Source organism: Megascapheus bottae, chromosome 10 (assembly GCF_031878675.1).
Source record: "Megascapheus bottae isolate mThoBot1 chromosome 10, mThoBot2.hap1, whole genome shotgun sequence".
In the NCBI taxonomy this organism is placed as follows: domain Eukaryota; kingdom Metazoa; phylum Chordata; class Mammalia; order Rodentia; family Geomyidae; genus Megascapheus; species Megascapheus bottae.
The window spans coordinates 57277531-57419828 of NC_143518.1; the positions used below are offsets into that span (position 1 = coordinate 57277531).

The 142298-nt window shown below is 46.8% G+C and overlaps 2 protein-coding genes across 2 annotated transcripts in view; both read left to right on the forward strand.

Annotated features, from left to right (window-relative positions):
- The first annotated feature begins 324 nt into the window (after positions 1-324).
- Kdm5b (lysine demethylase 5B) lies at positions 325-73896 on the forward strand. The gene is made up of 27 exons (XM_090341413.1): positions 325-674; positions 27291-27368; positions 29311-29433; positions 30623-30793; positions 32820-32954; positions 35160-35256; positions 36548-36657; positions 40136-40294; positions 42028-42147; positions 43923-44081; positions 46265-46446; positions 47514-47676; positions 50921-51040; positions 51942-52136; positions 53194-53375; positions 53508-53632; positions 55199-55349; positions 55475-55589; positions 56174-56529; positions 58096-58234; positions 61578-61757; positions 62872-63030; positions 66001-66486; positions 68532-68643; positions 70699-70853; positions 72113-72433; positions 72962-73896. The coding sequence occupies exons 1-27, from the start codon at positions 468-470 to the stop codon at positions 73097-73099; spliced, it is 4638 nt and encodes a 1545-aa protein (XP_090197539.1). The 5' UTR covers positions 325-467; the 3' UTR covers positions 73100-73896.
- A 12956-nt stretch (positions 73897-86852) lies between these two features.
- Positions 86853-142298, forward strand: part of Syt2 (synaptotagmin 2) — a 95289-nt gene continuing 39843 nt past the window's right edge. The window contains exon 1 of the mRNA XM_090341416.1: positions 86853-86983. The gene's annotated coding sequence lies outside the window, so the exon portion shown is untranslated. The remainder of the gene's footprint in view (positions 86984-142298) is intronic.

Consider the following 142298-nt stretch of genomic DNA (forward strand, 5'->3'; position numbering starts at 1 on the left):
CCGCACACTCGCCGGGCTCCCTGCTCTGGAGAGCACCCTGGCCTCCGGGTCCGGCACCGGTTGGATTCAATTGATCGTCTTACGGGTCTAATCCTTTACCGGACTCATTAACTTGTGGAGGTCGGGAACTCCCACCCTGCGAGGGTCGATAACCCCGGGGGGAAGTCCATCCGCACGCCCAGGGCCCCGGCCCCTCCCGGCAGAGGGCGGGGAGTCGGCGGGAGGGGTGGGGGTGGGGCGGGACTCTTTTTCCTCGCCGTGGCGGCGGAGGCGCACAGCGTGGGGCAGCGGCGAGCCGTCGTCGTCGGAAGGCTGAAAAAGCCCCAGGTGCTGCCGTTGCTGGTTCGAGTCGGGCTGGTGGTCCGCCGCGCCGCGCGTTTGCCGGGGTCCGGGACGGAGCTCGGAGCTCGGGGCTCGCTCGCCGCCGCCGCCGCCACCGCCGTCCCCCGCCCGCCCGCCCCGCGGAGATGGAGCCCACCACCGCGCCGGCCTCGGGCCCGCGCCCGGCGCCGCTACCCCTCGGGGGCCCCGGCCCGCTGGGCGAGTTCCTGCCGCCCCCCGAGTGTCCGGTCTTCGAGCCCAGCTGGGAGGAGTTCGCGGACCCCTTCGCCTTCATCCACAAGATCCGGCCCATCGCCGAGCAGACCGGGATCTGCAAGGTGCGGCCGCCGCCGGTGAGTCACCACGGCGCCCCGGTTGCTCGCGGGGTGCGGGGGGACGCGCGGCGCCCCGAGGCCGGCGCGGGGGGGCTCTTGCCCCGCGGCCTCCGAGTTTGGGGCTGCCGGGGGCGCCGGGGCCGCGGCCGGCAAGAGGGAGCGGGGTCTTGTCGGGGCGGGCCGTGGGGAGCGCGGGGGGCGGGCGCCCCGGCGGCACCCCCGGCCCGGCCCGGGTTGGGGTTTGGCCGGGCTCCGGGGGCGGAGGGGGACGGGGCCGGGCCGGCGGCGCGGGTGTCCCCCGAGCCGGCGGGGCGCGGAGGGCGGCGGGGCCCGCGGGGTGCGGGCCGGCCCCGCCGCCGCCCCCGGGGTGCGGGGGTGTGTGACGGGTGGGGGTGGGGGACTTGCGAGTTGTCGTGCGAGGAGGAAAGTTTTCAATATGGCGGCGGGAGCCCCTGGTCCTTTGTGTGGTGGCGGCGTCGGCCCGGAGCGGTCCTCACCTGGGCGCCCCACCCTCCGGACCGGGGCGCCCCCAGCCCGCGGTCCCCCGGCCCGCAGGGGTCCCCCTGGGCCGGGCCGGCGGAGGGGGCTGGCGGCGCGGCCCGGGGCCGGGGAGGAGCCGCGGGGCCGGCCCGGAGCGGATGTGCTGCTGGGGGCGGGAGGGGAGGCGCAAAGATTTGGGGGGCACTTTGGGGACGGTGGGGTCCCGAGGTGGGTCCGCGCTGGCCCACGCCGCCGTCTGGACTCGAGGCCGGGCGGGTCCCTCGAGAGGCCCGGCTGGGGACCCCGAGACACCGTGTGGATGGGATGTCACGTCAGGACCTGCCAAGATTGCACCCCGTTTCCCCCCCCCCCCCGCCTCCCCCGACCTTTCGGGGCTGAGCCGCAGTCTCCCCCCGCCCCCTTCCCCCAGCCCTGGGAGCCGCGGCTGGAGCGCCGGGGGCTGGGGGGGAGGGAGGGGTGGGCGTCGGGGAAACGGTTTGCAACGGCCCCAACGTTCGCGGGGGGGGGGGGGTCGCGGCCGACTCCTGCCCCCTCCCCCCCGCCCCCGGCCCTGGCCCGGCCGCAGGCGCCGGGCGCCCCCGGGCTCCGCCGGGCTGTGGGGCTGGGCTGCGTCGGAGCTGGCCGGGGGGGGGGGGCGGTTGGCCGGCCGGGACGGTTGGGAGGACGTTTAACCGCCGCTCCCCTCCCCCCGAGCGGGAGAAGACCCCACCCCCCCCGCGGCCTTAAACTTGCAGCGCGTAACGACGTGAGGAGTTGCAGGGCTTCCGCGCCGGGAGGGCGGTGAAGCAGCCAAGTCGGGAAGAAGAAGCCTGCCCAGCCCCTCTCGAGAAGGCCGACCCCGACCTGCACAGGCTGGGGGCGGAGATGCGGCGGCCCGCGGGGCGGGGGGCAGGTGGAGCCGCCCTCCGGGGAAGGGGGCCGGGCGCGCCCTCCGGAGAAGGGGGCCGGGCCGCCCCCGCCCGAGTCCGCCGGACCTGGAGGGGAGGCCCCGGGTCGGCCGGGACGCGCGCGGGGAAGGGGGCCGTGGGGCCTGGCGCGCTCGCCGTCCCGGGAGCCCACGGAGAGATGAGGCCCTGGAGGGAGTTGTCAGGGGCCTGGAGGGTGAACCCCGGACGTGGCCTTCCCTGCCGGTGGAGAGCCGGGTCCCCGAAGCTAGCGGGGCTCCCGCTCGGTGGGGCCGGCAGGTTGCCGGGGGGGGGGGGGGCCCGCAGCGGCCCGGCTGGGTCGCCTTTCCTAGTCAGACACGATGGCCACCATTTTGTACGGAGACGACTGCACACTCGGGCCCGAGGAAGGGGCCGAGAGGAGCCGCCGACGGCCGGAGACCGACCTGGCGCGGGTGTGCAGACGCCTTCGTGCGGAGGGGGGCAGGCGGCCCTCTTTGTTTCACGAAGTCCCGGGCCCGTGGAAAGAGTTGGGAGCCTCAAAAAGGGACATCCAAGTTGTGGGTCCGAGGAGAGGGCCTGGAACAAAGGCTCCCGAGAAGACGTCCACAGGCTTTGTGTCGGAAACTGTTTCTCTCGGAAACCTGCGAACAAGTGGTTTTTCATACAGTCGAAATAGGAAGCGGCAAATCAGCCCTCTCGAGGGTGTGAGGGGTTCTCCATGGCGGCACACGATATTAGCCTGCGTGAAGACGATTTCTGTCCGTTGAGTCTTGGAACACCCACCAGGGCTGTATGGAGAAGGGGAATCGGGCGGATGGTGCGTTCCCACGCGCTAGTAAGGGGGAGAATTAGGGAACATTTCTGTTTTCTTTTGTTCTTACCCTCGTATCTTTACCTTCAGCTTACAGCTGTGAGGCTCCTTGGGAAAAACTTAGGCTATAACATGACTGTGTAAAGGATATAGAAAAACACACTGAAGTAATGAGTAAGAAAACCACTTCAATCCCAAGGTTAAGGAGAGCAGTGGACCTTTGTTTGAAAGTACGTGAAGTACATTGGATAAGCAAGCAGTTTCCTGAGCTGAGACTTTTGTAGGTTTAGTTAATCTGGTTTCTTGGATTGTTACCTTTAATTTCCTCCTTGACATCTTAGAGACTGTGGAAGGACAAGTGGCATTTTCCTTATCACTTTGTGACATTGGGAAATTTTAGGGATGTAACTATTAGGCCAAGAAGAAAAATATTTCACTGCTGAGTGACTTGTGTTTCCTGAGTTTTACAGGAACACACACACACACACACACACGTATATGTACATATATATAATTATACACATGTAACATATATACACATAGGCTTTAATATAATATTTGGCTGCAGGTAGATAGGGTCCACAGATTTATTTGGCACTATTCAAAAGTAAAAGATTTAAATCAAACTACAGATGGCATTTAAAAAAAATTTTCATCCTGGGGCCAGGAGTTTGGTCTAGTAGTTAAAGTGCTTGCCTAGCATATTCCTCGGTACCACATATAGAAAAAAGCCGGAAATGGTGCTGAGGCTCAAGTGGTAGAGCTCTAGCCTTGAGAAAGTCCAAGGACAGTGCTCAGGCCCTGAGCTCAAGCCCAGGACTGGCAAAAAAAAAAAAAAAATTTTTTTTTCATCCTGGGCAGGGAGTTTGGCCTAGTGGAAGAGTGCTTGCCTACCATGCACAAAGACCCGGGTTCGATTCCTTGGTATCACATAGCAAAAAGCCGGAAGTGGTGCTGAGGCTCAAGTGCTAGAGTGTTAGCCTTGAGAAAGTCCAAGGACAGTGCTCAGGCTCTGAGCTCAAGCCCAGGACTGGCAAAAAAAAAAAAAAGAAAAGAAAATTTCATCCTAAACTTCCTGTGGTCACTAACTTGAGCTCTTCATCCTTATGAGCCAAGTATAAACAGCTTTGAAAACAGTATCTTTGAGTAGCTTATTGGTTTGGATTTATCCTTAGGGGTCAGGGAGAAATGTACATATATATACACATATATATACACATATTTTTTTTTTGTTGTTGGTGGTGGGGCTTGAACTCAAGGACTGGGTGCTGTCCTGAGCTTTTTTTTTTCCCTCAAGGTTAGCACTATGCCACTTCTATACCACTTGAGCTACAGCTCCACTTCAGGTTTTTTTTTTTTTTTTTTTTGCCAGTTCTGGGGTTGAATTCAGGGCCTGGGCCCTATCCCTGAGCTTTCAGCTCATGGCTTACTGCCTTACCCCTTGAGCAACAGCACCATTTCCAGTTTTTCTAGTGCTTAATTGAAGATCAGTCTCAAGGTCTTTAGTGCCTGGGCTGGCTTTGAATCATGATCCTCAGATCTCAGCCTCCTGAGAAGTAAGGATTATAGGCATGAGCCACCGCACCCAGCACAACTTAAGGGTTTGTTTTGGTTTTTTTTTGTGGTTAATTGGAGACAAGAGTTTCAGGAACTGTCTTGCCCAGGCTCACTTTGCTTTCTTAGCTGGTGCTAGTTGCTCATGTCAATATTTCTAGTTATTCAGGAGGCTGAGATTTGAGGACCCCAAAGAGTGAGCCCGGGCAGGAAAGACTGTGAGAGCTTTAACCTCAATTAACCAGTAAAAAGCCATGGCTTTTTTTTTTTTTTTTTTTTTTTTTTTTTTTGTGGGTCATGGGGCTTGAACTCTGGGCCTGAGCATTGTCCATGAGCTCTTCAGCTCAAGGCTACCTTGAACCAAGTCCCACTTTCCCATTTTCCAGAGGTTACTTGGAGATAGGAGTCTCAGGTCCTTTTGTGCTGGGGCTGGCTTTTGAACCTTGATCCTCAGATATCAGCCTTCTTAGTAGCTAGGGTTACAGGTGTGAGCCACTGGGCCCAGCTTTTTGCTGTGCCTCCAATAGCAGATCAGTAGATCTTTTGCCTTGACCAAAAGAGCCTAAGGACAGCACCCAGGCACTGAGTTCAAGTTCATGACTGGCACAGCTAATAGCTTTCTTGAAATCATACCATACAACTCATCAACTTATAGTACACATTATTTTCTTTAGTACTTACAATTTTACAGTGATTATCACCATAAATTTTAGAACATGAAATAGTATGGTTCTGTCATCTAGGCTAACCTGGAACACATAATCTTCCTGCTTCAGCCTTAGTGCTTTGATTACAGGCATGTGTTGCCATGCCTAACCTGTTTAACTGCCTTTTTTTTTTTTTTTTTTTTTGGCCTGTCCTGGGCGTGAGCTCAGGGCCTGAGCACTTTCCTTGGACTTTCTCAAGGCCATAGCTCTACCACTTGAGCCTCAGCACCACTTCTGGCTTTTTTCTATGTTTGTGGTACCAAGGTTTTCCTGCATGCTAGGCAAGCGCTTTACCACTAGGCCAAACTCCCAGCCCTTTAACTGCTTCTAAAGATAAACTTACTCTAGGGGTTGGGAAGGTGGCTCCGTGGTAGAATGCTTGCCTTGCATGCATGAAGCCCTGGGTTTGATTCCCCAGTACCACATAAACTGAAAAAGCCAGAAGGGAAACTGTGGCTGAAGTGGTGGAGTACTAGCCTTGAGCACAAAGAGGCCCAGGGACAGTACTCAGGTCCTGAGTTCAAGTCCCAGAACTGGAAAATAAAAAAAGATAAACTTACTAGGACTTTATAGCTCAGGAGAAAAATTTGTATTAAATTTTTTGGGGGTTTATTATTACAGAGGTACTATACATAGGGGTCCATTTACATATGTTAAGTAATGAGCACATTTCCTTTCTTAGTGTCATCTGTTCCCCCATTCTTTCCCATTCCCTCCTTGTCCATCCACAAGTTGTATAGTTCACTGTCAGTGTCCAGTGTGTTCCACTGCTCTACCTTCTGACTCCTTGTCCTTGATTCTGTGCTCTCCCCTCCTCTCCCATACACCATATGCACAATCAAGAATGCAGTCATCAGAAAAGACATTTAAAAAATCATTTGTTTTATATAAAGATGAGAGGTACGTAGGCATTGTATTTTGTGATTATCTCCTAAGACTATCGGCTTTCGGTCTTACTGTATGTGTATAGAATTCTTTCTTATCCCAGTGTGTTTTACATTAACTTCCGGGATTAAATTTTGGGTTAAAAATTTCAATTCTAGGCCTGAGAGTTTGGCCTAGTGGTTAAAGTGCTTGCCTAGCATGCTCGAAGACCTGGGTTCAATTCCTCGGTACCACATACATAGAAAAAAGCCGAAGTGGTGCTGAGGCTCAAGTGGTAGAGCTCTAGCCTTGAGAAAGTCCAAGGACAGTGCTCAGGCCCTGAGCTCAAGCCCAGGACTGGAAAAAAAAAAATTCAATTCTAGGTCATCTGTGTAGGCTTTGAATGGGCACATTAGACTTTCTGGTGCTTGGTCAGATGGGGCATATGTGGGACCACATAGTTGTAACTCCTAGGAAGTAATCAGAACCAGTGGAATTTTAAAATGGATTTGGAGAAGAAGTATAAATCCATGAGTCAAATGTTTTTTCCCCTTCCTTGAAAAATGATTATAGGGTATGGTTTTAAACATGTAGTCCAGTCCACCTTTTGAACAAAATGAGAGGATAGATTGCCTTTGAAAAAGTGTTAGAGAGTTTTCTACAAAATCAGGGTTTGAATTCTTTCATTTAGAAATGGACAAAACATAAGTATTGAGCCCTTAATTTCATTTTTTGTCTGAGGCTCTTAATTTTCTGTATGATCTGCTGGTCTAGGTATAGAATATTTTTCACTGATAGGTTAGTGATAGACTTTGTTTATTTAATTTGTGAGATAATAAAAACAAAGTCCAAGATGATTGCAGTACTTGAATATAGGCAGACAGGAAGTCTGTCAGTAAGAGATTTTCCTCTTTGAAAGGCTAAAAAATTGCAAATGATTTGATTAAAATATAATAAACTGCTGCAGTCTTGGGATCCTTTTGTTACTATCTTAACCTGGTCCAGGTGAGGCTGGCTGTGGAAGAGGGTCAGGGAAGCTGGTGATACCAAAATGCAAGTTCTGGGCCCGCCTGAGCTGGGGGAGGAAGACCTTGCTTTCCGCCCTGGGCAATTCTTTAGTATGGATTGTGCCAAAGTTCTCATCAGTTTTTTAAGAGAAGTATTTCCATGGACATTATGGTTATCTTCTGCCTGCTCAGGTTGCAGAAGATTGTTGCCAATCAGTTACCAAAATGAGCTGGAGCAAATGTTGAGTACTGGAGGGCAGCACTTCCTGAAATATCTATGAGGCTAGGGTTCCTTGAAGAAAGTGGAGTGGAAAGCTTTGGGAAAGCCATGTTCTTGGTTGTAACCATTAATGGTATTTTTAGTTTGAGGAATTAATAGCTGCTTAAAAACCTGAGTTGGGGGTGGAGAGTTTGGCCTAGTGGTAGAGTGCTTGCCTCGCATGCAGGAAGACCCGGGTTCGATTCCTAGGTATCACATACTTGGAAAAAAGCTAGAAGTGGTGCTGTGGCTCAAGCAGTAGAGCTCTAACCTTGAGAAAGCCCAAGGATAGTGCTCAGGTCCTGAGTTGTGGAAAAGTTTGTTTACAACAGGAGAATTATATGAACCTAATAAAGATTTAAGCATTCATTGCTGCGTTCTTGTGTGGGTTTTTTTTTTTTTTTTGGTGAGTCATGGCGCTAGAACTCAGCCTGGGACCTGTCCCTGAGCTCTTCAAAGAGCTCAAGGCTACTGAGCCATAGCACCACTTTTGCCCCCCCCCCCTCCACCCCCCCGGTTTTTGTGGTACTGAGGAATCCAATCCAGAGCTTCATGCATGGGCATGAACTACTCTGCCACATTTCCAGCCCCCCTCTTTTTTTTTTCCTTTTTTAAATTTTTTGTCAGTTGTGGAGCTTGCAGTCTGGACCTGGGCACTGTCTCTGAGCTCTTAAGCTCAAGGCTACCTACCACCCTACCCCTGGAACCGCAGCGCCACTTCTGGTTTTCTAGTGGTTAACTGGGGATCCCACAGTCTTTAGTGCCCTGGCTGGCTTTGAACTGCTATCCTTAGATCTCACCCTCCTGAGTAGCTAGGATTACAGGGGTGAGCCTCACTGTGCCTGGCTAGTCCTGGGGCTTGAACTCAGGTCAGGGCATTCTCCTTGGACACTTTTTTTTTTTTTTGCCAGTCCTGGGCTTGGGCTCAGAGCCTGAGCACTGTTCTTGGACTTTTCTCAAGGATAGAGCTCTACCACTTGAGCCTCAGCACCATTTCTGGCTTTTTTCTATGTATGTGCTACCAAGGAATCGAACCCAGGTCTTCGTGCATGCTAGGCAAGCACTCTACCACTAGGCCAAACTCCCAGCCCCGCCTTGGACACTTTTTGCTCAAGGCTGCTCAAGGCTAGTGCTCTGCCACCTGACCCCCAGTGCCGTTTTTGGCTTTTTCTGTGTATGTGGTGCTGAGGTATTGAACCCAAGACTTGGTGCATGCTACCACTAGTCTATGTTCCTGGCTGCCCTCTTTGTTGTTGTTTTTAAATCATGTTTATGAACTAGATAGAGTAGAATAATGAAGAAAAAGCTGTCTCTGGGGCTGTGAAGCATTTCAGTTCCACAAGTAAGGTGTTTGGTACAAATCTGGGGGATTTGATTAAATTTATCCTCCTCCCAGTACCCATATACAGAGGATTCATCCTTTTCCCTGGATAGGGTCTGTGCTGCACAGGCTGTCCTTGAACTCTGGGTTCAAGTGAGTGTCTGCCTTACCCCCGGCCTGCCCAGTGAAGCATTCAGAGACCATTCTTCCTGAAGCTCCACTGCCAGAGTCTTTGACCACTAGGTGTGTCCTAGGCATTCCTTTTTAAAAAATTCTTTCACATTATGCTTTTTTTTTCTGGATATAAAGGCAAAATTGCTCTGCCAGAGACATCAGTACTAAGGTAGAATTTATTTTTTGTCAGTTGTGGGGCTTGAACTCTGGGCCTGGACACTGTCCCTGAGCTCTTCAGCTCAAGGTTAGTGTCCTGCCATTTGAGCCACAGCTCCACTTCAATTTCTGGTGGTTAATTGGAGATAAGAGTGTCATGGATTTTTGTACCCTGGCTGGCTTTGAACAACACTGTCCTCAGATCTCAGCCTCTTGAGTAGCTAGGATTATAAGTGTGAGCCACTGGCACCTGGCTAAATTTTTTTTTTTTTTTTTGTAGAAAATTTTAGGTGGTGGGAGGAGGAAAACGGGGAGAAAAACATGAGAAGGGTTATCTCTCTGTACGTTATCCCGACAATAAAACACATATGCAAAAAAAAAAAATAGAAAATAGTCCCTTTGGCTGGGTGTGGTGGCTCATGCCTATAATCCTAGCTACTCAGGAGGTTTCAATTAACCACTAGAAAGCCAGAAGTGGTGCTGTGGCTCTAGGAGTAGGGTGGTAGCCTTGAACTGAATTTCTCAGGGACAGGGCCCAGGCCATGAGTTCAAGCCCCGTCATGCACACGCGCACACACGCACACAAATAGAAAAGAAAATAGTCCCTTTGTTTATTTCTCTGAATATAGAAACAGAGATATAAGACCTTTTCTGACTGTAGTGTGACATTTGGGCAAATCAGAGTAAGCTTTCCAGCCTTCAGTGAGTGATGGTCACTTTGCCCCATTAGTGTGCAGATTTAGCAGCTTAAGCTCGTGGTTTAGTGCTTTGTGTCAAGTTTTGTAATCTGGAAGGAAACTCGACCATTTCAGGCTGAATCCTGGCACGTGGTGGCGAGAGTGATGGATTGAAGGGTGCTCTCTTCCTTGGCACATGTTTACAGACCAGATTTTATCTCAACTTTGCTGTTAGGATGGGCCTCTAGTTGAATTATTTCACCTGACAAGAGTTGGTTGTCAAGTAATCAAGGAACAGAATAGGTCTCCTGGAAAAGCGGGTTTTAGGACAGTGATGTAGAAGACCAAGTGAGTGTTGGGTGGTTTTGGTTTAGTTTCCATGCAGCATGCGGCAAACCTGCAGCATTGGCTGGTGCAGCAGCTATGGACACAACCCAATTTCAGCTCATTTCTATGGAATCCAATATTTTCTTTACAGTGGGTGCTAATGCCTCCATACTTGTAGCCCTAGCTACTCAGGAGGCTGAGACCTGGGGGATCATGGTTCAAAGCTAGCCTGGGCAGAAAAGTCCAAGACACACTATCTTTACAGTAACCAATAAAATGCCAGACTGGAAGCATGACTCAAGTAGTAGAGATCCCGCCATGGGCAAGTAAGCTGAGTAACACTGGCTAGAGGAGTGCGCACATGCACACAAGAAAGAAGAGATATTTCATGTGTGTGCATATATACATGTATATCTGTGTGTTTGTGTATACTAGAATTTGAACTCGGGGCCTGTGCTGTCCTTCAGCTTTTATGCTCAAGGCTAGTGCCCTACTACTTGGGCCACAGCTCCACTTCTGGCTTTCTGGTGATCAGTTGGTGATGAGTATCTCAAACTTTTGTCTGTGCTTAGAGCTATAATCTCAGATCTCTGTGTAGCTAGGATTATGAGCCACCAGCACCAGCTATTTGTAGATTTTTAAAAACAGTTGGGGTAGGGTTTTGAATCTAATTCCATCCTGACCTTGGACAAAGTCGATTTACCAGCACATGTCTTCTCATCTACTCTAAGGGGCTCTGACACTGACCTAGGGCTGCTGTCTACATTAATTAAGTGATGGATTGCAGGGATCTTAAATCCCAAAGAAAGCTTTATTTGCCCATTACTATACATAATCTAGGGACAGACAGATTTTTAGTGAGAGAGATCTTAGTGCAAAATATATATTCCATTTTTTTCTTTTTAAGTGTCACTTAAAAAGTGTCACTTAAAAAGTGTCACCTAGCACCAGAATTAGGATATAGTTGGGGGTAGCTGGGTATGGAAATAGGTGTCTGTAATCTCAGAACTTTGGAGGCTGAGGCAGGAGGATCAAGAGTTTAAGACTTGCCTGGATTTTATATATCTATCTATCTCTCTATATATATATTACATATATATGTATATAATACACATATCTCACAAAACAATACAAAGATTTTTTTTTGGCCAGTCCTGGGGCTTGAACTCAGTGCCTGAACACTTTCCTTGGGCGTTTTTGTTTTCCCCTCAAGGCTAGTGGTCTGCCACTTGAGCCCCAGCACCACTTCTAGCTTTTTTTTCTATGTACGTGGTACCAAGGGATTGAACCAGGCCGGGTTTTCATGCATGCTAGCCAAGTACTCTACCACTAGGCCAAACTCCCAGCCCCTAAAAGATTTATGTTTTTCTCCTACTTGGATCCTTTTTGAAAACAGATCTTTCTTTTTCTTTCCTTTTTTTTTTTTTTGTGGGTCATGGGGCTGGAACTCTGGGCCTGGGTATTGTCCCTGAGCTCTTCAGCTCAAGACTACCACCCTACCCCTAAGGCACAGCCCCATTTCCCATTTTCTAGTGATTTATTGTAGATGAGTCTTACAGTGCCTGAGCTGCCTTTGAACCTTGATCCTCAGATCTCAGCCTCCTGAGCAGCTAGGATTATAGGTGTGAGCCACTGTGCCCAGCTTTTTTTTTTTTTCTTTAAATTAAAAAAATGTATAGTGATTACAGATTGTGGCAGAAATTTTGTGGGTACTTTGTGTAGGGTGCATATACAGAAAGGAGTTTGTGATTGAGCTTGATGCCATCCCACCTAGGATGGGGGATGCCTGGTGCAGTGAAGCCATGAAAATAGAATGGGGCTGTGTATAGGTAGCACACAATTTCAGCAGTCCCAACTGATGCCTAAGTAGGGCGGGTAGACTGAGTCTAATATTTCTTCTGCTATCCCACTTGGAGTTGGGAGAAAAATGCAAGTCACCAAAAAATGTTTACTCTCTTTGAAAGAAACAGTGGGCTAGAGCCTTTTCTTTACACACACACACACACACACACACACACACACACACAGTTCTTGTTAGTAAATCTAATAAGCATACAATCATTAGTGTTCATTTACTCTAACCTTTGAACATGGTCGATTAGGTGGATCTGTATCTACTGTATTTTTACTATGACTTTAATGTGTTCGTGGGGTCATGAGTCATCAGCCACTTATTTAATCAAGGTGCTTTCTAGATGTATTGGTGTATCCCCCAATGATACATAGAATATGTGTTAAGTGTTCAGATAGTTAGGCCAAGATGTCTTCCCAGCTCTGTGGAAAGTAGGCAGACTATTGTTCATTCCTGGGCTAATTCTTGCCATCTTGCCAGCTTGGCCAAGCTAGAATGTAGAGATCTATTGTGTAAGTCTAGTGTGTTTAGAGCCCGTGGTGTGGAAGCTATTTATTAAGCACATATTCCTGTAAGGCATGGCTGGTGTGCCACAGGCTGCAGATACTGAAATATAACCTAATTCCAAAAACAAAGAACAAATCCCTATCAAATCCACTGACTTGCTAGGTCTTTAAGGCACGAGCCTTTCAGTTTTCTGTGTTGTTATACCAACTCATCATTTGGTGATATTTAAACCAGATGGCAACATGTTGTCTAGGTTTTACTTGGAAAAGAGATGGAGAAGAAGGTAGACACTGTTTAGGATTTGTACTCTGGCACCTATTTGTCAGGCAGGGCATGGGGGGAGAATGAGAGGTGTGCAGACAGCATGTTTTGGTACATCTTCCATTGTACAAAATTGCAGGTGTTTGAGTCTCTTTTCTCAGAGCAGTTCTCATCCGGTATAAGGATGAGTTTTGAACAATTGTACAGCTACCAGATTTTTCAGTGGGAGGTTAGCATCAGGGATTTGTGAGTTGTGGGTTTGAGATTGTTAAAAATGGTACTTGATGACAAATCATTCTCTGAGTTTCTCTGTAACTACTTTTTTTTTTCCCTGTTAATCTTAAATCTCTTTTGGCTTTCACTTGTAAAATACACCTTTGACTTACATGATGGATAATTGTAATTGCTCGTTCTTTTTCTATAACAGAGTTTGGAATAACTAGAATTTGATTTGTGGATTCTAAAAATCTGGAGAGTGGTGATAGCTAGCAAATGAAAACTTTAATAAGAGAATAGAAATTTATGGGCTGGGAGTGTGGCCTAGTGATAGAGTGCTTGCCTAGCATGCTCACAGCCCTAGGTTTGATTCCTCCTTACCACATACAAAGAAAAAAAGCCAGAAGTGGTGTTGTGGCTCAAGTGGTAGAATGGTAGCCTTGAGGAAAACAACAACAACAAAAAATCCCACAGGGCTGGGAATTTGGCCTAGTGGTAGAATGCTTGCCTAGCATGTACGAAGACCTGGATTTGATTCCTCCGTACCACATACATAGGAAAAGTTGGAAGTGGTGCTGTGGCTCAAATGATAGAGCTCTAGCCTTGAGAAAGCCCAAGGACAGTTCCCAGGCTCTGAGCTCAAAACCAGGACTGGCAGGAACAAAACAAAACAAAACACAAAAACCTAAGGACAGTGGCCAGGCCCTGAGTTCAAGCCCCAGAATTGGCCTCCCCACAAAAATAATTTTTTTTTTTGGTTGGTCGTGGGGCTTGAATTCTGAGCATGGGCACTGTCCATGAGCTCTTCAGTCTTCAGGTAAAGACTATCACTCTACTACTTGAGCCACAGCACCACTTCCAAAGAAAAGTTATTTTTTTGGTAGCACTGGCTTTGAGCTCAGGGCTTATTCACCTGATGCTAGTCAAGCACTCTACAACTGAGCCATTCCTCAAGTTCTTCTCATGGAGAAGAGCCCAAGCCAGCTTTGAACGGCGATCCTCAGTTCTCAGCCTCCTGGGGTAACTAGGATTACAGAAATGAGCCACTGGTTGGGGTGAGAATAGAAATTTTATGTAAAGAATACCTGACAATTATAGCAACACACTGACTGACCTCGTGGGATGTGTTTTCCTATCACATGTTACCCTGTGCTCTTCTGAAGAGGGTCGTGACTTTCCATAGCTTTATTCCCTTTATCAGCACAGAAAGGGGGATTCTGCCGGCCTTTATATAGTGAGGCTGAGAGGTAGGTATCTAGCCCAAGATCAGTATTAAGTGGTGGACTTAGGAATCAAGCCCGGGTAGCATGGTCCTTAGTTTTAGTGAATGTGTGTGTGTGTGTGTGTGTGTGTATGTAAGGGATTATTGAGGCTTCAGCTCAAGGTCTGGGCACTGCACTGTCCCTTAGCTTTTTGATCAGCTCTACCACTTGAGCCACAGCTCTGCTTCTGGCTTTTTTGGTCTGGTTAATTGGGGCTGGCTTTGAATTGTAACCCTCTGATCTCAGCCTTCAGGGTAGCTAGGATTACAGGTTTAAACCATCAGTACCTAGATTGAGTTAGTACTTTTATTTTTTTATTTTTTATTTTTTATTTTTTGCCAGTCCTGTCCTTGGACTTTCTCAAGGCTAGAGCTCTACCACTTGAGCCTCAGCACCACTTCCGGCTTTTTTGTATGTATGTGGTACCAAAGAATCGAACCCGGGTCTTCCTGCATGCTAGGCAAGCACTTTAACCACTAGGCCAAACTCCCAGCCCTGAGTTAGTACTTTTAATAGGATTATTTATATTGTCTTATATATATATATAACTATGGTAATGATAGGATTAAATTAGGTGATTGGTAGATATTGGGAGATATTTAGAGAAGGTGTGCAGCCTTTAGAGAGTCAGTGGAAGTTGCAAATGTTTGCCTTTTATTCCTAAGTTCAGTGGTGTATCTCCTACATAATGCACAATGGCTCTCTTCATAGACTCTAGAAATTAGCCTGTGTAGCCCGGGCTGGCCTTGTGTTCCTCCTGCCTCAGCCTACCCAGTGCTGCCACCACACCCAGCTCCTAGCGGAAATCTTGAGCGTGTCTCTCTTCCCCCACCCCCCTTTCTGGCTACCTAAACACAGTTGTAATCAATAAAAATGGTAAGCTGCCGATGCGTGGTGTCAGTGTGTCACTTAGATTTGTGTGTTGAATCTGTTTTGATTTACCAATAAGTATGGGCTTAGTGTGCTCTTGCTTAGAGGCACCAGGAAGGGCAGTATTGAAAAGTCAAAGAGAAAAGTGTGTTTGTTAACAGTATTTCAGACTTAATAACAATAATTTTAAGTCCGTTGACACCAAGCAGCCATTAAAACAAGGGCTAGTCTATCTGATTGCAATATCTATACTTAAATTTTAGGCTAAATTGAGTTATCTTTTAGATTTTTTTTTTTTTTTTTTTTTTTTGGTTTGAACTCGGCCTGGGGATTGGCCCTGAGCTCTTTAGCTCAAGGCTGCCTCCTTACCCCTGGACCTGGGCATTGTCCCTTACTTGAGCCACAGTGCCACATCCGTCTTCCTAGTGGTTAATTGGAGCTAGAGTCTCACGGACGTTAGTGCCAGGGCTGGCTTTGTTGAACCTCAGTCCTCAGACCTTAGCCTCCTGAGTAGCTAAGATTACAGGCCTGAGTCACTGAGCCCTGCTAGATGAAATTTGTGTAATATAATAACAGGTAGTCTGTTCTGAACATATATGTGCTGTGACCCTTTTTGGTGAATGGGTTAAAAGGGGCCTAGGTTAGTTCCTTCCAGTCCTTTCATAAATTTTCTAATCCCATTAATGAGGGCTCTGGTCTCATTATCAGCAAACCCCCAAAGACCAACCACTTAATATCAGATTAGTGATTATTAGAAGGGCACTGACATTCCATTTTGGTCAGAATTATAATATGGATTAGAATAGATTGACAAATATTTCTTGTGTAAGTGCTAAATGAGGGGGGTCAGCCGAGCAATTTCCTAGTGAATTCTCATTCAGGTTCAAGTTCACAGTGTTATTAAAGGCAGTTATTAGGGATCAGACACTTTCTAGGTAAAATTAACACTTCTAAAGTTAGCTTACAGCCTGTTGTAACTAAATTGTAGCAGCACTAAAGATCTAGCAAGTATTTGTATCCAGTGAAACAAATGGCTTTATTGTTTGCCTTTTTGTTGACTATACAACTGCAAATACTTCAAGATAAAAGCACAGCAAAGATTGTTCAGTTTTTTTTAGTGCCTTCTCATTCTGTGTCCTGGCCCCAAACTTGTAATCTTTCTCTTGCTGTCATTGCAGGTCTATACTGCCATGCTAGCCTCAGGCTGATTTTATTCATTATTTTTTTGGAGGGGTCTCTTTCCTGACTGACCCTCGACTTCCAATATATATATATATATATATGAGTGCCCAGTCCGTAAAAGGACCAAAGGTAGGAGTTGCATTTATAGTCTAATGAGGCCTTAACGTTAGGGTGTGTGATGTTTAACTTTCCCTGCCCCTGGTGCCCAGGTAGTTTTGGGTGTTGCTTAGTGAAGGTTAAGGGGCAGAGTCCAGCCTGTTTTCTAAACCCATTTCCCCTTAGAAACAAATCATTTTGTAATCTTTCAGTTCTTTATGTTGGAAGCTTGAATTCTCTGCTGATACCTTTTTTCTCCTCATTGTGATTGTATGAGAGAAATCAAAATACACAGCTAGAAACCTAATACGCAGTTGTGACATTGTAGCAAGGAACCTAAGTGTAGGCACTGCTTGTCATGGCAGGGAAAAAGTTCTGGAAGTTACATGTCATTGACCTGTTAAAGGTTTCCTGGTGAAGCCCAAATCTTGCTATCCCCTATTTGGATGGAAGATGATTTTACTCTTCATCCTTGGTGAATTTTATTTTACTTTTGCTGGTCCTAGGGCTTGAACTTGAAGCCTGGGTACGGTCCTTGAGCTCAAGGCTAGTATCTAGTACTTAAGCCAAAGCTTCATTTCTGCATTTTTGCTAATTTATTGGAGATAAGAGTCTCAAGAACTTTCTTATCTGAGCTGGCTTCAGACTGTCCCTCTCATCTCAGCCTCCTGAGTAGCTATGATTATAGGCATGAGCCATTGGCACCCGGCTTCTTGGTGTTTTTTTTTTTGTTTGTTTGTTTTTGCCAGTCCTGGGGATTGAACTCAGGGCCTGAGCACTGTCCTTGGACTTTTTCAAGGTTAGAGCTCTGCCATTTGAGCCATAGCACCACTTCAGCTTTTTCTATGTATGTGGTACTGAGGAATCAAACCCAGGGCTTTGTGCATGCTAGGGAAACACTCTACACTAGACCAAGTTCCTGGGTGTTTCTATTTGCAGGCCTGCAAGACTTTGGGGTTATGTGAAAGCACCATTCATTTCAGCAGATAACTTTTCTAAACTTCAGGTAGGGAGAGTTTTGGAGAGTTAACACAGTCTCCATGTGGTCTAGTTAGCTCCTTTGTTTATTCTTTGAGATTTGGGAAGCAAGATCTTATTTATGTTTTCAAGGAGTACAATGTTTTTTTTTTTGGTCCTGGCCCTTGAACTCAGGGCCTGGGTGTTGCCTCTGAGCTCTTTTTGTTCAAGGCTAGCACTCTACCACTTGGAGCCACAGCACCTCTTCCAGTTTTCTTCTGGTAGTTAATTGGAGATAAAAGTCTCATAGAGACTTTTCTGCCCTGGCTGGCTTTGAACTGTGATTCTCAGATCTCAGCCTCCTAAGTAGCTAGGATTACAGGCATGAGCCTCTGACGCCTGGCTTGGAAAGAATATAATTTTTTTTTTTTTTTGCCAGTCCTGGGCCTTGAACTTAGAGCCTGAGTATTGTTCTTGGGCTTTCTCAAGGCTAGAGCTCTACCATTTAAGCCACAGCACCACTTCTGGCTCTTTTTCTATGTATGTGGTACTAAGGAATGGAACCCTGGTCTTTGTGCATGCTAGGCAAGCACTCTACCACTAAGCCAAACTCCCAGCAGAAAGAAGATAATTTTAAAAACCATGGTTTTATTTTTATATTTAAGGTGTACGGAGGGGTGTTACCATTTCATAAGTCAAGTAATGAGTACAATTATGATGATGCCGCCAATCCTGGGGCTTGAACTCAAGGCCTGGGCACTGTCCTTGAGCTTGTTTTGCTTAAGGCTAGCATATCAGTTGAGCTACAGTGCCACTTCTGTCCTTTTTTTTCTGTTTATGTGGTACTGTTAAGTTTAAGTTAAGTTGATAAAAGAGAACACTAGGCAGGGTTTAGGCAGGAAGGAGAATTTGTTTTAAATTCCCAACTGCTTGCCCTCCCTCTCCCCGCCAACCATGCCTGGTGGAGACAGATTACTGAAGAGGCTGCACAGCCAGTTGGGGCCAACTGGCTGTGGGGTGGGGAGGTGTGGTCACACTGGATGTGGATGTGACCTCAGAGTCTCTGGAGCTATGGGAGGTGACAGGGCAGCCCCAGGATGTGACTTCAGGGGAAGGTGACTGCTTCTAGGTGTCCCAGTTACCTAGGTAATCAGGTACTAATGAGGTGGAGCCTTAGCCAGGGGGTGGGGAGCCTCCAGAACCGCCTTCTTGGGGCTGACCTAGCATTGAGGAACTGAACCCAGGGCTTCATGCATGCTAGGCAAGCACCCTATCACTGAACCACATTCCCAGTCCCAGGCAAGTGCTCTTTATATTGCAACTGTGAAGCCCTGAGTTCAATCTCCAGTACTGGCTAAAGCAACAAAAAATACCCACCAAATGGAAAAGAAGTATATGTCATATCCTTTAATTACCTTTTAGGGTCAGTCGTGGACTTGAGCTGGGTTGGCTTTGAATTGTGATCCTCAGATCTCACTCTCCTGATTAGCTAAGGATCACAGGCATGAACCACCAGTGTCTGGCTTAATTACCATTCTATATTTAATAATAGATGAACATAGAAACTGCTTCATTTTTCCAATTATTTAGTATTTAGAAAGTCATATATTCTTTGAAACAAGTTCTTTAATTTGATGGGCAAGATGGCACACTCGTTATTCCAGCAATCAGGAGGAAGAGGCAAAAAAGTCATAAAGGGCTAAAAGAAATTAGTGAGTGGGAAAAAAAGAAAAATACTTGAAAGGATTGCTTTTAAAATCTGAAAGGGAAGTTCATTGGAGGGAGAGACTGGGTAGCGTGCTCTGTAGGGTTGGTGTCCAGTTTGACAGTTGTTTCCAAGGTATTCACCAGGGACCTTTGGTGGAATTCAAGAGTCTTTAAATGTCTGCAGCTTTCTTCTTACATCTTTCTATGTAGCCCAGACTTGAGATGCTCCTGTTTTGGCTTCTGGAGTATCTTCGTGTACTTTAAACCAAAACAATATTCTTAAGACTGATTGCAGGAGATAAAAATCTATCACCCCTTTTAATTAAGCTAGATGTTGAAGATATGTGCAAGGTATTTGAAATAGAACAGCACTTTAAACAGTATAGAAATGATGTATTTAAAATGATCTGTTGGAATGGAGAGTGGTGGCTAGAACTGTAATCCTAGCTACTCAGGAGGCTGAGATCTGAGGATTGCCATTCCAAGACAGTCTGGGTAAGTCCACGAAACTCTTACCCTCAGTGGAGCTGTGGCTCAAGAGCCAGCTTTGAGCACAAAAGCTCAGAGACAGCACCCAGGCTCTGAGTTTTAGCTCCAGGACTGTCATACACAAAACAAAACAAAATCTGTTTCAATGTGATAGAATCAACTGGATGCAGCCCATATATAAACAAATGCTCTTCAAGGTCTTTTGTGTTAATGGTTTCAAGGGGATTCTCTACCCAAGAATTGGGATTGTTGCTGCAATGTGGAAAGGGAAGTTTGAGTCTGCCAAGCAGGAATGAATCTAGATGGTGAGCAGGTGATTTCCTGTGTTATTTTTCTCTGTCTAGGTCCTTTGAAGGGCCTGAGACAAAACCAGTAGAGGGTTCAATAAAATGCCCTCATTCTTCACCTAGCCTTTGCCTCTGAGGTAGGCATTGGCTGATAGGGTCCTCATATAACTCAAAACAGTAGAAGTACTGAAGTACTGAAGAACGCAGAAGTAGGCCTTTTTGGTCATTTTTATAGTTATAAGTCAAAATTTGTTTTGTTTTGGGGAGCTCTCTGTTATAATCAAAGTCTTTGAAACTTTAACACATGAAAATTGATTTAAGAGATCTTTTCCAGTAGACTTTTTTTTTTTAAAGAACAGTCTTGGATTTATGAGAATGACAGATAATGAGAATTGCCACATATTCTACCATCATCATCACTTTATAATAACATTATACACAAGCCAGAAATGCTCACATTCCTCTTTGTGCAACTAAAGACCCCACTGTGTTCTTGTGTTCCTTTTGGGATACCTCAGTGCATTTAATTATCTTGTCTCTTTAGGCTCTTTGTGAGGAGGTTAACTGTTTTGTGAGTCATGGAGCTTGACCGCTGGGCCTGGGTGCTGACCATGAGTGCTTTAGCTCAAGGCTACCACCCTACCCCTGGGCCTGGACATTGTCCCTGAGCTCTTCAGCTCAAGGCTACTACTGCTTTACTCCTGGAGCCACAGCCCCACTTCCTGTTTTTTTTTTTTTTTAAAGTGATTACTTGGAGATAAGAGTCTAATGGTCTGTAGTGCCCTGGGTGGCTTTGAACCTTGATCCTCAGATCTTAGACTCCTGAGTAGCTAGAATTATAGGTGTGAGCCACCGAACCTGGCTAGGCTAACTGTTTTGTAGGATGTTCCACTACTGGAATTTGCTTTACTTTTATTTTATGATAGAATTTCTATTTCCTTTCTTCCTTCCTTCCTCCTTTCCTTTCCTTTCCTTTCCTTTCCTTTTCTTTCTTTCTTTCTTTCTTTCTTTCTTTCTTTCTTTCTTTCTTTCTTTCTTTCCTTCCTTCCTTCCTTCCTTCCTTCCTTCCTTCCTTCCTTCCTTCCTTCCTTCCTTCCTTCTTTCTTTCTTTCTTTCTTTCTTTCTTTCTTTCTTTCTTTCTTTCTTTCTTTCTTTGCCAGTCCTGGGCTTGGGCTCAGGGCCTGAGCGCTGTCCTTGAACTTTCTCAAGGCTAGAGCTCTACCACTTGAGCCTCAGCACCACTTCTGGCTTTTTTCTACATATGTGGTACTGAGGAATCGAACTTTGGTCTTCATGCATGGTAGGCAAGTACTCTACCACTAGGCCAAACTCCCAGCCTAGAATTTCTATTTTCAGCTTTTTTTTTTCCTGTCCTGGGACTTGAACTCAGGGTCTTACACTTGCTTGACTTGGTTGCTTGGTGTTCTACCACTTGAGTCATGCCTCCATCCTGCTTTACACTGTTTACTTTGGAGAGATAGGGGTCTTGCAAATTTTTCTGACCAGGCTAGCTTTGAACCTCAGTCTTCTGGATTTTAGTCTCCTATGTAGCTAGGATTGTAGATGTGAGCCACTAGCATTTTTATTTGTTCAATAGTATTAAAATATCCATTGGCAGTGTTCTATGACAGCAAAGAGAATTTTAAATCTATTAAAACCATTTCCACATTTGTATGCAGTTAGTGTCTATGGATTCGGAATAAACCACAGTTCTTTAAAAAAAATGTATCTAAACAAAATTGACTGCAATTTTTGTATAGTTTATGTGCCACAAGATATCTTGCATAGGAAATTATTTAAAGCCCCATCAGGTAAAAATATACTTCGTTCAGGTCCAGTTGGTTAGTTCTTTAGGAAAAGGTGAGAAAATCTTCGAGCAAAGTGAAAGTGAAGGGCCAGGAGTTTGGCCTAGTGGTTCAAGTGCACATTGTACAAAACATGCTTTACACTGTACTTTTTTTTTTTTTTTTTGCCAGTCCTGGGCTTGAGCTCAGGGTCTGAGCACTGTCCTCGGACTTTCTCAAGGCTAGGGCTCTACCCCTTGAGCCTCAGCACCACTTCTGGCTTTTTTCTATGTATGTGGTACCAAGGAATCGAACCCGGGTCTTCATGCATGCTAGGCAAGCACTTTAACCACTAGGCCAAACTCCTGGCCCTACACTGTACTTTTTATAATCTATGGAGGTGTGGGTGTGCCAGGAAGGAGGAAGAAGATGTACCAGGAGGCAGAAGGGTTAATGCTGAGATGACATGAAACGTGGAGCTTGACACAGGGCAATAGTATCTGCTGGGCAGCCAGCATACAACACACCACTGGAGCCAGCATACAACACACCACTGGAGCCACACCTCCACTTGCAGCTTTTTGGTGGTGGTTACAGCCACTGATCCCCGCTCACTCAGCTTTCTTACAGCGGATGCCCTACCACTGGAGCCACACCTTCATCCAGGTCATTGCACCTCATTCATACTAGCCATTATTCTAGTTCTTATAATTGTTTTTATTTCATCCAGCTCATTTTCCCAAAGATGTCCTTTGAAGAAGGTATCTTAGAAAAATGCTTTTCCTAGAAATTAGGAGCCTAAAGGTTTTTTTTTTTTTGTGGTGCTGGAACTCAGACTCATGCCAGAAAACCAGCCAAGTGCAGGAGATAGAATTCCAATGTGGGTCTTTTATTCTGCTGCTTTGTCCATGTGTCAAGACTTGGAATCATTGCTTCAAGCTCACAGTTGTTGCTTTACCACTTGAACTATGCCTTCTACTAGTTGTTTTTTTTTTTTTTTTTTTGCTTAGTTACAGTCTCAAGGACTGTTCTTTTCTTTTCTTATTTTTTTTGGAAGGGCTTTTAACCACATGATCCTAGATCTCAGCATCCTGAGTAATGTAGCAGTGGGCCAGCAGTACCTGGTCACACACCTTCGATTTCGCATAGAATTTTAGCTTCTGTGATTTAAATGATAGAAGTGGCTTCAAGTCACTAAAGAAAGTCTTGCAAATATTACAAGTGTGTTCAAAGGCTCACCAAAGAAGTTTTAGATGGGCAGCCTTGTGCAAATGGATGGTTAATTAAAGCTGGTTGTGCTAAGCCTACCCTGAGGGAAGGAAGAGGGAAGCAAGTGGTGGCTTTTGTTCTGTTTGGAAGACACTGAATGCGGCTCTTTCCAAAGATCTGCAGTTGGTCTTGTTGGATTCATCTGTAGGAACTCTGCTTATTTTTTTGTAAGGAATTTATAGTGGCTGTGTGCTAGGTTCTACTTACTTTTGTGTGTGTGTTCGCACCCAACCCCCAGTCCTGGGCAAACCCAGGGCCTGAGCACTGTCCTTGGGCTTTCTTTTTCCTCCTCCTCTTCCACCGCTGCTTCTTCTTCCTCCTCCTCCTCTTCTTTCTTTCTTTCCTTTCCTTTTCTTTTCTTTTCTTTTGGCCTGTTCTGTGCTTGAGCTCAGGGTCTGAGCACTGTCTTTGGGCTTTCTCAAGGTTAGAACTCTAGCTTTTGAGCCACAGTACCACTTTTGGCTTTTTCTTTTTTCTTTTTTTTCCTTTTCCTTTTTCTTTTTGTGGATCATAGGGCTTGAACTCTGTGCCCTGGCACTGCCCCTGAGCTCTTCAGCTCAAGGCTATCACCCTACCCCTGGAAACACAGCACCTCTTCTGATTTTCTAGTGGTTAATTGGAGATAAGAGTCTCATAGACTTTAGTGCCTGGGCTGGCTTTGAACCGTGATCCTCAGATCTCAGCCTCCTGAGTAGCTAGGATTACAGGAGCCACCATGCCCTGTTCACTTGTGGCTTTTTCTATGTATGTCGTACCAAGGAATCAAACACCAGCCTTTGTGCATGCTAGGCAAGCATTCTACCATTCTGCCAAACTCTTGGCCCCCTGCATTTTTAAGGACATATTACTGACCTACAGCTACTGATTTGATGAGACATAGTCATTTAGATTGTATTTGTGTGTTTCAAATTGTTAGTAAGGTTATAAATCTTGGGTTATATTTTATTTTATTTTTGGAGGGAGGGGTTTGCACTGAGATTTTTTGTGTTATTTTTGATAATTAAAAGCTTTGATGTCTTTGGGTCAAAGTCCTTTGAGTACATTAATTCTGAAGACTGGCTTTCCCAGAACATATGCAATTAGAGAAGTGCTTTGGTTCTTAGTTAGTGTTCATTGTAAACTAACATGAATGTGCTTTTGACACTGATTGTTAATTTGTTTGTCTGCAGGGAGTCAGAGAACCAACTTGTACAGCTTCTTTCTCATTTGCTAATGATCAGATGATGGCAGCTTTAAACTTAGAATGATTAAAAGATTAATGTGTTTGAATATGTGGATGCCAATATAGTAGATTATCTATAGAGGGAGTTTTCTTGAACCTGAACCACAATTCTGCAGTTTTCAACTTCTTGAGGAACAAGGATTACAGGCAGGCACTACTGGCATCCTAAAGCTTGTTTGCGTCTTTGTTTTCCTGGGGATCAAAGCCAGGGCCTTGTGTTTTTAGTCAGGCATTCTACCACTTGAGCCACAACTTTTTGACAATCCTCCTGCCTTTAGATCTTAGGTATCCTATTATAGAGGGTATTTAACTAATGAAGTCTAATATGTCATTGCCATTTAAAAATTAGCTATAAGTCCACTGAATATTTCAAAACTATTTCCTTCCTTCCTTCCTTCCTTCTTTCCTTCCTTCCTTCCTTCCTTCACTTCAAGGCTACTGCCCTACCCCTTGAGGCACAGCGCAACATCCAGTTTTCTAGTGGTTAATTGGAGATAAGTCTCATGGACTTTAGTGTCTAGGATGGCTTTGAACCGTGAGCCTCAAATCTCAGCCTCCTGAGTAGCTAGGATTACAGGTGTGAGCCACTGCACCCAGCCAGGCTCCAATTTTTGAGTGGTTAATTGGAGATAAGAGTCTGGGGGGGAAGGGGGAAGGAGTCTCGGGGATTTTTCTGCCTGGACCAGTTTCAAACCATGATTCTCAAATCTCAGTCTCGTGAGTAGCTAAAATTACAGATATGAGCAACTTACCTGACTGGAGTAATTTTCTAGTTGTGAAATGATTTATTCTCATGATCTGTATATGTTATTTACTAAATAATGTATATTAGATGTTATTTTTTTAAAGAATTTATTAACGTTGATTTTTACATCATATTTTAAATGACAAGTTTAACATACAAGTGTTCAAGGAGGGAATCTCTATTTACAATCACTGGGACTTAGTATTTAGAACTTAATCAAAATTAGGCTAAGGGTTTGTATGTCATAGAAACATTAATTTATGAAATAAAACATTATGTCTATAGAGTCATAGGTTTTTATGTCTATATAGTTATGTTTATATTTCCATTACCATGTCCATAGCTTTGGGTATGCAGTTATTGAGTCTTCGCTCTTGTACTCTTTGGCTTTAATAGCCACATATTAAGGATACCATGTGCCTTTTGTTCCTTAGGTCTTGACTTGTCTCACTCAACATGATTCGCTCTAGATTCATCCACTTCCCTGTGAATGCCATTATTTTATCTTGTCTGTTGGCTATGTAGAATTCCATTGTATATATATACCACATTTTCTGTATCCTTTCATCTGCAGTAGGGCATCTGGATTGTTTCCACCACCTGGCTATTGTGAATAGAGCAGAGATAAACATAGCTGAGCAGGTGTCCTTATCATATTTTGGATTATGATGTTCAGGGTAGATGCCCAGAAGTGGTATGCCTGGTCGTAGGGAAGGTCAATTTTCAGTTCTTTAAGAAACCTCCACACTGCTTTCCAGAGTGGCTGAACTAGTCTACATTCCCACCAGCAGTGTAGTAGGGTTCATTTTCTCCACAACCCCGCCAGCAACTGTCATTGTCTGAGTTCAAAATATTGGCCATTCTTGTTGGGGTAAGGTGGTATCTTAGGGTTGTTTTTATTTGCATTTCCTTTATGACCATAGATGATGAACATTTTCTCATATGCTTTTCTGCCATTTTAATCTCTTCTTCTGATAAGTCTCTCTTTAGTTCCCTTGCCCATTTAGTGAATGGCTTATTGGGTTTTGGGGGGATTAGTTTCTTGAGTTTCCTGTAGATACTGGATATTAAGCATTTGTCAGATGTATTGTTGGTGAATATCTTTTCCCAGTTGGTTGGCTGTCTCTCTGTTTTAGCGACTATGTTTTTATCTGTACAGAAACTTTTTATTTTTAGGTAGTCCCATTTTCGAGTCTTTCTCCAATCTGTTGTGACCCTGGGATTCTTGCCTGTCCTCCTTTATCATGTAGCAGTTTCACGGTTTCCGATCTGACGTTGAGGTCATATTAGATGTTATTTAAAATGGATAAGGAAACAAAATCCCCCATAATCTTCCCATGTCAAGTAGAGATCATAATACAGTGTAATTGCTTTTTCTTCTTTTGTTTTATCAACTATTAAGATGCACATAATGTAAACTTTACCATTGTAAGCATTTTAAGTGTCTGATGAAGGGAACTGTGAGTATGTCCGTATTACTGTTCAACTGCAGCCACTGTCCATCTCTAGAATGTTTCATTATCCCAAATGAAACTTGTGAAAAATGCATACTTTTTTTTTTTTGCCAGTCCTGGAACTTATACCCTACCACTTGAGCCACAGCGCCACTTCTGGTTTTTTGTTTATATGGTACTGAAGAATGAGGAATGGAACCTAGGGCTTCGTGCACGCTAGGAAAGCACTCTACCACATTCCCAGCCCAAATGCATACATTTTATACCTTCAACTATACCCATATTGTGCGTAGTTACGAATACGAATATAGTACTGGAGTTTGACCTTGGGCCTTGTACTTGTGAGGCAAGTGCTCTCATCACCTCTCCCTATTGTGAGCAGTTGTTTCACATTTCCTACATATTCAGCTAATAATTTGTACATATTTTTTGTTTTTTGCTAAACTGATCATTCCCTCATGGCAGTGACTCTTCCACGGTAATGGGATTCACTAGAGACCAGAATGATTATAAAAATTGACTTGATGGGGACCAAGACATGTGAAAGGGTATCAATGTATGGGAATTAATGCACCATCTATCTGGCAAATACCATGTAACCCTTCTATTAATTACAATAAAAATATATGAAAAAAATTGACTTGAGAGTGGGACAGTGTATGTCTAAAGTGATGGAGAGGTAGTTATTGAAGTCAGGAGTCGCTTCAAAAAAGAAAAAGGTTTTGGATGTCAATTCTTTCTTTACACTCTCATTTTTTCCCCCCCTGGTGCTGATACCAAGGCTTGAACTCAGGACATTAAATTCCTCCTGGCCTTTTCACTCTAGGCTGGTTCTCTATGGATTCTGCCACACCTCCTCTTTCAGATTTTTGATGGTTAATCTCTGACTTGTTTAGATTGGCTTTCCACTGTGTCCTGAGATCTCAAGTCTCTTGAATACCTAGGATTATAGGCACCTGGTCCCCCTCAACCTTTTGACTTTACAGCAGAGGATTAGGCTCAGTGACATTGCTAGGCCAGGGAAGGGAAGGGAGGGGGGGTACATGTGGGATGTAGCTAGCATTCATTAGGGAAGGAGATGGTACACTTTCTAGTTACTGATGTAATCGACACAGGTTGGTAAACTCTCTGTTTTAAATAGTTTTGACTGGTTAAGAGATAGGTATATATAAACTTGATTGTAGCAATTACAAATTCTTCTGACAAGAGCTCTTCTTGGTCTCTTCTAGGATTGGCAGCCACCATTTGCATGTGATGTTGATAAACTTCATTTTACTCCACGTATCCAGAGGCTGAATGAATTGGAGGTAATGCCCTTGGTGGGGTCCTGTCGGTTCTGTTGTTGTCCATGTTCTAGAGATGGTCTCCTGGAAGAGACTTCACCACCAGTCTGATTTTAGTGAGAAGGTAGGGTTGATCATTGTAATCATAATAAAACAATGATGGTAGGATATTGGAGAACACATTTCATTAAAAACTCTGGGTTTTGGCTTACTAATTGATGCACCTAAACCATCCTACATTTAGATGTTATCCCTAGAATTAGGTTTTGCAGAGAATCTACTTTGAAGATCATACAATAAACTGGCAGCCTTGATATTCTTTTTTCTTTTTTTTTTTGCCAGTCCTGGCCTTGAGCTCAGGGCCTGAGCACTGTCCTTGGACTTTCTCAAGGCTAGAGCTCTACCACTTGAGCCTCAGCACCACTTCTGGTTTTTTTCTAGGTATGTGGTACCGAGGAATCGAACCCGGGTCTTCGTGCATGCTAGGCAAGCACTTTAACCACTAGGCCAAACTCTCGGCCCAGCCTTGATATTCTTTAAGTACATAACTTAGACTTTAATAATATATTTAGTTTTCCAAGGAAGAATGAGGAATACACATGTATTGATAACAGATTCAGGTTGTTGTATTACTGTTTACAAATTTGATCCAATTTAAATATTGAGCTATATTGTGTGTTTCTACACTGAATCTTTTTAAAATTTTTTGGTTGTTTGTGGGACTTGAATTCAGGACATGGGCTCTGTCCCTGAGCCTTTTCATTAGTGCTTAGTGTTCTACCACTTTGAGCCACAGTGGCACTTCTGGTTTTTGCTGGTTATAAGAGTCTCATAGAAAAGTCCAAGGACAGTGCTCAGGCCCTGAGCTAAAGCCCAGGACTGGCAAAAGAAAAAAAAAAAAGAGTCTCATAGACTTTCTTTCTGCCTAGGTTGGCTTTAAACCACAATCCTCAGATCTCAGCTTACTAAGTAGTTACAGGTGTGAGCCACCAGTACTGGGCTTTAATCAAATATTATTATTATTATTATTTTTCCAGCCCTAGGGCTTGAACTCAGGGCCTGAGCACTGTCCTTGGGCTTTCCTCGAGTATATATGGTACTGAGGAATCTAACCTGGGTCTTTGTGCCTCATAGGCAAACACTCTACCACTAGGCCAAACTCCCAGCCCCATGAATCAAATATTTTTATGTGAAATAGAACAAATGGAATTCTGTAGACATTGATGATCACATTTAATATTTGTATTTTAAGGCTTTTACCGTATATGTTCAAATTTCAAGTTAATCTTAAAAAAATAGTAGATATGTATTAGCATTCTTGGATGTGGTGATGCACATCTGGATACTGATCTAAACACACTGATCTTTTGGTCTTGTTTGCAAGATTAGAGTCTTCAAACTGTCAGGCTTAATATTTTATTAGAATAGGAAGGAAAAATGGCTCATAGAGAATAGTCAGGGCTTGTTAATATGTAGAAGTACTATTGCAATTCTGTTTTTAGATTTGTTTGAGGAAATAAGAAAATTTCTACTCCGAAGGAACTTTGAACCATCCAGCTGCAAGAGACTAACCTAGCATGTAGAATCATTGTCATAATCTTAAGTAATATTGTGAAATTATGCTTGAAGCAGTTCTAAATGTTATGGTAAGGCTTGTAAGCATTTAACTCTGCCTGGCACATGAGTATGTTTCGTTAATGTGTAATTAGTACACTTTTGATTATTTCTTCTATTTTATTTAGAATGTAGCTTTGTATTTAAATATTCTAAGAAAAAAGTCTACATGGGATGGGTACAGGCAGGGGCTGTGAAAGAGCGTGCCGCATTCAGCAGCTTTACTTCGTAGTCTCAGAAGGTTGGGGGAGGCCATGTTAGGGGACTAATTGAGTCTACAAATCGAGGCCGACCTAGACAGAAGAAAAAAAAGAAACAGTTTGTGGTTAAAATGTAGTTCTTTGTCCTTTAGGCTCAAACTCGTGTAAAGTTGAATTTCCTGGACCAGATTGCAAAGTACTGGGAGTTACAGGGTAGCACTCTGAAAATTCCACATGTGGAGAGGAAGATCTTGGACCTGTTCCAGCTAAATAAGGTAAATGACTAATGACTATCAGTCTCATTTAATACTGTTCTGACAAGAACACATTTGCTCTTTTTTTTTGGTCTTAAAAATGCTTGCTGTCTGAAATATGTAAAATGAGATTTTCAGTTGTGTTGATTAATGTGGAGAAAGTACTCCCTATGTTCTGGAGATCTCATAGACTATTTTTCCTGCCATCTGTTTTGCTTTGTTTTTGTTTTTGGACTGGTCCTGGGGTTTGAACTCAGGTCCTTGGCCACTGCTCTGAGCTTTCGTGCTCAAGTCTAGTATTCTGCAACTTGAGATCAATTTCTAGCTATATTGCCATTAATTGGAGATAAAAATCTCACGGTAATGAGTTTGGAATGAGTTCAGCAAGAAATGTGCTCATTATCTTACTTATGTAGCCATAACCCCTCACTCTTATAATAAAGTTAATTTAAAAAATCACACACAAGAAACTTCAGACTTTTCCTACCTGGGCGGGCTGGCTTTGAACTGTAATCCTCCTGAATAGCTTGGATTACAAGTGTGAGCTACTGGCACCTCTCTCTGTCACCTGTGGGTTTGTTTTGTTTTTTACATTTTAAAGCTTCACAGTAATTTTCTGTGAAGCAATCCTTCCATTTTAGGTCAGATAAAGAATAAAACAGATTTAAAAAAAATGAATGGAGCTGAGAAGTCTGTGATTCTTTCTAACCTTGAGGGCTTCATTCTTTCTGGCATAGCTGACAACAGGCTTTGCACCCCCTGTGGCTTATGGAAATCCTGAGGGACCGGAGGGTAGGACCAGGTACTAGGTAGAGACTTCACTGTTTACCTGGCTTTACTAAGGTGGCTGCTTTGGGGAATTGAGAGGAAGCCTTGTCAGGGACAAAGTATTCACAGAGCATGCTGTAAAAAGTACTTTTAGGCTAGGCACTGGTGACTCAGGCCTGTAATCCTAGCTGCTCAGAAGGCTGAGATCTGAGGATTGTGGTTCAAAGCCAGCTCAGGAACTAAAGTCTGTGAGACTTTAGAAAACCCGACTTGGCTCTGTGGCTCAAGGGTAGGGGTAGGGTGGTAGCCTTGAGCTGTAACATAACCATATCTGGGAACAGTTAGATCTTGGAGTAATACTTAATACCTAAGTGTGAAGTAGTTAGAAACAATTTTGGTTTATGTGTTTCTAATCATTCATTTCTTCTTGCTGTTTTCACAGTTAGTTGCAGAGGAAGGTGGATTTGCAGTGGTTTGCAAAGATAGAAAGTGGACCAAAATTGCTACCAAGATGGGGTTTGCTCCTGGCAAAGCTGTGGGCTCACACATCAGAGGACATTATGAGCGAATCCTTAACCCCTACAACTTATTCCTGTCTGGAGACAGTTTGAGGGTGAGTACCCACACTGTGTCTGCTCATCCTTGGTTCCTCTACTTCTGTGCCTGCCTTGATACTCACGAAGAGAGATACACTTAACAGAACAAGAAGGGAAGAAGAAAAACCCTCTTGGTTTCATTTCCTGGAGCTTATTTTGATAAATAATATTTTGTATGATCAGAGGATTAAATTTTTTGTTGTTGTTGATTGTGGCATTTGAACTCTGGGCCTGGGCATTGTCTGTGAGTTCTTCAGCCCAAGAATACTGCCCTACCCCTTGAGCCACATTGCCACTTCCCACTTTTCTGTGGTTAATTGGAAATAAGAGTCTGACTGCTTTTAGAGAACCATGATCCTCAGATCTCAGCCTCCTGAGTAGCTAGGATTATAGGCATGCTCGGCAGGATTAGAATTTTTTTTATCTTCCTTTTTAGCCTACAAAAAAAAGGTGCTGTTCAGAAAGTGCGTGTGTGCACATGTGTGTATATGCGTGTGTTTTGCAATGCCAGAATCAATCCTAGTCCCTCTCACTTGCACTAGATACGTAGGCGTTTTACCACTGAATTACGTCCCCACCCCACAGGTTTTCTATTTGTCTTACTTATTTTTGCCAGTTTGGGGCTTGAACTCAGGGCCTGGGGCATTGTCCCTGAGCTTCTTTTTCTCAAGGCTAGCACTCTACCGCTTGAGCCACAGCACCATTTCTGGCTTTTTTCTACATATGTGGTACTGAGGAATCAAACCAGGGTCTTCGTGCATGCTAGGCAAGCACTCTACTATTAGGCCAAATTCCTGGCCCCTCTGTTTGTTTTTTAGTGTACAATATTCAGGTTGACTCATGGTGGAGTGCAAATGAAAGGTCTGTGAATCCACTAGAACACTTGGGGAGAACCTTTGTGCTTCTTTTCTTGACAGGCATGTGCCAACATCAGACCTTTGCCTCTGTTTTATAATCTGCCTGATACTGTTCCCTAGATAGGTTAATTTTCTTTCCTTGAATTCTTCCTGAGTATAAGGAGGTTACAGTGAATAAGGGGAGAGAGTATTATCTGCTCTATGAGTTGCAACATTTTAGAAATGTTCCTATCTATGTAGTTAGCCAGTGATTATACCTGTTATAATCCCAGTTATAGAAGGATTTCTGTGCTAGGCCAGTCTGGGGAAAATCAGTGAAGAGCCAGAGCTATGACTTAGTGGTAGAGTATCTATCTGTCTTCTTGTATTGCAAGTACAAGCTCTGAGTTCAAATTCCAGGATTCCCGCCCCCCCACAAAGCATTTATACAATAAATAATCTGAAAAGACTAGATATTAAAAGATGAGCTTTGGGGTGAGGGGGGGGAGGGAAATGGGTACCAAGACATGTGAAAGGGTATCAATGTACGTGAATTAATGCACCTTCTATCTGGCAAATATCATGTAACCCTTTTACTAATTACAATAAAAAATGCAAAAAAAAAATAAAAGATGAGCTTTGAAAGATAGAAGGGGCAGAATTTCAAAATCCATTGTTATCATGTATGAAGACGACATAAGGTTGAACTTCAAGGAAAGCTGCTGGTCAGTAGAGGATTAAGAGGGAGGGAGAATAGAAAGCAATGGAGAGTTTTTCTGAGAAAAACATACTATATGCACATCTGAAATGTTAGTACTAAGACTTTGTTTTGGTACAATTAGAGCACACTTAAGGAGCAGCGAGGGGGATACATATGATCACAGTGATTTATCTCCATGTGTGAAATAGAACAATGAACGTGTTGAGATTTTTTTTTCCCGGTTGTGGGGCTTGGATTCTGGGCCTGGGCTCTTCAGCTCAAGGCTACCGCTCTGCCCCTTGAGCCACAGTATTCTGGTTTTCTAGTGGTTAACTAGAAATAAAGAGTCTCATGGACTTTAGTGCCCGGGCTGGTTTTGAACCATGGTCCTCAGATCTCAGCCTCTTACGTAGTTAGGATTATAGGCTTGAGCCATCGTACCCAGCTTAAGATTCATTTCTTAAGAAAGGAAACTCATCTTTGCAATTAATTGTGTTTTATTTCCAGTGTCTACAGAAGCCCAGTCTGAGCACAGACACCAAGGACAAGGAATACAAGCCCCACGATATTCCCCAGAGGCAGTCTGTGCAGCCCTCGGAAACCTGTCCTCCAGCCCGACGAGCAAAACGCATGAGGGCAGAGGTAAGACCCTGAGACTGATTTTGAGGAACTCTGAGCTGCAAGACTAGTTGTTGTCCCGCATTGCTTTCTCTCACACGTTGCTCTTTGTACTTGAGAGTCTTGCTAATCTCACAAAGGGATGCTTTGTGCTGTCCAGCTTTTGCATGAGGAGGAGGAGTTTGCACCCACAAAGGCAAAGCAATTGAAGAGCTTTCTGGTTTTGTGGTGCCTACTGTTACTAGTCAGAGCCTGAGGAAGAATTCAGTGCTGCCCTGGGCTTCTATTTAGATCACTTGGTACTTTTTTTTTTTTAATCCGAAAGATTAGAAGATGATAGTGAAAGCCATTTTTCTTAGATTTACTGAAAAGCCTCATGGAATTGGTGAAAATAACTAAATGCCAAGACAGACAGACAGACAGACAGACAGACAGAGAAAGAAGATTGAGAAACGTGAAGTGGTATTAAATAAGGTTAAATAAAAAAATAAAAGTGACAAAGAAAATCAAGACTGAAAGACTGCTTGGAAGTTTCTCATGAGAAAAGGGGGGAATTTTCTCACCTTGTTCCACACTTAGAGATGTGAAGACTTTCTATAAGTTTGAGGATTTGGCAAAGGCATACAGAGGGATTTAGAGCTGAGAAGCCTTATTGCAGTGATCAAGCTTCCAAGTGGGTCTCTGGATTTTTCATAATCGCTGGCAGAGCTTTCTATCAGCCATTCTATTTGCAGAAGAAATAAGTAGGTGAACTAAGTTTTAGATAGTTATCTCAGAATAGGGAAATGTGGGTATGTATAAAGCTATGTGTAAAGTTATATGTAGAGTTATGTGTATGGCTATGTGTAAATATGGTCATGTAATGCTTATTAGTCTAAGAATAAGTTGCTTTTGCACATACCCTTGACCTTTCCATGTGTGTGTCAGATATTAGTCGTCTGGGGCCTAGTCTCTTTGATGACACCTGATGGTAAGGACTGTGTCCATGTGGGAAATAACATACCACAGAGTAGGAAGTATGTTCTACATACAATTCATTATGCAGTCCATTAAAATGGCTTTGCCAGTATGTGCCAGTCAAGAGAGCAGGCTGGCTTATCTAAGCCATCTTTAGTGAGAAGGGAGGCCTTAAGAATTGATGATGTTAGCCGGGGGCGATGGCTCACACCTGTAATCCTAGCTACTTAGGAGACTGAGATCTGAGGACCACAGTTCAAAGCCAGTCCAGGCACTCAAGTCTGTGAGACTCTAGTTAACCACTAGAAAACCAGAAGTGGCACTGTGGCTCAAGGGGTAGGGTAGTAGCCTTGAGCTTGAAGAACTCAGGGACAGTGCCCAGGACTAGAGTTGAAGCTCCATGACCGCCAAAAAAAAAAAAAGAATAAATAAAAAAGAAAGACTGAGGCCGGGAGTTTGGCTTAGTGGTAGAGTGCTTGCCTAGCATGCATGAAGACCCAGGTTCGATTTCTTGGTACCACATACATAGAAAAAAGCTGGAATGGTGTTGAGGCTCAAGTGGTAGAGCTCTAGCCTTGAGAAAGCCCAAGGACAGTGCTCAGGTCCTGAGCTGAAGCCTAGGACTGGCAAAAAAAAAAAAAAAAAAGAAAGAAAAAAAAACTGTAATAATGGTTTCTGAAAAATGGTAGACTTAGAAGCAGTCAGCAAAATCTTAGAAGCAAATGGAACTGTGGTATTTCACTGTTTTGTGAAAATGTAATCAAGCATTTAGAACCCAGATCCTTCTAGGAAGTATGAGAGTTGATCTCCATTTGAATAGTAGTAACACTTTTTGTAATTTATTGCTGGTATTTTTCCTTCTAGTTTTTAATCTACAATGGTAGAGAATATTCTTCTAGCTTCCAAGATACCATGCCTTAAATGGATAGTTCTAGATAAGATCTCCTCAAGGGAGAAAGAAGCATGTTTGTTTTTGTTTTGGGCTCACTCCTTGAGCTTTCTCAAGGATAGCAGTCTCATTTGAGCCACAGTACCACTTCTGGCTTTTTTTTTTTCTTCTTCTTCTGTGTATGTGATACCAAGGAATCTAACCTAGGGCTTCGTACAGCTAGGCAAGCTAGGCCACACTTCCTGGCCCAAGAAGCATGTTTTAAATTCTTTGATTTAAGAGATAAATTTTATAAGATCATCATCACTTTGTAATTCCAATCGGAATTTTAAAAGATTTCTTTATGTATTTATGTATACAACTTTTTTTAAAAATGTTTTTAGGCTATGAATATTAAAATAGAACCAGAAGAGACAACAGAATCCAGGACTCATAATTTGAGACGCCGAATGGGTTGTTCAACTCCAAAGTATGAAAGTGGTAAGAAAGTTTATCTGTGAAAAAGATAGAAGTAAACAAGTGAAAACATTAAGTACACTAGAACAGTTGGTACTTACTAGTAAGTACTTGATTGGGATTTGAGAAAGGAAGTCTCAGTTAATTCTCATAATTACCTGTCCAGTAAGAGACAGACATAAACATGCACATTAGGAATGCCAGTTGCTAAGAGTCAGTGCAGCTAGTTGCTGCCTTGAAATTTAGTTCATTGCATTTAACTGATTTGGAGCTGTGTCTCAGGTGGTAGAGTGTCTGAGCACTAAGCTCCACTTCTGCCTTTTGGTTCTTATTGGTTTTTCTGCCCGCTCCTGAGTATCTAGGATTACAGACATGAAAAATCAATGTCTGGTGGGATAATGCTTTTTTTTTTTTTTTTTTTTTAGTATTTTATTTTTCTTTATTTTTGTGGGTTGTGGGGCTTGAACTTGGCTGGGGCATGTCCTTGAGCTCAAGGCTCAAGGCTACCAACTTACCCTTGAGCAAAGCCCCATTTCCCATTTTCTAGAGGTTAATTGGAGATAAGAGTCTCAGGTTCAGGCTGGCTTTGAACCTTGATCCTCAGATCTCAGCCTCCTGAGTAGCTAGGATTACAGGCATGAGCCACTGTGCAGGCTTTCTTTTAGTATCTTTGAGATGATTTGTTTTGAAGGATTAAATTTATGGAATACCTTTAGTACAGTGCTTACCACAAGATAGTTCAATAATTAATAATTTTTAGTAAAAAATCTCAGCTATTGCAGGGCGCAGTGACTCATACCTATAATCTTAGCTACTCAGATGGCTGAGATCTGAGGATCATGGTTCAGAGCCAGCCCAGGCACTAGAGTCTGTGAGACTCTTATCTCCAATTAACCACTAGAAAAACAGATGTGGCACTGTGTCTCAAGGGGTAGGGTGGTACTCTTGAGCTGAAGAGCTCAATGACAGAACCCAGGCCCAGAGCTCAACCCCCATGACTGACAAAATAAAATTAAATTAAAAATAAAAGAAATCCTCAGTTACTGGGACTAAGGATATTAGAGACTAACAGGTTGACCACAGGAAGGAGATAATATACTATATGGAAGAGTCCAAGTTGGTGGATTTAGTCAACCAGTCATGATCAAGAGAAAGTTGATTTCAAGGGTTGGAAGTGTGGCCTTGAGTGCTATTGCTACAACATTGAAAACAGATAGGAAGTTATTTTTGTATAGAATGTATGCTTTGAGAGGAGGAGGTGGAGGGGGAACAGAGGAAGCATGGGACAGAGGTGACTTTGCATTGTTCCTTACAGACAAAGAAATGAAAAGCCACATCAAGCAAGAACCCATTGAGAAGAAAGACTATATTTTAGAGGGTGAGAAGGAAAAGCCAAAGAGTCGATCTAAGAAGACCACCAATGCGGTGAGTTATCTCCTTTTTCCCATTCTCTTCTCTCCCTTCCTTCTTGAAGCCCCGCTGATGTGTTGCTCTGGCTGACCTCAAATCATATGGCCTCAGCTGAGTAGCTGGCTGTACAGAGGAGCCCTTCCTCCCTCTCTCCTCCCGTTCTTGTTTCTTTCATTTCTCTATTATTGTTATTATTATTATTATTTGCCAGTTCTGGGGCCTGGACACTGTCCTTGGACACTTTTTGCTCAAGGCTAACACTCTGCCACTTGAGCCACAGCATCACTTCTAGTTTTCTGTGTATGTGGGACTTAGGGGTCAAACCCAGGCTTTGTCCGTGCTGGGGCAGCACTCTACAAGGCCGTGCTCGGACCCTCTTTTTTTTTTTTTTTTTTTAAGAAAATAAATACTTTTAGTTTCTTATAACCAAACTCACATCGATAAGACTTTATACACAATAGCTAACACATTGATTTATCCCTGCACAAATATAAGACAATAAGTTTATTGTTTTTTAAACTGATATGTGTTTTAAACTGTATTCAGTGCCAGTTCAACATGGTAAACTGGGACACTTCTTTCCAAAGTTTACAGAACAGCTATAATCTCAACAAATTTGAATTGTGTGTATATGCATATGTCATATATGTGCATGTGGTATGTGAGTGTGTGTACATAAAGAACAACCACTGTAAGAGTATATGTGTGTCTTCCGTTTCCCCTTCAAATTTTGAGTAGTAACTTGGAAAATCAAAAAAGAATATGAGTGTTGCAATATCCACTGCATCGAGTTCTCCCTAATAATTATTACCATTTAAAAAAAAGTTTTTTTTTAAGGCCAGAATTGGATAACTCATTGGGAAGAGTTTTTAATTTTCTTCTTTTTTTTTTTTGCCAGTCCTGGGCCTGAGAACTGTCCCTGGATTTTCTCAAGGCTAGGGCTCTACCACTTGAGCCACAGCACCACTTCTGGCTTTTTGCTACGTATGTGGTCCAAGGAATCGAACCTGGGTCTTCGTTGCATACTAGGCAAGCACTCTATCACTAGGCCGAACTCCCGACCCGAGTTTTTAATTTTCTTGAAAATACTCTCACTGAATGTTTATAGGGTTATCTAAGCAAAATAAAACTATTTGAAACAAGTGTCAAAAGAGAACTAGGATTTCTTTCTCTCATTCTCTCTCTTGTGTGTGTGTGTGTGTGTGTGTGTGTGTGTATGTGTATGTGTGGCTCGGTCGTGGGACTTGATCTCTGGACCTGGGCATTGTCCTTGAGCTCTTCAGCCCCTATCCCTGGAGCTTCCGGCTTTCTAGTGGAGATAAGAGTCTCATGGTCTTTAATGTCCGGGTTGGCTTTGAACCTAGATCCTTAGATCCCAGCCTCCTTAGTAGCTAGGATTACAGGTGTGAGCCACTGTGCTTGGTATTGTAAAAGTATGTTTTGCATCAGTAGAAACAAGTACTTTTGTATGTTCTATTATCTGAACTTGCTGAAGGCTGAACCCTCAAAAAGAAGGAAAGAAGGCCAGGTGTTTGGCCTAGTGGTAGAGTGCTTGCCTAGCATGCATGAAGAGACCCGGGTTCGATTCCTCGATACCACATACTTAGAAAAAGCCAAAAGTGGTGCTGAGTCTCAAGTGGTAGAGTGCTAGCCTTGAGAAAGTCCAAGGACAGTGCTCAGGCCCTGAGCTCAAGCCCAGGACTGGCAAAAAAAAAAAAAAAAAAAAAAAGGAAAGAGGCTGGGAGTGTGGCCACATACATGACATATGCATATACATGCAACTCAAGTTTTTTTTTAAACTATAGCTGTTCTGTAAACTTTGTAAAGAAGTATCCCAGTTTACCATGTTGAATTGGTATTAAATAGAGGTTAATAGAGTGCTTGCCTAGCATGCACAAAGTCCTGGGTTTGACTCCTCAGTACTTCATACATAGCAAAATCTGAAAGTGGCGCTGTGGCTCAAGTGGCAGAATGCTAGCCTTGAGTAAAAACGTATCCAAGGACAGTGCCTCCCAAGGACTGGCAAGGAAATAAAGGATAGAGCCAGGGGCTGGTGGCCCACTCCTGTTATCCTAGATATTCAAGAGGCCGAGATTGGAGGATTGAGGTTTGAAGTCAGTCCAGGGAGCAAGCTGTGAGACTCTTTATCTCCAGTGAGATGGAGTTGTGGCTTAAAAGAGCTCAGGGACAAGCACCTGAGCTCAATTCCTATTACAGATCACCTCTCCCTCTACCACCACCACCACCACCACCACCACCACCACCCCACCCCCCTGAAAAAAGAAAGAGGGGCTGGGAGCATAGCCTAGTGGTAGGGTGCTCACCTAGTATGCATGACGCCCTGGGTTCGATTCCTTGGTGCCACATTCACAGAAAAAGCCAGAAGTGGTGCTGTAGCCCAAGTGGTAGAGGGCTAGACTAGCCTTGTGCAAAATGTGTCCAAGGACAGAGCCCAGGCCCTAGGACTGGCCAAAAAGAAAGGAAGGAAGGAAGGAAGGAAGGAAGGAAGGAAGGAAGGAAGGAAGGAAGGAAAACAACAAAACCTGAGAAAACAGCAAAAATTCTGTTCCATTGTGGTATATGGCATCATTAATGTTTCTTCTGTTAAGAAAACGTGTGTGTATGTGTACATGTATGTACCAGTTCTAAGGCTTAATCTCAAAGGTCTGGGTGCTGACTCTTATCACTGAGTCACAGCTTCACTCTGTCTTGTTGGTTGTTTGTTGTTGTTAGTTTGTTTTGGCTAGTTAATTGGATATAATACTCTCCTGGACTTTCCTGCCTGAGTTGGCCTTTGAACCATGATCCTCAGATCTCAGCCTCCTGAGTAACTAGGATTGCAGGTGTTGAGCCATGGTCATCCAGCCCATTCCTTGTTTTTGACACCTTTATCCAAGCTACATCTGTATGTCTTATCCAGATTGGGTGACTAGAATTCAGCCCGCACAAAACATCTAAACAAACAATTATATCACTGAAAAATTGGGGAAACTTTTATTAAGTAGGAACCCACAAATAGAGTTTTTGTGCCTCTACTGTCCTTGAACTCAGGATCTCTTGCTTTCTCTGAGCATTTTTCCTTATTGTTGGCATTCTACCACATGAGCCATGCCTGTACTTCTGGCTAACTGGATAAATTAGATAATTTAGATTTTCCTGTCTTACTGGCTTTGAACCTCAGTGCTCAGCCTCATGAGAAAGTAGGATTTATGGGCATGAGCTATCAGCACCGAATTGACACCATGTTTACTTAAAGTGCCTATGAGCTCAAGATGTAGCCCAGTAGTAGAATGCTGGCCTAATATGCAGACGATGGATTTGATCCCTAATCCTCCAAAAAGTCCTAGTGAAACAAAATGAATATATTCCTTTTAGAGGTTGTATTTGAAGTAGGATGTGAGACTAGATGGTGTCTCAGATTCATTTTCTTCCCTAGAATTTCTCGATTGAATGAGCAACTCCTGTTCTTTCTGTCCTTGTTTGGTGACTGCAGGTGGACCTGTATGTCTGCCTCCTGTGTGGCAGTGGCAATGACGAGGACCGGCTTCTCTTGTGTGATGGCTGTGATGACAGTTACCACACCTTTTGCTTGATCCCACCGCTCCATGATGTTCCCAAGGGCGACTGGAGGTGTCCTAAGTGTTTGGCTCAGGTAAGAATGAATGGCAGAGGAAGTTGCCTTCACAGCACTTTGTGTTTGCAGTTTGGCTTTGGGTAAGGACAGAGCCTGTGCACAAAACTTGTGCTGAGCTTGAATGGGGAAGAGGTCTCGATTTTGACGTGTATTCAGGTAGCTGATGAAGAAAAATATTTGCAAAGCCTTTTCAAACTGTTAAGAGTATAAAAGTAAACAATTATGAAAAGCATTACATCCTGTTTGTAAGAATTTCTGAATGGTGAGTAGCTTAAAACAGATTTCTTAATACATGTCTAGGTAACCCCTGTTAGTGTTTTGGTATATATTTCCCCAGAGCTTTTCTGTTTTAACCAAATGGAATTACATACGAAATTTTGGTAATCTATATTGTGTTTTCCTATAACACCATGATTACTGATTTTTTTAAATAAAATCTTAAGAATTGTCATCATCTTTATAAAGATTCTGTTTTTGTTTTTGTTTTTTGCCAATCCTGGGCTTTGAGCTCAGGGCCTGAGCACTGTCCTTGGACTTTCTCAAGGCTAGAGCTCTACCACTTGAGCCTCAGCACCACTTCTGGCTTTTTTCTATGTATGTGGTATCAAGGAATTGAACCCTGGTCTTCATGCATGCTAGGCAAGCCCTTTTACCACTAGGCCAAACTCCCAGCCCCATAAAGATTTTTTACTATGAAGCAGTTAACTGGATTATTGCTTTGTGTTAGAGTTAGTTAAAATGCAATCATGATGCAGTTTATATTGTATATTTGATCTCAAGATTTTAGTTTTTTTTTTCCATGAAGCCATGATATAACACAAAGGAGAAGGTACTGGGCCTGGGCCAGGACAAAGGGGAGCATGAACTTTAGATAAACTAGATATAGAATCCTTGGTATGCACAACCTCACCAACATATCTGAGCTATCCATATCCATTTGTCACGGTGATCTTCCAGTGAACCTTTAGTGTTCTAGTTTTGTCTTTGATGACCTTATTAGTTTAAAATGAATATTGCTTGTCTGAGAGCAATTTGTTTCCTTCAAGTGTTTTACCTCTATTTTGATCTTTCTTATGTTGATATTATAATTTTAGCTCTTCAAGGACATTATTCTTCTCGTTTTCTGTGTTGAAAATGTTTGATCCTGGGGCTGGGATGAAGCTCAGTGGTATAGTACTTCCTAGCAAGTGTTAATGTCCTGGGTTCGAGCCCCAACACCAAAAAAGAAAACATAAAAAAAAAAAAATGGAAATGTTTGATCCTGAAGGAAGAGTTTTAGGCTGGGTCTTCTTAAATATTTAAATGACTCCAAGTTGTGATTGTTAAAATGAAAATTTTATTTACTCATTAACAGATAGAATGTGTTTCACTCCAACATAACCTTGTTTTTTATGCAGTTAATTTTTTTTTTTTTTTTTTTTTTTTTTGCCAGTCCTGGGCTTGAGCTCAGAGCCTGAGCACTGTCCTTGTACTTTCTCAAGGCTAGAGCTCTACCACTTGAGCCTCAGCACCACTTCTGGCTTTTATCTATGTATGTGGTACCGAGGAATCGAACCCGGTTCTTCATGCATGATAGGCAAGCACTTTAACCACTAGGCCAAACTCCCGGCCCTGCAGTTAATTTTTCTAATGTAGGCTTTGCATAGATGTGAAAGTAAATTGAGATCTCACGTATTTGAAAGTTGATCAAATTTAATTTCTTGGTATTTTGGATTGTCCCCTAGAACACAAGTTTTCCTTTTCATTTGCAGGAATGCAGTAAGCCACAAGAAGCATTTGGCTTTGAGCAAGCAGCCAGGGACTATACTCTTCGGACTTTTGGGGAAATGGCAGATGCATTCAAGTCTGATTACTTCAACATGCCTGTTCATGTATGTATGCGCGCGCGCGTGCGCTCTCGCTCGCGCGCTCTCTCTCTCCCTCTCTCCCTCTCTCCCCCCCCCTCTCTCATATGTTCTGCTTTGATTTAGGGGTTTTGAGAAAAGTATACTTGAAGATAGATTGAGGCTTTACTCTTGATAGCCATTATGTAGATTATTAATATTAACCTTTGTGTGTGTATGTGTATGTTTGTGCTGGTCCTAGGACTTGCACTGGGGGTCTAGGCATTGTCCCGAGTTTCTTTTTGCTTTACCACTTGAACCACAGCTCTACTTTTGACTTTTTTAGTAGCTTATTGGAGATCTTGATGTTCTTGCTTAGCTTTTCCATCAAGGCTAGCACTTTGTCACTTGAGGCACAGGTTTACCTCTGGTGTTTTGTAGCTTCTCTGCTAAGGCTGGTTTTGAGCCACAATCCCAGGATCTCGGGGTCTTGAGTAGCTAGGACTGCATGTGTGAGCCACTAGTACTTAGCACAAGTGTTAAAGAAAACTTCACAGGATCGAGTCATTACCATGTGCCAAGTCGTTTGTTCTGAAAACATATGCCTGTTGTGTGATAGTAAGTTAATACTGTAAACTTCTTGATACCAAGCCACATTTATTTCTCCTTTGTTTGCTTAGACATTCAAGCACATTTTATTCAGCATTTAATGGTCCATCAAATGAGGAGAGCAAAGTTAGTAGTTTTCTGTCAGGTACTCATGGCTTACACCTATGATCCTAGCTACTCAGGAGGCTGCCACTGAGCTTAAGTCAACAGCAGATCCTGGTGCTTAGCCTGTTGGCTCCCTTTTCCAAGGGCATAGGACTGCAGGGTAATTGCTCTTTTGTTCTTATTGGGCATCCTTTTTCATCACGGTTTACATTGTTCTCAGCTAGATCTAATGACAAGAATAGCAGGTTACTTTCAGATAATACATTCAAAAGCCTCTTGAAGCGCAAAGCATCATTCAGACTCAGCTGGCACTGTACTATACAGGTACTTGCTGAGTTGTCAGCTGTTGTGTCAAAACCATGGAAGCACCTCCAATGGTAGATGCCAGCTTCTTTACTGTGTTTTTGGTGCCCCTTTACAAGGGTGGTTGTGTTCCTGATATAGGAACATGCTTGTTTTTTGTTATTTTGTATTTTGTCTTTGAGATAGGGTCTTGTGTAGTTTTTAGGTTGAGCTGTAACTCAAGATCCTTTTACCTCCACCTCCTAAATGCTGGGATTACAGATGTGAACCACCATACTTGGTGAGAAACATGAAGTCTTTTACATTTTTCTTTTTGGTGGTATTTTCCACTGTACTCAGGGTCTTGGACTTACGTCCCAAGCCCTAAAACCTGAATTCCTAATTCATATGCTTCTTACAAAATTCCTTTTAGAAAACAGAATTGTTGCCAGACACTGGTGGCTCATCTGTAATCCTGGTTACTAAGGAGGTTGAGAGCTGAGGATCATGGTTCAAAGCCAGCCCAGGCAAGAAAGTCTGTGAGACTCTTCTCTCAAATAAACTACTCAGAAGAAGCCAGAAGTAGAACTGTGGCTTAAGTGTAAAGCTCTAGTTTTGAGCAAAAAGAAGCTCAAGGATAGTGTCCTGGGCACTCGTTCAAGCCCCACAACTGGGATCAAAATCAAAAAGGAAAATAGAATTGTTTCTTGCATTGCTTAGAACCAATCATGGAGTCAAATTTGTCCTTAGTGGTTCTTGTTACTTTCCTAGTCCCCAAACAGATTGTGAATAAGAACTAAATTTTGTCCTGTTTTCTCATGTTGTAGATGGTTCCCACAGAACTGGTTGAAAAAGAGTTTTGGCGGTTGGTAAGCACCATTGAAGAGGATGTCACAGTGGAATATGGAGCTGATATTGCTTCAAAGGAGTTTGGCAGTGGCTTTCCTGTCCGTGATGGGAAAATCAAAATTTCCCCTGAGGAAGAGGTAGGCCTTTGTGGTAGGCCTGTGCCACTAGGCACTTTTAACTTGAAGCAGAGCTCTTTGTTTGAGGCCAGTCGTTGAGCCTATTTTGATCTCAAGGAGTAATGCTAGATTAATATAGTTCCTTGAAAAGTGAATTATTTATTGGAATTTTGTTTGGTCAGCTTAAAGTGATTTGTAATTAGTTTGAGCAATTAATCCTTCATTACCAGGGTTGTTTTTTTTTTTTTTTTTTTTTTGCTAGTCCTGGGCTTGAGCTCAGGGCCTGAGCACTGTCCTTGGACTTTCTCAAGGCAAGAGCTCTACCACTTGAACCTCAGCACCACTTCTGGCTTTTTTCTGTGTATGTGGAACTGAGGAATCGAACCTGGGTCTTGGTGCATGCTAGGCAAGCATTCTAACCACTAGGCCAAACTCCTGGCCCCTCATTACCAGGTTTTTATTGATTTCTGGGAAGTTAGAAGTTCTTCCACATTCCTATCATTGGGCTAGTGCACTGATGACCAGGAAATTACCCACTTTTGCCTTCAGATTTCATAATCCCATTTCTCTTGAAGAAATCTCAGAGATGGAAACCATTCTTAACTTTGATTTTTATTTTATTTTATTTTTTTGGTTGGTCACGGGACTTGAACTCCATTGTGCCTGAGCTCTTCAGCTCAAGGCTACTGCTATTCCCCTTGAGCCACAGCACCACTTCCTTAACTTTGATTTTTAAAAATTTTAATTTGTTCGAATTTTATTTTATTGATATATTTTATTTTTTGGTATTAGCCACAGGGATTGAAGACCTGGCTATCCCCAAGCTTCCTTTGCTTAAGAATAGGACTCTCACTTTGAGACACAGCTCTGCTTCCAGCTCTTAGACTCCCAAGCAGCTAGAATTACAGAAAAGAGCCACTGGCACCCAGCTTGATCTTTTTAAGTGTGCTTAACCACTTGAGCAACAGCTCTACTTTTGGCTTTTTGCTAGTTAGTCAGAGGTAAAAGTCTCAGTCTTTCTGGCATGGCCTCAAACTGTGATCCTTAGATCTTAGCTTCTTAAACAGCTAGAATTATAGGCATGAGCCACTAACTCCTCGCTAGCTTTGACGTTTTTCTGCTTATGAGTATTGTTTTCCATACCAGTATGTGCCTAAGAAGATTTTTATTCCTGTCTTGGTGGGAGGTCAGCTTAAAGTTAAAAAAAAAAAAGAATTCTAATGAATGCAGTAGTTCACACCTGTAATTCTAGCTACTCAGGAGGCTGAGATCTCTTTTACGGTTCAAAGTCAGGCCGGGCACTGAAGTCTGTGAGACTCTTATCTCCAATTAGTTACCAGAAAACTGGAAGTGGCTCTGTGGCTCAAGGGGTATGGTGGTAGCCTTGATCAGAAGAGCTCAGTGACAGCGCTCAGGCCCAGAGTTCAAGCCCCACGACAGATTTTTTTTTTTTAAGAAATTTCTAATGTATACACAGTAAAGTACATATCAGATGTTTACTGCCTGATAGATAGTCACCAACTACACCCTCTAAACAAGCACTAGGACAAGACTCCTGGATGTGCCCAGTTTTTTATATTCTCCCTCTTTGCAGACAACCATTGTTCCTGCAGGAAAATCACTGACACCACAGATTTTCTTTTCTTTTTCTTTTTTTTTTTTTTTTTGCCAGTCCTGGGCTTGAGCTCAGGGCCTGAGCACTGTCCTTGGACTTTCTCAAGGCTAGCACTCTACCACTTGAGCCCCAGCACCATTTCCGGCTTTTGTCTATGTATGTGGTACCAAGGAATCGAACCTGGGTCTTCGTGCATGCTAGGCAAGCACTTTAACCACTGGGCCAAACTCCCAGCCCAACACCACAGATTTTCACACCACAGATTGGTTTACCCATTTCCCAACTTTATATGAGTTGCCTCATCATTTATCTTACATGTGTATCTCTCATGTGTGTTCCATAAAAGAGGTAGCTATGAAAATATACATGGTACAAGTTCATTTACGTGAAGCCTAGACCAGACAAAAGGAGTCTGTGGTCATTACTGCCTGCCATTGATTCAGGGATTTCTCTGCGTCCCCTCATGGAGTCCTTTTGCTTGCCTGGAATCTGTTTAGGGACGGTTCTTACGCAGTTCTAAGATGTCAGTGAACACAATGTGGCTGAACCCTCTCTTCTTGGTTCATCCTCTTTTTTTTTTTCTTTTTAGGAGTATCTTGACAGTGGCTGGAATTTGAACAACATGCCTGTGATGGAGCAGTCTGTCCTGGCCCACATCACCGCTGATATATGTGGCATGAAGCTCCCTTGGTTGTATGTGGGAATGTGCTTTTCTTCCTTCTGTTGGCACATTGAAGATCACTGGAGCTATTCAATCAACTACCTGCACTGGTGAGAAGTTCCTCATAGAGCTGTGAATGAAACTGGGGGCTAGGCATCCTGTCCACTTAAAGCAGTGCATTCCAAAACTTTTCCAGAAGGTTACACTGAGTCTTCTAAAGTAGCATGCACATGATTTTTTTTTTTTTAAACAAGTATAGCATGTTTCTGGGTCCATGGTGACATTTTTTTTTTTTTTTTTTTCCAGTCCTGGGCTTGAGCTCAGGGTCTGAGCACTGTCCTTGGACTTTCTCAAGGCTAGAGCTCTACCACTTGAGCCTCAGCACCACTTCCAGCTTTTTTGTATGTATGTGATACCAAGGAATCAAACCCGGGTCTTCGCGCATGCTAGGCAAGCATTTTAACCACTAGGCCAAACTCCCAGCCCCAAGCCAGCTTCTTTTTTGCTGGCGGAGTTTTCCATCACGACCTGGAGTGAAGTGCTCCACTTTTGTGTGTGGCGACTTTGAGTGCAGACATTGGGACTTAGTAAATGAAACTTTTCAACCAAAGCCACTCCTTCAAAGCTCCTTTTTCCTACCGTTTATTCTCTCGCTTCTAAGCACAAAAAGATTTGATGATCTGCAGCTCATCAAAATTCCCAGAGGGAAGTGGAAGTGGAAGCAGGCACTCTCTAGGTGCAATGTTCATTCTGCTTGTCCAGGCAACTATTCCCAGCTGAAAAGCGAGGAGGAAAGTTTCCATACCTCACAGGGATGTTACACATTATTGGGTTGAAAATATAATGGTTTTTTTTTTTTTTTAATTTTTATTGGTGGGGTAATGTATAGAGGGGTCACAGTTATACTCAACGTGAAAGTGTGGTATGATGTTTTTCTTTCTTCTCCCCTCCTCCCCCTCCCCCCAGTCCTGGGCTTGAGCTCAGGGCCTGAGCCCTGTCCTTGTGTTTTTCTCAAGACTAGAGCTCTACCACTTGAGCCACAAAGCCACTTCTAGCTTTTTTTCTCTGTATGTGGTGCCAAGGAATCAAACCCAGGGCTTTATGTATGTTAGGCAAGCACTCTGCCACGAAGCCACACTCCTGGCCCTTGACTTATTTTTACAAATCTGTTTTTCAGGGGTGAACCAAAAACCTGGTATGGAGTTCCAGGGTATGCTGCGGAGCAGCTGGAAAATGTAATGAAGAAGCTAGCTCCAGAGCTCTTCGTGTCCCAGCCGGATCTCCTCCACCAACTGGTGACCATCATGAACCCCAACACACTGATGACTCATGAAGTGCCTGTAGGTTTGGGGTCCATTCTCTTCCACTTAGACTTAGTTTACCCCTTCTCCTTCTCTCTGGTACTGACTTTGGTTTGGTTCTATTTTCTACAGTGTAACTGACAGCACTGCTTATACAGCTTACTCTACTATCTGTCCTTAACCCATGGGCCTAGATCCTCAGACACCATAATAAATAATTGCAGCTAACACCTAAACGAACAGCCTTGCTCTGCAAGTAACAGGTGTTCATTGCAGTAGTTGCAGTATCTTCACAGGTTGTACAGTCATTGCTATTGCTTTCTGAACTGTATTTTTGTCAACAAAATTAAAGCTTTACTAAATCTGCTACAGAGCTGGTTGCAGTGGCTCATGCCTGTAATCCTACCTACTCAGGAAGCTGAAATCTGAGGATTACAGTTCCAAGCCAGCTCAGGCACTAAAGAACCCAAGACTCTTTCCTATCTCCAGTTAATCACCAGAAAACGATGGGAAGTGGGGCTGTGGCTTTGGGGTAGGGTAGTAGCCTTGAGCTAAAGAGTTCAGGAACAGTGCCCAGGCCCAGAGTTCAAGCCCCATGACCCACAAAAAAACAAAACAAAAAAAACCCCAAACCTGCTACAATCAACTCTTACGTCTTGGTGTCAGCAGGACCTTTCATATCTTGTCCTTTTTTAAAACTGCATTTGGTAAACATGATCTTAATTTTGAATAATGAACCAAAATGATAGTCTTCGTTAGAACTTGGTTATTTTACACTTGTGCTCCTAATTAAGCTTTCTTGTTTTTTTTTTTTTTTTTTGGTGGATCATGGGGCTTGAACTCAGCCTGGGCGCTGTCCCTGAGCTCTTCAGCTCACTGCTACTGCCCTATCCTTGAGCCACAGCCCCACTTCATATTTTCCAGTGGTTAATTGGAGATAAGAGTCTCAGAGTTTTTAGTGCCTGGGCTGGCTTTGAACCTGGCTTTGAACCGTAATCCTCAGATCTCAGCCACCTGAGTTGCTAGGATTACAGGTATGAGTCACCTTACCCGGTGACCCAAACTTTTTATGCTTCTAGACTTACAGACTGGTTAGTGGAGGACTAACAGAATCTTTGAGGAAGTTTTTTATGAGTCATAAATTATAAACAAATCATAGCTTAACAAACAGCCATCAAGGGATAGGGTAACTCAGTGATTGTGCACTTGCCTAGAATCTAGGCACATGCCTAGGTTCAGTCCCCAGCATTGAAAATAAACAAAAAAACAGCAGTAAAACTAATTAGCTGGACACTGTGGTACAGGCCTTTTGTCCCTAGTACTTATGAAGCTGAGACAGATGGAGCATGAGTTTGAAGTTATTCTGCATAATATAGTGAGAACCCTGTCTCACAAACCAAAAAAGGGAGAGAAAAAAAAAGCTCAGAATAAAATAATAACTATCAAAATTTTAGCATTTCTTCATATTATTTTCTCTATTGATGATTTTTCTTATGCTGATGGGTCTTTCTAATATGTTAAGAAGAGTAGCTGCTTCTTTTTATTTATTTATTTAGTTAGTTAGTTTAGCTTAGTTTTTTGGTCCTGGGGCTTGAATTCTTGGCCTGAGTCCCTGTCCTGAGCTCTTTAGCTCAAGGCTAGTGCCCTACCAGTAGATCCACAGCTCCACTTCCAGTTTTCTGGTATTAAATGGAGATTAGTCTCATGGACTTCTTGTGCTTGGGCTGGCTTTGAACCGTGATCCTCAGAATTCAGCCTCCTGAGTAGTTAGGATTAGAGGCGTGAGCCACTTGGCATCTAGCAAGAAGAGCAGCTTCTATTCAAGGCTGGCTCTGATTCTCTATAGTTTGAGGAGACCTAGATTCTGACATTATAAAATGAATTAATTCCTCTTTTTATGGAGTCATTGATTTAGGAGAAAGACACCACATTTATACATATGATGGAAGGATGGTGCGGTTAAACGGCATTGTCAGCTAGGAAGGGGATCTTACTGTGGAGAAGTCAGAAAAGGCTCTTAAATGAGACGTCCTGTGAAACAGCACTATTGAGTGTGTTTGGAGACTTGGGTTACATTTCTACCAAGTTCCTAGTAGGTACTGATACTGTTGTTCTGGTGACTACATTTTATAAACTATTAATAGAGAAATATGAAGCTCCCCCCCCCCTTTTTATTTGCCAGTCCTGTGGCTTAAACTCAGCCTGAGTACTATTCTTTTTTGAACTCTGGGCCTGAGTGCTATTCCCGAGCTCTTCAGCTTAAAACTAAAGTGTGCTGCTTCAGCCGGGAGCAGTGGCTCATACCTGTAATCCTAGCTACTCAGGAGGCTGAGATACTAGGATCATGGTTCAAAGCCCAGGCACTAAAGTCTGTGAGACTGTTATCTCTAATTATCTAAGGGATAGGGTGGTAGCCTTGAGCTGATGCACTCAGGGACAGCACCCGCAATCAGGGACAGTGCCCAGGCCCAGAGTTCAAGTCCCTCAACTGACCCCCCCCCCCCAAAAAAAAAGTGTGCTAATTCTTATGCCTGGAGTGAGGTTCTAGGGTGAGGTTGGTTGAAAAAGGAGTTAGTAGGAAGTAAACCTGAGGTTCAAATCTGGGAGTTTTGGACGTCAAGAGGTGGTTTTGGTTTTTTTTTTTTGGTAATGGGCATTCTTATTTGGGGATAGTGATATTACGTGCAGACATTCTTGATTGAAGCTGCATTTAGAAGCTGTGTCATGATCCTAGATATGGCCAGATACAAGGCTTATGTTTTAAGTTTTATTTTCTATTTATTCAGATACTGCTCCATCTTGTGGCCAGAAGTAGGTGATACCCTACCCCAGTAATTTTTAATTGATCACACCGACCCACCCACCCCTTGTGTGTGTGTGTGTGTGTGCGTGTGCGCGTGTGCGTGCGCGCGTGCACGGGTGTGCACGCGCTCACATCATGAATGTATGTATGCATGTGAGGATGTGCACAGGTGTCCATGTGTACATGCCATGCCTAGGGCTGGCACACAGGGCCTAGGCACTGTCCTTGAGGCCATCACTCTACCACTGAGTCACAATTCCATGTTCAGCTTTTTTTGGTGGTTAATTGGAGATGAGTCTCAGGGCTGGCTTTGAACCATAATCCTCAGATCTCAGCTTCCTTTCCTGAGTAGTTAGAATTACAGGTTTGAGCCACCAGCACCAAGCTTAATTGATCATTTTTAATTGGTAGAAGCTGCATGTTTTTAGTATTTGGGGAGAATGTTAATAAGTGTTTCAGCAATCTCTGATCTCTCTCTAGGTTTATCGAACCAATCAGTGTGCTGGAGAGTTTGTGATTACATTTCCAAGAGCCTACCACAGTGGTTTTAACCAAGGCTTTAATTTTGCAGAGGCTGTTAACTTCTGCACTGTTGATTGGGTATGTAATTGCTTTTAATCAAATTTATTGTTTTCCTGTGGAAATAATACATAATGCTTTAAAAACTGTCCTGTGTAGACTTGTTTTAACCCTTTGCTACTCAGCTGGCCAGTGCACAGAGGCATAAGACACTTGTGTCATACTACTTTGCAAACCAAGACTTACTTTTTGTTTTTGTTTTTGCTGTGTGTGTGTGTATATATCTTTGGAGACAAATTTTTATGCGTAGGCTGGTCCCAGAATCATGGTTATAAGGCATCTTTTTTTGCCTCAGCCTCTGGAGTAACCTAGCTTGTAGCAAGATTTTTGTGATGAAAAATTGTTGTTTTATATTTTGGTTGAAACTTTCGGTGGACTGGTACCAAATACTTGCAGCATAGCCATTTAGTGGCATATTTGCTTTCCAGTAGTTAAGAAATTAAAATTTTATTTGGATTAATTTTTCTCATTGACAGAGAATTGTGTAGAGTAGGTATGTGTGGTAGTCCATCTAATTTCTAACCTGGTTTTAGTACTCTTTTGACTTAACTCCAATGTATCTATATTTTGCATCATATAAATTTTGCTATTGTATGTTCCTTGAAACAGGCTAAACATGTTGAATACATTTGTTTCAGGAAGTGTGTGAATTTATATTTCCAATTAGTTTCACATCATTATGTGCATTCATCCATTGTTAAATACATTTTTTCCAGACCATTTTTCAATTCCAGTACCTAATATCTTTGTTTCTTCAAGAAGCGAAGTTAGTAAGGCCTAGGACCCTGTCTAGGAATCTGGTTTAGGGTAGACAGTGATGAGTGTTTTGACCAGGTTGCAATACTTGATCATGTAATGGCATGTCAGAGTCTGGGGAAGTGGAAGAAAGGCAAGTGCCATGTCTTCTTCTGTCTCGGCACAGCTGCCCCTGGGCCGGCAATGTGTGGAGCACTACCGCCTGCTCCACCGCTACTGCGTGTTCTCCCACGATGAGATGATATGCAAGATGGCTTCCAAGGCCGATGTCCTCGACGTTGTGGTGGCTTCAACCGTTCAGAAAGACATGGCCATTATGATCGAGGATGAGAAAACTTTACGGGAAACTGTTCGGAAATTGGTAAGACTTCTTGTAGGTCATTGGGCTTAACTTGTTAAGTGTGTGTGTGTGTGTGTGTGTGTGTGTGTGTGTGTGTGTGTGTGTGCATGTGCAGCAGAGTCTAGGCACTGTTCGTAAACTGTTTTGCTGCTGAATGTTAGTACTCTACTACTTGAGTCACAGATCCACTTCTAGCTTTTTGGGGGTGTTAAATTGGAGATAAAAAGTCTCATGGAATTTCCTGCCTGGGGTGGGCTTGAACTTTGCCTGGGCACTGTCCCTGAGCTCTTCAGCTCAAGGCCACTGTCCTACCCTTAAGTCAAGCCCCATTTCCCATTGTCTAGAGGTTAAATGGAAATAAGTGTCTCAGGTCATTTTTGTGCCCATGCTGGCTTTGAACCTTAGTCCTCAGATCTCAGCCTCCTGAGTAGCTAGGACTACACGCGTGAGCCACCTCGCCCTGCGAACCTTGGTCCTTTGATCTCAGCTTCCTGAGTAGCTAGGATTTCATGTATGTGCCACCTCTGCCTGGCCAGAGACTTTTTAAAATGATCACTTGTAGATTAAAATGAAGAATCCATTCATCATCATTTTCTTTATTCTTCGGTTTTTTGATTGGTTCATATAATTGTCAGAAACAGAACAGGCCTTGTTTATTAATTTGTATTCCATACATTTTAAATTATCTGGCTTTTTTGTAAGATTTTTTTTTCTTTTGGACCCGGTGGCTCACACCTGTAATCCTAGCGAATCAGGAGGCTGAGATCTGAGGATCAGGGTTCAAAGCCAGTCCTGGCACAAAAGGACTTTAGACTCTTATCTCCAATTAACCTCTAGAAAATGGGAAGTGGGGCTTGGCTCATGGCTAGGGTGGTAGCCTTGAGCTGAAGAGCTCAGGGACAGTGCCCAGGCTGAGTTGAAGCTCCTTTTTTTTTTTTAAAAAAAAACAAAACAAAACAAACAGCCTTTTTTTTCTGTGTTGTTTTTAGATTCTGAAAAATCTCACCTACTTTGTTTCTTGAGGGCTGGTAGATTATTCTTTTTGTTTTGAAAATATCTAAAGAATACTTTATTCTAGGGAGTAATTGATTCCGAAAGAATGGATTTTGAGCTACTACCAGATGATGAGCGACAATGTATAAAATGCAAAACCACTTGCTTCATGTCTGCCATTTCCTGTTCTTGCAAACCTGGCTTGCTTGTTTGCCTGCATCATGTAAAGGAATTATGTTCCTGTCCTCCTTATAAGTATAAACTGAGGTAAGTACAAAGAAGGAATCCCCCCCTAGGAAGGAGACTAAATCCTTACTAAGGGCTTAGGTATGTTACATATAACACACGTAACTTTTCCACAGCCAGGTCTGTCAGAGTTGTTTGGCATTGTCTTTCCAGGTACAGATACACTCTGGACGATCTCTACCCCATGATGAATGCATTGAAGCTTCGAGCAGAGTCTTACAATGAATGGGCCTTGAATGTGAATGAAGCTTTGGAGGCCAAGATCAACAAGAAGAAAAGTATGTGGTCTAGAATGTTGGGACTGAGTTTGAAGTTCACAACAGAATATGTTGCTCTTCCAGCCTGAATTCATCATTGTTTGGCTACTCTGTCCAGGTCTTGAGACCTTTGGCAGAGGTTTTATAGCCAACAGTATGCATACATCAAAGTGGAAGGCTTAATGCAAAAATTTTTCAGGATGGTCTATTTAACAAAAACCTTATGGTTAGAAAAACAAAACAAAACAAAACAAAATAACTGGGCGAGGAGTTTGGCCTAGTGGTAGAGTGCTTGCCTAGCATGCACAAAGGCCTAGGTTAGATTCTTTGGTACCAGATAGAAAAAGCCAGAAATGGTGCTGTGATTCAAGTGGTAGAGCTCTAGCCTTGAGAAAGCCTAAGGACCAGTGATCAGGCCCTGAGTTCAAGGCCTGGGACTGGCAAAAAAAAGGGGAGGGGCATTGGGGAGAAAGAAACAGAATAGCCTTATATGTATTTCGTTTTTAAAAATTGATTTCAAGAAAGGCAAGATGACAGGAAATCTGTGTTTCTGAAATGCCAGCTTATTAGTTCCTAGTTCCATAGTTAATGTCCCTGAGACTTGTGGTTACATTTTCCTTTTTGGTGGGTTTGAGCTCGGGCCCTTAGGATTGCTCAGCTTCCTGGTGCTCTTAACACTTGAGCCATGTCTCCAAGCCCTGTGTGTGTGGTTTTTTTTTTTTTTTTTTTTTTTTTTACTGGTTTCAAAAAGGGTCCTTTAGATCTCATCCTGATTAGCTAGTGTTGGTGGCCTGCACCACCAATACTGAGTGGGCACTGTCATACCATTGAAAATCACAACTGAACCGGCGTTTTTTCCCAAAATGTTTTCACTTAATTGTCTTTCTGTAGTGGAACAGCTCCCCCCCTCCCCCCCCTTCCTCTCCTTCTCCCTCTGTCTTTCCCTCTCCCTCTCTGGCTGTGGGCCTTGAACTCTGGGCCTGGGCCCTGTCCCTGAACTCTTTAACTCAAAGCTAGTGCTCTACTACTTGAGCCACAGAGCCACTTCCAGTTTCTGGTAGTTAACTGGAGATGAGTTTCATGGACTCGTGCCCAGGGTTGCCTTAGATCCTCAGATCTTGGCTTCCTGAGTAGCTAGGATTACAAGTGTGAGCCACTGGTGCCTGGCTAACTTTCTCCCTTTGATGTAGAAAAGGGAACAATATATCTTCCTTGAGTAGTTGAGTTACTTGACAACTACTGAATGACATATAGAACAAGCTGGGTCCTGCCACAGTGTATACAGTTTCTGTCTACTTTGCTTTCATATATTGGTTGAGTGCCCATGCATGGGTGCATGTATTTTAACCCATCAAATCCAAAATTTCCATATTGAAGACCAACTCTAGACACTTAAGAATTTCTTGTCCAGACACTCCTTAAGAACAAAAAAATTAGGTGAGCAAATTTACTGAAGGCCTGAATCATTGCCATAAAATTTAATTGTATTTATGGATCAGGGCTGGCAGGCATACTCCTTTCCCCCTATGTTCTAGAACAGTAATAATAGAAATGATGGCAGGAAAGGTAACTGTTTTCCTTTCTTAGGCCTGGTCAGCTTTAAGGCTTTAATTGAAGAGTCAGAGATGAAGAAATTTCCAGACAACGACCTATTGCGTCACCTTCGCTTGGTCACACAGGACGCAGAGAAGTGTGCCTCTGTTGCCCAGCAGTTGCTTAATGGCAAAAGGCAAACAAGGTGGGTGCTGTGACTGCCTTGTGTTGGTCTCTGTCGCAGCTGAACCTGTGTGAGTGCCTTTCCCTTCCTGTGAGTGCTGAAGACGCATGTCTTCATTCAGCTTCATTGGGCTGTTGTCTTTGTAGATACCGATCTGGTGGAGGAAAATCCCCCAATCAGCTGACAGTGAATGAACTCCGACAGTTTGTGACTCAGTTGTATGCTCTTCCATGTGTCCTCAGTCAGACTCCATTGCTAAAGGTGAGCAGAGAGATGTTCGGGAGCACTGTGGCAACTTTGTGAATGAACTCTCTTTAACATTACTTAGTTATCTTCAGTAGATACTTTTTTGTTTGTTTTTGTTTTTGCCACTCTTGGGGCTTGAACTCAAGGCTTTTGAACCCTGTCTTTGGGCTTTCTCAAGGCTAATGCTCTACCATTTGAGCCACAGCACCATTTCGTGCTTTTTTTCTATGTGTGTGGTACCAAGGAATTGAACCCAGGTCTTTGTGCATGCTAGGCAAGCACTCTACCACTAGGCCAAACTCCTGGCCCCTTCAGTAGATAGTTTCATGTATTTGTTTGCAAATTATTTTATATAGCACATTGAGTGATAGGTGTATGTGTAGAAGAAATGGGCTGACAGAGTCGGAATTTTTACTATGAACGTGATCAGTTAGGACTTACAGTTGCTATCAGGTATGTGGTTGTCTTTTTTTTTTTTTTATCTTATCTTGGATGGCTGAGGATTGCATGGAATATGAAGCTAAGATTCTAAGTTTGAAAGAAAGCCAATTATGGAAATTACTAAGTTGTCTTTGGGTCTGCTCACTTATTTTTCTCAGGATCTGTTGAACCGTGTGGAGGATTTCCAACAGCAGAGCCAGAAGCTCCTCTTGGAGGAAATGCCCAGTGCTGCTGAACTGCAGGACTTGCTAGACGTCAGCTTTGAGTTTGATGTTGAACTTCCACAGCTTGCTGAGATGCGTGTCCGTCTGGAACAGGCTCGATGGCTAGAAGAGGTGCAGCAAGCATGCCTAGACCCCAGCTCCCTTACTTTGGATGATATGAGACGTCTCATAGACCTGGGGGTGGGGCTGGCCCCCTATTCAGCGGTGGAGAAAGCTATGGCCCGGCTGCAAGAGCTGCTTACTGTGTCAGAGCACTGGGATGACAAAGCCAAGAGTCTTCTCAAAGCCAGGTAGAGAAGCATGCTTGCATTTTTCTCCCTTGGGGAAGGTTGCATTGGCATTTGGCCAGTGTTCGTTTACTATAATCATGCGTAGATGAAAGAACTGAGCACATGTATGGTTTTGCTTTGAAACTTCGGTAAAGAATATTTTTTTAAATCGGGTACTCGTGGCTCCCACCTGTAATCCTAGCTCCTCGGGATTCTAGTTTGAATGGGAAATCACCATTTAACCACTGAAAATCCTGAAGTGGAACTGAGGGTTACCTGGTAGATCACCAGCTCTGTGCAGAACAGCCCAGGGATAGCCGTCTGTGCTCAAGGCTGGTGCTACTGCTGTTAGGCGTGTCCAGTTCTGTCCCCTACTGAAAGGGGATGGTAAAGCGGTGTTCATGACGGCCAGAAGAGACTCGGGGACCCAGGAATTTTAAAGCAGTTGTAGGGAGGCTCGTACTTAGGGTTAGGTTTTTATATACATGGTTATTTGTAGTTTGACTTGATGTAGGTGAGAGAGCACAAACTTTAGTGACTTAAACACATAGGCCTCATGCTTTTGCTTAGCATTTTTTTCCCACTCAAGACTTGAGCCATTTGAGCCACATTTCCACTTCCTTTTTCTCCCTCCCTCCCTCTCTCCCTCCTTCCTTTCCTTCCTTCCTTCTCTTTCTTTTGCCAGTCCTACAGCTTGAACTCAGGGCCTGAGCGCTGTCCTTGGGCTTTCTCAAGGCTGGTGTTCTACCACTTGAGCCACAGCACCACGTGTGGCCTTTTCTGTTTATTTAGAACTGAGGAATCACACCTGGGTCTTTGTGCATGCCAGGCAAGCACTTTACCACCAGGCCAAACTCCCAGCCCCACACTTCCACCTTCATCATTTTGCTCATTTGTCGGAGATGAATTTCACAGGTTTCTTAATGAAATCCTCCGATCACGCCCTCTTGAGTAGCTTAGGATTATAGATGTAAGCCGTGGTCGCCTGACGGTGACAGATCTTTTTGATCTGGTTGGCAACATACAAAAAAATGTAATTCTGGGTGATAGACATTATTTTGTTATCCTCAAATAATGGTTGTGGAACAAAGAGGGTAGAAAAATCCTGATGCTGTGCTTTAAGCATTGCTAACATGGAAGAATTAGCTATCTTACACAAATGAAAGTTTGTACTTAATGCCATAATAAAGTCAGGCACAACTTAAATTTCCTTGGATTATTTCTTATTTTAAATCTTAGTCATGTAATTACTCAACTTCCTATGTAAAAAGGCTCATTTGCCATACTGAACTTTTTATTTTTGGTCAGTTTGGGGGCTTGAACTCAGCCTGAGTACTGGCCCTGAGCTCTTTTGCTTGAGGCTAGAGCTCTGTCACTTTGAGCCACGTCTTTCTTTGTAGTTTTCTGGTGGTTCATTGAAGATAAGAGTCTCATAGATTTTCCTGCCTGGCCTTGAACCACAACTTTCAGATCTAGTGAACTACTGGTGCACAGCTCATGTTGAATTCTTTAATTTGAAATGATTTGTCTAATTATTGAGAAAGTGAGCTATCAAATGCTGACAAGTTTTGTGTTTGGTTTCCGTAGACCCCGGCACTCCCTGAGCAGCCTTGCCACAGCAGTGAAGGAGATCGAGGAGATCCCCGCCTACCTCCCCAACGGGGCAGCCCTGAAGGATTCAGTGCAGAGAGCCCGAGACTGGCTGCAGGATGTTGAGACACTGCAGGTTAGTTTTATGACGCCCAAAATGTGAAGTAGGAATTGGAAAGCTGTAAGGGTATTACAGTGGTTCTCATCTCACCATTCAAGTCTAGTGTTGACTGAGTCTCTTTGGCCCTTTGGATAGACTCAAAAGCTGTATCCTGACCAGCTATCCAGTTATTTAAAAGCATAGATCATTGAGTCATCCCTTTCTGGGAAATGAGAACTTATTCCATAACAAACAAGTCTTGCTTTGCAAATTGAAGGAAAGTAGCCTAATTGAACTTATGAGAGGAGGTATATATATTTTTTTTCCTTGTGGGTCATGGGGCTTGAACTCAGCCTGGGCATTGTCCCTGAACTCTTCAGCTCAAGGCTTCTGCTCTACTCTAGAGACAAACCTCACTTTCCGTTTTTCTGGGGGTTAATTGGAGATAAGAGTCTCAGGTTCTTTGTGCCCGGCTGGCTTTGAACCTTGATCCTCAGATCTCAGCCTCCTGAATAGCTAGGATTACAGGCGTGAGCCACCATGCCCAGCAGGAGGTATACTTTTTAACACTTTGTTATTTTTTTTGTTGGATTGGCATTGGAGGTCAAGCGTAGTAGACATAGTAAGTCTCATTATATGATAGCACACTTAAAGTAGGCCTTGTACAGGCCCAGACTTTCATTAAGCAACCTCCCAAACTTAGTTTTTTAGTAATATTCAGAGTGATTTGTCATGTAGTATTTTTGGCCTTTTGCCTGATGTTAAACTTAGTGACTTGCATGTAAGTTTACAAAGAGAATTAAATTCACTTGTAGCCTTATTTAGATACAGAAAGTCTACTTTTTTAAAATGCTGATATCAGGGCCTGACTTGAGGTTAATGCATTGTCCCTTAGCTATTTCACTCAAGACTGATATGCTCTACCATTTGAGCTGCAGCTCTAGTTCTGGCTTTTTGTTTGATGGTTAATTGGATATAAAAGTCTCACAGACTTTCCTGCTCCAGGCTAGCTTTGAACCAGGATCTTAGATCTCAGTCCCTTAAGTAGCTAGAATTATCGGTGTAAGCCATCAGCCCCTTCCTCCCCAGTTGTTTTTCTAATTCAGTATCACACCTTGCACTGAATTATTATATCTTTTTAAACTGTACCCCTCCTCTTTTCCTCCTTCAACTGTTCAGAATAGTTATTCTGTGGTATATATTCTTCCTTTTTTTTTTTTTTATTGCCAGTCCTGGGCCTTGAACTCAGTCTTAGCACTGTCCTTGGGCTTTCTCAAGGCTAGAGCTCTACTACCTGGGCCACAGCAACACTTCCGGCTTTTTTCTATGTAAGCGGTACCAAGGAATTGAACCTGGGTCTTTGTGCATGCTAGGCAAGCACTCTACCACTAGGTCAAACTCCCGGCCCCTATATTCTACCTTTGGGGATTGTCTGGTTAGAGTTTCTCATTGGAGTTAGTTTCAAAGCCTATTAGACTCAGTAGTTAAGTATGGATTCAGTAGTTAGTAGTGGATTCAAGTTGAATATATTGGATGAAAATAGATGTAAATGTTGGGCAGTTTTTTGTTGTTGTTGTTGTTGTTGTTGTTTTCGGTTTTGGTTTTTTTGTTTGTTTGTTTGTTTGTTTTTTGCCAGTCCTGGGCTTTAGCTCAGGGCCTGCGCACTGCCCTTGGACTTTCTTAAGGCTAGAGCTCTACCACTAGGCCAAACTTCCAGCCCCATTGGTCTGTATTGTTTACTTTCTATGGCACCTCTCTCCTGAGCTCTGCCATTTTTCCATTGTGTTAGAGCAACTGGGGAATTTATTCCCTATAATATATACAGCCTTTATTCTCATTCCCATTTGCCTTTATTTTCAAATTTTTACAGCATAACCAGCAGTCCAGGAGTAGAATTACCTGGAATTTTTTTTTTTAATACCAGTTCCAGGGCTTGAACTCAGGGTCTGAGCACTGTCCTTGGGCTTTTTCAAGGCTAGATCTCTACCACTTGAGCCACAGCATCACTTGCGGCTTTTTCTGTATGTGGTACTGTGGAATCGAACTTGGGTATTTGTGCATGCTAGGCAAGCATTCTACCACTAAGCCAAACTCTTGACTCCTACCTGGGAACTTTCAAAAGTTGCACATTTATGGATTTGTTCCCTAGCCTACTGAATCAGAGTATTTGAGCATAGAACTGTTTTAATGCTTTGGGGATGATTCTTTTTTTTTTTTTTAAATTAAAGAATTTAACATAGATTTTTACACCATATTTCAAATGACATGTTTAACAAACCAAGTGTTCAAGAAGGGACTCTCTCTATATAATCACTGGCACTTAGTTTTTAGAACATAATCAAAATTAGGCTAAAGGTTTGTATATTTTATTTTGTTTTGTTTTCTTCTAGCGGCTTTATTGCTTTACGTTTCATACTTAAGTCTTTAGCCCATTTAAGTTGATTTTTTTTTATTAAATAATTTATTAACATTATTTTACATCATATTTCAAATGACTTATTTAACAAACAAGTATTGGGGGTGATTCTTAAAGGTGGCTTAAAGCTTAAGGGCCACTGTGTGTTCTCAATTTAGTCTCCTGAATAGGTCATTATTGGTGTATGCATTGGAGTAAGCAATAAATTTGGCGGGGTGGGGGTTCGGAAATGGGAAGATGGAGGCTTGATATGTTGTTTTAGTAGACCCAGAACTTTTATACTCCCTGCCTTAGCTTCTTCTGAGTGCTAGGACTTTTCTTTTTTTTTTTTTTTTTTTTTTTTTGGAGGTGGGGCGTTGGTTGTGGGGCTTGGACTCTGGGCCTGGATTCTGTCCCCGAGCTCTTCAACTTGAGGCTACCACCCTGCCTCTTGAGCCACAGCACCATTTTTAGTTTTCTAGTGGTTAATTGGAGATGAGTCTCATGGACTGGCTTTGTACCATGATCTTCAGTTCTCAGCCTCCTGAGTAGCTAGGATTACAGGCATGAGCCACCACACCTGGCTAGTGCTGGTTTTTTTTTTTTAGGAGTGTGAGGAGTGGATTTAACAAAGGGGCCATAGCATACCTCATGAGTCTATGAGGACTAGATTCTCTTGCTGTAAGGGGAACAGTATTGCAATCTAATTGGTTCATTGCTGTGAGTTAGTATTGTTGTCATTATTTATTATTTGCCAGTCCTGGGGCTTGAACTCAGGACCTAGGCACTGTCCTTGAGCTTTCTCAAGGCTTGTGCTCTACCAGTTGAGCCACAGTACCACTTTCGGCTTTTTCTGTGTATGTGGTGCCAAGGAATCAAACCCAGGTATTCATGCATAATAGGTAAGCACTCTACCGATAGGCCAAACTTCTGGCACTGAATTATCTTTTTCAATAAGTGGTTTAATTTTTCCTAATTTATCAGGCTGGAGGACGTGTGCCAGTGTTAGACACACTTGTGGAACTTGTTGCAAGAGGCCGAGCAATCCCAGTACATCTGAATTCTCTGCCAAGGCTGGAAATACTGGTAGCTGAAGTCCAGGTTTGGAAAGAATGTGCTGCGAGTACATTCTTGACTGAGAATTCTCCATATTCTCTCTTAGAGGTAAGTTTGCAACCAGCTCTACTGCAAGAAATTAGATCCTCCTACCTTGGAAAAACATGTAGGCCATCATCTTCAGGTGGCATCTTGCTAGGTCTGTCTATGGTTTGTGAGTAGTTACAGCAACTTTTAAATTTTTTTCTGGATACATTTTAGGATATGTGTATTATTGATTGAAATAACATTTTTTTCTATTGTGTGAAATTGTCTATTGATTGCTTCGCCTTGTTTGACTACCTGCATTTGATTGATCTTTCTTTCCACCCACTTTTCATAAAAATGCTTTAGCTATACCTCTTTTTTTGGGGGGGTGGTAGTGGTGGAGATTCCTAGGCAGGCCTTGTGTACTTGCTAGGCAACAATCTCAGCCTTTTTTGCTTTCAGTTTTCCAAGTGTAGAGTCCATGTTTCTGCCTCATCTGTCTTCAGACTGTCTTCCTTCTACCTCTGCCTCTTCCACAGCTAGTAATCCTAGCATGGACCACTATGAACTCTAGCTGCACCTTTTGTAATTTCTATAAAAAGGCTGGTTCTTTTTTTTTTTTTTATTGTAATTAGTAAAAGGGTTACATGATATTTGCCAGATAGAAGGTGCATTAATTCACATACATTGATACCCTTTCACATGTCTTGGTACCCATTTCCCTCCCCCCCCACACCCCCAAAAGGCTGGTTCTTAAAACAGTTTTTTTTTTTTTTTTTTTTTTGCCAGTCCTGGGGATTGAACTCAGGTCCTGAGCACTGTCCTTGGGCTAATTTTTTCTCCTCAGGGATAGTGCTCTACCACTTGAGCCACACCACCACTTCTGGCTTTTCTATGTATGGGGTCTCTGTGCATGCTAAGCAAGCACTCTACCACTAGGCCAAACTCCTAGCCCCTTAAAACATTTTTTTTTTTTTTTTTTTTTTAATATCACTGGAAACTGTCAGGCCTGCCTGCCTGCTTGTTTTCTATCCTTCCTCTTTTTCTTTCCAACCTTCTTGTGAGTCTTCTGGCCTCAGAGCTGTGTTTCAGAGAAAAAGTTGGTTCAGACAAGTACATCTGTCCTGTCCTTAGGCTTTTACTCTGTTTTCTCTGAAATTGCCTTTACTAGTGGTTGTGTTTCATCCCCCATTAGGTGCTGTGTCCTCGTTGTGATATTGGCCTTTTGGGATTGAAAAGGAAGCAGAGAAAGTTGAAAGAGCCCTTGCTAAACGGGAAGAAGAAAAACACCAAATTAGAAAGTCTGAGTGATCTGGAGAGAGCTTTAACTGAAAGCAAGGAGACTGCTGCAGCTGTGCGTAGTAGGAAGTTTTTCTTCTCATTTCTCTTTTTTGGGGGAAGAATATTTTTAATCCTTTGGCTTTATAGGAATATTGGCAAGGAAAACAGAACAACATTAAAAAGTAATGGATACCAAAACTAGTGAGGTATTGCTCTAATAAGTCTCTGGGTTCAATCTCTGGCACTGTGAGATTGAAGTGAATGAATGATACCTTTAGGACCTGATGTGGTGGCACACACTATAATCCCGGGTCTTTAGCAGGAGGTCATATTATAAGATCTTGCATGGCAGGGTGTGAGTAGGGATTACACCTCCAGAATACAAGCAGAAAAACCTCAGTAGTATGTGGGATTCTTTTTTTTTTTTGGTCAGTCGTGGAACTTGAACTTTCTGGTGATTAGAGATAAGAGTCTCAGGGACTTTGTAGTGCCTGGGTTGGCTTTGAGCTGCAATCCACAGATCTCAGCCTCCTGAGTATGTGGGATTCTTGTGAGTGGTTCCCTTGTTGGTTGAATGCACCAAGTTTGAGAAGTGAGCCATCTAGAGAATGCCTTAGTGAGCACAGTGTCAGGAAAGGGAAAAAAATAGCAATAGCTGTGTGATTACATTTTGGGGTGGGGGGGCAGTCATGGAGCTTGAACTCAGAGCCTGGGCAATGTCCTTGGGCTTTCTCAAGGTTAGAGCTCTACCACTTGAGCTACAGCACCATTTTTTCTATTTTATGTGGCAATGAGGAATTGAACCTGGGTCTTCATGCATGCTAGGCAAGCACTCTATCAGTAGGCCAAACTCCCAGCCCCATGTTTTTTCTTTTGATATGGGGTTTTGAATGTTTTTAATGACGCAGTGTTGCCTGTTGTAGAATAAGCATGTAGTTTGTGTTACATAATGAATGCACTGCTGGGTGTTGTGTCACCTTAAAAGCATCATGGGTTTTGCTTGCACGGCTGACACAGTCACAGCATTGTAGATAGTATAATCCCAGCATGATGGTGCTAGTGTGTGTGGTCCATTGTTGGCCAGAAAGTCAAGATGCAGTACCTGTGGGCAGAACTAGAGTGAATGCTTTCATCCCCTATCTGTTCTTTTGTAGCTGCCTGCCCTCTTGTGATTGACAAGGACTTGCCTTGAGTTATACATGTAGTTGTAAATTTTTTTGTTCTCTTTTAGAGTACATTTGTATAATCTCTAACAGAGATTATCACTTTAGTTACAGCTCCAGTTCTGCCTTTTTGTTGGCTCATTGGAGATAAGTGCCTCATAGACCTTCCTGCCTAGTCTGGCTGAGATCCTCAGATCTCAGCACATCTTGAGTAGATAGCTTGGATTATAGATGTGAGCAACCAGTGCCTGGTGTCATTCTACATTTCTAATATAGCTATTTTAGTTTACTTATATTACTATGTTTGGTTCATACTTGTAAAGACGAATTGAGAATTAGGGTTCTGCTCCCTTAAAATATAGATATGTCTATCTGAAACCTTGCATGTGATATCTAATCTATGTCCACTTAGTTCATGGGCCTCTGGTTTAAGAACTTGATCTTGATTATGGTAAAACCCTCCAAGGTCATTTATTTTTGTTTTCTCTTTCTAAGCTATAGGAAAGGTATATTGTCATCAATATCTATATTATTACTGAAGATCACATTCATCTACTAAAAATAAGTAAATTTTATTTTATTCATTGGTTTTGTCAGTTCTGGGGCTTTAACTCGGGGCCTGGGCACTGTCCTTGGGCTTTCTCAAGGCCTGTGCTCTTATCACTTGAGCCACAGCACCACTTCTGGCTTTTTCTCTGTATGTGGTGCCACTCTTCCACTAGGCCACGCTCCTGACCCCTCACTTGTGGATCTTTCTGGCTAGCCCATGTCCCTTATTTATACATTTTTTTTCTTCCTCAGTCCAACAGGTAATGGAGAATTCATTCTGGCCTTAACATGGGATGAAGTAGGTCTGAAGTTGGCAGATGTGATTAATCGGAGGTTTTTTGTTTTTGTTTTTGTTTTTTAATTGTGGCAAATTAATGTTTTAAGCATTTGGGAAAGGAAAAGTTCTATAGACCTATAATGTAACCCACCTTCTGTGGATTTGTTCTCTCACTGACATGTTAGAATTTAACAGTCTAGCTTTTTGTTGGATGTCTAGTTACACTGGACATTGAGTTTAAGATGTTGGTGGCTGACATAGCTGTTTGAGTGTGGCACCTTTAGATTGCTTTTACTTCATGCTACATTATGAATAAGATAGGGATGTTGGCCTGTTTATTTACTGCATGCCTTGAACATGCAGTAGGTGCTTAGACTGCTCATGTCATGGTTCCATTTATGTACTGCTTGCAAATGGTGTTTAGAGGAATATGTTCAGTGTCACTCCAGATTACAACTACACACTTGCTTCTATTTATGGGTTTCCTTTCCTAGGACTTGCCTCTTTGCCTTTGCACTAGTGGTTTTTTAGAGAGAGAGAGAGAGGGAGAGAATGTAAATACCTAGCAAAAGTGGTTTCTGATTCTTTCACAAGGATCCAGTCTCATTACCAGTAGTGTGAGATGGAAGGCCTTTAGCGGTGCAGAGTGCTGAGAGAAGTGGACTACCATGTGTAGTATCTGCTATAAGAGGACACAAATGCTAATAGAACTGAAAACAAGTGGAAGGACAAAAGCAAGGTACAAAAAGCCAGTACATTTCCTAGCGGGGAGGTGTCTGTGTGTGCGGTGCTGAAGGCTAAGCAGGCACTGCACCATTGCTAGGCCACGCAACACGTGTTCTGCCTCTGCCTCATGGCTTGTCGGGGCAGATGGCGCAGGCACGGTTGTCAGTTCTGGTTTGTGCCCGTGGAGATTTAGCTGTGTTCCACCTGTACAGCTTAGTATGAGTCGGAGCTGGATCTGTGCACAGCCCGTGCTCTGAAGCGCGGCCATGGAGTCTGGGGGAAGCTGAGATCTCTGTGGCGCCATTCTTGACAGTCACTTCTTGTCTAGATGACAGCACTTGGGGAAGCTCGCCTGAAGGAAATGGAAGCTCTGCAGTCGCTCAGGCTTGCCAACGAAGGGAAACTGCTCTCACCGGTCCAAGACATGGAGGTGAAAGTGTGTCTGTGTCAGAAGGCCCCGGCCACTCCAATGATCCAGTGTGAACTCTGCCGGGATGCTTTCCACACAAGTTGTGTGGCCGCACCCAACATCCTGCAAAACCCCCGTATCTGGCTTTGTCCCCACTGTCGGAGGTCGGAGAAGCCCCCATTAGAGAAAATTCTGCCTCTGCTGGCCTCCCTGCAGCGCATCCGAGTCCGCCTCCCCGAGGGAGATGCACTTCGGTACATGATCGAAAGAACCGTGAACTGGCAGCGCAGAGCCCAGCAACTGCTTTCGTCAGGGAATCTCAGATTTGTGCCCGACCGCGCGGGCTCTGGACTGTTGTACAGCAGACGGCAGGCCTCCACGGGACAGGGATCAGAGACCAGCAAGGTGAGCCTGGACTTGGCAGGCCCTTGGCGCTTGCACAGCTCTGAGCTTTTCTCCAGGTCCTGGACGGGCTTTCTGGTGTGGCAGTTCCCTTCGTGGCTGCCCTCATTACCACCTGTCTCACTTCCCACTTTCGGGCCAGCCATGGATACCATGGCCTTGTAGCTTGTTTTGCTCCTGGTACTCAGGAGCTGTTTCCTAGCGGCTCTTCCTGCCTCTACACCTTTTGCTATGAACAGGTAATTTTTTCATTTGTATGTGTATTAACCTGTACATACATGTATTTTAAAGTTACACTCAATTGAGCATCTTTTTCCCTTTCTTGCTCTCATGTAAGTAATGAAGAAAGGGACACAGCTTCTTGCATTCTGTGTTCCTAGCCTTTGAAGAGTAGTCTTCGGGAGTGTTGAAGTCCTGTGTTTTTCTTCAGAGCAAACCATCTGTGGTCCCACTGCTACACCAGAGCAGTTTTGCTCTTCTGTTCATGACTGTAGAAAAATAATCTTAGTTTTTGGTCCGTCATGGAGCTTGAATTCTGGGCCTGGGCGCTGTCCCTGAGCTCTTTCTTCAGCCCAAGGCTGCCGCCCTACTCCTTGAGCCACAGCGACACTTCTGATTTTCTAGTGGTTAATTGGAAATAAGAGTCTCATGGACTTTAGTGCCTGGGCTGGCTTTGAACCCCAGTCCTCAGATCTCAGCTTCCTGAGTCGCTAGGAATACAGGTGTGAGCCACCACACCCAGCACATTCCGTCTTTTTCTATTGATATTCAGTTGTTTTCTAGTTCTGGCTGGGATTTGAATACAGGATCTTGATGTGCTATCCTTGAGCTTTTCAGGTCTAACACTCTACCACTTGCTCCACAGCTCTGCTTCTAGGTTTTTTGTTTTGTTCTGTTTTGTTTTTGTTTTTGTCATGGGGCTTGAACTCCAGGCCTGGGTGCTGTTCCTGAGCACTTCAGCTCAAGACTAGTGCTCTACTACTTGAGCCACAGTGCCACTTTTGTGCCTGGGCTGGCTTTGAACTGTGATCCCCAGCCTCCTGATTAGCTGGGACTACAGGCCTGGGCCACTGGCATCCAGCTTCCAGCTTTCTTTGGGGGGGGGGGGTAGTTAGTAGGAAATAAAGAGTCTCATGGACTTTCTTGCCCAGGCTGGCTTCAAAGTGCAATTCTCAGATCTAAGCCTCCTGTGCACTACCACTGGTGCCCAGCTTTTTATTCAGTTTTACTAAGCTGGGCATACATAGTAGCCATCCCTATGGACTCAGCCACACAGGAGGCATTCATAGTCGGGTCACTTGAGCCTAGGCTGATCAGCACAGAAGATGCTGTCTCAAAAGAAAAGACAGTCCCTCAAAAGTTTAAGCTGGAGATTTACCAATGAGAGAGCACTTTCCTAGCATGTGCTTGGCCCTTTGTTCAAAACAGCACTGTATAGAGAAGGCAGGGGAGAGGCATAGAGTCACAGGTCTTTGTGCCATATGAACACAGACCTAGAAATTAAATGCTCAGCAGATTGGAGAAAAGAGCCAAGCAGTGGCCTCTTGTCATATTTCTTGCCAGGTTTTGCTTGATGTATAACAGATGTATATGCTGCGTTGATGAACTGTGGCTGTTTAGGCAGCCCTACATCAAGTCGCTATCTTCTTTATCCAGGGAATTCAATCTTGTTAATGTAGGGAAAGGATACAGTGGTTAACTAAGTTAGGGTCAGAGAGCTGTTCCTCTGATTGCTTAAGGGTACCTGCCTGGGTTCTCATTATAATCTTCAACAAGGGTGAAAAGGTTACGATCTCTTAGCACATAAAGAAAAATGACTTATTTCCTATTGATTGTCACCTCTCTGAAGTCAATTCAAATAAAGCTGGGAGGATGAAAATTTGGCCAGTTCTCAGATATGCCAAGGGGCTTACTTCCATTGGAGAAAGCAAGTGTGTTTTTCTAGTTGCTTGTTAGATAAGTTACTTTTGGTGGGCTGGTAGGAGCCTGTTCATTCCTTTAAAAAAAAAAAAAAAAGCCTTGCTAGAAAATGTTTTTTATTCCATTAGGTTTCTCAGCCTCCTGGTACAACGTCCTTTTCCTTGCCTGAAGATTGGGACAACAGAACCTCATATTTACACTCTCCCTTCTCCACTGGACAGAGTTGTGTCCCCCTCCATGGTTTGTATTTTATTTATCAATGCTGCCATCTTGGGGCCAGATAGTAACAAGCTATCTTTGTCCTAAATGATTGGGTACCAGAGAACTCTATCCTTAAGTGTAGGACAGTGTATGTTTGCTGCATTGGGAAATGACAGGGTCATATATAAATGTTTGTGGTACAAAAGAAAAGAGGTCCAGAAGTTTGGCCTAGTGTAGAGTGTTTGCCTAGCATGCTAAGACCCAGGTTCGATTGCTTGGTACCATATACATAGAAAAAAGCCGGAAGGGGTGCTAAGGCTCAAGTGGTAGAGCTCTGGCCTTGAGAAAGTCCAAGGACAGTGCTCAGGCCCTGAGCTCAAGCCCAGGACTGGCAATAAATAAATAAATAATAAAGAAGAGAGGAAGGCCATCTCCATTGCATTCTGGACGAATGGACTCATCTGATACAGAGTCATGGACTCCCTTTTTTCAATCCTCCCCCCTCCATGTTTTTAGTGCCAGTCCTCGGTCTTAAACTCAGGGCCTGGGTAATATCTCTGACCTTTTTTGCTCAAGGCTAGTATTGTACCACTTTAGCCACAAATCCACTTCTGGCTTTTTGGTGTTTAAATAGAGATAAGAGTCTTGGAACTTTTCTGCCTGGGCTGGCTGTGAACCAGAATCTTTAGATCTCAGCCTCCTGAGTAACTAGAATTATAGGTATGAACCACTAGTGTCCACGGTAGTTGTCTTTTTTTTTTTTTTTTTTTTTGGCCAGTCCTGAGGCTTGAACTCAGGGCCTGGGCACTGTCCCTGGACACTTTTTGCTCAAGGCTAGTACTCTGTTCCTTGAGCCACAATGCCACTTCCAGCTTTTTCTGTGTATGGGGTTCTGGGGAATTGAACCCAGGGCTTCGTGCATGCTAGGCAACGCATGCTACCACTCTAGGCCACGCTCCCAGCCCAGTTGTTTTTCTTTTTTCTTTTCTGTTTTTTTTGCTCAGTCATGGGGCTTGAACTCTGGGACTGGGCACTGTCCCTGAGCTCTTCAGCTCAAGGCTACCGCCCTACCTCTTGAGCAACAGCACCACTTCGGTTTTCTAGAGGTTCATTAGAGATAATAGTCTCATGGTCTTTGGTGCCTGGGCTGGCTGTGAACTGCAGTCTTCAGATCTCAGCCTCCTGAGTAGCTTGGATTACGGTGTGAGCCACAACACCTGGCAGTTTCAATTTTTGAGTGGCACACACCTCCTGGCTATATAGGAAGCATAAGTAGGTGGACATACATGAGACCCTATTTTAAAGATGAAGATAGTAAGGGCAGGTGGTGGACCAGGAGCGTGGCTTAGTGGTAGAGTGCTTACCTAGCGTGCCCAAAGCCCTGGGTTCGATTTCTCAGTACCACATATACAGAAAAAGCTGAAGTGTTGCTATGGCTCAAATGGTAGAGTGCTAGCCTTGAGAAAGCCCAAGGACAGTGCCCAGGCCCTGAGTTCAAGCCCCAGGACTGGCCAAAAAAAAAAAAAACAAACAAACATGGCCAAGCATCAAGCCCTGAGTTAAACACAAATACTACAAAAAGCATACAAAAACAAGGCGACAATCTTGTTGAGTATGTTGGCAGTAATCCACATTTGAGACCCACATCCCTTTTTCTCACCAATAAACTCATGAGTTTTGCCTAAAGCTTTGAGATGCTTGGTCCTTACCCATTCCTTCTCAGCCTGGGCCTAGCCATGTGTCAGAACTCCTGTTCTGTGCTGCCAGCCTCATTCTGGACATTCAAGTAAACGTTGTTACAGAGCAGGCACTGTCTCCTGCACTAACAAGGGCAGGGAGAAATTCTGGTGGGATCGATAGTTCCCCAGTAGCCACGGGTCTCTGGCGTTGTAGGTTGGGTATGTGTGTTGGTTTGTGACTCTAGGCACATTGAATGAACCTAACTTGGACTGAACGCAGTGTAAGAAGGAGCAAGGGGAAAGGGGATGAGGGGCATTGTGTGTGCCCCAGGCATTTCACACATTGTACACATTGATGTGCAATGTATGAAACACGCTTTGCTGCCATCACTGTGATGGCTGTGGTCTTCTACAGGCATCAGTCCAGAAGTGAATGAGCTGTTGATGGAAGCCCAGCTGCTCCAGGTATCCCTTCCTGAAATTCAGGAACTTTACCAGACTTTACTTGCAAAGCCAAGCTCTGCTCAGCAAGCTGATCGCAGCTCACCTGTTAGACCGAGCAATGAGAAGGTGAGTGTGCACCAGGTCTGGGGCGGGGGTGCCTGTGTCTGGGCCATGCTTTGTGGTTCTGGTAGGAGAAGATTTGGAATCTTTAATCCACAAAGGGTGCAGACTGGATGTCTCTGCAGCAGGTTGATTTGAGTCCTTTCTAAGTTACGTGGATTTTTCTTGTAATTTCCATGGAATAATAGATGCAAGATTAGTTTTCTCCTTAGGAGAAATACTGCACAGCTGGGTACTTGCTGGTGGTGCGTGCCTGTAGTTTTCTAACTACTTGGAAGGTTTAGCGCAGAGGATTGAACTTTGAGGCCAGCCCAGGGAGAAGAGTTCTTGAGATCATATCTCAGAGATAACCAGTGGCTCAGTTACAGAGCATCAGCCCTGAATTAAAATATTCATATACCAAAAAGAAATGAAAGAAAATATTAATTTGACCTGAAAGGACCTTCTATTGTTAAAAGAATGTCAAAAGGGCAGGGAGCGTACTTAGTAGTAGTAGAGCGCTTGCCTAGCATGCATGCAGTCCTGTACCACATACACAGAAAAAACTGGAAGTAGTGCTGTGGCTTAAATGGTAGAGCACTAGCCTTGAGGAAAGTCCAAGGACAGTGCTTAGACCCTGAGTTCTAGCCCCAGAACTGGCAAAAAAAATAAACATCTAAATAATGTCAAACAAACATACTCCTTATTGTGCAAATAAATGTTTATCCTTTTAAACACACCTAGGGAAAGGGCAGCCAATGTGAGTGAAGGTTGAGAATATTTGTCTTGAAGCTGACCATATTGATGGGTGCTGAGTAAAGTCCTGTAAAGTCCTAAGTACAACGAAGGGTATTGGGCCCTCCTTCTAGGGAGCTACCCGAAGGGTATTGGGCCCTCCTTCTAGGGAGCTACCCACCCATTCCCTGCAGGCTGGAGCCATGTCAGGGAAAATGCTCTGGTAAGGCGGTTACGATAGTTGCTTTTGTTGCAGTCCCACATGGCGTCATGCAGGAGACGGTGCAGCGGTGTTCAGCAGCATGCTTGATCCTGTCGTTGTCCTGTAAGGAGCACTGTAGTGTAGATGCTCAGGACCCTGCAGGTCCTGAGAGACAGACATTAAACACTTAGGTCAGACACAGTTCTCAAGAGAGTTACATTTGCCTGTAGGCCCCGGGGGCAGGTGTGTCAACACGGTGGCCATGTCTCATTCACACATTTTATTTAGCTTTGCAAGTCTAGTAGGAGGCACAAACTAGGCTGAAGTGGAGTTTGTTCCTCTTCCCCAGAGCGACTGCTGCCGAGGGAAACGCGAGGGAAGCGCCAGTCTCGAGAGAAAACTGAAGAGACGCCTGGAAAGAGAAGATCTCTCCAGTGAGCCCTGGGAGCGAGTTCAAAACACGCGGACCCCCAAAAAGAAGAAAAGCAAACTGAGCCACCCCAAGGACATGAACAATTTCAAATTAGAGAGAGAGCGTAGCTATGAATTAGTCCGTTCTGCCGAAACTCATTCCCTGCCCTCAGACACATCCTATTCTGAGCAGGAGGACTCTGAGGACGAAGATGCCATCTGCCCAGCCGTGAGCTGCCTGCAGCCAGAAGGAGACGAGGTCAGTGAGGTTTGGGCCGTAGAGGACATGCTTTCCCTTAACTGACACCCTGTAAGCTAGACCTCACCTCGCTGGGTCTTTCTCTTCTGCTTGTCTGCTTTGAGCCGATCTGAGCGGATTGCTCAGCCCTCCCCTACTGATCTCTGCTCTTAACCATCGTTCCTGGGTCTCATCCCTTCTCTTGAAGAAACTCTCGTTCTTCCCTTTTTCCTTCTCTCGCTCCTCCAGCTTTCACCGTCCCGGCGCTATGGAGGTGGGAGGGTTGCGGATGCAGTGCCCTTTTGCGCACTGCCACTGACTGAGCAGCTCTCAGCCCAAAGCAGTCACGACTTGAAGAATGACTTTGACTCGGTTGCTTTGGCTGGTGGGCCAGCCGCACTCATGTGGCTTAGCTGCAGTGCCAGAGGTCCCAGTGGTGGGCCTGTGGCCGTTGGTGGCAAACGGCCTGAATTTCTTGAGGCTGGCCTGCCCACGTGTGAATGGCATTTTTTCCTCTGAACCCCCCATCTCCCTGCTCTTTGTAACCAGGTGGACTGGGTCCAGTGTGATGGCAGCTGCAATCAGTGGTTTCATCAGGTCTGTGTTGGTGTTTCTCCAGAGATGGCGGAGAAGGAAGACTACGTCTGTGTGCGCTGCACTGGGAAGGACGCCCCAAGCCGAAAGTAAAACAAAACAAATGCCCCCCAGTGTAATTCAGGACTCCAACCAGGAAGGTCTCCTCAAATCTCAGCAAAGCTACAGGACTGGTGCCCGGCCAGCCTGTGCCCGGTGCTATTTCTACTCCTACGGGATCATTTTTCCAGAACTCTTTGAAAAAAAGAAAAAAACAACTAAAAAATTTTTTGACACTTTTTGTATTTTTTCCTTGAGAGCTGTTTGTGGTGTTGAGGTTGAAATGCAGATGTTTTTTTGAAGGTCTCAGCAGTTGGGAAGGCATTGGAGCTGGCACCTTTTCCTGTACAGCGCTGATGTGGTGCCTCCGTCGGGGATTTACCGGCCTACGAGTCCATCTCGCCAGAGGGGCCCAGAAATTCCAGTAACCCCTCGTTGGAGGAATCTTTCTCATTTACTGTTACTACATCCGGGGATTTTAAGTTGTTCACTTTTGGGGGTTTTGTTTGTTTCTTTATCCACTTTTCTTTTCTCTGGTAGACTTAGGTTTATTTATCTGAGCAATAACTTCTATGTTGGTTTCAGTGGCTGGAATTAAAACAAAAACAAAACAAAGTCCCGAACAGTGTGTTGGTGCTTTAGCACGGGCTCATGTAGAAGGCAGATGTCTAGTTTCTGGTGTCACTGATGCACTGTGACGTAAAGAGGACAAACTGCGCTGTAAGTAATCGCCACGGCTGTGTTTTGGCTTTTGCCCTGCCCATTTCTTCTTCTCCTACTCTTTTGGTAGCTTGTATCAAATGTTGCGTTTATATTGTGGAATAAATCCTTGGTCCTAATATAACACTAAATGTTGGTTATTTAGAGCCACTTCCTGCTGCTTCTGTCCAGACAGGCTGCAGACAGTGTGGAGCCCAGGCTCCGAGCCGAGCCTGCCCCCAGGTGTTCTGCAGGCCTGCCCGCCAGTCCTGATTTTCTTCCTTGCATTTTCGGAGGGATTTTCTTCCTCACGAAGTCAGTTTTAGTGTGTCTTATCTGGGGTGAGGGAGGAGTCCCACCAGGCTCAGCCCTCCTCATTGCAGGGGACGAGGTGGAGCTGCAGCTCCATCCCTCCTTTTCTTCTGAGGCCGCTCAGCTCTGCAGTGGAGAAGACGTGTTGGTGATTGAAGACTCTTGCTTCCTTTTTCCTACTCCTGGTCTTACACCTGTTCATTTTCCCTCCATTCTACAGCTGTAAACCAGACAGTGGGAAAACACCAAAAAGTAGTTAAGTGGTGTGGCAAGACTCAGTGTACAGGCCCTTCCAAAGCAGTTCAGGCAACCCAGGCCCCTCAAGGTAGGTCCTGTGGACCTGTGGTAGTCTGGTACGTTGGCCTGGCTGATGGGGGTTTCTGGGGTCAGATGAAAAGAACGATCTTTAGTTGTACAATCGAGTCTTGTCTTACTATCCAGATTCTAAGCCCCACTCTCAGGAAAGGAATAGTGTGCCTGCTGTCCCTATTCTCATCATCCGCCGAGAAAAGCTCCCTGTTCTCAACTTCCAGAAACGTCCAAGGAGGCCCCTTTGGGCAGTGGGTGTGGCTCATGCAGGGCCTGTTTAGGCACTAGTTTTCAACCCCTAGACCACAGAACAAAATAAAATGAAAGCCTTTGCCGGTGATGGCATTTCACTTGTTTGGTGTGAGACCCTCCCCTCCACCCCAGCTTTCCTTCTTCCTGCGTGGATTGTGTCTAGTCCGTGGTTACAGCAGCCTGGCCAGGCATGTGTTTGAACCTTCTCCTCTCTGGCTGGGAAGTACTGGTCCTTTCTACACGGGTTGATACTGAAGTTGGAGCTAGTTTCCCAAATGACATTGCTGGTGAATGACAAAGCCTAAGTTTTTTATTCTGAATTCATCCTACCCTGCATACTGTCAAGTGCACAATGAACAGATAACATTTGCTGTCCATCTTAGGCCTTCTGTTTTGTAGCCAGCACGACTGCAGACCAGTGTATTTGGCCAAAAATGGCATCTCACTGTGTGAGCTGTGAAACCAGGCTGAGCCATACAGAAGCCCACTTGGGCTTCTGCTTCAGTGATCCCGCAGCTGGCTGTAGCTGGGCCACAGTGCTCTCTGAGGACCGTTGATTGCATTTCTCTCCAGATCAGACTGGGGTTTCATGCATAGATTACTGCCTGTGTGAAGCCACTAGGCAAGGGAAAGATCATGTAATTTTGACAAGCTGTAGAGGAGGTTGACTTGTTGGCAGTATTCATGCAGCATCCTGGAGATTGGAACTCATTTTTTCATTTCAGGGTTAACCTCAAGCAGAAGTGCCACTGTGGTGGAGGTTGATATAGACCTAACTGACCCTGGATTTTTCAGCCACATAGAACTTTAGAAACCAAAACCAGAGATCTTGAGACTTTGGATCTACACTGGCAGAATTGGCCGAAATCCATCTAGTTTTCCACCATAAATAGCAATGTGATCTGGGTGTGATGGCATATATCTATGATCCCAACACCTAGGAGACAGGCCAGGTGGGTCTCCAGTTTTGAGTCCAGCCCAGATGGGAAAAAAAAAAGGCAGTGAAACAGTCTGAAAAGCAAAAGGGCATAGCTCAAGTGGTAGGACATTTGTCTAGTATGCTTGAAGCTTTCTTAGTTCAGTTCCCAGTACTTTGAAGTATTTTCCATCAGCTACAGGCAGGCATGCCTGCAATCCTGGCACTGGGAGGCTGAGGCAAGTTCAAGGCCAGCCTGAGATACAGTGACACTCCATCTCTAAATATTAATGAATGAAAGGCATACTGCAATCTGTTAAGCATTAGTTGCTTGATAAGTAGAGTTGGATGGGATTAGATCTTGGCTTCTCTTCATATCTGATACTCTGAAAGCAGAATACCCCTTTTGCAGTGGTTTCTGCCCCTCAATAGTTCTGATGGGTATTTGGAAGTCTGTTAAGATTTGCTTCTGGCTTGGCCCTGACTGGCCCATGGACTGTCCTGAACTAAATTCCGCCTGCTTTTCTCACCATATAACAGACTAGGGTGGATTACAGGTGCTATGCAGTATGATAATGGGGTAGAATTAGGTATTATCTACTGCCAAGCACTAAGCCAGAACTGGTCAACTAGTAGCACGGACATGCTCTACTCTGTGCTAAATGCCAGCCTCTATTAAAGTAGTTTCCCTTTGGGCTGAGGATGGGGCTCCGTGGTGTTCAGCACTTACCTAGCACACGAGGGCCTGGCTTCAACTCTGGCAGTGCCAGAAGGAAGAAGAGGAGGAGGAGGAGGAGGAGGAGGAGGAGGAGGAGGAATTGGTGTGAACAGCCAGAATGTAAACAAGCTCTCACACCTGTAATCTTAGCTGCTCAGTAAGAGGCTGAGATCTGAGGATCACAGTTGGAAGCCAGCCTGGGCAGGAAAATCAGGGGGACTCTGTCCAGTTACCCAACAAAAAGCTGTAAGTTGAGCTGCTGCACAAATGGAAGAGCCTTCCTTGGGGGTGCTGGCGGGGAAGCTAGGGACAGCATCCAAGCCCCAGGACTGGCACCAAAAATCATTTGTTTAACAAATTGCTTGCCTAAGTGGGGCGCTGTGGCTCATACCTGGAATCCTAGCTACTCAGGAGGTTGAGATCAAGGATCAAAGTTCAAAGCCAGCCTGGCACAAAAGGACCTGAAACTCTTATCTCCGGTTAACCTCTAGAAAATGGAAAGTGGGGCTTGGCTCAAGGGTAGGGCAGTAGCCTTGAGCTGAAGAGCTCAGGGACAATGCCCAGGCCCCATGACCCATCCTTCCTCCCCTAAAAAATTGCTTGCCTAGGAACATGCCTTTACATTTTCATCAGTGTAAATGGGACATTCTGAGCCAGCCAACAACAGTGCCCATCCATCTCCCTGTGGGGGTTCTGGCTAATTCCCCAGGTATATTGGCAGTGAGCTGGTGGGTCTGAGTAGAGCTGCCTTGCCATGGAGGAATGGAATGGTGAGATCCCATGGTCTGGATCAGGTGAGTAGAGGCTAGGGCTCTTAAGTCTACTTTCCCTTTGGTGGGAACAGAAAATTTAAAATGACCTTTCTGAGGAAAATGCTATTTGCTCTAAAGTAGAACAAACACTGTAATGCTTGGCAAGCTGAAGAGCCTGTCCTGGCCGGCACTCATCCACTGAGCTCCCTTCGCACACTTGGGATGGGCCATCTGGTGGATATGCTCGGCTGTGACCTCGTCCTGTGTATTCATCACTGGTGGAGGGCGAGGATGAGCCATGCGCCCACTACACGTTCCACTTGCTCTGCAGTGGAGCTCGGGAGCACATGTTACAGGTGGAGGTGGGTGAGAGACAGGAGTCAGTGGTCGTCTAGCCTGGAAGGTGTTCTAAGCTCCCAGGAGAGGATGAAACATGGGCTGGAAAGGAAACATGACTCAAGACGTAGAGTCCCTGCCTAGCAAGCTCAAGGCCCAAGTTCAAACCTCAGTACCACTAAAAACAAAACAAAACAAAAACCCAGCTCTGGCAGTGTCTGGGTCCTCCACCAGTTGTGTCATAGTTGGAGTTGTGTTCCAGTGAGCATTTGCTGTGACCACTGTACCCTTCAGGGTGTAAGAAACATACAACCGTACTTCACAAGTACAGCAGCTAAAAGAGCCAGAATATAACCTGCTGCTCCTAGGAGAGAGTGAGCTGGGCATGAACTGTATTCTGAGGCGCTACTCTGCTGTTTGGGGTTTCTGCAGGCTTCACAACCTTCAGCACTGGTGTGCCTGCTTCACTCTGCCCCCATACCCCCACCCCCCGTTCCTCCTCCACCTTCCCCTTGATTCCAGCCTGCAGAAACAAGGGTGGGTGAATGTGGCCCAGGATTTTAACCTTCAGTTACCAGTCAGTTGTTTGGCCCTGGTTATATATTTTTACCTTTTAGAGAATCCTTGAAATCTTGTTGCTGGCCGTCCCTCCGTGGGTAAGACACCTCAGCAGTCAGCTCCCCACTGAGGCAGGGTGGGTGGCCAGTGCTCTTCTGTGTTCCATGGCGGTGCCTGTCAGACCTCTCTGTGCATCAGACAGCTGGGCAAGCAGAAGCAGGCACAAGTTTCTGATCTTGCAGAGGCCATGGTGGAGTGAGGCCTGCAGTTTGTTTTGGAGTTCCAACTATCTACTGCCCTCACAGAAACTTGGAAGAGCACTTTCACTATTGAGTGATAGGAGCATAATGTCCTGAAGGCAAAGTTGAAGAGGGGTTAGAGAGGAACAAGGCCTTGTGGACATTCAAGTCCTGGGCTCTGCAGCCTGCTCCTTGCATTCATTCATTCAGCACACCTGAGCTAGACTGAAGGGAACTCTGGCTGCCATTCCAGCCTTGGAGACCAGGTGGCACCATTCATTTCCCATAAAGTGCCCGTGGACCCTCTTGCTAAATTCATGTCCTTTCAACCATCCTGTTTCAAGTTGGCCAGAACAAGAGACACAGATTGATCTTAACATTCAATAAAATTGGTAGAGATGTAGCTTCAAGCCTGTGCCAGAAAAGAAAACCCTTGGGTGTACACAGTCTTCCTTTTAATTCAGTCTTCCCATGGATTTAGTTGCAGATTCCGGGGAATAAATATAGAAAAGACAGAGGCCCACTTGGTGCAGCCATCATAATTTCTGAGTTGACTTAGAGTCATGGAGGATGGGGACTAGATGTTGTATTAGGCATTCAGTCGGTGGCAGAGCCAGCCCTCAAGTCCCATGTCCTTACTACATTTTCCCTCGTGTCTCCGCTGGGCCAAACAACTCTGCAGTACTAATTGCCAAATGGTGTTTTAGGATTTTATGCACATTATTCCCCTAGAGCAAGACGAGAATGTGTGCCAGTCCTGGGGCTTGAACTGAAGGACTTCCATTCTCTTCCATTCTCTAAACCTTTTTTGCTCCAGTCTGTTGCTTTACCACTGGAGCCATACTTCACTTCCAGTTTTGGTGGTTAGTTGGAGGTAAGAGTATTGAAAAATCTGTCTTCTCTGGCTGGCCTGGAATTGTACCTCACACCCCAATCAGATTACAGGCATGAGTTTAAATAGTTGGTTTGGAGTTTAAATAAGTTCAAATCAAGACTATTATCCCTGAGGTCGACGAGCCTACATCTCTCCATCCTTGTCCTTGCCTTCGCCATAAAGTGAAGGCTATACCAAGAGTGACTGTTTTTTGCCCAGGAATATAGGGGTGTGTGTCCAAGTATGTATTAGCGGCAATCAGTTATTGGGGTTTTCTTTTTGCTTCTATTGATCTCATGCATTGGAACCATGGGACAGGGCAGGTAAGGTGGGATAATCCAGAGGGGTGGAGGCTGGCCTGGGTACTTTTAATAAGTAACAGAAGAGGGCAGCAGAGAGCCAGGATCCAATCCTTGCCTTTCTAGTTTGCAGAGCCAGGCTAGGCTCTGCAGAGGGAAAGCTGGGTTAGGAAAAGACCCAGGACTACACTGGATTCCTTTGCCCTAAACCAGATGCTAGTTCATCATGAAACTTCCCTTTGGAAGGATATTGGTGTGTAAGCTTGAGACAAAAGCTTAGAACTTGATTATCTATGCCTGACAGAAGCCAGTTCTTAAAACATGATCCTGCTTATGCCCCCAGGACATTGAGCAGTCTGTCCTCTATTCTTAGCTGCCCCAGGTTTTATGGCCCCTCAGACCTTCAGAGCATGGACTCTATCCTGGAGCATGAGGGGTAGCATAGGAAGGACTATGTCCTTGTCCATTTCCAGCTCCACTGGGAAAGCACAGCTATAATGGAACTCGAAGGAAGAGCAGGCTTTGAAGGGTGGAATTTGAATTGTTACTTGAACTAGGTCATTGCCAGACTGTGTGGCCTTGGAGAGAACAGGGGCTGGCACACTTAAAGACAGGATCCCTAGGGGCACGTTCACCTCTTCCCCTCCTCCTGTAATCTTGGCACATCCCCTGTAAACACTACCTAAGCCACTGGCTTCAGTGTAGGTGTCCTGGGGGCAGGCCTTGCTTCCATAGAACCCGTGGATTGTGAGGCTGAGTTTAAGCTCTGCCTCTGTGGATGGATAAGAACGAGAGATGTGACCTCAGGAATCGGTGCTCAGCGTCTGCAGGAATGGCTGGAACAAGCAAGACACACATCCAGGGAGAAGGAAGCCCAGTCTGATGGGATGCCCCTGACTGTGCTTGAGGCTAGCACCATAACTGCCTCCCCCAGATAACGGAAAGTTGTAGCTGCTGATGTAGTCTCCCCAGCATCCATTAGCTGATAAATGCTTTCAAACCTTAGAGAACCGAGGGATTTTTAAAAATGGTACTGGTTCTCTGCCACTTAAGCCACAACTCTCCAGCTCGGCTTTTGCTGGTTATTTGGAAGATGGAATCTAGTAAACTTTTCTGCCTGGTCTTGCCTTGAACCATGATCCTCAGATCATAGCTTCCTGAGTATAGGATTATAGTACCTGCCTCTGTGTGTCTGTGTGTGTCTCATGTATGACAATACTGGAGCTTGAACTCAAGCCCTGGGTACTATTCCTTAGCTCTTTCACTCAAGGCTGTCTGAACCACTTAAGCCACACTGCCACTTCTACTTCATGCTAGGTAACAGTGTCTAGGATTTTTTTCTGTCTACAGTGGAATCAGACCATTGCCTTTGTGTGTGCACACAAGCGAGTGAGGGGGGGAGGGGGGGAGGGAGAGGGAGGGAGGGTGTCCTGGGGCTTTGAACTCAGGGCCTGGGTACTGTCCTTGGGCTTTCTTGAAGCTAGCACTCTACCACTTGAGCCATAACACCGCTTCCAGCCTTTTCTGCATATGTGGTACTGAGGAATTGAACCCAGGGCTTCTTGCATGCTGGGCAGGCACTCTGCCACTAGGCCACACTCCTGGTCCCATTGCAATTTTGTTTGTAACCAAGGGTTTTTGTGCATGTTAGGTGCTTAAATAATGACCTACACCTCCAGCCTGGTTGCAGGTCCTTTTATCCCCCCCCACCCCCAACCCATCCATCCATCTGTGTGTCTTTCTGTCTGTCCTAGAATTTGAACACAGGTCCTCAAAACTTGCTAGGGAGGTGCTTTTCCGCTTGAAGCACCCCCCAAGCCTGACAGGTGACTGTATTGGAAAGGCACTTGAGCCATTTCTCTAAGGTCAAGGTGTCTATTGCCTGGGAGTGAGAGGGGAGAGATGGCTTTGTTAGGGGATTCTTCCCTGGGGCCTGCTGGCAGGTGGGTAGCCGCTTCACAATGGCAATCCACTCTCAAGCCAAGACCCCTGGCTGGGGTAGAGCCAGGGGTGAGAATGTCAGCCCAAGGAAAGGGAGCAGTCCTTAGAGACAGCACTGCATCAGCAGACTCGTGGCAATATTCAGGGCCCGAATCCCAGGTCATAGAACCTGAAGACAGTGGTGCTCAGCTAAGCACAGGGAGTGATCTTTGTTGAAAGAAGGCCCTGTGTGTGTGTGTGTGTATGTGTCTGTGTCTGTCTGTCTGTCTGTCTGTCTGTCGTAGTTCAGTCTTCAAACCTCCCACCAGCCAAGCCATCAAGTCAGAGGAGTTAAGGCAGTGATCTCCCTGGCTCCCAGACTCTCTGGGTTTCTTGGGAAAGTCTCTTGACTTGTCTGATATGATGTAGGGATCACGATGAGACCTGTGAGGCTCCCAGCCCTGCCAGAGCACAGGCTGATGATGGAGCCATGTGAGACAGATGACCTCGGCGGCCCCTCCACTAGCCTGCGCAGGGGCCTCACCTTTGAGACTCAAATCTAGGCCCTCTGGCTCCAGAACTCAAACCAGAGAGCACTCTGCTACATGGCTGCTTGCTGCTTTTTAATTGTTTCCCCTCCACTTCCGGCGATGGAGTCCAGGGCCCGGCCTGTTGGAGTTGTATCAGCAGTCCTGCAGCCTGGGCTCTGTGAGAGGCCAGGGGAAGACGCTCCCGCCTAACTCCAGATGCGCGTGGCTTTTTCTTTTTAACATTCTTTTCATTGTTACTGTAAAGGTGACATACAGAGGGGTTCTGTAGGGCAGGTAAAGAGCACGTTTCTTTTTGGACATAGTCTCCAGTGGGGATTGCTGCGGCATTTCTTCATCCTTTGTCTCTCCACTTCGGTGTCTCCCATTGCCCTTCCCGAGACACAAACGAATAAGACAAGAAGAAAAGAAAACATCAAAAAAGCAAATAAAAAGAAACCTCTTGCTTCCGTTTCCTGGAGCTCATTTTGATCAGTGTTATTTCGTATGATCTGAGTGGCTTTTCTGAAACAAGGCTTTCACTGGCTTTTGGAATCAGTCCAGATGGCTGGCGGGTAGAATGTAGGGTGATCTTGCCTTCTCTGACCTGTCACTACAGCCCCAAGCCCACCCTACACTCCAGCCTGATAGAGGGTCCCCCTCCCTGGGGGGGTGAGGGTCAGTGCTGGGATTTGAACTCAGGGCCTGGGTGCTTGTCCCTAAGCACTTTTGCTCAAGGCTAGAATTGGAGATAAGAGTCTCATGGAAAGCCTGCCTCTGCTGGCTTTGAATCAAGGTCCTCAGAACTCAACCTCCTAAGTAGCTGAGATTATAGGCATGAGCCAGCAGTGCCCAGTGGCCAGAGATTCCTGGCTCAAGGTCTCTGAGGCACACTGGATGTATTTTCATCCTAGGTGGAGGATGACCGGTGCCTGGGGGCTTCCTCCCCTTCTCCCCCTCCCCCACATACCCAAGTGGTCCTGCTATCAGTCAAGGCCAGGCTCCACAGTGACTTCTTCTCTCTTCCTACTGGGCTCCCATCTGCCTGTGGAGGCTGTGAGCACAAGGGCACACATGTCCCCGTCATGCTGGCAGCTCTACCAAAGCCCCCAACAGGGAGTATCCTGGGGTGGAGGAGTGACACAGACAATGGGCACGTAGATGAATCTGAAGCAGGAGCTGAAGCGGGTGCTGGGACCTGGGGAGCCCAGGGCTGACTGCTAGGGTTCCAGGTGCTTCCCTTCCCCAAGGGCAGGTCTGTGAGGCAAACCCCAGTGTATGCCGGAGTTTGACGGACACTCTGCTGTTAAACTGGCAGGGTCAATTATTCCAGGTCTCAGCTGACTTGCTTTTCATCTCCATGCGATGGGTGGCTTCAAAGCCCACGCTTCTGCTCTGCAAACAAAAGACATCCATTGCACGCTGACAAGGCCTGAGCCACTGTTCCAGAAGGTGCACAGCCCTCTGAGTGGCTGGACGAGGAGGCAGGTGTGTGTGTGTGTACTTGTGCTGGGGCTTGAACTCTGGGCCTGGTTACTGTCCTTTAGCTTTTTTGGTCGAGGCTGGTGCTCTACCACTTGAGCCACACCTCCACTGCTAGCTTTCTGGTGGCTAATTGGAGATAAGAATGTCATGAGACTTTCTTACCTTGGCTGGTTTCAAACCCCAATCCTCAGCTCCGTCTCCTGTGTTAACTAGGATTACAGGCATGAACCACATGGCTTGGCTTAGTTCTGAACACCTTAAGACTCACAAAGTGACAGATAAATCACCATCTTGTGGCCAGGGAGTTTGGCCTAGTGGTTAAAGTGCTTGCCTAGCATGCATGAAGACCCGGGTTCGATTCCTTGGTACCACATACATAGAAAAAAGCTGGAATAAATAATTACCTACTCATCCTCCTGAAAGAACTTTTACCACCTGTTAGGAGACCATGGTTTTTATGTTTAATTAAAACCTAAGGGGGAAAAAACTTGGTTGGCACTTGTGGTCTACTCCTAAAATTCTATTCAGGAAGCTAAGATCTGAAGACTGTGGTTCAAAGCCACCCTGGGCAGGAAAGTCCACGGGACTCTCATCTCCAACTAGCCACCAGAAAACCAGAAGTGGAGCTCTGCCTTAAAGTGGTAGAGCACTAACTAACGAGCAAAAACAGGGACAGCTCTCAGGCCCTAAGTTCAAGCCCGACAACTAACCAAAATTCTGTAAGTAACTAAATAAAGCCTAAGATTCCATATGGATTGTATCATGTTGAAAGTCTTTTCCATGTCTCCCCCTCTGCGTCTAATGAGTTCATGAGATGAATGTGTTAAAGAAAATATAAAACACATCCACACTTGGGATGTCTACAAAAATGTCAGCTTGGAAGAAGAAAATCAGGACAGTCAGGAATTGCATGTCAGTTATGTTTTGGAACTGATTTTTTTTTTTGTGGGTCATGGGGCTTGAACTCCTCCTGGGTGCGTCCGTGAGTTCTTCAGCTCAAGGCCTACCCTTGAATCAAACCCAACTTCCCGTTTTCTAGAGGTTAATTAGAGATAAGTCTCAAGTCCTTTTGTGCCAGGGCTGGCTTTGAACCTCGATTCTCAGATCTCAGCCTCCTGAGTAGCTGGGATGGCAGGCGTGAGCCACGGGGTGCAGTTGGAGCTAATTTAATTGTCAGGAACAATGCGAAGAGGAAGATGGAGAAGCGTGCAGGCGTGCGTTACTGAAGTGGAGGAGTGAAGGCAGGAAATGGGAGTGGGCCCGACCTGCAGGGGGAGCCAGCTTCTTCTGTGGGGCTTTTGTGGTTGCTCTGAGCACAGACGACTGCAGGGTTTTGAAAGCAGCTGAGGATAAGGACCTCCCTAGAACGGAGGGGAAAGCTGTCCAAGTGTATGTGTGTGCTCACATGAGCAAGAAATTGCAAAAACACACAGGAGAAATGCCCAGGGCTTTGTGGTCCTCAGGAAGAGGCACCATAACTCCCTGCTGTTTTCTCTCCCATACCCAGGAAACCCAGAGAAGGAAGCCTGGAAGAAAGTGGGGATTGGGCTCAGATCATCATGAGGATGGCCAGGCTCTCCCCGGATCCCAGCGTCAGGCAGGTGGCTTCAGAGTGATCCTACCAGAGACAGAGGCTGCCCCAGGGGCAGCAAGGCACTTGCCTTTCAAAAATGGCTAACCAGCCAGGCATGGCTGGCTCACACCTGTAATCCTCGCTACTCAGGAGGCTGAGATTTGAGGACTGAGATTTGAAGCCAGCCTGGGCAGAAAGTCTGTGAGACTCAGCTCCAATTAACCACCAAAAAGCGGAAAGGGTAGCTGTAGCTCAAGTGGTAGACTGCTACGCTCGAGCACAAAAGCTAGGGACAGCACCCAGGCCTTGAGTGCAGGCCCCAACGCTGGTGCCTGTGGGTGTGGGCACAGGCATAGCTGCACACACACACACACACACACACACACACACACACACACACACACACACACACACCTGGATGCGTGTGGAGGGGTGGATGTCTTTTCCAGGTCCTGAAGTCTGGGGCAACAAGCAAGAGGGATTCTGACTGAGCTCCCACTTAGGCTTACTGCCCAGACACAGCTGGTCCTGATGAATTAAAAACACTAAGGCTGAAGCCAGGGACACCATATTTTTCGTTTCACCAAGATGATGCCGGCGTTGACTCTCTGGACAGTGTAGGAAGTCTTCTAACCTCAGTTCCTGCATGTGCTTAGGAGAAGCTGGAGCCTCACAGGGACACAGGACTGGAGGTGAGCCGCTGGGCCAGCTGCTGCAGGCACACTGGAGTACATTAGGGGCCAGGCTGTCCCAACAGGGGTTCACTGTTCTGTAGGTCCAGATGTGTGCACAGAGTGGGAAGAAGCAGGGCCAGTAGAGCTGCCTCTTGGGGGAGACACCAAGTCCTCAGACCCGGCTGACGCAGAGGGAGGGGCTGGGCGCCCCCTGTGGAGGTGCAGGGCTGTGTGGTGAGTCCACCCAACGAGGCCACTACTTCCTCTCTCAGTGCTGGCTTCCTCTATGGCTGCTGCTGGGAAGGGTGTGTGTGTGTGTGTGTGTGTGTGTGTGTGTGTGTGTGTGTGTGTGTGTGTGTGTGTGTGTGAAGACTGTGGGTATTGTGTCATTGTACTTTAAGACCCCCAAGGGAATTGGGTGCTGGTGACTCACACCTGTAATCCTACCTCCCAGGACAATGAAATTGGAAGACTGGGGTTCAAAGCCAGCCCAGGGAAGGAAAGTCTGCAAGACTCTCTCTGTAGTTAACCATGAAGAAGGCGGTAGCGCAGCTCCCCGGGCAGAACTCGAGCCCTGAGTTCAGGCCCCAGGATGGCACACGTGCCTGTGCGCTCACCCCGCGAGCTCGTGGCCCCGTCGTGGCTGCAGCCCACTGGCTGGCTGGCTGCGCGGCCGCTTCTCTCGCGCGCGCGGCTCGCCGGCTCTGCGCGCATCCCCTCCGCGCTTCCTCGGGGTCTGGGGTGACCCGAGGGCGGCGGGAGGTGAAGTTGGCGGGCCGGGCGGCGAGGGCGCACGCTTCGCCTCCGCCCCACCTCCGCCGTCCCCGCCTGGCGCGGTCCGGACCAGGCTGCGCCCCCTCTGCAGCCTGACCACCATCCCCACCCTAGAGACGGGTGTCTGCACCCGGCACCGTGCGCCCCCACCCCCTTTTCACAGGCCCGGGGATCGTGAGGCCACCCCGGCGCCCGGAGGGCCTCGAGTCACCGCGGGGGCTCCGGGCCCCGCAGGGTCGCGGCTGGGGCGGGGCGGGGCGGCCCGGGGGGCAGGACGGGCCCCTCGTCCGCTCTCCCCGCCCGGGGGCAGCCTCCGCGGTGACCTTGGAGGCCGCGGATCCCCGCCGGCCGCCCGATCCCCTCCCGCACCTCTGCGGGCCGGGTCCCGGGCGGCCCCCGCCCTCCGCGCTCGGTCTCCGCCCCTCACTGCAGCGCCCGGCGCTCGCCCATCGATCAGCCCCTCCCTCACCCCCGGCTCTCCCCTCCCTCCGCCTCCCCTCTGCGCGCCTCCTCCTCGCCCTCCCTCCTCCCTCCCTCCTCCCTCCCTCCTCCCCTCCCTCCGCCGCGCCGCAGACTGCTAAGCTCAGCAAGTCTTGCGGCACCGCACTTCGGAGTCGAGTTGGGGCCGGGGCGGAGCGGGGACTCCGCGCCTCAGGGCTCGGTCGCCAGCGCCGCATCCCCTCGGGGCCCCGGCTCTCCCCGCCGCGCCAGGTCGCTCAGGGTGAGTCCGCATCCCCGCCCGCCCGGGCGGCGCCGCTCGCCCCCTCCAAAGTTTCTCCCTTCCGGCCGGGGTTCGCGGGCCTCGGCTCCGGGGCGCGCGGGGGGCGCCCGGGAAGTTTGGGGCGCGGGGGCCGGGCGCCCGCGCGGGCCTCGGGCGGAGTTTGCCCCGTTCTTCCGGGGGCCTCGGGCGGGGCGACCCCCACCCCATCTCCGCGGGAGGACTCGCCGAGAGGCCGCCGCGGCGCCTCGCGCCCCCCCCTCCCCGCGCCCCTCCTCCTGGTGCCCTGTCCCCCCAACCTTGTCTGAAGCTGGGGGACCCCAGCGCCGCCGTCGAGGGAGGGGAGGGCCCTTCAGCGCCCCCCCCGCCCCGGGCAGAGGGGGGAGCAGACCCCGGGTCGCCTGGACGTGGGGGTCCCGCGGGGGAGGTGGGGTGGAGCGCCCCTCCCGCCCTCCAAATCTCATGACTCAGCAGCGGCGAGGCCGCCCGTCCCTCCGCAGCCCTGCGCCCAGGTGCCGGGCTGGGAGGTCCGCGCTCCTCCACGGCGCTCCTACCCCATGCTCGGGGTGGGGAGGGAAGCTGAATCCCCTCCCCACCCCACGCAGCCGGTGCCCCTCCGGCGTCCCTTCGTGCCGCTCCACAGGTGCCCCGGCCCCCACCCGCCGCTGGGGGTCTTCTCCCTCGGCTGTGGAGGGAGAGGAGGGGGAGCAGGCAGCCCAGGACGGGGGCAGAGGCCGGCTGGGATGGGAGGCCAGGTGGGAACGGGGTGGCAGTGCGGAGGAGGAAATCCTTGGCGTGTGGGGCACCAGGGAGATGGCTGCGGTCCCCGTGGATTCCCCCCACGCCCCTGCCACCGACCAGAGGAGGGGGCGCCTCCCCTGTGCAGGCCAGTTTCTCTAGTTCTTGGTAACCTGAGCTCCTCCTTCCCCGGGGTGATGGTGAGAAGCAGGGTGACCCTTGATCCTTACAGCCATCTCCCCAGCTCAGTATCACCCCAGTTTAGTCTCAGCACAGCCTGCCTATCATCCGAGGTGCTGAAAACAGCCATGCCTGATGCCCCTAAGGTTGAGCCAGAGGGGCCGGTGGGAGGGGGCAGGGCGGCTCTGGCGCTGCAGGACGTGCCCAGCGCCTTGGTGGATAAACAGTGGCCTAGCAGCCCTGCAGCGGCAGTTGCTGTCAGGTCCCAGGGTGAATCATTCTCAGGGGCCACAGTCCTGGCCAAGGGGGTCCAGCCTCGGCCTTTGTCACTGTGCCCCTGATGAATGGCCTGCGTCCTGTGTGCTATAGACTTCCCCTGGTGTAGTGTGGTCTCCGCAGTACTGCACAGCTCACAGACACCTCCTGGCCTCCTCTTCTAGGACTCCCCAGAAGCCTGTCTTTTTCTGGGAGCCCCTTAGGCGGTCCCCCCTGCACCTGGCCTACAGAGGAGCCAGGAATGGTAAGTGAGGGAGGGGAGGCAGCGGTAGGCAGTCCAATTGCAGCTTCTTGCAGACCTGGCTCTCCCTCCCCCGGAGGAGCAGAGACCAGGCAGCTTCATCCAGCCACCCACAAACAGATTGGGGTCCTTTATACATGTTTTTGAGGTGGGGGTTATGCAAACCCATTTCTTCTTTCAGCTTTTGGGGCCTGATGAGCGCACACGAGGGGAAGAGAAAGGTGTTGGCTTCTGCGGATGCGATCCCTGCCTGCACAGGAGTCTGTGACTGATGTTGCTCTCATCCCTGGGCAAAACATGCACTTCCCTAAGATCAGCAGGGCCCTTTCCAGAGCTAGAGCTGGGCCCGACCTCTCAGCCACGGGCAGCTGGGGCCTTTCCCCTCAGGCAGCTTCCAGTAGCTGTGGTCAAGGCTGCCTTGGACTGCAGAGCAGGGGGGGGAGGGTTTTGAGATGTCTGAAGGAGCCTCTTCCCAAACAAGTCCCCCAGTTTTTTCCCCTCCCCCCCCAACCTGGGCATGCCTGACCTTGAGTGGCCTCTGCGTGATTTGTGCCCTCTCCTAGCTGGGTGTCCTTTTTCCTCCTTGCTAAGTCAATGCAACCTTTTTGGGGAGGGTAGACAGAGAGGCAGTGGGTGGGCTGGAAGCAGGGGGTGAGGAAGGATGGTGAGCAGGGGAAGGGCAGCTTGAGTCCATAGCCAGAAGGACATCTGTACCAAGATATCCCTCTTGATGGAAGGCCGAGGCTGAGTAGAAACGCTGTTTCATGTGGCTTTGAGAGTTGCTGTGTGGACTTTCCTGGTCTGGGCAGCCAGGTCTGTTTGTCTTGAGCTAGACACCACAGATGGTCCAGGGTATGGAGGATCCGCTTTAGGGATAGGAATGGCAGGGCCTTTGCATAGCCAGGGGTCAGATCAGAAAAGCAGATCAGAAAAGCCAAGAGCAGGCAAGCATGGGTTCTAATCCCAGGGCTGCTAATTACCAAGAGTGACAGTATTAATTACTATTAATTATTAGCAAACATTTCCAGGGTTACCGCTGTTGTAGGCTCTGTGGGTGCAGAAGGGAACCCCACAACCACAACCTCTGATGATCTGCATTTGCCTGTCCAAGGGGCCAAGTTCCTTGCTTAGCCACTCTGACCCACCATTGGTTTCCCCAATCATTCTGTTCTTCCATACATATATTAATGGTACAAGGGGTTTCATTGTGATATTTCCTAACATGCATACAATATACTTGGATTATTTAGTCATCTCCTCTATGCTTCCTTATTCCCCTTTTAATAGGCTTCATGGTTCTATTTTTATACATGTATATAAAGTCCTGCAATCACAACCCCACCTTTGCCCTCTCCTTTTATCTTCACAATTATTCCTCTACTTTGTGTGTGTCTGTGCCTGTGCTGGGATTTGAAGTCAGAGTCTGGGTGCTGTCCTTAGCTTTTTCCTCAAGGCTAGTGCTCCATTAAACCACAGTTCAGTTCCAGTTTGGCAAGTGTGTGTGTGTGTGTGTGTGTGTGTGTGTGTGTGTGTGTGTGTGCGCCTGTCTGTCTAATTGTGATAAGAGCCTCACAGATTTTCTGCCTGGGCTGGCTTTGAACCACAATCCTTATTTAGATCTCAGCTTCCTGAGTAGCTAGTATTCCAGGTGTGAGTCACTGGTGCCTGGTTCATCTATTAGTTTTTGACAGTCTACTCTGTGCCCAAACCATACAAGATAATAAGAGATTTTGGTGAGAACAAATCTGATTGCATTCCTGGCCTGACCAGACCTGAAGAGTGTCCTCTATCAAAAGAAATAACAATTCTTACTTCACAAGATTGTATTGTGCAAACAACTACTAAGGTGGTCTTTAAAATAGTCCACAGCTCTTTGGACAGACGCAGCTTTTAAGTTCTCCATGTGAAGAGTCTTGTGTGCTGCACGCATCTGTCTAGTCCTAGTTGCTCAGATGCTCAGCCAGGAAGCCTGCAATAGTGACATAGTTCCTTTGGGAAAAATACCATACATATTAATTTTTTTTCTAAGCGGTTGAGATCCTTCTGGCTCTGCCACTTGATATGTCTTTTGGCAACTGAATCAGACTCTTGATTCTTGGTCTTCCCCTATGTAGAACAGAACTATAATTCCGGTCTGTGACATTCACTAAGTGAATGAATTCCTGTAAAGTCATACTGGCACCTGGCAAGGCTATGGAAGCACCATCATTGCACTGTGGGCAGGCTCCTCGCACACCTCTGTCTGTCTGCAGGCAGGGCTCCTGCCGGGGCTCCAGCTGGAAGGAGTGTGTTCTGACTCTGATAGTCTTAAAAATCCAAAGGAACGAGCTTCCCTAACCACTGGTGGCCCCCATTTCAGTTTTCATTCCTCCAACTTTCAGGTGCTTCTTGACGCCTAATGAGCCATTTCCTGCCAAGGCTTAATTTCTGGGAAGGCTCTGTCCCAGCAATCTTTCATCTTCATCCCAGGAACAGACAGTTCAAAGAAGTAGCCAGAGTGATGGGGAAATCTGGATCGTGGCCCAGAGGGACCTGAGCAGTCTTGCGACTCGGGACTACCAGCCGTTCCCTTAGAGGCGGGCCTAAAGTTAACCACTGAGGTGCGCTCCCCATATGCAGCACGAGCCAGAGCTGCTGTGGAAGTTTCCTCCCTGGCCGGGTGTCCTGAGGAGGCAGCCTCCTCCCTCCCACCCCCATCTGGGGCCTGGAATCTGGAACCCCTTCCCAACCTTATACTTAGGAAAATAGTATGTGAATTGCAGGCCTCACTAAAATGGAGCATGAAAACCCCAGGATGTTTGATCCTCTAAGCAACCCCCCAGATCTGGGGTGGTCAGAGCCAAGAATTAGAAAAGGAGCTAGGGAGAGGAGGAAAGAAAGAAAGAAGGAAGGAAGGAAAAAAGGAAGGAAAGGAGGGGAGGAAGGAAGGAAGGAAGGAAGGAAAGAAGAAAAGAAAGAAGGAGGGAGGGAGGGAAGGAAGAAGAAAGGAAGGAAGGGGGTTGTTCGCGTTACCCTCAGGAGAAGTCCTTCTTTGGCTGCTTTACCTGAAGGCCTCAGGATTTTAGGTTTTCCATTAGCATCACTTACCCAGTGGGCATAAGAAAAGGCTTAGGCCAGGAGGTTCCAGTAGGCAACAGTTAGACCCCTTCCCCCATGAGACAGCGGTTCAGAAAAGACTTCCCATCAGCCATACCCATATGGGACCTCAGAGGATGCAGCCCTGGCCCCATTTTCACAATAAAGCCAGAGGTGGTGGGTAATGCCTGCGCAGCTACTTGGTAGGGTTAAGAGTGAGGGAGAAAAAAAGAATCACAGTTAGAGGTTAACCTGGGCAAAAAGAACTAGAGAGACCTCATCTCAAGCAATAGCTAGATTCACGCCTTTATTCCCAGTCCCGTGGGAAGCATAAACATGAAGTAGGAGACGCCCACTCTCTTCCAGCCTGGGCATCAGTGAAAGACCTACCCTCAAAATAACTAAAGCAAGAAGGGCTAGAAGTATGGTTCAAGTAGTAGCGTGCCTCCCCAGCAAGCACAAGACTGTTCAAACCATAGTACTGAGGGGAAAAACGTGAAGACCAGAGGAGTAACGGGCTTGTTCTAAATCGCCAGATCAGAGGCACTTGTGTGTGGGGGGGGAGCACTTTCCTCCTCTTTCCCCTCCCTGCTCCCCAGTGTTGCCTATATCATAGAAGATATGGTTGGGAGTCCTGGGGACTCTGGGAATGAGGTCACCAATGCTCTGAGCATGGAAAGGCGACTGGGTGATTAAAATGAAGCAGCAGATTTTCGGCGTGGATCCCTTGGAGAAATTGGATGAGCTCCCCTCTGGGATACAAGGTTTCCTCGGCTTTTCCATAAGGCTTCCGGTGTCTTCTTGAGAGGCATCAGCTCTGAAGGAGGATTGGGGGGGGTGGTGGAAGGACTAGAGTGAATGAGGGGCATCTGGACATCGGAGCCCCCCCACCCCCCTGCAGCCTTATCAGTAATGGGTAGCATCAGTGCCCAGACTGTGTGTGTAAGTTCCCAAGAGGTGATGAAATAATTCCTGGGCAGCCCTGAAGTAGAATGTGTGCGTGTGTGCGTGTGTGCGTGTGTGCGTGTGTGCGCGCGCGCGTGAGCGAGTGTGCCTGCATGCTTGAGGGACAGAAGGAAGGCAGAGAGAATGGGAGGGAGTAGGCTGTGCTTCTCCTCTGGCCACCAGCCTGAGAAGTCTGGTCCCAGTGTAGCGCAGCCCTGAAGCCGGCCTCATGATTAGGGGCAGCAGAGCCCGCATGCTGTGGCCTGGCCCTTCTTGACTCCCCTGCCTTTCTCATTTTCCTCAGCTTTCCATTCACATGGCCAAGGCACGCTCTCTGAAAGGCACAGGGAACTCAAAATCACCCTGATCCCTCTCACAGGTGGCCCCCACCCCAAGGCAGGATGGGGGGACCCCAGCACTCATAGGAAACATTTCTCACGGCCAGTGTGAGGTGCCCAGGCTCCCAGCCTCCCGGCAGCCGTCTAAGGATCGGGTCTCCCCAGTCTGTGGAGCTTGCCTCTCTCCCTTTGCCCCGTGCAGAAGCTGGGTGCCAAGGGCCTCCTGCTGATGAGCTGGGCTCTGTAGCATCCACAGGGACAGTGCACTTTGTGGGCAGGGATGAAGACGGTGCCTCCATGTGGGCAGCGAGTCCCTGGCCAGGGAGAGCCCTGCCAGGGCTGCCCATGATTGGGTTGATGTGGTGGCTGTCGGATTTAGTGTTTAGGGAATATTGCAATTAGAGGTGGAACGTATCGTTATTGCTGCCTGCATCTTAATATCCAGGGTAAGTGGTTATAGCTTTGTGCAGGGCACTGGGGAGATGGGAGCACAGGAATGAATGAAGGAACAGCAAGTGAGGGGCTCCAACCCAGGTTGGGGGGTGGGGACTGAGAGAGGCTTAACCCTTTCCACACCCAAGGAGTCTGGAGTAAGGACACACTCATCCTGCGCTGCCTCCTTTTCTTCTTCCTCATCTTCTTCCCCTTCTTCGAGTTTGTGTGTGTGCGTAGACAGGGCCTTAGTATGTAGTCAGCGCTGGTGTAAATGTGAGATGGCCTCCTGAGTGCTGGGATTACATGCCTCATCACACTGAGTCCTGGACCTTATATATTTTAAAATATTCATTGAAGCTGGATGCTGGTGACTCAGGAAGCTGAGATCTGAGGATTGTGGTTTGTGGCCAGCCAGGGCAGGAGAATTCATGAGACTGTTATCTCCAACTAACCACTAAAAAGCCTGAAGTAGAGCTGTGGCTTAAGGAGCTAGACTGTTAGCCTTGAGCACAAACGCTCAAGGACAGCATCCAGGCCCTGAGTTTAAGCCCCAGGACTGGCAGGCACACACATACACACACACACACACTAATTGAAAGAGGACAAGTGCACGTACTGATGGGCTGAAGTGTGATTGTGTGTGTGTGGGGGGGGGAGAGGGAGTGTGTAGTGATCAGATCGTGGTATTTGGCATATTAGATGTTTGCCTCTCTGTGTTGGGAGCAGCAGGTCCTCGCTCCTACCCTGGGCCTTCTACACCTCCTTCAGCTCAATTGCTTGTCAGAGATGAAGAGAGTGGGGATGACGGCCAGGAGGGAGAGGCTGTGGGAAGGAAGGTGGCCTGTGACAGAGCCGGGAGTTATAACCAACTGTACTGCTTGGACAAGTGTGCCTGTGGATGAGTGTGTGTGCATGTGAGTGTGTATGTGAGAAAGAGAATGCATATCATCCGGTGCCTCATCTCTCCACTCCCTCTGTTCCTTCCTCTCTCATCTTTTCCTTCTCCCTCCCAGTCTAAGTCTGCTTCTTCTGAAGTGAGTGGAAGCAGATGGCGTGCTGCACAGTCAAGCCCATTAGGGACGTGTGTTATGGCAGAGTCCAGGGATGGGGCCAATGTGTCCCTGGCCAGAGCAGATATGGCTTCCTGAGCAGGCAGGCCCAGACACCGAGGGGCCTCTGGAAGAGCCCTGCTGCCTGCTGCGGACTGGGTGGGTAGCCGTGTCTTTTCTTCATGGTTGACTCTGTTCTGGAGTGACAAGCCGGATGGCTTGGGCATGTGCTTACTGTGCTGAAGGGTGACCGAGGAAAGAGCTTTTATACATTTATAGAAAGAAAGTCCTTTTTTTTGGTGCTAGTCTAGAGCTTTAACTCAGGGCCTTGAGTTTTTTTTTTTTTTTTTCTTCCCTCGAGGCTAGTATTCTATCTCTGAGCCATAGCTCCACTTCTGGCTTTTTAAATCAAAAATTTTTTTGGTGGTGGTGGTTATTTTGAGATAAGAATCTTGCTGGAAGCTGGGTGTGGTGGCTCACACCTGTAATCCTAGCTACTCAGGAGGCTGAGATCTGAGGATCAAGGTTCAAAGCTAGCCAGGCACAAAAGGACCTGAGACTCCAATTAACCTCTAGAAAATGGGAAGTGGGGCTTGGCTCAAGGTTGGTAGCCTTGAGCTGAAGAGCTCAGGGACAGCACCCAGGCCGAGTTCAAGCCCTATGACCCACAAGAAAAGAAAAGAAAAAAAAAGAATCTTGCTTGCCTTTCCTGCTGGTGCTGGCTTTGAACTGCAGTCCTCAGGTCTTAGACTTCTGAGTAGCTTGGCTTACAGGTATGAGGCCATCTTCTCTGACATGGGGTCTGCTCCTCCTGCCACACCTTCCTGGAGATGGGGGAGTATTTGTGGTGACCAGAGGCTTTGAACTCAGGGCCTTACGATTGCTAGACAGATACTCTATCATTTGAGCCATCTTCTCTTCTGCATTATATTCTTAGGTGAGCTTTCAACTTTTTGCTCTGGCTGGCCTAGATCTCAGTCCTCCTATTAGGATAACAGGTACATGCTAGGACAGCCAACTTATTAATAAGGCCTCAAACCTCCCAATCTCCGCTTTCCAAGTACCTATGATTGTAGTTGTGAGCCAGCACACTGCTCTTTCCCTCCTTCCTCCATTTTATTTTGTCAGTCATGGAGCTTGAACTCGGGGCCCGGATGCTGTCTCTGAGCATTTCTGCTCAAAGCTAGTGCTTTACTACTTTGAGCCACAGCTCCATTTCTGGTTTTCCTGAGGTTAATCGAGGTAAGAGTCTCATGGACTGTCCTGCTTGGTCTAGCTTTGAACTCTGATCCTCAGATCTCAGCCTCCTGGGTAGCTAGAATTATAGGCAGAAGCCACAGATGCCTGGCTCCCTCCAGCCTCCTTAGGGGCCTCTGCCAACCTTGGAGCCCTCAGGGAGCCAACTACAGTGGACAAAAGTCAGTTTAGCAATGAGGCTTGAGACATGGCGCCAGGAGGGATAGAGACCTGTAGGAGAGAGTATAGAGCGGGAAACAAGAAAGCCAGGCGTGGTGTACCTATCAAGAATCCCAGCAACAGGAGGATCTTGAGTTCAAGGTCAATCTGAGCTGCATTGAAAAGTTTCAAAAAAGATTCCAGATGCTGGTGGCTCACCTCTGTACTCCGATCTATCCAGGAGGCTGAGATCTGAGGACTGAGGCCCAGAGTCAGCCAGGGCAGACAAATCCACAGGACTCCTATTTCTAGTAAACAAGAAAAAGCTGGAAGTAGAGATGTATGGGTAGGGGTATCAGTCTTGAATGAAAAAACTCAGGGAGGCAGGGTGCGCTGGCTCACGCCTGTCATCCCAGCTACTCAGGAGGCTGAGATCTGAGGACCAAAGTTCAAAGCCAGCCAGAGCACAAAAGAACCTGAGACTTATCTCCAATTAACCTCCAGAAAACAGGAAATGGGGCTTGGCTCAAGGATAGGGTAGCTGAAGAGCTCAGGGACAGCGCCCAGACAGAGATCAAGCCCCATGACCCAGCAAAAAAAAAAAGAAAAGAAAAGCTCAAGGACAGTGCCCAGGTTCTGAGTTCGAGTCCTACCACCAGCACACACAAATTCAAAGCGAGAACCTAGGGTTGTGTGTTCAGGTCCTTCAGGGAAGCAGATCTGGGACAGAAATTTAGTATTTCTGTTGGCAGCCAAGAAAAGTTAGGGATAAATCCCAGGGAACCCCAGGGCAGCTTGCCATTGGCTTAGTGTTAGTGAGTAACAAGTTAATTGGTGGTGGTAGGATGGTCCACCCTTCCTGAGAGTCTCCTAGGGGAGGACAAAGCATTGCATTGGCAAGGCTAATAAGGGGACCTTGGATCCAAAGCAATCCTGGCATTGCAGAAGTTGGGGGTGGGTGGGGAACAGAGCTGAGAAATCCCATTTACTCCCTGGTGCTGGAAACCAGTCTCATTTCAGGGAGGCCTCCTCCCCATCTGGTCTCCTGCTGCTTGAGGGGCAGCAGGCTGACAGTAACAGGACCAAGGCCTTTTGTCAGTATGAGGCTGGCAGGTGGCCCCAGAACTCCTCCTGGTGAAAATAGTGAACCCCAAAGACCCTAGGAGGTGAGGTGGTGGGGGAGGAGGGAGGAGATGCCTGGCACAGGGCCCATACCCCACAGTTGCATGTTTTGAGGGGAGCAAGCATGAAGCTAGGAATCACGTCGCCTGGGTTTAAAGCAAGGCTGCCCCTTCCTGTGCGTCATGGACTCTCTGAGTGTCAGGTCCTCATCTGAAGATGGAACCCCCAGGAAACAGGGCCCCCATGAAGATTAGAGGAGATGTCTTTTAATAGCAGTTTGTAAAGTGTGTTCACCAGTCCCTGGAAGTCCCCAAGAACTTCTCAGGGGATCCCTAAGGTCAAATCGGATTTGATAATGAAGTGGTTGCTGCCATTTTTACCCTTGACTGACGGTGGATGAAAGTGCTCGTTCATCAGTGCAAGCTGAGACCATGGCACCAACCTGTCACTGTTCCCTTCCCCTGTCACACCTCCTAAATGAGTCAGGAGGTAAGGGCATGCCAATTTTTTAGAGTATCTTTGAGGTGGACGCTCCTCTTTGAGATGGTGGCTCACATCTGTAATCCTTGCTACTCAGGAAGCTGAGATCAGAGGATCCTCATGCAAAGCCAGAGCAGGAAAATCCGTGGAACTTTTTTTTTTTTGTCAGTCGTGAGACTTGAACTCTGGGCCTGGGTGTGCTGTCCTTGAGCTCTTTAGCTCAAGAGTCTCAGGTCCTTTTGTGCTCTGGCTGGCTTTGAACCTTGATCCTCAGATCTCAGCCTCCTGAGTAGCTAGGATTACAGGCGTGAGCCACTGGTCCCGGCTCCATGGAACTTTTATCTCCACCTAATTACCAAAGAAGTTGGACATGGTGCTGTGACTCAAGTGGTAGAGTGCTGCCACGAGTGAAAAAATTAAACAAGAGCAGAGGCCTCAGTATTGTGATGGGCTCACACAAAGCATCCATACGAAGCATGTCTTTGATGAAGCAATGGAGATTCTGACTTTATGCTGAATGTAGGTGGCACACTCCTGGAATCCCACCACTTGGAAGGTGGAGGCAGGAGGATCATGAGTTTGAGGCTAACTGAGGCTACATAGATATAAAATGAGCTCCAGGCCAGGCTGTCTCAGCAAAACAAAAAGAGATGATTATAGAAAGCACATCTCTTTAATGTCCACTGGAATGAAATCAGAAGCACACACAAAGAGTTATATTCTATAATGCCACCTGTCAAAAGCTGAAAATGATAAACACTAGCAGCGCAGGGCCCTGGCACCTCTCTGAGTTACCAGCTGAACTGGCCACATGCCCATGCACCTAGCCTGGGAGAATGGCTGGCCGAGTCCTGTTAGTGGGATCTGGGTGTTGGGCAGACATGGCTGCCAAAATGAATAAACCACCTGGGCTGTCACCTGAAGAAGAAAAAAATCACTGAGTTGCCAATGGTAAAATCTAAGCTTTGTAAGCAAAAATTAGAATTCTGAAAAATCCATCAGCCATTTTCTGATCCTATCCATGGGAATATGAATGGATCAGACTTGTTCATATTAGTGAAGTTTGTCAATATTTGAAAGATCCGCACAACTGAGTAAAGCAATGTTTTCAAAATGATAAATGCATGATGTTATAAAATCATGCTCATTCCAAGCTTGACATTTCAGAATCCAAACTGCGGTTAGTTTTTAAGAAACACAGCTGGATATCAGTGCCTCACATCTGCAATCCTAGCTACTCAGAAGACTGAGACCTGGAGGACTGTAGTTCAAAGCCAGCCTAGGCAAGAAAGTCTGAGAGACTCAGTCTCCAATTAACCTACAACATGCTGGATTGGTGGTATGAGTCAAATGGTAAAGCGCTAGCCATAAACAAACAAGCCAAGCAAGTATGAGGCCCTGTGTGCAAGCCATGGTACTAGAAAAAATGAAGAATATAAACTGACATATGTTAGGTTGTCATATCAAAGAATATTCAGTGATCTGGGAAGGTTTTTATTAAATAATCCTTGTTCTTCTAATTATGTTTCTTCACACGAAGTAGCTTACTGTCACAGACTAAACATGGAAGCTGCCATCTGAGGCCGCAGCTCCTGTCTAGTAAATCAAATCCCAGGGAGATTCGCAAAGATAAGAAATAAGAAATAAAAGCCGGGGCCTGTTTGTTGGCTTATGCCTGTAATCCTAGCTACACAGGATGCCGAGATCTGAGGACTGAGGCTTGAAGCAGAAAAGTCCATGATACTCTTACCTCCAATCAACTGTTAGAAAACCAGAAGTGGCACTGTGGGCTCCAAATAGGTGAGTGCTAGCCTTGAGCAAAAGGGCTCAAGGACAGCGCCCAAGATCTGAGTTCAAGGTCCAAGATCAACACCTCCACCAACAAAAGGAAATAAGATGTTCTTATTTCTTTTCTTTTTCCTTTATTTCTTTTTGGTGCTGGTTCTGGGACTTGAACAGAGGGCCTGGGCACTGTCCTTGAGCTTTTTTGCTACCATTTGAACAACAGCTCTACTTCTAGCTTTTTTGGTAGTTAATTGGAGATGAGAATCTCATAGATATTTTTGGCCTGGGCAGGCTTTGAATAATGATCTTCAGGCCAGGCGTTTGGCCTAGTGGTAGAGTGCTTACCTAGCATGCACGAAGACCCAGGTTCAATTCCTTGGTACCACATACATAGAAAAAAAAAAAACAGAAGTGGTGCTGTGGCTCAGGTGATAGAGCTCTAGCCTTGAGAAGGTCCAAGGAGAGTGCTCAGGCCCTGAGTACAAGCCCCAGGACTGGGAAAAAAAAAAGATGTTATGAATGATGATCTTCAGATCTCAGTCTCCTGTGTAGCTAGGATTATAGGCATGAACCACAGGTGCCTTGCTTGCCTCCTTATTTCTTACTGCAAATCTGTCAGTTAGATACTTTTTTTTTTATCTTCCTGGGAAAACATGGTTACTTTGAAATACTGAAATATGTTAACACATGATCAATTTTTTTGTTGTTGTTGTTGATCATGGGGCTTGAACTCTGGGCTTGGGCTCTATCCCTGAGCTCTTCAGCTCAAGGCTAGCTCTCTACCACCCTGAGCCAAAGCACCACTTCCTAAAAAAATCAGTTTTTAAGCTAGTAATTTAGATTTTTTTTAGCTTCATTTTTTTTTTTGCCAGTCCTAGGGCTTGAACTCAGGGCCTTAGCACTGTCCTTGGGCTTTCCTCAAGGCTAGCGCTCTACCACTTGAGCCACAGAACCACTCCCGGCTTTTCTATGTATGTGGAATCCAACCCAGGTCTTCATGCATGTTCTAGGCATTCAGTTTCATTTTCTAATATGATAAATATGGTTACTACATAAGTGGGCTCCAAGCACCCCAGCATTTGGTACCCCAGGACAGAACCTGTGGGCATTCTCTGTGTCTCACATGCTCACTGGTACCTGGCTGTCTACTGGGCAGCCTGAATGGAGCATAGGCTCAGGGATGCAAGCCAGGGCCAAGGGCGTTGTGGGTGCCTTTCCCACTGGCTTCAGGTGACCTCTGGGGCTGAGGCTCTTTCCAGGGATGCTAGTTTCTCTTTATAGAACCTGGGTTCATGGGAAGTGGCCCTCTGGCTCAAGGGGTAGGACTGAAGAGCCTCAGAGCTCAGGGATAATATTCAGGCCCTGAGTTCAAGTCCCATGACTTGGGTTTGTACTCAGGGCCTTGTGCTTGCTAGGCAGGTGCTCTACTACTTGAACCATACCTTTAGCTCCTTTCATTTTAATTATTTTTCAAATAAGGTCTTGCTTTTTGACTGGGTTAGCCTAGACTGTGATCAGCTTACACATGCATCCCAGATAACGGGGATGGCAGAGGTACTATCATACTCAGTGTTTTATTGGCGGAGATACAGTCCCTCAAATATGTGCCCTGGCTGGCAGACTGGCCTCCAGTTGTAATCCCTTCATCCTCAGCTTCCTGAGTATTTAAGATTACAGACATGAGCCATCACATTAGGCTTTCCTTGGGGCTGGGAAGGAAGGGTATTCAAGGAATACTTTCTCAACTACCCCAACTTTAATTGGCTTGAGAAGTAAAAGCAACTCTGCTTTTATCAGAGTTGCTTTTTTTTTTTTTTTTTTTTTTTTTTTTGCCAGTCCTGAGCTTGAGCTCAGGGCCTGAGCACTGTCCTTGGACTTTCTCAAGGCTAGAGCTCTACCACTTGAGCCTCAGCACCACTTCCAGCTTTTTTCTATGTATGTGGTACCGAGGAATCGAACCCGGGTCTTCATGCATGCTAGGCAAGCACTCTACCACTAGGCTAAACTCCCGGCCCCTCGGCTTTTTTCTATGTATGAGGTACTGAGGAATTGAACCTGGGTCTTCGTGCGTGTTAGGCAAGCACTCTACCACTAGGCCAAACTCCCAGCCTAAGCCTTTTTTTTTTTTAGACAAAGCCAAAATCTGGGTATAGTGGTTCACACTTGTAATCTGAGCTACTTAGGCGGCAGAGACAGAAGGATCATATCTGAAGTGGCCTGGACAAAAAGCAGGTGTCTTTATCTGAAAAAATAAAAGCAACAACAATGAAAGCTAAAAGGCTGGCTGCATGGGTCCCAGGTATAGAACATTTGCCTAGAAATTGGAAGGTCCTGAGTTCAGACCTCAGTCCTTACAAACTAATCAACCAACTAACCAACCAACCAAATAATAAATAAATAAATAACAGACCCAGAAAAAGAAGATGATCTGTCAAAGATTCCTGGGAAGCAGTGGGCTCAACAGAGATGGGGACAAATGCACCCCAGGTGACATGGATGTGGCCAGAGGGCTCAGCCCATAGACCCCAGACCCCAGCGTTGGTGCAGTGGTACCTAGCCAGAGTCTCAACACAGAGGCAAATGCTTTCTGTGTCTCTGACTTTTTCCTGAGCTCTAGTGAGGTGAATTTATTGGTTGTAAGATCACCTACTCAAAACGTCCAACTCAATGGTGGTTAGGAAATTTACAGCTTGGAACAGCCGTTACTCCAGTGCCGTTTTAAAGCATGTGATATTTTACCCCCACTTGCAGAAGAAAATAGAGGGATGCAGGCAGCTAAAGTAGATGTCCTCAAGGTCATTCTGCCCACTCAAGGTCATCTTGCTAGCAGGCGGCTGAATGACATTCAGCAGCAAGTTCATCCCCCTGTGCCACTCTCTCAGCTGTGCACTGCAGGGAAGGGAGATTGAGCCCACACTGGGGCCACAGGACCCCTCTGGAGTTTGTCATGTTGGCCCAGCTGGGGGACTGGTTCTGTTGGGAGCACAGCTCTGTGGGTGTTAAGGAAATCCAAGAATGCCAGCTGCTCTCACAAATGGGAGACACACACTTCCTTTAGCCGATCTTACTGGACATCTAAAGCTGCATGAATCACTGCTTAATGCTGATAACTCAGTATGCTGAGGAAGTTCTTCCTTGTGTCTAGCCTTCTACATAACTAAATGCTCATTTATCTTCTGGTATACTCTTCCTGTCTTACCCAGAGAATCTGGAGTCAGTGTACCTAGTAGAGAAATGCCAAGAGCTGGATGCAGAATTAAGGATTGTGTCTCCTTGGAAGTCTGCCTATTAACCCCCTAAGCTAGGTATGGTGGCAATGCCTATAGTCTGGCTACTTGGGTGGCTGAGCAGAAGATTGAGCTTCAAGGCCAGTCTGGGCATAAAAGTTTACAAGATTTAATCTCAACCAATAGCCAGATGCAGTAGCACAGGGGAGCGCAGGAAGGAGGGTCATAGTCCATGCCAGCCTAGGTGAAGCAAGATCTGTGCCAGGCTCTAGTGGCTCCCGCCTGGAAGCAGCCATTCGGAGGCTAGGATCTGAGCATTGAGGACTGAAGCCAGTCTAGGCAGGAAAGTCTGTGAGACTCTCATCTCCACTTAAGCATCAAAAATCGTAAGTGTAGCCGGGTACGGTGACTCACGCATGTAATCCTAGCTACTCAGGAGGCTGAGATCTGAGGCTCAAGGTTCAAAGCCAGCCTGGGCACAAAAGGACCTGAGACTCCAAGTAGCCTCTAGAAAATGATAAGTGAGGCTTGGCTCAGGGTAGCCTTGAACTGAATTGCTCAGAGACAGTGCCCAGGCCGAGTTCAAGCCCCATTACCCCCCCTTCCCCCCACACAAAGTGGAAGTGTCTCAAGTGGTAGAGAGTGCCGGCCTTGAGCAAAAAAGCATGACTGAGGCCCTGAGTTCAAGCCTCAATACTAGCACAAAAGAAATAAACTAATAAAATTTTCTGTTCCATACATTTTTTGTTTTATACTCTGTAGCCTAAGCTGGCCTTGAACTTAAGATTCTCTTATCTCTTCCCAAATACTGAGGTGATAGGTATGTGTCACCATGTCCACACATTTTCCATCTTTGTTAGGAATAACTGAGAAATAAACACCATATATATCAAGCTACATAAGAGTTGGAATATGTACACGGTATATGGTATATAGTTCTCACCACAGCCTAAGCCACCATGGAATTACCATAGCCGTGCCGGCTCAGAAAGCATTTCCTGCTTGTTTGGGTTTCTGTGGTGTGTGGATGTGGGAGTGTTTGGCTCAGAGTGGAAAAGATTCACACGCACGCACGCACGCACGCACGCACACGCGCGCACACAGAAGATCAGTTGGGCCTGAGACCTTATCTTCAGTGGACAGGATGATGACACAGGGTTTCCGTCCATGTCTCCATCTCTGCTCAGCACAGCTCCCGTGGGGTCCTAGGCTTGGGTTTGTGTATGTGTGTGTGACAGCTGTGTGATAGACTCTGGATTTGTGATTCCACACAAACCATTGCTGCTTCCCTCCACCCCCCAGCCATCAGGAGTTGATGCTCCCAGTGAAACTTGGCGTGTCTGCACTGCATTTTCTAGCAGCAGAATTGATCTGGGCCAGGCTGCTCAAAAGCAGGGAGCTGGAGGTAAAAGACAGTGCATTTGAGAACAAAGCCTAGGACTCCAGTGCTTGCTTGCCTGCTTGCTTGCTTGCTTCCTTCCTTCCTTCCTTCTCTCCTTTCCCCTTTTTCTCCTTCCATTTCTCCTTCTGTCTCTGTTTCTTCCCCCTCTCTTTCTTTCTTCAGTGCCTCGCTCAATGTCTAGACTTTTTCATACATGGCTGGCACTCTATCACTGAGCCACATCCCCAGTCAAGCTTTTTGGCTGGTTAATTGGAAATAGAGTCTTGTAGGCTTTTCTGTCCAGATTGGTTTTAAACCTGTGTCTTCAGATTGCAGTCCTGTGAGTGGCTAGCCCACTCCTATGTTGGGCCTAGTGTTCTACATGGGGCTTTCTGTGAAGGACAGGGACCATCTGCTCCGTCTTCATCAGCACTCGAGCTTGCATTGAGTGCTTGTCTGTGAGTATTGAAAGGAGTGAGCGAAGAGTAGGTGAATGAGTGAGTGAGTCTGTAAATGAGTGAGGCCCCTGGAAAAGTAGCCTGAGGTGTGGGAAGGCCTGGCCAGCGTTCCATAGTGAGTGTGTGGCAGACAGGTGGAGAAGATGGGCAGAAAGTCATGTGTAGCCTCTGAATTCTCTCTGCAATGTTTGGGACTCATGTTACCCCCTGCTCCATCCATAGTGCTATGATTCTCTTATCAAAGTTCTCTAGAGACAACAGTTCAGAGGAGAGCTAGAATTGCAACTCGAACTAAATGTGGGGGACACCCACTCCTCTTTCTTATGGGATCCCTGGCATCCCCAAGGCTTCTTATGGGAGCCAGTCCCTTCCTGACAGCCAGGGTGTATGACCAGGGACACACAACACACAGGTAGCACCCCCACCTGGCCTCTGTGTGCGTGCGTGTGTGATGAGTTCCAAGCTTGGCGACAGGATCTGGATGGGAAAGAGAACTGGGATTTCTGGCTCTGCTGCCAGCTCCTCAGGTGACCTTGAGCTTGTCAATTCTTTTCGGGTCTGTTCCTTTCTCTGTAAGATGAAGAGGCCTGGCTGGAAAACCCCTGATGTAGCTTTTTAGAGCTCCAGATAAACAGAGAGTTCCCAGGGCCTGAGAAAGGGGCTCTGGAAAGGGTCCTCAGTCACCTACCCCGGGGAGCAGGGTGGGGGGAGGAGAGGAGGTAGCAGGTCAGCCTTCTTATTGTTTGATAGCACAAATAGGGAGTGGCCTGGCACTTGTGTCCCAGAGCAACTACGATCAGGGTGTGTGACCTACGAAGGGGCTAGAGCAATGGTCGAAAGCAAACTGAGTTTAGGTTAGATGGAGGCTGTACTTGCCCATAGCACTCAGACATCTGGCAGGTGTCGAGGGTGTAAGGGAGGGTGTCATATTTATATAGATTTATATAGAGAAGAATTTTCTGAGGGAGATGATTGCGTGGAGGCAGTCAGTGAATGACCTCATAAGGTCCCTTCCTCAGACCAGCTCATGAATCTCTCCTCCAGTTGCTGCTGGTGTCAGCACCGTCTGGGTCTGTGAGAGGAAGATGTCAAGTTCTCCTGCAAACGAGCCTTTGAGCATAAACCATCTCTAGCTCACATCTCATGGTGGCACACGTGGCACCGTCAATCAAAGCGAGTCCGGGAACACTTTTGCTCCCCTTGTGCTGCTGGAATATAAATATGGCTTTGGAGATGTGTATTAGTTGCTGGCACCATGGGACCTGGGGAGGCTGAGTTTGGGGTTCACACTGGGTTTGGGGCTTCATGTTTCACACCCAGACACAAGGTAGCAGCTGGGCAATGAGGGCGGCCCATGCCAACATCTGCCCCAGGGGGCCAAGGAACTGTGACATCTCTGTAGGGGGTGGGGCCGAGTAGCTGCGCTCCTGAGGGTCCATTGTGTCCTTGGACTATTGTGTGTGTGCGTGTGTGTGTGTGTGTGCGCGCGCGCACGCGCGCGCGCCCATGCACGTGCGCGCATGTACAGGCACACATGTATACACTGGTCCTGGGGCTTGAATTTGGGGCTTGGGCACTGTCCTTGAGCTTTTTTGGTTCAAGGCTAATGCTCTACCACTTGAGCCTCACCTCTAAATCTGGCTTTTTGGTGATAAAAGTCTCATGGACTTTTCCCAACTAGCTTGGCTTCAAACCACAATCCTCAGATCTTAGCCACCTAAATAGCTGGGATTAGTGCCAGGCTTCCACTATTATTGTTGCTTGTGGTCCGGGCCTTGGTGTGTGCAGGTAGGGCTGTGGACTACACTTGTGTATGAGTCTTTTTTGAGATGTCCTGTCCCTATTTCCATTGAAGAATGCTCTGTGAATCTTGAAGAGTGAATCATAATAACTGTTTAGAGTGATCTACTTGTAAAAATCCCAGCCCTGGGGAGGCTAAGGCAGGAGGATCAGGAGTTCAAGCTCAACTTGGACTATATGGTGAGATTCATAATAAAAAAATTTTTTTTAGATCCGTTTTGCCAGAAAGGCAATGGGATTAGCCTATAGAAATTTACAAACACTAAACATAGACATTGTACCAAGGCAAAGCAGATTGGGGTCGTGTCTGCACTGGGAGATGGTAAACTGACCTTCAAGGTTCTTCCCACGCCAGAGTTGGTAGGAGGGAGTGTTGAATTTCTGCACACTTGTATCCAGTGACTGCAAAACCTGGAGGAGGGAGAAAAGAGGAAGAGGGGAAAGGAGAGGGGAAGAAACTGAGGAGGAGGAGGGGAAGGAGTGCAGTGGGGAAGGAGAGAGAGGAGAGAGGTAGATTCTGGCCATCACAGGGTTTTTTGTGTCACAATGTCATCCTTGGAGCCATGCTAGTGTATAGTGAGCATGTGCATTAGGCGTCAGGAGACTTCAGCTGTGAGAGTGAACCTGCAGTAGGACACTCAGGGGTCCCCTATCTCTCTGGGTAGGGTGTTTGGCCTAAATTCAGCATGCCACACCTCCTACTCTTCTGCATATGCTGGTCACTCATTCTGGACAAACAAGCCCCAGTCCATAGTGGGGACTATGGAAGGGAGAGTGGAGAGGCCTGCTGAAGAACATAATGTCTGGATTTATTCAGCTGGAACTGCAGTCTGGGATTCAGGACAGACTCAGTCTCTTCCTTTCCAATACAACTGTTGTCGTTCCTGATGTTTCCAGGGCAATCTCAGGGCAGATGAGAGAAGGGACCTAAGTTTCATCTGAAATTCATTTTCCTCCAACAGAGGACTGGACAGCACTTCTTTTTTTGCCAGTCCTGGGCTTAGGCTCAGGGCCCGAGCACTATCCTTGGACTTTCTCAAGGCAAGCACTCTACCACTTGAGCCTCAGCACCACTTCTGGCTTTTTTCTATGGTATGTGGTACTGAGGAATCAAACCCGGGTCTTGGTGCATGCTAGGCAAACATTCTACCATTAGGCCAAACTCCCCGCCTGGACAGCACATTTTTAAATTTCATTTTCTTTGTGATCTTCCTAACTTGACACCAAGTACCCACAGAAGGATCTCAGGTAGATTCTGGGCTTGGGAGGTGAGGGCCTGAAGCACTTGGATACCAAATCTCCAACTCTAGTGCAGGACCTTGCATGCTGTCATACACGTGTTCTGCAAATTTCTCTTGGTCTTTCCTTTGAAGAAAGCATTCCCTTTGGCCTACCAGGGCCTGCGTTTCAGTATCTTAGGGCCAGGCGGCCATGCCCCCATTCAGGAAGGGGAGGAAGTGAGAGGCACAGTGCCTTTCCTTGTAGTAGCTGGGGACTGGGGATTCAGCACCATGGACAGAGATCATCAGGCAGCCAGGGTGGATGAGCGCTGGTGATATCCATCACCGTCCTGTTGATTCTCTTAGAAATGGCCCCTCAGTTGTGTCATTAGCTTCCACTCAAACCTTCCCCCGTGCCCCTGCCATACTGAAGATCACCCTTCTCACATAGAAACAAGTCCTTACTTCCAATTTTGGAGGTGACAGTACAGGACCTCAGGCCTAGGGTTTCCGAAAGCCAGTGATTTACTTCTTTCCCCAGGTTTTGGAGCAGGGCATCTCTCCTGTGAAAATACACCAGGTACCTTGTCTCCTACCCCATCACTAGATGAAACAGCCTTGGTGGGTCTGAGGAAAGGGCCTGGGTGATAGATCCTCCAAAATGAGACTGGAGCTGAGCAGGCACACCTCGGAAGAGGGGAAGACATGGGCATTAGAAGGGAGAACCTGGTCTCCACTGTCCAGTGAGAGCTGGGTGCAGGACAGCCTGCTGGGGGAGGAGAGGGGAGGAGGACGAGGAGAAGGAAGGGGAGGGGGAGGAGGAGGAGGAGGAGGAGGAGGAGGAGGAGGAGGAGGAGGAAGTGGAAGAGGAGGAGGAGGCTGCTTCAGTGGCATATAGACAGATGAGAGGGCTGGGCTGGGCAATGACTGGCAGTGCTCCTGAACTCAGGGCTTGGGTGGGGGAAAGGACCAAGTGCCAGGTTGGTTGCTTTTTCAAGGACCTTCTGCTTCTCTTCCCTATCCACATCTCCTTTGTGACCCCTAGATCTCTCACTGGGCTTAGTATCCAAGAACCCTGCTCTTGCTAGCCTGAGAAAGGCTAGCATGTATTTGGTGGGACAGCTAGCTTTGCACCCCCAACATCAGAATGAGATGCCAGGCATTTCTCAGGGCACCTCTAACCTTCCCCTGTACCACGCTTGCCCTTGAGCTCCCCTCAGAGCTGTGGGTACACCTGCCCTCATGTACCTCGCCCCCCACCTTCCTCCACCAGGCCTGAGAACAGTTGATGTGTCTTATTCTGTAGCTCACAGCACAGATTCAGGCTGCTGCTCCTCTGTTCCTATTAAGAAAAGATGTCCATACATGGAGCTGACAGTAAAGTTACCCCCAAAAGGCCCGACGGCAGGGGAGGGGCTGTCAGGGCTTCCCCAAGTCATCTATAATTCCAGGTAGTTCACTGCCTATTTCACTCCAAACTGGGTCTTGGGAGGCAGAGTAGGGGCATAAGGTGGAGGCAGACCCATGCCTGGCAGCGTGGATATAGTGTCCTTGAGAAGGGCAGCAGATTACTTACACCAGGGTGACCCACTGCTCAGGTCCAGCTCTGGAAATCATTACCAGGGGGCAGTTCACATGGACCATCTGAGAAGAGCAACTCGGGGTACTTCTCCCTGGACCATTTGCTGTTGGACATACCTCTTCCTTAGGGAGCAGGGGGCCAAGAACATTCCAGCTCCTCTGCTGTGTCAGTCTGTCACCAAGGCAGTTGCTCATCATACTCGTGCCTTTCTCCTTTCTTGGAAATCCTTGTCATGAGGCTGTGTGTCCCAGTCCTTCCTGGCTTGTGACTGGTTCATCAGGGCTACACCTGTGTGACTCTGTGAGTCCCTTCCAGTAGTGGGTGCTTGGGAGAACCCTGGCAGGGGGGGACAAGACAGAGTAGAGTGGGTCCCAGCTCCAGCCACCCTCCTGCCGTGTCCTGGCTCTGTCCCTGACAGGGCTGAATAATTGATAGTGACTAATGGAGGTTACTCCTGTATGAAATATTCAGCAGGGACCGTTGCGGGTCTGTGTAATCAGATGTTTCACACTGCCCTCCTGGTTGGTGCAGGCTCCTGGGTTTCCCTGATTCTCAGCACCACAAGGTAGGAGGGGGGCATGTCCTCGGATGATGAGGCTGTGCAGCGAGGGACAGCGTTCCCAGTGTGCACTTGGGTGGGAAGGGCTCAGGCTCCAGACCCAGGCTCCTGGCCACTGGATTCGACTACTTTCTGGATATGTCTATCCTGCTCAACATTCAGAGGGTTGAGGGGTTTGGTGGTGATGGTGACGGTGGTAACAAAGAGGTGGCACTTTCCCAAATCTAGAATGTTGAGCTGCCCCATGTGTTTGTCAGACAACCTCGTGGCTCAGCCTGTGCATCAGAGGAAGGAGTGCCCACAGAGGTCACACAGCCCGGGAGCGTGGGCACTGAGGGCCTCTGGTGGGCCCCCTCCACCTCTCTGTGTATGGTGTGTAAGGACAGACCCTTGGTCTCTTCTCCTCATCCCATCCCCCCTCTCGCCTCCCCCTATCAGCTGATGTCATTGGGATCCCAGGATAGAATTACAGCCAGAGCAGACATGTGCTTGGGAGGGCTGGCGGGTCTCCAGGGGATGGGTGGTGGGGACAGGGCACATGTACTAATGTGCACATGCGCTAGGGAGCAGGGGCTGGTGCACCCTTCCACCTGGGGGTGTCGGTGGGGGGTGAGAGCTAGACTCCTAGTGCGTCAGCACCCTTGTCCCTGCTGATCATGGAGCAGCAAGAGATTAGACCAGCCCTTGCAGGCAAAGGGACCTGGCCAGACCCCACAGGTGGGGATCAAGGAGGGGAGGGGCACCCTGCACCCCTGCTGGGCCTGGCCTGTGCACTGCTTCTCTGAGCTCCAGGCCACAAGGAGAACCTGCCATCCATCTGCACTCCTCAGTTGGCTCTCCTCTCTGCTATACTCCACCAGGGTAGGGGTGGCGGAGGGCACCACCTGCCGACAGCCGTCCTTGAGGGGCAAACACTATAACTCAACTGACTCTCACCAGGTCTGAAAGGCATCTGGAAGGACTGATTCCTCCAGCCCTCCTCCAGCGTCTGAGCATCCCAAGTTCCTCCCACTGTCAGGAAGTCCTCCTCGGTGTCTAATAGGAGGCCCTTCCGCTGTAACCAAATATATATTTTCATTTTGTTTCTTAGGCCACAGATTTCTCCCTCCAAGGTCTCATGTAACACGGCGGTGTGGGAGACAGATGAGTAATGCTGGCTTAACGGAGAGGAAAATGCAATTCAGGATTTTGGGTTTAGAGGCAAATCCCTCTGTGGCTATCTCTCATCTCCAACTTGACACATTCCTCTGCTCCCATACTAGGCTCTGTCCACAGTTCTGAATCAGGACAGCCTGCAGGAGAAACAAGAAGGACCTGCTGGCCACAGGCAGCCCAGCCCATGCCCCTGGGTGGACTGTGCCCTCCCTTTGGAGCAGACTGAGCCTTCAAAAATGGGTCTTTCTTGCTGAGCAATACGTACCACCACAGAGAGTGTTCCCCATTCCTCTCCTTCTAATCATCTGCTTGTTGGGGAGTAGAGGTGCTGAGGTAGTTCTGAGAACATGTGAGCCCATTTTGTAGATGGAGAAACTAAGACTCAGAGTTGAGTGGCATGCCACAGTTCACAGTGCTCGTTGCTGTGTGTGAGCTCTTATTTTGGGTTTTGACCCAGTGGGAGTCTGATGCTTTCAGCCTCTGTGGCAGAAGGGGCTGTGGCTGAGGTGGGCTGTGGTGTGGACCAGGCCCGTGCTGCCATCTGAGGAGAATACCCTCATCCCCTCAATCAACTCATAAGGATTGGAAAGGTTTCTTTTGGCTCATGGTTTCCAGGTGTTTCCATCCATGGCCACCGGGCCCTGTGATCTTGAAGCTGCAGTGAAGCAGTTTTGTTATGGTAGGGAGCACAAGGCAGAGGAAAACTGGTTTCCTCATGGTGGCCAGGAAGTGGGAGGAGCAAGAGGAAGGGGCTGGGTCCCAACATACCTCTCTAGGATGCACTCACTTCTAGTGATCTACTTCTTCCCACGAGACCTAATGCTCTGTATCTCTTCTTGATAGCGCCATCGTCTAAGGACCCAGCTTCTGATGACAGTTCCATGACCAGCTACACAGATCTGCCTAGATCCCTTCTTTTTGTGCCAGTCCCAACACATGGCCTGGACACTGTGTCTGGAATTCTGTGCTCAAGGATGACGTTCTACCACTTGAGCCACAGCATCACTTAGGGCCTTTTGGTAATTAATTGGAGATAAGAGTCTCATGAACTTTCCTATCTGGGCTGGCTTCGAGCCATGATCCTTAGATTTCTCCCACCTGCATAGCTAGGATCCATTTTACAACTAGCCAGCCAGACACAACATCTGGGCATCTGGTCAAGAGCTTCTCTCTCGTGGAGCTCATCACCCACTCAGCTACTAAGCTCAGTAGAGAGACAGCCTGTGTTGGGTGCTGGGGGAAGGAGAGCTGCATCAGGAGTGGAAGGTACCTCTCTGCCCCTGGACAGTGGGTGTGATTCGGAGTAATTCACGTGGAGGTGGAGGAGATAGCTACACAATCCTTCTGCAGAGAGGGGCAATGAAACCAAGGACTAGGTTGATGGAGCTTCAGAGAGGAGGGCACTTAGCCTGAGCACTATCCTCTCTGGGTCTTTGAGAGTCCTCCATCTTCTAATTATAGCAAGCACTGTATTAAGTCTGCAGCAAGGAGCAGTGAGGAAGAAGGAACAGTGGGGGAGAAGGAGCAGCACAACCCCCGTCTCCATCAGCTCACTGGCAAACACCAGCAGGTGTTCAGTGTGGAGTACATACCAAGACAGATGGAGGAAGCTGGGCACTGGTGACTTACACCTGTAATCCCACAGCTTCCCACAGGAAGTTGAGATCTGAGGATCGTGGTTCAAAGGCAGCTGGCGCAGGAAGGTCCAGTTAACCAACAAAAAGCCAGAAGTGGAGCTGTAGTTCAAGTGGTAGAGTGCCAGCTCTGAGCCAAAAAGATAAAGAACAATTCCCAAGCCCTGAGTTTAAACCCCAGCAGCAGTGTGTGTGTGTGTGTGTGTGTGTGTGTGTGTGTGTGTGTGTGTGTGTGTGTCTGTCAAGGCAGACACATGGGGGATCTCTCAGTTCTGCTTCAGGTTCTTAGGCAGAAGGAGCTAGAGCTGCTGCCCAGAGAAGGAGCAAGTGCTTTCCAGATGGAGCAGGGGAAGAGGATCGTGTCTAACAGAGGCATTCCCAAGAACGAGGCTTGCAGTGCCAGAGTAGGCATTGCTTGGAAGGGCTGGAGGGAAAGCAGAGAGTGACAGGGGCCTCCAGGGGGCAGAGCCCATGCCCTGAGTGTCTTGTTTGCTGGGAAGGAGCAGAGGAAAGGGAGTGGGAGGAAATGTATTTTCAGGGCCCAGAGAATGGCTTGGAGGATGGATAGACCTGGAATGGGGCTGATGGCTGTAGGATGTGACACATCCAGCTGAGGCTAGGGCATAAATTTTGTATGTGTGTGTGTGGGGGGGGCTCATGGGGCCTGAACTCTGGGCCTGGGCACTGTCCCTGAGCTCTTCAGCTCAAGGCTATTACCCTTGAGCCACAGCCAGGGCATGAATTTTGCGATGACTTTCCCTTGCCCCTTGGGAGACTTGGGGGTGGGGAGCAGCCACCCCAAAACATAAACCTTGCTTTCTAGGTCAGTGGAGCCACGGGGCAGCAAGAGGCCAACTCAGGAAGTCAACAGCTGAGGGCAGCTGAGGGCTCTGTGTTTTTCTGAGAGCTTCCTGTCTATCCAAGGCTAAGGTGGGAGTTTGGGGTGACAGGAAGAAAGCAGGCCAAGGTAGGAAGGTGGGGAGGACCCGATGACCAATGTACCAAGCCCCCCTTCCTGAGCCAGTGCTCTCTGATCCATGCCCCCCTCCCCCTGCCTCCTGTGCTCACTACAGGAGGTTGCTGGTGGGACCTCTGCTCCTGCTGGCCACATGCCCAGGACCCTGCGAGCCTGCTTGCTGATGACTTCATCCCTCATCTCACTTGCAGGGAACATGCCTGCCAGCCATGTGAGCCTGCTTCCCTCGTTAATGGAGCCGGGGAAGGGTGCGCTCATTTCTCCCCTGAGCTGTGACAGGCAATAGGAAATTTGCTCTGAAATATGCTTCGGTATGGATCGAAATAAAACATGCTGTGTATTTTGCAACAGAACAGTAAAGCGGAATAGTGTGCGTATCTCACCCAGACCCAGCTTCCCAGATGGGCCTGCCACCCCCTAAACCCTTCTCTCCCCCACCCAAGTGCCCCTTCCTGGGTTGAGGTGGAAAGGTGCAGGGGAATACTGGGTAAGAAGGGGAGGATGGCCAAGGAAGCAATGGAGCCAGTGTGACCACTGGCCAGACGCCGGGAGACCCCAGAACTGATGTTTGTAGAACAAGGGAGAGTTTAGGAATGTGGAAGGAAGAGTGGATGTAGTTAAAGCCCCTGATGCTTGATTTGAATCATTAAACTCCATCGATTCTCTATCCTGCTAATGGAATTCTGGTGACGCATGCAGGGGTGGCGTTCAAATGGGAGCCTGGAGTGAAGGGAGCTGATCTGGTTTCTCCATCCCATCCCCTGTTGATTTCTATTATCTGTCTACAGACTTTCCCCCAGAGAACGCTTAGTGCTAGCCAGGTGAATGGGAAATGACTCTGCCTTCATTTATTTTTCTCCTTAGGAGGGAAAAGCACCATTGTTTAGGCAGCGTTTCCTCACTAAGCTGATTTGCTAGGACAGGACTGAATTCCCAGAGCTTGACTCCAACAGACGTCTGTTCCTCTCCTGAGCAGCTATGATGGCCCCTGCTATAACTCCCTCAGGGCCCCCTCCTCTTACTGGGTAGCCCTGGGGCATCACCTCTTCCTTCCAAGCAGTTCTTGTCCTAGTGTACACTGGCTTTCCCCATCCGCCCTGGCTCATGGCTCTACTAGAATTCCTACACAGATTTTCTGAACAGCCTGTCACCCCTCCCCCGGTGCCATATCATAGAAGTGCCAGAGAAAGGATTTGGGAGACAAAAACAGACCAGCCAGTGGGCATCGGTGACTCATGCCTATAATTCTAGCTACTCAAGAAGCTGAGATCTGAGGATCATAGTTCAAAGCCAACCCAGACAGGAAAGTCCTTGGAACTATCTCCAATTTACTAGCAAAAAAGCCAGAAGGAAAGCTGTGGGTCAAGTGTTAGAGTCTTAGCATTGAGCACAGAACCCAGGCCTTGAGTTCAAACCTTAGAACCTGCATTAAAAACAAACAAAATTTTAAAAATCCAAAACAGGCCCCAGGGCATAAATTAGACATAGCATAGGAAGACAAGAATGTATCAAGACGTTATGACCAGGGGGACAGAAGATAAACCTTAGCAACGTGGCAAAAACATGAAGTCAAAGTTAGAACAAAGGGGCCAAAGAGAGAACCAGCTGAGACTTTTGTCCCGTGGATAAAGTTGTGTTGTCTTCTGTTTGTTTGCTAGTCTGGGGGCTTGAACTTGGGGCCTTAGCTTTTTTGCTCAAGACTTTGGCTTTTGTGTGTGTATGGTTAAGTGAAGAAAAGAGTCACGGACTTTTCTGCCTAGGCTGTCTTCAAACTGTGATCCTCAGATCTAGGCCTCCTGAGTAGCTAGGATTATAAGGGTGAACCACTGACGCCAGCAATGTTCCATCTTAAATGAACAGAGATATTTGCCCTCCTGCATTCATTGAAGCAACAACAAAGATGAGGAGTCAACCTAAGTGTTGACTGACAGATGAACTGATTTAGACCTTGCGGTCTATCTGTCTGTCTGTCTGCCTGTCTACACAGTGGGATATTATTTCACTTTATAAGATAAGGAGACACTGCCATTTGCAGCAGTGTTAAGTGTGGAGGCCATTATGCTAAGTGAGATGATCCAGATACAGAGGGGAGAATTCTGCACAGTATGATCTCATATCTGGACCTCCCCACTCCTTCCCCCCAATACCACCTGCAAACAAGCAGAAGACTTAGAAACAGATAGTAGGCTACTGATTATAAGGAATGAGGGAGGAGGGAATGGGAGCTATAGGTCAAAGCTCCAAAATGGTGGTGAGGGGAGGAGTAACTCTACCTTTTTAACGCACAGCATGATGACAACCGTTCAGGACGTTCGGTCGACACTTGGTGAATCAGGTAGTTTAGGTACCCCCACTGTACACCTAAGGAACTACTGTATCCCTCGAAGTTGATGGTGGATGGATACAGTCATTTGCTTTACTGGAGTAACCAGTTCCCAGTGTCTATCAACCCACCCTGTTGTACATCTTAAATACAAACGGTGAAGTTGAGTTTTTAAAAGTCGACTGAAAATATACATAGCTAAGCACAGAAACCCTAAAAGGGGGAGGGATGGATGAATGGTCACCAGCTGAACTCATGTGTGTCACCTGCAGCCAGACCAAGAACTAGAACACGACTGCCAGCACCCAGCGGGAGGGAGTGACCTTGGGCGAAGAAGGGCACATAGCACGGCCCATTGACTTGGCTTGTTTTGGAACTGGTGTCATGCAGTGCATGCTCTTCTCTGGCTGACATGTTGGCCAGCTGAAGAGTGTGCTTGTAACATTCACTTTGCATAGTCATATTAATTGTTCTCATGAAAGTCAGTGTACCTCAGTCTATCTGTCCATTCCGCGACACTGAGATGTTTATGAATCCTGCTTCTGTGAATGCACTCGGGCACACCTTTGGTGTCCCAGACTCTTTGTTACACTCAGTTTGGCCCAGCTGGCCCCCACTTCCTGTGCGTCTCCTCCTCCCATCTGAGTCCAGGCCTAACCCAGCCTCTGCCCTTCCAGGATGAAGATCCTGAGCTTGGTTTAAAGCTTTTTCTCAGCCCTGGGAATGAAGGGCTGTCTGTGGGAGCCTCTTAGAGATTCCATTTAACATTTCCTGAGTGCTCGCTGTCTGCTGGCCGTGGCTAGAGGCGTTAAGGACCCTCCCCTGGGGATTCACCAGTTAAATAAGACAAGACACTAGCAGGCCATGGGGGCTGTTCCACACTGCCATTTCCCACTCCGGGGACTGCCCCTCCCCTCTCCTCTCAGTCTTCTCCCCCATGGGGCTGAGGGAGGATCCCCTGGCTGCCTTTGAGCGGGGCTAGCCTTGGGGAAGGTGGTGGGCCTGGGGCAGGAGAAGAGGGCTATGGATGGAAGGCAAGCTGAAGGGTCAGCGTCTAGCACTTCTCTGAGACTGAGGCCCGATGACATATGAGCTTTCTTTGCTCAAGGCTGGTATGCTTCCACTTGAGCCACTTCTGACTTTTTGCTAAATCACTGAAAATGATTCTCATGGACTTGCCTGCCCCAACTTGTAATGTGGCCCTCTGAATTTCTAGGTTTGATCTGAGGAAATATATTTAGTCACATGATGCATGGAGCCACAACTGAGTACAGGCCAGGTGCTGGGGTCTGGAATGCAGCATCAAATAGCCATGGCCCCTGATCCCAAAGTGGGTGTCCTGGGGAAAGTTAATTCAGCATGGTGAGAGGAAGCTCGTGGGATGGCGTCAGGACTGGGAAGCTTGGGAGGAGGCAGCGAGTGCGATGACCTGGGAAAGTGTGAGTCCATCACTTGAGACCTGGGAAACTACAGGGATAACTAGCATGATTTGCATTGTATTTACAGAAATCTTGGTGTGCATGGGTCCTGGGAGGGGCTGTGCCGAGCCAGATGAGGAAAATGAGGCCATTAAAGGCTGCCTCTCGAATGTTGGGCTAGGGAGTTCAGGCTATGAAGCAAGGCTGTGATATGACCAGATATACATGAAAGAAGTTTCTCCAGCAGCGATGCCACTCCTGGTGTGTGTGTGTGTGTGTGTGTGTGTGTGTGTGTGTGTGTGTGTGTGTGTGTGTGTGTGTGGGTGTGGTGGGGAGGAGGAGAGTGGTGCAGAGAGTGGGGAAGCAGTCAGGAGATAATTGTGGAATCTAGGTGAGAAATGATGAAGGCCTGGACCCCTGGGGGATGGAGTCTGCATTTAAGAGATAATTAGGAAGAACCACACACCAAACTTGGTAACCAATTATGAGACCGAGGGCAGGGGGAAGGAAGCAGTGGACTGGCTCCTAAGCCTCTGAGCCAGATACAGTCAGTGAGAGAGGGAAGAGGAGGCGGCGGGTTTGACTAATGAGAATGAGTATAGTCTGGGTGTGGTGGGGGCCAGGCCTGCTCCTATAACAGAATACCTGAGACTGAGTTATTTATAATGGATGGAAATTAATTCAGCTTACAGTTTTGAGGCTAGGGAAGAACCTGGTGAGGGCCTGAGTGCTGCAAGTTCCTGTGGTGAAAGGTGCGAAGTGGGTGGGTGTCACAGCACACAAGGAGTTGAATAACCTACTCCTACCAAGCCCACGGCAGCCACATCAGTCCACTCAGGAAGGCTGAGTCCGCGGGAGCGAATCCTCTCTGCCATGGAGATCTTCCAACCCAAGCACACTGGAGGATAAAACTCCTGCCGTGTCTGCATGGAAATTAACCAGTAAGCACCTGCAGATATCGGGCAGATGCTCAGAAAGAAGACGAGAGTCTGCCCCAGTGGGGAGTTGTGGGAAGAGGAGCTGGGAAGGAAGGCAGAGAAGGCGTGGAGTTAGTTCTGAAGGTAAGGAAGGCAGCAGGGGTGGTACTAAAAGGACAGCAAGAAGGAGGCTATGCTGGAGGAAGGGGGCAACAGCAAGAGACCAGAAGAGGCCGGAGGAGGTGCAGCCCTGACAAGTGCCTGTGTGACCCAGCAAGGCAGAGGCAGAAAGTGTCCTTGAAACTCCAGAGGCCACTGAGGACCTCAGCAAGAGCTGTCTGATGGACTGATGAGAGCCAGAGACAGACTGTCAGATGGCAGGACCACAGGTCAGAAGTGGACGCTGAGCATGGCAGCAGGAAGCCGTGAAGGGTCAGTGTCTGCAGAAAGAGGTACTTCAGGTAGCTGGAGATCCTGTGTGTGTGTTTTAATTTATGAATGGAATAAACTTGAGCTTATATAGATGGAAGAAGGTTGAAAGAGAAAGAATAGTTAGAAAAAGAGTCCTAGAGGAGTGGGGAAGGGTCAGATGGGTGCAGGGAGGGAACAGCCTCGCACTGGACTAAAGAGTAATCTACCCGTGAGATTTAGGCTTTGGGGAAGGACAGAAGCTTTGGAGAAAGAGATGGATAAAGATTTCAGAGATTGTCATTAGGGTTGCTGAAGGAGGCAGGGTCTCAGGTGGTAGGAGCATGGGAGTAGGCCTTAGAATAAAGAAAAAGAAGAGAAGGCCAGGTACCAGTGGGGCATACCTGTAATCCTAGCTCGTAAGGAGGCTTAGATATAAGGATGGTAGTTCAAAGCTAGCCCCAAGAGAAAAAGAATGCAGGATTCTTATCTCAATTAATGACCTAAAAGCTGAAAGTGGAGCTGTGACTCAATAATCAAAAAAACTTAAGGACAGCACCCAGGCCCCGAGTTCAAGCCCAGTGCCCATGTACATGCACATACGAGAAAAGATTGAAGATATGTTAAAATATACCAATTCACAAACTCTAAATTTGCACTTACATACATAATTAGAATCTTTATAGTAGCTATATTAAAAAAAAACTTTTAGAAAGTTAAAAGTGTAGAAAAGTATAATGTTTGTTTTCACAGAACAAGCAACACAAAGTTTGGTCAGTCTCTTCTATATACTTAAAAAGATTACAATTAATATATCACACGTTCTCCCTTGTAAAAACAGATTAACAGGGGCGGGAGTTTGGCCTAGTGGTTAAAGTGCTTGCCTAGCATGCACGAAGACCCGGGTACGATTCCTCGGTACCACATACATAGAAAAAAGCCGGAAGTGGTGCTGAGGCTCAAGTGGTAGAGCTCTAGCCTTGAGAAAGTCCAAGGACAGTGCTCAGGCCCTGAGCTCAAGCCCAGGACTGGGAAAAAACAAAAAAACAACAAAACAACAACAACAAAAAAAACAGATTAACAGGTACAGTTAAAATTCCATCAGAAATCATCTCCAATCTTTTTTTTTTTTTTTTGCCAGTCCTGGGTTTGGGCTCAGGGCCTGAGCACTGTCCTTGGACTTTCTCAAGGCTAGAGCTCTACCACTTGAGCCTCAGCACCACTTCTGGCTTTTTTCTATGTATGTGGTACCAAGGAATCGAACCCGGGTCTTCATGCATGCTAGGCAAGCACTTTAACCACTAGGCCAAACTCCTGGCCCTCATCTCCAATCTTTTTGTTTTTGAAAGAAATTGTGATGAAGACTGGGGAAGCAGCTTGAATGGTCTAATAAGTGCAAGGCATGGTGTTCAAATCCAGTACCATTTAAAAACAGGAAAAATAACTAGACACTGTGGCTCACATTTATAATCCTAGTTACTCAGGAGGCTGAGATTTGAGGATCATGGTTTAAACCCAGCCTGGGTAGGAAAGTCCACCAGACTCCAATTAACCATCAAAAAAGCTAGAAGTTGGGCTAGAGTGTGGCCTGGTGGTAGAGTGCTTGCCTAGCATGCACAAAGACCCAGGTTCAATTCCTCAGTACCACATACATAGAAAAAAGCCGGAAGTGGTGCAGAGGCTCAAGTGGTAAAGTTCTAGCTCAGACCCTGAGCTCAAGCATAGGACTGGCTAGAAGTAGAGTTGTGGCTCAAGTAGTAGAACATCAGCCTTGAGCACAAAAACTTAGGGACAGGGTACAGGTCCGGAGTTCAAGTCCCAGCACTGGCGCACACACACACATACACACAAAGAACCTTGATGAGTTTACTATTTGTAGTTCATAATCCAGATATAATTGGCTTTGATGTAAGTACTTTTGATATAAGTACTTGATAACAAGCCATCCACAATGAGTGGTTCAAAACAACGCCAATCATTGGCTTTGTTCAGAAGTCTGCAATGGGAGAGTTCTCAGCAGGCTGGTTCATCTGTTCCGTGGCCAGCTGTGTAGTGGCCATGTTGGCCTCACTGAGGCCTGTGGGTTAAGGTTATTCTCATGGCTAGCGAGCCAGAGCTGACTGTGGCTCAGGAGCTCACTTGGGAGTCTGTAGCCTCTTCATGTGGGCCTCCCAGGGGGTTCTTGAGCTTCCTCATTTCATGGTGGCTGGGCCCCAAGAATAAGCATACTGAGGGAACAAGTACAATATCTCATTTTCATGGCCTCGCCATGTCACATCCCTTCTATAAAAAACCACCTACTTTGAAGGACAGGAAGCTAGACCTTTTCTTTCGATGTCAAAGTCATTTTGTAAGAAGAATGTATGAGATGGAAGGCAGCAGTCTGCCATAAATATATTTAAAAGTTTTACATGAGCAGTGGTTTGGGTTCACATTTTTTAATTCAGGGAGGGCCGTGGAACAGCTTTAAATGTTCTTTAGCCTTTTTGCACAAGGCTCACAGTTTATCACTGAGCCACACCTCCACCTCCAGCTTTTTGCTGGTTAATTGTAGATAAAAATCTCACAGATTTGTCTGCTTGATCTGGCTTCAAACCATGATCCCCAGATCTCAGTCTCCTGAGTAGCAAGGATTACAGGTGTGAACCACTGGCACCTGGCCAGTCTTTAGCTTGTCTTTCCTTTCTTAGCATTACGTTTATGAAGTTTAGAGGTGAACTTTCAAGTGTTGGATGGCATTCTGGTCTAGGTACAGAGTGAGAACTGTTACCAATATCACACATTTGAATTCTGCTTTGTTTTCTATAACAAAGACTAAGCTGGAAAAGGCTTCTGTTTTGGTCAGAACTGATGACACCCACATATTTGAGCCTAGTTGTCTGATGTAAAATGTAAGATTCATGTCACTTGTCCAGAAAGGCAAGAGGAATGCAATCAATCAGTTTGGATCGAGGGGAAGGACTGTGAGCTATGTGTTCTGGGTATACCAAAGAAACCCCTGGTCTGTCAGAGGAGATGAATACCTGGGGAAGGTAGGAAGGTTTGTGAGGTTTGTAGGGAGGGCCGGGACTCAATTGACTGAGAGCAAAGAGCCAGCTTTGGGAAGGATGCTGTGCTGGACTGTCTCCCCCAGCCCTCAAGATCTCTGCCAGCCTTCTGTCTGTTCCACCTTCCCTAAATGAGTGTTAGCTGCAGAAAGTGGGATACCAGCCAACTTTGAATTGTGTGGGGTAGGACGGGGGTGGACAGTCTGTGGCCTGGGCCACAGCCTGCAGTGACATTGCTGTCAGTGGTGAAAACAACAGCCTTGGAGAGAGCTGACCTGGGACTGAGTTTGCCACTTTTTAGGAAATGACCAGGGTATAAGTTGCAATCTCTCTGTGAAACAAGTGTAGTAACACCTGCCAAAGCTGGCAATGAGAGCTGAAAGGAGTGATGCTAAGGGTTTAGTGCCTAACACATAGAGCAGGCTAGAAAGAAGGTAGAAATGTTAAGTCAAGCCAGGGCCACATGACAGGGGCCTGGAATCCTCAGTCAGAGAGCTGGAATTTGGCCTCTAGGTGTTGTTTATGGCTTGTTAGCCTTGAGGCCTGGAGGGATGGGAAAAGGGAAGGTATGTGAGTGCGTGTGTGTGTGTGTGAGAGAGAGAGAGAGAGAGAGAGAGAGACAGACAGACAGACAGACAGACAGACAGACCAGACAGACAGGCAGACAGAGAGATCCATGTGAAGTGCTCTTGTCTAGAGCTCAGGATCTCAGCATCTTCAGGTAAATATGACCATGTGCAGACTGGAGGTGCGAATCCCAGCCTCCCCCACTGTACTTCTGCTCTCAGCCATGACTCCAGCCTTTCCTCCAGAAAGGGTGCACTGAGCCTCCAACTCTGCCATTTTCCTGAGCAAACATACTCCAAAATCTTAACTGATGTTTATAGTATGTCTCACTCCTCAGTTAGCTCAGTAAAAGCAGGTCTGTTAGTGTGCATGGATGTTGCACAGTAGGCGGGAGGCAATTGCTTATTACACGAATGACTGTATGTAATGCATATTGTCATAAGGACTCATTTTTTTCTTAGAGGTCATCACAAGGTCACACATATACTGCTCTCATCCTGCAGGCCATCCCATGTGCCACGCACTGCTTGGGGGATACAGGGAGAGTAGGAAGGGAATGACAGCATTTTCTTAAGAGATAATAGCAGACAATAACCAAGATAATGCTGGGCATAGTGTAATCCCAGCACTCAGGAGGCAGAGGCAGGAGGATCTTGTGATTGAGACCAGCTTGGACTATATAGTGAGACTCTCAAAAAAGGAAGCAACAGCAAAGTCAAGGTGAAGACCTGATCAGGGTGGGTTTGGATGATGGTGGGAGTGCAGGTATGAGCAGTAACCCCTGCAGTCACACCTGAGCTGAGACCAGGAGGTAGAGAGGGGTGGGGTGCGGTGAAGGACCAGAGACAGAGCATGCCAGTGAGGAGGCCAACAAGCGAGAGGTCCTTGGTGTTGGCAGAAACCAGCATGGTCAGTAGAGGGGACAGAGGGCAAGAGAAGCAGGGCTGAGGTCAGCCAAGATGCTGAAGGTGCAGGGCCTCAGGAGTGAGGCTGAGGAGCCAGGAGTTTATTCTCAGTGCCCAGGCACTGGGGAGAAATGGTTTGGTTTACTGCTTTTAAAGATTCTTGGGAACCAGGAGTGTTGCCTAGTGATAGAGTACTTGCCTAGCATGCACAGAGCTCTGGGTCTGATTCCTTGGTACCATATATACAGAAAAGGCTGGAAGTGGTGCAGTGGCTTAAATGTAGAGTGCTAGCCTTGAGAAAGCTCAAGGACAGTTTGAGTTCAAAGGCCCGGACTGGCCAAAAAAAACAAAAAAGATTCTTGGGCTGATAGGAGTGGGACTCAGATGACTTGGGACGAGTGACTGAACATTGCATAATTCAGCAGAGCCATTACTAACGCTCATGCATGCACACTTCACAGCCCATTACACAGACTCACATTCTTCCACATACATTGCTCACATGTACCAGCCTATCAAACATGATACTGGGCATGGAGAAAATGAAATAGCACTCCGGTGCTCAGATTTTTTTCAGAACACACACAAGGTGCACGCGCACCTTTCCACAGACCCTCCTGTGAGAGGCACACATGCACACACTCACTCCTGCTCAGAACCAGCCAGCTCTGACTGCCCATCACCCAAGCAATCTCATCCAGGCTTCCAACGGCAAATGAGATCAGAACTCTGTGAGGAATTGTCCTCTCTGTTGAGCATGAATGTGCTAAATAAATCTCCCCGCCTCGAATAAATCTTGTACAGATGTAGAAAATGTATTAAAGGCTGAAAAACTAGAGGCGGCTGGAGACGGTGGTGGGGACAAAGCAGTAAATCCTGCAAGGGGAAGTGGGCAGCAGCTGGGGCCCCCCACTTGCACAAAGCAGAGAGGTGGTATTGGGTGTGGCCCCTGCCTGGAGGTCACCCCAAGGAAATTGTGACCTCCTTCCTAGGGACCCAGTCCTCTCAGAAGGAGCTGTCTGTAACCCTCCTGAGGATCCAGGGGCACTGGTGCATTGTGGGAGGAAAAGCACTGCTCCAGGGGAAGCGCAAACTGCATCTAGAGTACAGAAATGGTACCCACAGATAAGTTTGTTTGTTTGGACTGAAGTTAGACACAAATTGCTGATTCTTTCCAGGCCCATAATGTTATTATATTATATTTTTGTCCATTTTTTTTCAAGGCTGATTTCAAACTCACTGTCTTCCTGTCTCTATCTGCTGAGTGGTGGGAGTAAAGCATGTCCCCTGACGCCTGGCTCATTTTCAATCTTTTTTTTTTTTTTTGCCAGTCCTGGGCATGAGCTCAGGGTCTGAGCACTGTCCTTGGATTTTCTCAAGGCTAGGGCTCTATCACTTGAGCCACAGCACCACTTCTGGCTTTTTTTTTTTCTGTGTATGTGGTGCCGAGGAATCGAACCCAGGTCTTCATGCATGCGAGGCAAGCACTCTACCACTAGGCCAAACTCCCCGCCCTTCAATCACTTTTTTTAATGTGTATGTTCCAATACTGTTCACTCCTGTGAACTAAGACTATTTATTGTAGAAGACATTCCAGTTGCTAAGCAAGGCTGGCTGGTACTTATAGCTCACTTGTTTCCCCCTCCACCAATTACTTGTTGGAGTGTCTCGTCAACACAAGTCCACCATCTGTGCCTCATTTGTTGTTTCCTCCTGCTTCTTGGTGTCTCTTTTAACTCCCCATAGTGTCTAGGTTAGGATAGAAGGAAGTCTCCTTCCAGGCCGGGCACGATGGCTCCTGCCTGTAATCCTAGCTACTCAGGAGGCTGAGGTCTGAGGATTGAGGTTCAAAGCCAGCCTGGGTACTAAAGTATATGAGACTCTTAGGTCCACTTAACCACCAGAAAACCAGAAGTGGTGTTGTGGGTCAAAGGGTAGGGTGATAGCCTTGAGCTGAAGAGCTCAGGGACAATGTCCAGGCCCAGAGTTCAAGTCCCACAACTTACAAAAAAAAAAAAGAAGAAGAAGAAAGTCTCCGCCCAGTTTATGCTAACAGACAAAAAGACACCTGGCTTCAGGGCCCCCCCCTGACTGGGTGTATTTTCTTGTAGTGCTAGGATCTTGTAGTGCAAGCATTCTAGCATTCTACCACTAAACTACACTTTTTTTCTTTTACTTTTCTGTTGTTCTTTTGTGGCACATCTAGATGTGAACTTCTTATTTATTTTTGCTTGGATTCATTGTGTTTCTTGAATTATGGATTGACATTTTGTTGTTGTAACCCTGGGGCTTGAACTCAGGGCCTAGGCTTTTTTTTTTTTTTTTGCTTAAGGCTGATGCTCTACCACTTGAGCCACAGGTCTGCTTCCAGTTTTCTTGGTAATTAATTGGAGATGAGGGCTTCGAACCCTGATTGTCAGGTCTCAGCCTCCTGAGGAGCTAGGATTATAGGCATGAGCCCCACCATGCCTGGATGGATTGATGCCTTTTATCAACTCTGGAAATGTTTTTGTTTTTAAATCTGTTTAAGTATTGCCTGGGATTCTTTCTATTTCTCTATTATAATTACAATGAAATGTCTGACCCTCCTTACCCCCTTCTCCCCCCTGCACTGGATCCTGAGTTTTTTATCTTCCTATTCTGTATCTGTCCAGTTTTGACCAATATTTTCTGGAAGCTTGTTTCCCCCTCAGTGCTGGGAAAAGAGCTTTGAGCTTTGAGCAAGAGCTTTGAGCGCACTAGAATGTTCTATACTACTCAATTACTTGCTGGTCTTGGCACTGACCACATGACAGACACAGCCCAGCTGGCCCTTGGATGGTGGGAAATCTCAGAATGGCCCTGAGTTAGGATCCAGAAAGAAGAGGAAGAGGGTCTTAAGGGAAGAGCCATGTGTGGGTTCAGTCACTATCCATGGGTTCTCTGTTTTGTCCACAGTGCCTGTGTCTATGAGTAATTAGTCACAGCCTGAATTGATCAAAGTAGCCAGGGTTTTAATGCAGAGCTAAAGCAGATCGGTGGCCCCGGGCTGTGGGAGGCGCCTGCCATGTCACTACTCCCTCCTCAGCAGCTTTCAGACGTTGGGTGTGGAGGGGGGTGAGGCAAGGTCACATTCCACCCTTGCTGATCAAAACCAGGACTGTTAGAGATGGCCATGACTGCATTTGGCTCCCAGCTCCCACAGAGTGCAGTAATTAATCCTGGCGGGAACTTCATTAATCTTGATTTAGTGCCCAGTGGAGTCGTGTCTCCTTTCCCCCTTTTCCTTCATTTTCTCCACCTTCAGTAGCTAAAGGAAGAGTGTTCATTCTTGGAGATAACTGGCCGGGGAGTGGGGACTCCGTGGTTCTCTGCTTGGATCATCCCTGGTTTTCAGCCTATAGCTCCCTGAGCAGCGACAGAGCGCCTCACCACGGAGTAGAAGGGCTAAGTGCCTGGTCCCGCATCTCCACTGCTCCAGGCCCTGGGCTTCAGGAGTGGTGGCAGGGTCTAGTTCTGTCTGTCTGCTCCCACAGCTCCCACGGGGTGGGGTCCCTCAGGGATCTCCTCAGCTGCAGCAGAGCTAGATTCCAACGTGGATGGCACCCTACACCCTGGAGCCCTCCCACGCGGGGCCCCTGGCTTGGAGCATCGGAGATGGTCTTGGTTCTCTCTCCTTCCCTGGGTAGCCACGAGCTCTTCTTCCTCTTGAGGACTGGTTGTGTGTGTGTCTGGGAGACAGCAGGTGCTGCCGTGCAGTTGGGGTGACATGTGTCACTATCATTTGGTGGGGCTGGTCCTTCTGCCACATCAGCTGTGAGAGGCTGTCATTAGGCAGATGGCAATGCTTAGTTTCTGGGATTCCGGGGTGGGTAGAAGAAGAGAGGCATATTCTATGTCTGCTAACTCACCCATCGCTCTAAAACCAAGTGAAGATAAGAATTAGCCAGGTGCTGGTGGCTCACAACTGTAACCCTAGCTACTCAGGAGGTTGAGATCTGAGGATTGTGGTTCAAAGCCAGCCTGGGCAGGAAGCTCCATGAGACTCTTATTTCCAATTAACTAACATATAGCTGAAAGTGAAACTGTGGCTCCAGTGGTAGAATGCTAGCCGTGGTCACAAAAGCTCAGGGACAGTGCCCAAGACCTGAGTTCAAGCCTCAGAACTGGCAAAGGAAACACAAAAGATAAGAATTAAACAGCAATGTATATTTTTAAGTGGTGCTTTAGTGTACAATTTAGTGTGAAATTGAAAGAGATACAAAGACTTTGACCAGTGCCAAAGTCTGTCAAAATGTTAAAAATGCAAGTAGCTGCTTAGCTGTGATATTTTCATACACTATGCAGAAACAGTGCATGCCGAATTTGTTAAACCCCGACTTTCAGAAGCCACAACAGCCCCCCAAACTCCTGAAGCCTTGACAAAAATGCAACATAGATACTTGAGTACCACATAGCTGGTTTAAGAAAGCTCTTCATTAGCTGGGTGCAAGTGGCTCACGCCTATAATCCTAGCTACTTGGGAGATCTAAGGATCTCAGTTCAAAGCTAGCCAGGGCGTGAAAGTCCTGTGACTCTTGTCTGGAGATTCTTATCCTGGAGACTCTTATCTCCAATTAATCACTAGTTGTTCTGTGGCTCAAGGGGTAGATTTCTAGTCTTGAACTGAAGAGCTCAGGGACAGCGCCCAGACCAAGAGTTCAAGCCCCACAACTGACAAAAAAAAAAAAGGCTCTTTATGCTTCAACTTCAAGAAGGGCAGTAGTGGGGCAAGCCTGTAATCCCAGATAAGAGGGAGCAACACAAGCGAGGGCAGGTATGAAGGCTGCAGGCTAAGGCAGCCCAGGCAGAAGGTGAGATCCTACCTTGAAAACCAAAGGAAAAAGAGGTTGGAGGAATGGCTGATGTAGTAGAGCATTTGTTTAGTAAAGGACTAGGCCATAAGTTCAAACCACAGTACTTGCCCTCAAAATATAAATAGCTTAAAAAAATCCATCCATTTATGCAGGCCTCCTGACCCAGTAGGCAGCAGTGAATTCTTTTCTTTCCTGTTTTCATTTATTTATTTACGTTTGTGCTGGTAGGGAGGCTTGAACGCAGGCTTGAGTGTTGTCCATTAGCTTTTTGGCTCAAGGCTGGTGCTCTACCGCTTGAGCCACATCTCCACTTCTAGCTTTTTGGTGGTTAATTGGAGATAAGAGTCTTACAGACTTTACTGCCTGAGCTGTCATGAAATCTAGATCCTTAGATCTCAGCCTTCTGAGTAAGGAGGATTATATGCATGCGCCATGGATTCCTGATGAAGCCAAGAATATTCTTTTCTTAAAATTTTTATTGTTATTATAAAGGTGATGTACAGAGGGGTTACATAAGTCTGATAATGAGTACTTTTCTTTTTGAATAATGTCAGCCCATCCCTTGCTCTTTCCCACTTTTTCCCTCCAATTCTCACCCACAAGTTTATAGGTCATTTTCCACATAGTGTCCAGTGAGTATCACTGCATTTGTTACCTTTGTTTTTTTTATATTTTTTATTGTAATTAATAAAAGGGTTACATGATATTTGTCATATAGAAGGTGCATTAATTCACATACATTGATACCCTTTCACATGTCTTGGTCATTTGTTACCTTTGAAATAGAGTTTCACTTTATGGCTTGGCCAGCCTCGACCACCATCTTCCTGTTTGTTCTCCCCTCTGATGCTGAGATAACAGGTGCATACTACCACACCCACTGGTTGAAATGGAGTCTTAGGAACTTTTTTTAGTGCTAATACTGGGCTTAAACTCAGTGCCTTGGGCTCTCCCTTAGCATTTTCACTCAAGGTTGTTGTTCTACCACTTGAACCTTGTCTTTACTTCTGTTTTGTTTTGTTTTTTTTCCTTGCCGGTTAATTGGAGATAAGTCTCTCAGAATTTTCTGCTCAGGCTGGCTTCACACTTCGATTCTCAGATCTCAGCCTCCTCATAATTAGAATTATAGGTGTGAGTCACTGATGCCCGGCCTCATGAACTTTCATAGCTAGTCCTTGAACTGGTATCCTCACCCTTCATCTACCGAATAGCTCGGGTGACGAAATGTTTAAGGACGAGTCCTTCCTCTCATTGTTCAGATGGCTTCTCTGGCTATGATTATGTCTCCCTTGGCTCTAGTTCCTAACAGATGGACCTGGATTCCAGGCCCACCTTGTGCCCACCTTCTGTTTCCCTTCTAGCTCTAGGCTTGGCAGTGTTTTTTGCTATTGGTTTTCTTTGGGTGGAGCCCCTACCTTTTATTTGGCCTCTCATTCTCCATCACCTGTTAACCAGTGTCTTATATCTGGAATGCATTTTTGTCTTCTCAACTAGATTCTCCTCCTCCCTGCCTCCCACTCTACCACTTACCATGGTAAACATGCCAGGCTGTTGTTCATTGGAGGTCAGTAGTGGAGACTTGTCATAGAAGACCAGAATGTCCACACGTGGGTACTTGGTTCCTAGAGAGCCTCACGGACCAGTACGTGACTTGGTTTGCCAAACCTCTAAGATCATCATGATGTATATCAGAGACTGTGCCATCTTTTCCCCTAGCCAGCCATCCTGTGTCTGCCTTTCAGCCTTTGCCTTGTCATTGCCCATGAGGAGGGTACAGAATCTTGTGGCAGGCAGGGTTACTCTCTGGGGTACCTGCATGCCCCAGCTCCTACAGAGGAAGTGTCTCTGGATGCAAAGAATTTTACCATTTCCACAAGCAGACTGGCTCTCAAGTCTCCTGAAGCAGCAAGGCAAGCTGACAGATCCTGGAGAAAATTTAAGATCAGTTATTGGTTTGGCACTGTGAGAAGCCAGAGACTCAATAATTACTTTCCTAGAAAGAATTGCTGATAAAATTAGCTTATTTTAGTTAGCCTTTTAAAGAAATACATTTGTGTCCATTTTTTTTTCTGCTCCTAAAGTAAGGAAGATCAAGAATAGTACTTACGAATTTTCAGATTGTTTTCAATCGAAACTGGGAATGCTGACATATGTCTGTGATTTTAGTACTCAAGAGGCAGGAGAATTGTGAATTTGAGGCCAGCCTGGGTAACTAAGCAAGACCCTGTCTCAAAAAATACTTTAAGGATCAGGGGTGGGGGGAGGGAAATGGGGACCAAGACATGAGAAAGGGTATCAATGTTTGTGAAGTAATGCACCTTCTATCTGGTGAATATAATGTAACCCTTCTATTAATTACAATAAAATACACGGAAAATATTTTAAATTGAAATTAAACGTTTAAACAAGATAGGTATGGTGGTCCACACCTGTAATCCCAGCACTTGGATACTAAGACAGAAAGATTTGGGGTTGAGCTGAGCCTAGACAACATAGCAAAACTCAGCCTCAAAACAAGAAGAGGGGCCGGGAGTTTGGCCTAGTGGTAGGGTGCTTGGCTAGAAAGCACGAAGACTCGGGCTTGATTCCTGTGTACCACATACCTAGAAAAAAAAAAAGCCAGAAATGGTGCTGTGGCACAAGTGGTAGAGCACTAGCCTTGAGGAAAGCCTAAGGACAGTGCTCAGGCTCTAAGACTGAGCAAAACAACTACAAGAACAACAAGTGTGCTAGTGGTTCACACCTGTAATAACCCACACCACAGGAAGAGGAAACCCCCAAAGATGGCAGAGCACATGCCAAGTAACTGACATCATACCCTGCCAGGATCCCAGAGCACTGACTACGGGGATTCCTGCCCTGCATCCCACAGGCCCTATGGCCAGTGCACAGGTGCCCAGCCTGCCTGGGGAGTGGGAGGAGGGGACGGTGGCGGCAGCTGGAAAGCACGCAGAGAAGGGACTTGCTTGAGAAGAGCTGTGTGCAATGGCATTTTAACTCCCACCTGTGCAAGAGGCAGGCTTTTCTTGTTCCCCTGCAGTGTCTCCACTGCCCCACTTGAAGGGCCTTGTAACCTGGGTATCCAGTGTCACTTATGGGTGGGTAACGGCTAGTCTATAAATAACAAAATGTGTAGTAGATCCCACACTCCATGCCAGGCATGAGGGTCAGAGGACCGAAGGTTAGTCTCCCCCTCAGGAGCTATTGGTCTGTTGGGAGAACCATCAGGTGCAAAGGCTCAGAGGCGAGAGGAAGCACCTGCATTGGGAGAGTCTGAGTGGTCTGATGGGGTTGCAAGATGGAGTCTGACACTGCACAAGACAGATGAGTGAAGAGAGGAGTGGGCTGTGGTGACTGGCATGCCTGCTTCCCGTTCACTTGACTGGACTACATAGCACAGAAGACGTGAATGACACTGGGCGAAGCAACCAGCCAATCAGAATGTGGGGCACAATGGGAATTCTCCAACAGGGGAGCTGAAGTGTACAAGGAGCAAAGATGTCTCGGCGGTTATGGGGGGGTGTATTTGTCAAGGCCTTTAAGGTAGAGAGCCCTACTGAAGTGTTTATGGGAGATAAACATGTTGTCTGACTTTGCCTTTAAATTTAGTTCCAGTGAGAAAGCAATAAGTATGAGGGGTAATCGGTAAGGTGAAACCATAAAATGCTCATAAATTTGAAGTTAGCCAGGTGCTGGTGGCTTGTATCTGTGCTATGCAGGATGAGATCTAGAGGGCTGAGGTTTGAAGCTAGCAGGAACAGAAGAGTCTGTGAGACTTCATTTCCAAAATAACTGCAAAAGATAGGCTGGAGAAGTGGCTCAAGTGGCAGAGCACCAGCCTTGAATAATCAAGCCAAGGGAGGACAAGGAACTCAGTTCAAATCCCCATACCATCCAAACCCCAGTACCACCAAAATAAAAGGGAAGAGGAGTTGTGTGACTGCAATCTTAGCTACTCAGGAGATTGAGGTCTGAGGTTCATGGTTTGAAGCCAGTCTGGGCAAGAAAGACGGTGAGATTCTTAGCTCCAATTAACCACCCAAAAAAGCTGGAAGTGGAGCTGTGGCTCTAGTGGTAGAGCTTTAGCCTGGAGGACAGTGCCAGGTCCTGAGTTCATGGCCCAAGACTGGCTCAAAAAAAAAAAAAAAAAAGGGGAAGAAAGAAAGAAAAGAAGAAAGGAGGAAAGAAAAAAGAAGGAGGAGCTTCTTGATGAGACCAAGAGAAGTTAAGTAACTCATGAAGGTCCATAGCTAGCATGTCTATGGACCTACCATATGTCCTGCAGTGGCCTCTCCTCATTAGGGCAGAGCAGACTTGCCTTTCCTCCCCACTCCCAGGCCCATGGCAGTTATTACAGAAAACTTCTCATCAGGCACTTTGATGATCCTTCTGTGTATGTTCTTTGTAATCCTCAACAACCTGGTTAGATGGATAGCATCAATCCTCTTTTATGGTTATGATGACCCAGAGGCTCAAAGAGCTTACCTGACTTACCCAAGGCTGCTCAGAGAGGAAGCCTGAGCTACGGATGAAACACACTCTGGGTCATGCCACAATCCACAGTCTTCCCAGCAAGTCTGCATGTTCCTGGGGAAGGTGGGGGCAGGGGCTCTCAGCCCTGAAAGGCTGGGGCTCCCGGTGACCTGCTGTTGACTTTCCAGAGTGGGGACAGAAGGTCACCTTTGACCTTGCTAGTGTCTGTGCCCTGGGCCTGTGACTTTTAATGATCGATGTGTAGTTCTTTGGAGTCTTCCCTGGACACTGCCGCTAATGGGAGAATTCCACCTTGCCTGAGTACACCTGGCTCTCCTGGCAGGCAGGCCCAGATCCATGCAGGGGGCCCGGGGTGCAGAAGCCTCTGGAGACAGTGAGATCCTGCCTCTGAAGACCTGGGCATGGTCACCATTCTGCTACCTACCTGACAAGTGCCGCAGTCTCAGCCCAGCACGGGGAGGTCTTGGCCCCTCAGGTGCCTTCTGCTGGAGAGCCCTGTTCCTGCCATGTACTTGAGTGACTGCACTTAGAAGGCCCCCTGGCTCCCACTTGCGTCTCAAGAGTGTAGCAGTCACTTAAGGGACCATGTGTTGCTCTCCTTATGTGTGCAGAGACCAGTGCAGCCACATTGCTGTCTTGACAGTGTCTCAAGGTGTGTGCAAACTGAATTAATGAATGAGTGAATGAATGAAGTCACCAACTAGTTTTGTGGTCAATCCTGAGCAAATTAGGGCTTTTCTGAGCCTCAGTTACCCCATTTACAATATATAGGAATTGGGTCCAATTAATTCTGAGGGTCTTGCATACTTTCTGAGCACTAGGGATTGGAGATTTAGTTCAGTGATCGATTGCTTGCCTAATAAGTGCAAAGGCCTGAGTTTGGTCCCCAGTAGTGGAAAAAAAAAAAAAAAAAAAAAACATGGCCGGGAGCATGGCCTAGTAGTAACATGCTTGCCTAGCATGCACGAAGTCCTGGGTTCAATTCCCTGGAACCACAGACACAAGAAAAGCCACAAGTGATGCCGTGGCTCAAGTGGCAGAGTGCTAGCCCTGAACAAAACGTGTCTAATGATAGTGTCCAGGCCCTGAGTTCAAGCCCCAGGACTGGCAAAGAAAAACAAAAAAGGTACCAGCAGGGAGAGTTCTCTGGGCACACCTGCCCCTTGGAGCACAGACCAGAGCTGCTGACAGGCTGGTGATGGATGCAGGACTGGCATGAAAAATTGAGGCCATGGGCTGTGCTTTCCCCTGCCAGGCACTCAAGGCCCACAGAGTGGCGCTGGCAGCCATGAGGGAGCGTTATCGATGGGCCGGCACCATGTTTTGGGGGGAATTATTCTATCCTCACAGGTAATTATGAGGTGTAGAATTATTCAAGGGGCAGAGAGGGATAGAAGAGAGAGAGAAAAGAAACATTTTGTACCCAGCAATGATGAATGATCTTGGAGGCAGAACAGCCATCCATCTCTTCCTGAAGCTTGTGCTGTAGTTGGTATAACTTGACACTGCCCCCAGCTTGGCAGCGGTGGCTCCTCAGCGCTGGTCAGGCCTGAAGGGAGGCCTTGTTCTTGATTTTTTTTTTCCTGACAAGAAGACCTTTGCCCTCAGCATCTAGCACAACACCTGGCACAGAGAAAGTTATTAAATGAATGAATGTGGACTGAGTACCTGACCTATGTAGCTATAACCCCTCTGTATATCACCTTTACAGTAAAAATATAAATTTTAAAAACGAATGAATGTCGATAAATAAATGGTCCATCAGAGCAAAGATACTTTATTGTTCTTATTTTTTTTTTGGGGGGGGGGGTGCCAGTACTGGAGCTTGAACTCAGGGCTTAAATGCTGTCCCTTAGCTTTTTCACTCAAGTCTGGCTTTCCACCACTTGAACCACAGCTTCACTTTTGGCTTTTCCTTGTTAATGGAAGGTAAGAGTCTCACAGACTTTCTGCCTGTACTGGCTTTGAAGTACGATCCTTAAATCTCTGCCTCCTGAGGAACTAGGGTTACAGGAATGAGCAGCAGCACCTGACTGTTTTGTTTGGAGACCAAGTCTTGCTATGTAGTATAGGCTGGCTATGAGCGAACGCCCCGTCACCCTGCCTAGCCTCTGATTGCTGGGTTACAGACATGTACTACCACGCCGGGGAAGGGCAAGCATGGTAGTTGAAATAGATTAGATAGCAAGCATTTGCTGAGTTACCAAATCACTTGAGGAAAACACATCCAAAAGTATGAGATGGTGGCAGGAGAGAAGGCTGGGGTGGGGGAGAGGAACAGGAGCAGGATACCACACTCTCCAGTGGACTTGAGACCATCCCTCCACTTCTGTGGGGCAGTGCTTTGGGAGGTAGGTTAGGCTGGCAGGAAGGAGATGCCTTACCCTCTCTGTCATCATTATGGGGTAGTTGTAGCAAAACGGATGGCAGCCACCACTGCCCTGTGAGAGCGGGCATCCCTATCCATCTACACAGAAGGAAACTGAGGCTCTCATGACTGAATGGATTGGCTCCAGTCTGCAGCTAGGAGGTGGCAGGGTCAGAAACAAAGTCAGGAGCAGAGTCCAGGTTTGTACAGTTGAACCCTCCTGCTTCCTGGTGGGGCCTTTTACTCCTCCCCTGGTGGATTGCTCCTTGTGGCTAACTCCAGTCTCTCTAACTGTCCTCAGAGCTCAGCCCCTTGCCCTGGTCCAGGGAGCAGAGTGGTCATCTCCACAGCCAGACATTATAAGCTGCAGCTTGGGTTTTGATGGAAGGGCATGAAGCAAAGAGGCAGCCTCTCTTGGGCACAGACTGCTTTTCTTTTTTGGTGAAGACCTACATGGCAGGCTCAAAGCCATGGAGGCTGTCCCTGCCTGGGGTCCAGGGAGTCTGTGGGCAGCATGGAGAGGCCCTCCAGGCAGCAGTCCTGCCCCTGCCCTCCCTGCTCCTGCCCCTCACCCCATCTTACATCTCAGCAGCTGTCACCTGCTTGGCAGATGGGCTGACTGGCAGTATCTCTCCCAGGGCTGTACCAGATTGGCTTGGCTGTGCCCTGGCTGCCCATGAGCTCTAGCCATCTGTGCCTGAGAGACCCAACAACAGAGAAGGGCAGACAGGGCCTTCCCAGCTCTTCTAGGTGGCAGGGACAAAGCTTAGGACCTTAGGGTGAGTCCTATAGTGTCCAAATTGGGCACCTGGGGACCAGCTGATGGCTGGGGGTGGCTCTTTCACCTTCCTCTGCTGAGGGTTTCCAAAGCCCTTCCCGAGGCTGAAATACCATGTCTGGCCAAATGCCACCGGCCTAGACACACTTCTTAGTCACTGCCTTCTGCTATTTTGCCTCTCCATGGAAATCAGAGTCCCCAGAAACCCTCCTCTCCGGGGAGAGCAAGGGAGGGGCCGGGGGCCAGGGCAGGCCTGCCTTTGGCTCCCTTTGGGCCTTCCTCTGGGTTTATTTTCATGGCTGGCTGAACTCATTGCCTTTTTAATGGGGAAGGCAGAGCAGGACTGAAAAGTTCCCTTAAAATGAAATGCAAGATCAGAAGAACACAGAGGTAGACCGCATACACAATCAGTGAGCTGTGCATAGGTGGGGGGAGGGGAGGAGGGAGGTCCATCTGGGGACGGGGGGGGGGGGGGGCAGTCACCTTCATGCCCTTCCCCAGACCCTGCAGCAGGCTTCATATTTGATCATTAAGAGGAGAAGAGACATTATCACCTGTTCTCATTTGGGAGGGGGGATCTCTAGCGGGATCTGCCCCCCAGGATCAGATGTTGATAAGTGAGCCAATTCAACCGTCACTGAAGTTCAAGCATCTGTGCACCCCACTTTCACAAAGGGGAAAAAGAAAACACCAGTCGTGTGGTGGCCCTCTTCCTCAGACCTCCCTGGCTCATCAGGAGCAGGGCTGGGGTCTCCACGCTGATAGGAGGAAGAGCTTGTCATCCTGAAGGGGAGGGGTTGCTGTGCCCCTCCCCGCAGGCAGCCTGGCCTCCCCTTCCTGAAAGCATTTGGCTCTGCCTATCTCCTTGGGAAATGAGGGCTTTTAGGAAAAATACTAACCAAAAAAAAAAAAAAATCCGACCACTGCATTGCAGTACCTCGGAGACTGGCACAGGCTGCCCAGCTGCTGTTGGAGACATGCACGGCGTGAACGCTCTCTCAGCCTGCCCGCGCCATGGGCCTCCTTGTCCTCTCTGGCTGCTGTTATTCAGCCTGAAGCCAGGGGCAGGGCAAGGGGACACTGGCTCTGTTGCCACTCAGCTCTGGACTAGCCCAGGGCAGAACCTAAGAGGCAGGGATTGCAGGGAGAGCAGTGGACCAGGGGTCCAGTTAGAAGGTGGCTGCCTGCTGCCTCTCTGTCATTGTCATCACGCTGTCACCCAAGTACCTACAGTGCCTGCAGTGCCCTTTGCTGCCCCACTTTCTCCTCTCTCCTCAACAACACGAGCCTTTGTCATCTTCCCAGCTCCAGTCTCCAGGCTTGCAGGCTTACACCGAGGAATTCCAGCACCCACGAGCCCCAAGAGACCATCCAGTTCAGTATTTTCAATAATAACTGGCAAGATGACTTAGCCAGGTCACCCAGTGAGCTGGAAGTAGAGCTGGTTCTAGAACATAGGTCCAGAAGACATGGGAACTGGAGTAAGAGGGCCCTGAAGAGGCGCCTGGACACTGCCTCCCAATTAAGTCATTGAGTCATTGCTGTGCTGTTGAAGGTAGCCAAAGAGAGAGGGGAACAGCGTGAAATCACTCCCCACCCATCACAGTGCTCCCCAGCGGCCTGGCGCTAGGGAGCCCTCTGCTTTCACCCTCCATAATGCCTTCCTAGCTGCTAGTGCCAGCCTGGCCTCCAGGGCTCTCCTCAGTGAGGATCAGGTGGCCAGTCTCTTCTCAAAGACAGGGAAGCACCTCCTACCCCCAGCCCCAGAGGCTCAGCAGCACAGCAGCAAAAGGAAGGAGCAGGAACATCACGTGAGCACCTCACCAAGATTTTTTTTTTTTCTTCTGGTTCCCAGGGCTGTGGCCTGCTTAGAAAGCTCCCTGCATCCTTGCAACCCTGGGCCCCGCTGGAAGGCAGCCACGGCGCTGTCCAGGGTCCTGACCTAGTCTCCTTGGGAAGTAGGCTTCCGAATGCTGTGAGGTGTGGCTCAAGTGGTAGAGCACCAACCTTGAGAGAAAAAAAAAAAAAGCAAAGCAAGAATGTGGGGCTCTGAGTTCAAGCTCCAGCACCAGCCAAAAGGAAACTCTTTGGGATCTTCTTGTGGACTTCCCTAAAGACTGTGGCAAACCTCACTCCTGCATGGTGAGCTTAACTCCTATGCCTGAGGCCAGATCGGACCACTATCAATAGAATGCCCCCTTCAGTCTGGCCTCCAGAATGTGGGCGGCTGGCTGATTCTAAGGATGAATTGTACTTCACACTATCCCACTTTTAGAAGGATACAAGCTGGCTGAGTCTTGTCCAGAGAATGTGGCCAGGATGATAGACATGATGGAAGCACTGAGCCAGGTGGGAAGGGAGCACTTGAGTTCAGAAGTCCCCAGGGAGGCCAGGGTAGCTGCTCCTGGACAGCAGTAGAGAGGGTGGTCATGCCTTAAGAAGGACAGGAATCAGAAGGGAAGTGAGGAGGGTGGGAGGCATCGTTTTTAGTTCAGTGAAGAAAAGACACTAACTCTTGGGTTGCCAATCTCTGGACTATTCCAGAAAAGGCTTGTCAGCAGATTCATCCATGATTGACCTGGGAAAGGCCAAGGAAATGTGCACATATGTCCTGGCTATGGTGCTGTGTTGGGCCTCCATATAGGTATAGTTTGCCTGACATTTGCCATGTGGTACTCTTATAGACACTTTACACCATCCTTAGCATACACTCATGTCCTGCTTTTCTAGATGACAAGGCTGTCTCGCCAAGCAGCAGTAGGTCATGGCCCCACACCGCTTGGCTTCCTTTCCCTTGACCTCTGCACTCAGCCACTCTCAGCCCTGAGCCTCAGGTCACCAGTTCTGGAGAAAGATGGAGGGTCAGAGTCCATGCAGTTCACCTCCCTTACTGTCTAGAATAAAGAGCAGCAAAACCAAGGAAGAGGGTGCTGAGGCCCTGAGGACTCCAAAGGCAGCTCTGACCAGGTTGCTGCTCATGAACAAATAGCTATTCTGAATGTGGATGATGAGTGTGCATGTAACGCACATGTGTGTGAATGTGTATGCAGGTTGATATGTGTATGCAAGTGTTATGTGCAGGTGAGTTTGCATGTGATCAGGTACATATGTACATGCATGTGTGTGCATGAGAGCATGTGAGTGGATGCAAGGACACACACATGTGAACAAGCACAGCCACATGCATGTGAGTGTGTGAGTGCATGTGTAAACATGCAAATACATGGGAATGCACTTCGTGTGATCACACATGCATATGTGTTCACACCCGAGTGACCATGTGTGCACACACGTACAACATGTGTTTATAATGTGATTGTGTGAAATGCACTGCGTGCATGTGTGAATGCATATGTGTTCAAGTATCTAAGTACAGAAGTGTATGAGTGCACTGTGCAGGTATGCATGTGAGCGCCCAGATTCTGCAGAAGCTGGCACTTTGCTTGGGATGTACTTCCTTCTCTTACTTCCTGAGCTAGCTTCTGTCTGATCGCCAAGTCAGACTTAATACTCCTTCCTCTTGGAAGCTGTCCCCAGTCTCCCCAAGAAGTCAGAGCCCCACTATCATAGAGCACTGTTTCACACACCTTCACAGAACTGGTAGACTGAACACCTCATGAGAACTTGACCTTGTTTGCTCTTGCTCTTCCTTGAGTCCCTTGTGTTGAGAACAGTGTTTGTGACATGAACAAAAGGTTGCTGAATGGCTGGCTGAATAGTCAGGGGTGGTGTGTTGGCAGGTTTTGTGTGTGAAAAGACGTGGTGTGATTCTGGTGCTCTTCTGACACAGGACTGGTCCTGGCACAGAGTATGAGGGCTGTCCCAGGCTCCACAGAAGGCTAGGCTCTCAGTGGAGCAGTGCGGGCTGTGGAGTGGCCATGGAGAATGTGCTTTTTCAGGTCATATGACTGAAAATATTAGTCCTTGAGAGCAATTAGTTAAGTTAATTAGCTCATCCATTTAAGTAGCAGCTAAAGCAACAGGGCCTGAAGACTATTTGGGGAGAGGCACTTAATTATTTGCACCAATATCACCCTAATTTCCCCAGTAAGTTTGACTGTGGCTGGGCAAGGGTTGACACTTGAACACTCAATTAATTTTCCCTATTTGGGGCTTGGAGTGGGAGGAGCAGAGAGACTTAAGAAGGAGGCTGGCTACAAGCAAGCTGTCTGGGCACTGAAGCACCAAGGGCCCCTTAAAGACTTTGCAATGGCCCTTCTGATAAACATACAAGGTTTTAGGGCCCCAAGACGTACCTCACATGACTTAGCCAAGGTCACCCAGCAAAATAGTGCCAGGAACACACCCAGGGTTCAGGTTCCCAGTACCAGGACTCCAAGAACTTTCATGCACGGAGATCACCAGGTGAAGCACTAAGGTTCTGAGAGTTGTGACAGGGTCACATGACTCAGAGCCATGTGCACCACTGAGGCACCCTCACCTCCATTCTGAAATTCTGGCACCCAGTTTCTGTTTCCTTACTGAGAAAATTAGGCCAGTGTTTGCTTGAAGTGGGCTTAAACATCCCCTGGTTCTCTGCCCAAGTTTTGGGACAGTGGGGTACCCAGGAGCTTGCTGTGTGCTTGGAGGAACTAACTCCAAAGACCTGAATTCATGGTGGCCCCAGCAAAGCCAGAAAGTAGTGTGGGATAGGCATGAGGAGCTGAACTATGGGAGGTGACAGCCAGTCTATGCCCCACAGGTGGGGTGGAGTGAGGGGCAGAACTAATGTTAGTTCTGATGGTGGAACTAATTAGCACTTGAGCCCAGTGGTTGATCTGGAATCGAATCCACTCACTAACCTGGATTGGGTTATTAGCATCAGAGCAAGCTTTCCCTATGATTCATTAGTTGATGGCTTGCAAAGGCACATCTCTTGTCCACACCCTCCGGACTCCAACCCTGTGTCTTGGTCCCAGTTAGGTCTTTCCTACTGATGATGGTACAGGCTTTGAGACAGGACACACCCCACACCAAACCCTCAACGCACAGCATCCTGTTCTTTCTCCTGTTGAATTATCACAGTGGAGACTCAGAAGTGCCCTGGACTCCTGTCTCTCCATCGCCCTCCACAGGTGGCTACTCATTAGCATAGAGTCTTCCAGATATGCCTGTTCTTCTCCCACTGCTCCTGAACCAGGAGTACCTGCCCCTTCTGTGTCAGGGCTTCCTGTATGCCCTATGAGTCCAACCATGTCACAGCTTCCATGGATCTCCATTGTCCTAAGACTGGCTGGCCCCTTTAGACTAACCTACAAGGCCTTTCAAGTTCAGGCCCCAGGTCTGGAGGGCTGTGTGCTCCTGACCAGTATGATGGAAGTGTCATCATATTTCTGCAATGGCCTTTCAGTTGGCCATCTCTGGTGGGCTGGAAATGGGGCCTCACTGTTACCACTCCTGTATATGGGAGTTGGTTCTCTCGATGTCCTGAATTCTCTGGGAGATCCTCCGGATCCTTCCAACTCCCTTCTTCTCTCTTCAAGGCTCCTTTGCCAACACCTGATCATTGAAGGTGGCCTCCGTCTGTTCCAATCTATTGAGAACTGGGCATCACTCCTCTTGTGCAGGAAAAGCTTTTCTTATGGAGATGGAGATACTCCTGTCCTTGTTTGTGGAGGAGACTAGAATGGGGCTGATAGCAGAGACTGAAGTTGGCCACAAGGCTTAGGCAGGCCACTCTTAGCCCCCCAGAGCTACGTGGGTTTTTGTGGTCTAGGGAGCAAGGTTTGAAGCTTCCCAGCTATGGGGACTGAAGTAATGTGCACTTCCTCAACCTTGGTTTTCTTAGCTGTGAAATGGGGTACATGCCAATCTCTTAAGCTGCTTGCTTGCATTTAAGGAGGATCTAGTTTATAATTAAGAAGTGAGGGAACTGGACATTGAATGGTTTGACATAGGATAGAGAGGCTTAGAGTCTGTCCCCTGACTCAAATCCTGAATCTTTTTTGAGGGTAAGGCGGACACTGAAATGAAGGGACAAAGTGTGAACAAATGTAGCAGTGCTACTCACTAGACACCATGTTTAAAATGAGCTATACAAATTATGGGTGGGGATGGGAGAGAAAAACTAGGAGAGAGCAAAGGAAGGGGTGACATCGTTCAGAAAGAAAAGTACGGGGCTAGAAGTTTGGTCTAGTGATAGAGTGCCTGCCCAGCATGCCCGAAGACCTGGGTTTGATTCCTTGATACCACATACACAGAAAAATCCAGAAGTGGTGCTGTGGCTCAAGTGGCAGAGAGCTAGCCTTGAGCAAAGTGTCAAAGGACAATGCTGAGTTCAAGCCCCAGGACAGGCAAAGCGGGGGGGAGGGGGAAGGAAGGAAGATACTCTTGATACTGTTTTCCTGACTTCTGTACCTGTAACCCCTCTGTACATCACCTTTATAACAACTTTAAAAATTAGGAATCTTCTACTTCCGAGCTGTAATGGCTGTAGGCAAGTTATTTTGCTTCTTTCCTCCTCTGTTCTACCAGCTGTAAAATGATGATACAGATATATTGTCTCTTCTAGGATTGTTGAAAGCATTGAGTAAAGAAATTCATGTTGAGCCAGGCACGGTGGCTCTTGCCTGTAATCCTAGCTATTCAGGAGGATCAAGGTTCCAAGCCAGCCTGGGCACAAAAGGATATGAGACTCTTATCTCAATTAACCTCTAAAAAATGAGAAGTGGGGCTTGGCTCGAGGGTAAGGCCATAGCCTTGAGCTGAAGAGCTCAGGGACAGTGCCCAGGCTGAGTTCAGGCCCCAAGACCCACAAAAAAAAAAAAAAAAAGAGGAAGGGATAAATAAATAAATAAATTCATGTTGAGTACTTAAAACAGCACCTGGACATAGGAAGGTTGTGTGGGTTTCAAACATCACCTGAAAGCCTGATTGCTGCAACACCTCAGTCTCACTAGCTCCAAGCATGCACCTGCCCTTGTGGGAGACTAGGGATCCCCAGAGGCCGCCTCAGCCCAGCACAGGTTCTGGCTGACTTACTGCCCTCCTTTCCGCAGGCTGGAATGCTGCTCGCCTGGGTTTCAGGGTCCAAACTTCGTGGAACCACCCCTTCCCAAATGGCTCTGCGTGGCTTGTCTGGTGGACTTGACTGTCCACCCGGGCTTGGAGTAATGGTTCAGCAGTATGGTTCAGGGCTCGTGGGTGGGACATCAGTTCCTCCCTGGGTGATGTAGTTATGGAAGGACGGGTCTCAGTGGGGCTTCTG

What these genes read in the sequence shown, in the direction of transcription:
- Kdm5b (XM_090341413.1), top strand. Translation starts at nt 468, where the DNA reads ATGGAGCCCACCACCGCGCCGGCCTCGGGCCCGCGCCCGGCGCCGCTA. An exon ending in GTCAGACTCCATTGCTAAAG is followed by an intron (nt 55,590 to 56,173) that starts GTGAGCAGAGAG and finishes TATTTTTCTCAG; the next exon opens with GATCTGTTGAACCGTGTGGA. An exon ending in GCAAGGAGACTGCTGCAGCT is followed by an intron (nt 63,031 to 66,000) that starts GTGCGTAGTAGG and finishes CTTCTTGTCTAG; the next exon opens with ATGACAGCACTTGGGGAAGC.